Source organism: Toxotes jaculatrix, chromosome 16 (genome assembly GCF_017976425.1).
Source record: "Toxotes jaculatrix isolate fToxJac2 chromosome 16, fToxJac2.pri, whole genome shotgun sequence".
Classification (NCBI taxonomy): domain Eukaryota; kingdom Metazoa; phylum Chordata; class Actinopteri; family Toxotidae; genus Toxotes; species Toxotes jaculatrix.
In genome coordinates, this window is record NC_054409.1 from 15972951 (window position 1) to 16074243 (window position 101293).

The 101293-nt window shown below is 41.9% G+C and overlaps 8 protein-coding genes across 10 annotated transcripts in view; 3 read left to right on the plus strand and 5 right to left on the minus strand.

Moving 5' to 3' along the window:
• Window positions 1–7490: 7490 nt before the first annotated feature.
• zdhhc8a (zinc finger DHHC-type palmitoyltransferase 8a) lies at window positions 7491–17468 on the minus strand. The gene is made up of 10 exons (XM_041059105.1): window positions 17318–17468; window positions 11528–11649; window positions 11277–11434; window positions 10561–10733; window positions 10368–10470; window positions 10118–10209; window positions 9888–10017; window positions 9679–9793; window positions 9304–9416; window positions 7491–9184 (listed from the first exon to the last, which is right to left on the minus strand). Exons 1-10 carry the CDS (start codon window positions 17419–17421, stop codon window positions 7886–7888), a joined length of 2409 nt encoding a protein of 802 aa, XP_040915039.1. The 5' UTR covers window positions 17422–17468; the 3' UTR covers window positions 7491–7885.
• Window positions 17469–18887: 1419 nt separating this feature from the next.
• Window positions 18888–20006, plus strand: LOC121195659 (rhodopsin). The gene has a single exon (XM_041059261.1). It carries the CDS (start codon window positions 18888–18890, stop codon window positions 20004–20006), a length of 1119 nt encoding a protein of 372 aa, XP_040915195.1.
• A 489-nt stretch (window positions 20007–20495) lies between these two features.
• On the minus strand, window positions 20496–33091 carry nup155 (nucleoporin 155). Its single transcript, XM_041059394.1, has 34 exons — window positions 32952–33091; window positions 32554–32720; window positions 31431–31568; window positions 31200–31296; window positions 30947–31017; window positions 30762–30854; window positions 29923–30186; window positions 29759–29832; window positions 29555–29646; window positions 29357–29454; window positions 29081–29248; window positions 28879–28979; window positions 28568–28738; window positions 28346–28456; window positions 28035–28129; window positions 27858–27943; window positions 27533–27674; window positions 27338–27404; window positions 27126–27241; window positions 26663–26766; window positions 26310–26443; window positions 25926–26117; window positions 25496–25634; window positions 25221–25356; window positions 24971–25124; window positions 24775–24879; window positions 24452–24606; window positions 24129–24258; window positions 23914–24027; window positions 23669–23789; window positions 23455–23565; window positions 22990–23126; window positions 22737–22843; window positions 20496–21888 (listed from the first exon to the last, which is right to left on the minus strand). Exons 2-34 carry the CDS (start codon window positions 32693–32695, stop codon window positions 21750–21752), a joined length of 4104 nt encoding a protein of 1367 aa, XP_040915328.1. The 5' UTR covers window positions 32696–32720; window positions 32952–33091; the 3' UTR covers window positions 20496–21749.
• A 488-nt stretch (window positions 33092–33579) lies between these two features.
• Window positions 33580–53260, minus strand: LOC121195523 (nipped-B-like protein). 3 transcript variants are annotated; one of them, XM_041059040.1, is made up of 47 exons: window positions 53131–53260; window positions 51654–51802; window positions 51123–51288; window positions 50653–50753; window positions 48870–48978; window positions 48630–48778; window positions 48167–48297; window positions 47989–48079; window positions 47377–47862; window positions 45935–47272; window positions 45659–45772; window positions 45221–45403; window positions 44818–44889; window positions 44629–44718; window positions 44446–44546; window positions 44263–44349; window positions 43905–44136; window positions 43284–43435; window positions 43099–43179; window positions 42883–42983; window positions 42641–42770; window positions 42477–42559; window positions 42102–42234; window positions 41868–42011; window positions 41673–41759; window positions 41269–41486; window positions 41070–41166; window positions 40883–40981; window positions 40531–40677; window positions 39937–40071; window positions 39738–39836; window positions 39585–39638; window positions 39371–39479; window positions 39122–39258; window positions 38735–38875; window positions 38535–38628; window positions 38183–38337; window positions 38000–38090; window positions 37684–37857; window positions 37374–37564; window positions 37127–37234; window positions 36533–36733; window positions 36095–36241; window positions 35600–35961; window positions 35318–35492; window positions 35042–35230; window positions 33580–34576 (listed from the first exon to the last, which is right to left on the minus strand). In XM_041059040.1, exons 2-47 carry the CDS (start codon window positions 51715–51717, stop codon window positions 34217–34219), a joined length of 7908 nt encoding a protein of 2635 aa, XP_040914974.1. In that variant the 5' UTR covers window positions 51718–51802; window positions 53131–53260; the 3' UTR covers window positions 33580–34216. The 3 variants fall into 3 exon arrangements, with proteins under 3 accessions (XP_040914974.1, XP_040914972.1, XP_040914973.1); XM_041059038.1 differs by having other exon boundaries at window positions 47377–47865; XM_041059039.1 differs by lacking the exon at window positions 53131–53260 and adding an exon at window positions 52872–52939 and having other exon boundaries at window positions 47377–47865.
• A 1849-nt stretch (window positions 53261–55109) lies between these two features.
• On the plus strand, window positions 55110–57569 carry mlana (melan-A). Its single transcript, XM_041059357.1, has 5 exons — window positions 55110–55237; window positions 55951–56043; window positions 56232–56328; window positions 56491–56598; window positions 57279–57569. Exons 2-5 carry the CDS (start codon window positions 55955–55957, stop codon window positions 57345–57347), a joined length of 363 nt encoding a protein of 120 aa, XP_040915291.1. The 5' UTR covers window positions 55110–55237; window positions 55951–55954; the 3' UTR covers window positions 57348–57569.
• An 83-nt stretch (window positions 57570–57652) lies between these two features.
• LOC121195677 (uncharacterized protein KIAA2026) lies at window positions 57653–68230 on the minus strand. The gene is made up of 10 exons (XM_041059299.1): window positions 67750–68230; window positions 66483–67215; window positions 65821–66021; window positions 64044–65677; window positions 63817–63878; window positions 63618–63707; window positions 63351–63466; window positions 62928–63124; window positions 60699–62744; window positions 57653–60392 (listed from the first exon to the last, which is right to left on the minus strand). Exons 2-10 carry the CDS (start codon window positions 67202–67204, stop codon window positions 58390–58392), a joined length of 7071 nt encoding a protein of 2356 aa, XP_040915233.1. The 5' UTR covers window positions 67205–67215; window positions 67750–68230; the 3' UTR covers window positions 57653–58389.
• A 2448-nt stretch (window positions 68231–70678) lies between these two features.
• On the plus strand, window positions 70679–95944 carry LOC121195254 (E3 ubiquitin-protein ligase UHRF2-like). Its single transcript, XM_041058588.1, has 16 exons — window positions 70679–70982; window positions 79050–79445; window positions 80912–81231; window positions 88711–88929; window positions 89191–89300; window positions 89440–89626; window positions 90240–90363; window positions 92063–92170; window positions 92310–92414; window positions 92535–92641; window positions 92917–93079; window positions 93353–93490; window positions 93735–93969; window positions 94206–94354; window positions 94483–94581; window positions 94680–95944. The coding sequence occupies exons 1-16, from the start codon at window positions 70830–70832 to the stop codon at window positions 94824–94826; spliced, it is 2760 nt and encodes a 919-aa protein (XP_040914522.1). The 5' UTR covers window positions 70679–70829; the 3' UTR covers window positions 94827–95944.
• Window positions 95945–100737: 4793 nt separating this feature from the next.
• oaz1b (ornithine decarboxylase antizyme 1b) overlaps window positions 100738–101293 on the minus strand; it is a 5324-nt gene continuing 4768 nt past the window's right edge. Inside the window, 1 exon segment of the mRNA XM_041059173.1 lies at window positions 100738–101293. This exon segment is cut by the window's right edge and continues 481 nt beyond it. The gene's annotated coding sequence lies outside the window, so the exon portion shown is untranslated.

Genomic DNA, 101293 nt, shown 5'->3' on the forward strand with positions numbered 1-101293 from the left:
TGCGCAATTCATGATCATGTGTTATAAGTGCAAAAATATGACAAATAAGATGAACGTAAACAGGGAATAAATATCCTGCAAGCAGGTTAGGTAAGTGCTCCTCCTGTTTTTTCAGATGTCGTCATCATAAAATTTTGAATAACTCATTGTTAACGTCTTTTGTGAGTTCCCCTGCTCAGTCGATTACATCATTTTAAAGGCGTCTAAGACTGGCTGAAGTGGAAGTGAAGTAATCACAGTTGATTTGAGACAAAATCCATGGCTCCACTTGACTGAAGAAAGAAAAAAAAAACTAGATTCAGATGAAGACTCGTCTTGCTTACTTTCACATAAAAAAAAAAAGAACAGTACAGAACATCTTCCAATTTTCCACCAGGCTGCTTGCATTTAGACAGCAATAATCCAAGTAAAAAATTATCTGCCATCATCCACAGACCAGTGCTCTCTATCAGCTGTCTTTCTCATTGATTTAGGAAGAGCCCTTAATATCATTGATCTTGGAGTATTTAGAAATCTTTATTGGCCTCTGTGGTATTTCTTGTACATTGGTTTGCCTAAAGCTTGCTAATACTCTTCAGTTTGTCATTTTTGAAACAGACCTATCTACATCTTTAAAGGTTTGTTTTATTATAGACCTCAGTTCAGTCAGCCTTTTCTCATTTTCATTTTATGCAATCCTCTGTTGGTATCAACTTGTTCATGTAATTCAGCATTTACACATTAGTGCGGCAGCAACAGAAATAGGTGAAGAAACACTTAAATAAGAACCTTGAATTCTTTGTATCAAAAGATAAGCGATATATTTCATCAGTGGAAAACTGAGAAGCTATTCAAGCTCACTCATTGTGAAGAGTTTGTGACATCTCTTTTCATTTCAAAAGAAAATCTTTGATCCTTCTATAGTGGAATCAAAGTAACATCCATGAAACAGCACGTTTTCACTTAAGAAAGACGTACTGACATGCGAAAACGGATCCATTTGTTCCAGAAATGATTACTGCTGTTCACTGCTCTCCCACTGCTCCATCTCCACACTCGACAAACACAAGTTCCATCAAATGGAAAATACCAGCATTAAGTGTCTTAATGGTTTTGGGTCACTGACAGACACCAGAGCATTTTCATCACTAGAGGTACTTTTTAACTGGTTGATATTCTGATGAAGTTTGGTTTTGTTTTAACTCCACTGCATTTAGATAACAGAATACACTGTACTGCAGAGGTACAAAGGAAACATGATACATCCAAGGCAAACATAAAAATACGACTATTAATAAAATTAAAAAAAGAGAGAGGCCTTCAACAAATATGCCTGGTCTCCTCGTTTGTTTTTGCACTCATTAAAAACAGCAGTATCATTTGCATCTCTACGAGAAATAAAAACATTTTTGCATAATTCCATCCAAAAAAAAAATGCCAGAAGTGAAGTTGAAAAAAAACTGCACAGGTGATTGGGAGTCATTGTGAGATGGCAGGGAATGACACCTCAGTGTGAGAGCTGGAAATGTCACTCATGATGGATGAGACCTTTTTCTACTTAAAATGAATTATACTGGATTTATTGACATTTTCTAAGGGTATAATCTACAGAAATTACTTTGAGTTTATTACACTTGATGTTACAAAATGTCAGCCATATAGATCCATGAGCCGAGATTAATATTTCATTCATTACAAGCCTCCTTCCACTCTCGAGCTGGTAAACCTTACCTGATACTGCCTCACACACAAGCTCCTCTTTTGCAACAGACTGCACCACACAGACACATAAAATAAGTCGAAACCACAACCCATTCCTCAAGGACTTCCTTCTGCATCATCTCTGCAGGATGAATAAAGAAACTGCTCCACTTCTTTGTGTCTTCTCTGTGGCACAAAGAGTCTGCATCCACCTGATATACACACACATCTTCCAGTGTGCAGGCTCCTTCATTTTCACTCATTCAAACTGATTTTAACTTCCGGGCATTAGCGTGGGCTTTTAGTAACCTTCCCACAGTGAACTCATTACTCTGCTCATCCAGTTAAGTGGCCCCTCAGGATTTAAACCCCAAATGACCATTTACCCTCTAACACCCCTGTGTGCCAAGACACACCAACTGCCTTCATGGATACCCAATCTGAACATTCATCCATCATCCTTCAGCAACATCATGTGTTGACATACAAAACCTCACTAGGGTTCAGATTCAGAGAAAATTATTTGTCCCCGGGGGAGAATTTAAGGCAATTTAGGGTTTATTTGAGGGCATCAATTGTATGTTGCAAATCAAAGCAATTTACATCCTTTTATCATGTGTGTCACACCAGAATCTTACATATTTCTTCAGCTGCACATAGATCAGCCAAACAGACAAACAGCCATATGATTAACACTCATCAAGATGTTTAGTAGCCTCTCAGGGTCTGTGGATGGAGATAGAAAACTGCACTTGTACCAGGACAGGAAATGACTCACCAAAGGAAGAAAATTATTACTCAACATTACTTCATCTTCACTGACACTCACTTTCTCTGAGTTCTTAAATCATACCAAGAACACATCTCACACCAGAACAGAAAAACCTGTAGGACTTACAGGAGTGTGTGGCACATGTAGGAGATTTTAAATCACCTTATGGGAGGAAGTAGACACCAAGGACGTGCACAATGTATTAACCATGGCTCCCATAAATTTAATGAGAAGTTGGAGTTGGAGTTGGAGAGACAGGCATGATGTTTTTCTGTTTTGTTTTTAGAAAACTTCATGTAACCTTCTGCGACCTTGGTGTTGCTCTCTTGCCTTTTATCTTGCTGTGCTATTCGAGCACAACTGCGCTGCCATTCTTGGAGGAATTGTATGTTTTTGTCTTGTCTGTCTCCATGCGTGCAAAGAAATGTTATTTACTGAAGAAATACAATAAAGAACTTTTTTTTTTTACTTGCCGACAACGTGAACTGTGACTCACATGAATGTGAGACAGTTTGTGACTTTCAGGGTTAAGAGCCCTGCCGAAGGTCCAGTAGTTTGAAAACTTCTGCGTGTATTGACAACCTTGCTCTAATGGCATACATTTTTGGCTGTTGAAAGATGAGACACTCCCAGTCAAAGCTGATGTAGTCTTTGTGTTGCTCTCACTTCATCATTCTGTTTGTGCAGGTCAGATCAATAGAGATTCAAACTGAAAATCTTAACTTTTACATTTGGTTGACTGAATTGTGTTGGGTGACAATGTTATGACTTCAACTAAATATATATTTCTTTTACTGAAGGACTTCATGTTCGTCTATCACCCAGCCAGACTCCTCCAGAAAATGCTTTCATTTTGGTGCTTTTCAACAGTCTGTGATTTATTCTATGCTCCTGTCACTTGACCTGAAACTATTCACACACGTGTGCATGAAGCAATTTTTCTGCGTAAACAACAAGAACAATTCCTGCTCTACTGAGAGTAGAGCAGACACACATTTCTGCAACCACAGACACTTCAGCCACATTTGTAAATAAGCCTTTTTTTTTTTTTTTTTTTTTGCTGCCATACAGATGATGAAGCTCTTTGTCATCACCACAGTAACTGGATAGTAAATTGCTTCTACCATGTGACAGGGATAAATGTAATTATTGCTGCCCATTATCTATACACACTGGGATGAACAGAGGGTGCAAAGTACAGTGTAATACACATGAACTGTCAACAAACACCCACAGAAAAAAAGACACATTACATTACAGGGTGCATGATGCTATGGTTCATATTGCTATGAAATGCCCACACAGTCTTTGGTGCTCAGCAAGGCATTTCACATCCTTTTCCTGTGGACTATGCCACACGGAGGCACAGTCAGTGCAGATTTTCGTGCTAATTAAACCCCCGCGCTGCCCACCTCTGCTCTGTTCGGGCTGGCATGTGCAGCTGAGGCTAATTCAATTTAACACAGAGACAAAACATCTTTGAAGAGTTTACAAAAAAAAAATAGGAAAGCAGTGCCAGCAGTGTGTTGAATGCTGCTTATATTTCAGATGGCGCTGCCACACAGAGTGCGTAGTAACACTGGAAATATCAGAAAAGGTCACCAAACGGTCTGCAGAAGAGAAAGGTCATCTTTCAGTTTCATATTCATATATTCAAAGAGGATCTACACATTTATGTTAAGTGCAGACAAACTGTTCTATTTGCATAAAGTGAACCTGAGAGTTTGTCCTCAGATTATAAATGATAAAGCAACACCTGATGCCCTGATTTTCACATCGACTAACTGTTGCACCCACACGGTTAGCTATAGGAACAGCACCGGCTGCCAGTCTGGATCACCCATATGGGAAACAACTTCTCCTGAAGCAACATTACAATACATCCCTTCACGGTGATTCGATAAATAATGCAAATGTTATAAAATATGCCCCCCTCTAAGGCAGAAACAAGCCAGGGTTGCTATTAATCCAACTCCTCCTTGTCAAGTGTCACTGCAGCAAGTGCTTAATCACACCAACAGAGAGCCAGGAGAGGAAATGAAATGCATCAGTGGCACTGCAGCTGAAAATGACAATCAGCCAGTTCAGCGATGCCTCTGATGATCAGGCATATCAATGAGCTGAGAGAAAACGACTGAGAGAGAGAGAGAGAGAGAGAGAGAGAGAGAGAGAGAGAGAGAGAGAGAGAGAGAGAGAGAGAGAGAGAGAGAGAGAGAGACTCACTGCTACAGGGAGAGATAGTCACACAAATGTAGGTCAGTCTGCAGCATCTGAAGAAGTATCATAAAAGATTTAGGTGACTTAGAGACTGATTGGAATGAAATCAGCTCATGTCAAGAGGTAATCATGAGTCCACATTCCTCACACGAAGACTCACATGCTTCTAGATGCAAGAAGAACCATGGCAACGCAGAGGAGTGAGTGATCCAGAGGCAGGAAACACTGAATATGACTGAGCTCTTGAACAGTAATCACTGGTTATTAAGTTGTTATTATTATTAGGTTTTATTTGTGAAGTCACATCTCTTTTAGCCATCTCAGTGTTTAGACTGGCAACTAAAGGTGATGAGAACACTGTTATCATTGACTACTTAACAGTGAACATACACAAATGGATTATAGGTAAATGTTAGGTTTTGTACAAATTTTTCATCAACAACAATAATAACTATTATTATTATTATTATTATTATTATTATTATTACTATTATTGTTATTTCTCACTCTACCTTCTGTGGTATCTGCCCAGGTTTTGCCCAGTAACAGAGACACTGTTTCTTGAAAGAGTTGTTGATGTTGAATTTTGTATGTATTGTTTGAATGTATTTCAGTTCTGTTAGCAACATAAAACAATAATATTACACTAGGATGGAGGCAGAAATCTAAGAAATGGTTCAAACCTGGGGGCAAATAAGCCAAAACTATCTGCAGGGAACATACCGCTAATTCTGGAGAACAGACCCTTTAACTAATGTTTAATGTTGCAATGCAAATTAATGGATAAGTGATCGATGTAGAATCGTACTTGCAGCTTGGGGCGTAACTGAGACAAATATGAGGACAGCAGTCTACTCTAAGACATGTTTGTTATAAGGACACATTGTAAAACTAGCATGATGTAAGATGGGGGGGATTCTCAGACACCACTATCTGCACAAAATACTTTTGATCCACTCCTCTAACTCAACAACCTGCAATCCCTGTTTGCACAGCAGCCTTGTCATTACCATCATTACCATTTTACCCCTGGCGATAGAAACTGGGATGGGTGAGAGGGAGGCAACAAGCAACATGCAGGCCCCCAGAGCCTGTGCGCTCTCATCTATGCCATTTACAAGCAACATGCTCTTCACTTGGGGTGCGCCACGCCCCCAGCAGGCTTTGAAAATTATGTTCATTTCATGAACATTAAAGAAAATAAGAACAGTTACATAAACAATACATATTTGAACACTTGAATTTTGAACCCCTGAGTGAAGAGCATGTTCACTGTGAATGGGAGAGATGCGGAGAGCACAGGCCGCAGGGCTTGCTTTTATACACTTCCTCATCAGGTGGCCATCACTGCTAGGCCCTGCCCAGACTACATTATGTATCAAGCAAGACCCCATGTCCACTACAAGGGACAGCTGATCAAAATAAATAAACAGTGTGTTTGAAAAAAAAGTTGCAACATGATTCTTTCAACAACTTTTTGGCATGGGCAAACTGGACATCCACCCGGGGCGGCATCACATATTACTGTGTGGGGATTTGACAAATTGGCGCCCCCTGCAGGTGCTCTTGCTTGCTGAGAAGGTGCCGTGCTCAGAAGCTGCGTGAGGAGGGGAAAGAGGAGGGGGGTGCAGTTCAATTCTGAGTCTCTCCCAAACGGAACGGAGTCCAGTACTCTAATGGAATTAGTGGCCTAAAGTCACCTCGACTTTCTTCCAAATAATGCACATTTCATTCATATTATAAATACAGGCCAATAATTCCTGCACGGTTTTGTTTTTCTGATAATCCTGCTCTCAGGATCACACTTACTTTGCCAGTCACTGTGGCTCAAGCAGAGAGGAGCTTTTCAAAGCTAAAGTTGATCAAGTCGTACCTGAGGTCAACCATGTGTCAGGAATGGCTCACTGGCCTTGCTGTCATCAGTATCAATCACTCAGTAGGGGAGCAGGTTTCATAATAATAATATGATATTATTGATGATTTTGCATCAAGGAAGGCCAGAAAGGTCAGGTTTTAGTTTTTGGCTTGGAGGGGGAGTCGCCCAGGGAGTAATTCAATGTAGAACCACCACTGTTTCAACCACAACACTTAAATTATCATAAAAAAAAATCAAAAAGGCAGAACCTTTTTTCCTCTGGGTCTCAGGAGGCTGTAGAGCCTCCTCTGGTCTTTCCATTACTTGTAGCCCTTGACATTGATGTCATGCTGTTTTCTGGTATTTTACACACAACAGCATCATCTACTGGAGCAAGCTGCCTCACTAATGTCACACCACCTTCTGAAACTGTTCACTAGAGGGTGCCATATACAAATTAAATACAGAAACTGTCATTTCAGGGTGGGCAGATAATTCCACCACACAGATGCATTTCAGTAATCTCTCCATTACACATCATAATTTGATTTTTTCCAGCAGTGCTGTCATCACTGCTATACAAATACATGCCTGTATGCATTGTAGCAGTTTTAAAAGAAAGTGAATTAACATGTTAAAATACATTTTGCCTCTGTAGAGCATGTTGTTTGTTGACTTATGAGCTAATATCATCCAATGCAAGTATAATGTTTGAAGCAAGACTGATAACCAACAGTAAAACACAATTTTACTTACTTGCTGCTTAGAGAAGCAGGTGCTTTAAATACATGGTCTCATTGACAGTTTCAGTTTATGTGTCATTTATATTTCAGAAGTTGCAGTCCTGTGTAGATGCCTTCGGTGTCAGCCATTCACACCAGAAAATAACATAAAACAGAAATGAAAATTACAAAATAAGTTTATTTATATAAACAACTACAAAATTCAATTAAATAAGGGTTTTTTTTCAGCAGGAGACAAATTAGATGATACATTGTTTCACAAAAGCAATATCAAAACACATAAACAGATAATAAGTTCATCTGGATTCTCCACATAGTTCTTCTGCTTTGACTGAGTTTATAGAGCTCGCTCTGTTTGTAAGAGGAGGCACAGCTATCCTGAGATTCACCGTTTTTTTGTTTGTTTGTTTTTTTCAGATTTGGTCAAACTTCCATGACTTTGCAAGAATATTTCTAAGTTTGTCCTTCACTGTGTGTTTGTTTCTCACACATCCTCCCACACAGGAAAATCCCAAATGGCCTCTTATTTACAAAGTATTTTGTAGCTGTGAAAACTGAGACTAACACTGCATAGATGATTCATTCACACCATCAGAAAAAAAGGGTATTTTTTTTGTATTATTTCAGGGCTCCCAGGGTGACTGAGTCCTTCCCCTCAGAGGAGTATGTCAGCGAGGATCGTTTTGTGGAAGCATATGAGGCGTAGGAGGGGGCGGAGGAGGAGGGTAAACGGGGCAGGGTGGATGTAGAGGAAGGGAGAGGTTGCGTCTGTCTGTCAGGAGGGCAGTAGGCCGGAGAGGATGACCTGCCCTTGCTTTGCAGGCTGCTGCTGCTGCTGCTCTGCAGAGGAGAGCTGGAGGTTTTCGGGCCTCGAGTCAGAGACGATGTGGAGGAGCTGGAGAGGGGCGAGGTCCTCATGTTGTAACCAAGAATACCTGTGCTCATCAGAAACTCCCTGGAACCATAGGCAGGAGGAGTTGGTCCACGGGAGCCTGGAGTCCGGATGTTGTCTGGTGGTAGACTCCTCCTGCTGGGGATGTCATAGATCCCCACGTCCGGGCCATAGAGTGCCTGAGATCTGGCTTGAAGACGCAGCATCCTCTCCCTCTCCTCCATCTCCCGTCTCTCGTGTATCGATGCCATGATGGTTTTTGAAATGTTGTCATAGCGCGCAGCAGCAGATTTCTGAGGTGTCAAGCTCTGTGGGCCGAGATCACGAAGGCTGTCTCGAAAACTTTGAGAGGTCAGATCTCGCATGGCCAGACCTGGAGGGGGAACTTCTCGTGATGTTACGCTTTGAGATGCGAGGTCTCTTGGCATCAGCCCTTGAAAAGCAGGAGAAGGGTCTCTTTGAATGAGACCTTGGAAGGAGGGCGAGGGATCCCTTGAGGTGAGACCCTGCAAAGAAGGTGAGGGGTCTCGAGGCTGAGGAGACTGTCTGCTGATGCCCATGAACACAGGACTATAGGCGTGAGGAGGCGGCCGCTGCACCACAGTCCCATCTGTGCCCAGGGCCGTAAAGTGAGGGTGGTAGCTGACTGGAGGGACCCCCCTCTGAGCCAGGAACTGAGGGTCTGCAGGGTTGATGAGGTTATCATAGGACAGGCTGCTGCTGCTGTGGTTGGCCAGCAGGCTGGAGGAGGAGATGATGCCCAGCGGGGGATTGGATCCCAAACCATCAGCATGCATGGCAGGTAGCTGGGATTTGCTACCATGCCGGTTGCTGTGTTTGAGGGTGAGAGAGCGGGAGTTGAGCGTAAGAGAGTTGAGCTGCAGTGAGCTGGAGGTGGTGTTGGTCTGGAGTGGAGGCTGGCTGGGTAGGCCCGCCTGCTGGCTGCCTCTCGCAGGGCTTACTTTGGACTCAGAGCGGAGATCAGGCCCTTTGTTGTTCCCTTGCTGCTCTGAAGTCTTCAACAACTAAACAACACAATAAAAAACAGACACCAATGTCTGTCAGATATGGATCAAAACCAAGAACTGGACATTAAGGATCACAGTCCTACAATCTGACAAATTAATATCAGACTGAAAAGCACCTGCTCTGGTGGAATGGGTGATGATCCTCTGGAAATGGCCTCCAGGACTGGCCGTAGCTGTGGTACAGTGGGAATGGATACAGGAATGATGGATTTGGTATGATATCCCATCTCTGAAAAAGAAGCCACCTTAGGATTATTTTTAGGAAACAGCAAACTTGTACAAAAAGACCTTTACGACACAGACAGTAGTGGAATCTGTATGTGGTTGTTTTTTGCTGCCTTTAAGGAAACTACATGATCTCACCAGACTTTTCCTTCAGTTGACTCAGCAGACATATAGACTTAGATCTCAATGTTACGAGTATTCTGTCAAAATATTGATGCAGAGCTGTGTCTGATATACCACAGTATACATTTGTCATTCGACAGTACCATCCATCGCAGCTAGTTGGCTTTTAAGCAGGCCGTGGTCTGGTTTCGGTGGAAGTGGTGGTGGAGTTTTCAGTTGCTTGAAGTCTGACAGCTCGACAGCTCCGGCTGAGGTTTGCTGGCAGGGTACAAAAAAAAAAATAGAAATATGAGACCTCACTATATCCCTTGACAGATGAACTCACAGAAAATATTTAACTGTTTATGCATACTTTATTTTGGAGAGCCTGGCTCTGTATCCCGTTATCCCTGACTTTCACTAGCATCTGCCTGTCGATTTCTGGCCTCAGGAACGGAGGCTGAACATGGATAACTGTTTTCTTACAGGGCCTTGCTGTGTACCTGGTGCCACGGGACATGCAGAGACAGCAAAGAGTCAGTCAGTGTGATATATGGCTTCAGAAAATGCTGAAGGTGAAGTAGAAAAAAAAATGGCTCTCACTTTGGAGAGATGGGACTGCAAACCAGATACTCCAGGTTGTTACAACAACCTCGTGTAAAAGGATTTACTCCTCCCTGAAACTTCCCAGTTACCTGTGAGATCATTAAGAGGTAAAAGTGCATCTGTTAATTTGATTTCTGTCCACAACATGTTTTAGAGATATTTTCATTTATATTAGATAAATGAATCAGAATAAAACTGTTGTAAAGTCCTAAAGAGTCTGTTAATGATATAATTTTAAATAACTGACTTGTTCATTTGTGGTGCGCCCTCTGGATACCAGGTACAGGTGGAATCCAGTGAGACCCAGGACCGGGATGAGAAACAGCCCTGATATACTGATCACCACCAAACTGGAAATACTGATCAGGAAAACTGCTTTGAATTAGACAGACACTTACACATGTAAAAGCACAGACAGACGCCCGCACACACAAGGATACGTGACTGTGCAGTGCAGCTTCCATAATTCGTCCATGTGGTGCAGGACAAATATGAGGCCAAAGGTGAAGACACCGATCATGTGAAGTGTCAGTGACAACAGAAAGAGGAAGAAATAGCGGTAGTTGCGCCTCCCGATGCAGTTGTTCACCCAGGGACAGTGATGGTCAAAGTCCTGAGAGGAGATTGTGGTTAAAAAGGAAAAATCTAATTTAACCAGAGCCAGAAAAAAAAAACACATATCACTCAGTCTATATGAAATATTTTGCACCACAGATTCATTGGTGGCTCAAAAACTTGCAGAATATCCACTGTGCTTTCTAAATACATGTCGTTTAACAACGGCTGTCTGAACTGTTTTTCAAATTGCATTTCTACAGAGACTACAAAGGATCTGAGAAAAGGATTAACCTGATTAATGAGAACTCTCTCTCCCCCTCCATCACACTCCGTCCATCATTCACTGCAGAAATCCCTCTTTATTGACTTTCCCCACACACACTGCTACACTCGCTCATAAACACCAATCACGTTTCTCCCTGATCTGTCCATCTATGCCTTATATTTTCCCACTCTTACCAACCACTCCCGCATTTAAACTCCCCCATGTTTGTCGTCACCCTCCTCTGTAACTACTATTCCTATATTCCTATTCCAACTGTCAACATCAACACCATGTCCCTTCTGCTCGCTTGTTTAAATCCGTCCACGCACTGACCTCCACACAGTGATCACAGACGCTGCAGTGCGAGCAGCGCGGAGGTCTGTAGAAGTGACATGAAGCGCACCACTTCATCCGCACCTGGACGCCCTTCACGTCCACGTTCTTGTACAGTGGAGCGCGGAACTCGTCGTCTTTGTCCTCATCCTCATTAGCTGGAAAACAGTATGCGAAATTTACCAAATTACACATCCACAAATAAAAGTTATTTCTCACTCTGTAAGCATAATGTCACTTTGATTACTAACCCATTGGGAGAACACCAGCATCCATAAAGGTTGCCATGGTGAAGTTGGCCAGCACAAAAAGGAAGAGGATGGCACAGCATGGTGGCACAGCAGGGCAGATGGTCACAGCCAGCCACGGGCATCTGCATATACACACACAGGAGAAAAAAATTAATTAGTAAAACTGTTTCCTGCACTCATCGCTGAGTGTTCATTCGAAGCAGAATTCATGATGTAGAAGGGTTTGATAGTGTTTCTGAGCCCAGCAAGTATCCTTCCCTTAGAGGTTAATGTTAACACGAATCACCGCTGCAACAAAGATTTTGAGGGATAATCTTCATCCCATTTATTCTGAAGGGAGAAGTGGATCCCAAAAGTAATTGTTTACAGTGAAAGATAAGCATGTATTTGTGTGTGTTCAGCAGTGCCCACAACATGGGATTAAATGACCGGGTCACTCCTGGCAGAATGTTTCTGCATCCTGCAGCAGTGGGAAGACACGCTTACTGTATCTGTCTTACACAGATACTAAGCGAAACAAGTCAGTTGCTGTCAGATCTTTTCTTTTTCAAATCAATAGTCCAAAATTAAAAGATAATCACCATGCAATGATATAAAACAGACAAAAGCTGCAAATTCTAACATTTGAGATCTTTGAACCAGCAAAGATTTGGACTTTTTCCTACATAAACGTAAGCGATTATTCGGTTAGCCGACTTCTACACCGACACATTATATATGCCAGTATATCAGCCTGGCCGATTTATTGGTCTAGCTCTGATTATGAGGGCACCGACAGGTCAGGTTCGTGTTGAACAAAAGAAATTAATGCACAATAAAAATCAGTCCAGAGCAAATGTTACATGGGTGAATGCACAAGAAGATGAAAGAAAGAGGTTTCAAGAAATTCAAATCAGTGGAGCTGGAGTTAAATCGAACCTTTAATATTTTGTAATCAAATAAATTGATTTTTAAAAAAATGTTATAAACTATAGGTGTCTCTAAATGGACATACTAATGTGAACCTTTTTTTAAAGTCACATTATTGATCTTTGAGTCCTGTCACAATTTTAACCCATTGTCTTTCTGTGTGCCCTAAAATCTTAGTGAACCATCACTTAGCTTTTCCACTGACTCAGTGTGTGTGTGTGTGCGTGCGTGCGTGTATGTGCTGAACTATACTGAACAGGAGTATGATTATATCTCTACTGTGTGAGATTAGAGGGAGGGGCAGTGTAATCAGGTTACAGTGGTAGACGGAGAGGAAAAGATTCACTGGATTATATTAACTGTTTGATTGAACATCACGTTTAACCTAAATACACACTACATGAGAATTTTTCTTTTCGAATAATCAAATGTCAGTTTTTTTTGCGTGGAATCAATATAGGTCGACATGAACGATAAAATATCACATGTTCTGTGTGTCAGGCCTCGAAAACTGTGTAAAACCAGTTACATTTTGTTTCCATATATGAACAAGTAATCCATAAACTATGTGATTAAACATAAAGTTTGATTAAAAGTGAAAACAGAAACAAAATTAAGAGTCATCCGCCTCAGTTATGAGGTTCATCCCAATACAGCTCCAATCTCCAAACCCCCCGGCTGGTTTTAGGCCGTGGGGGAGGGGTGGTGTCTCCCCCCCCCACCCAGGAGACTAATGTGAACCGCCTGCTGATGCTGTGCCAGCTGCAAACCCAGTAATCCCTGGATTATGAACTCTGGATTACAGACTATTTCTGCCAGTCCAGTTGCATTGTGGATTCCTCACATTAGATGCTAAAAACATAGAGCGTGCAGTCAAGGTTCACCATAAATCACAGCACCGTGCTATACACTGTATACCATGAGATAAATCCAATCGATTCACCACTGGTCGTCTATAACTGCAGAAGGGTCCCTTGTATAACAGATGACGCCATGATTTCCACAGCCTTATGTCAGTAGACAAGGACACGTAGGAAAGAGGACGAGAACTTCTATGTCGATTTCAACAAATTCAGCGTAATGAAATTACAAGAACCTTAAGAAGCAGGGAATGTGTTACAAAAAGATTAAGGAGTATAATATGATCGCCCTCCTCCCCCCCTAAGGCTGCTATTCAGGATTTGTGTCCAGGTTCTTCTTACTAAATATGGTCATGTTTGACATGTGCTTAAAGTGTCATGGCTGATCTGTTACATTAAGCTGGGTGAGACTGGAGCTGGTTAGTTAAAATAATCCATGAATTCAAATTTACTGTAAAATGACAGACAGACAGACAGACAGACAGACAGACAGACAGACAGACAGACAGATAGACAGATAGACAGATAGATAGATAGATAGATAGATAGATAGATAGATAGATAGATAGATAGATAGATAGATAGATAACTGGGAGCCTATAAGGCTTCCTTGGACCTTCTTTTTGTGGACAAGACTACATAGTAGATGCCTCTGCACGGATGGCGAGCCTACATCGTTGAGGCCATCTGGACCGCAGGGAGAGACAGTTCATTACACTGCAGCGTGGCAAGACAAGCCCCACCTAATGAAACAGCCCAGGCAGAGCTGTATTAAATCACACAGAACAGTAAGCTGCTCTGCAATCTGCACACTGCCCACAACCCCGCAGTGGGTCAGTGGCACAGCAGACACGGCACAGTCAGTCAAGCAGCAAGTTCACTACTGGCTGGTAGCCAGGGCTCCTTTTGTGAAATATTGTCACAGTTACATAAGTGATATCACTGTCACGTGACCTGTCAGATTTCTAGACACAGCACCAGAGCAGAAAAGGCCCGTAGTGAATAAATAATAACCACAGACTGTACAATAAACGTGGACATGTGGTCACAATGTCGTGGATTCACGCTTGTTTTCACATAATCTGTGACTTCTGTCGTCCAAATTTTGTCTTTCCTGTCCTCACTGTACAGCATCCAACTTCAGGAATGTGGCTGTGTAAAACTATTTTTTAAAAGGACAATTAATTTCATTCCACTTTAACTGGACATTTCCTTTTCATGCATGCAAGCAAAGCCGTTTTAGCTCTAAATCAGTGAAGAAAATGTGTAGAATGCACAGTATGTGCACATTTAAAATAGGAATTTCAATATCATTTCAGTATAATTCACTGCCCTGAACACAGTTTGCTCAGCTCAACTGCTTTCAATGCTTCAACTGACAATTTCAGTGCTTCAGCTTCAACTGCAGCTCCCACACAATATTACACATGCAAACAATTAACATTTTATGACATTTCAGACTCTTTACAATGTGCACTAGCAATTTTCAGCATGAGTGAGCGCATTTTATTTCCAGAAAATTTTGCCTTTTCTAGTTTCAATACATTTCAGTATTTCTAACACACAGTTTACTCAGTAGATAAGCAAGGGTTTCCAAGTCTGGGCAGAGTTGAACTTAATTAGCAAGGGACATTCTTCTTGGTCGTTTTGATGTCTGTGGTCCTTGTTGGGCGTAGCGACTTGCCTGAGTTTAACAATGCACAAAACCACGAGCACTAAACCCAACAAAGGTTCACGGTCAGAGGAACAAAAGCAGGAAACCGGTAACTGATGAATTTTATCAGGCAGAGGAAGACAAAAGAGCCTGGGCAGTTCTAAAGGTCGTTCTTCGGCTCTACCAAACCTGCAGCAGAAAAAGAAAGGAAAACATGCATGCTTGCGCTACTAATGCATATGCAAAGGCCCAGACGCACAAACGATGTGCACTTTTTGAACGTAAATATTGATATAGTAGGGTGCATGAGACTATTTAAAGTGCAATACTTTGAGGATGCAGGGCCTAATTGGCTGGCATTTTCCCATGATTCACACTAAAGGCCAGGGTGATGTTATGACAGATGACAAGTCCAAATGTCCTTTTGACTCAGTGTTACCAAGGCGGGGCTGAACAGAGCGTGGCACCAGTCCACCACTGCTTTTGGAGGAAGGGAGTCACTCCAGCTGCAGCTGGTGACTTGGCAGATACACCGGGTATGAAACAAGTTATTGCTCATATCAGAAAACCGTGATATTCTCTGGCAGCCGACTGCCAAATCTCTCCTGAAAGAAAATGTTTCTAACTTGCTTAAAGTTTAACCTGCAGACTTTACAGGAAAGTGAAATATACTGCTGGTCAGTTAGAGGGCGAGGATTAAAGGTCAATACACAGATGTCCAGGTGCATGTAGAGTCATGAGGTCAGGAAATTTTAAGCCCTATTCTACTGGTCTGTGTTAATTTAAAAAAAAAAAAAAAAAAAAAAAAACATTTTCAGGTTATAAGGTCATTTCAGCTCAAAGACGCAGACGCAGATTCATCCCTCGTTCGTTCAGTCATTTGCAGTGTCCTGGTTTTGCTGGTTTAGCACTGCAGTCCCAATTAAGTGATCTCTTTTCAATCCATCACGTCAGCAGGGCATTGATTTTTTTTTTTCCTCTCTTACAGAGTGTAGATGGAGTTCATCAGGTTTTCTCAACCTTTTCTGGCCCCAGAGTCTGTTTCTGAGAGCCAAAGTCTCATGAATGCAGCAGTTAGACAGCTGTCAAGTTATCAAATTAATTTTGTAATACAATATAAGTATGTATATTTATACATCAGATTCATACAGCCACATCTGTACAGACCCTGGAGTAACAAAGTCACTAAACGTGTTGATATACTGATACTTTCTACTGTGGTATGGTATAATCATAGCTTATAAACTAAAGACCATCATCTAAAACTCTAAAATGAATGTGTTTCATAGTGAAAGTCACTCCAAGGAGGTCACAGTAAGTATCTGCTGATAGTAAATTCAAAGATGCCAGACTCCATTTTTCCCAGATGGGGGATCACATGGCATCAGCCAGAGGATCCTAATCCCATACTCCAAATCTGGTGTCAGATTCCAGTGGAAACGGTGCATGGCTGGAGAACACAAGAGAAACTAGGACAGAGATGGCTATGAGGCCAAGGGTCACTAGACTGGAACTGAGCCGATGAGGTGGGAGCCTTCTATCAGTCGATAGTGGGTATCTGGATTTTTCACATAGAAATTAGGGTTTCATATTATCTGACACTAGTCTGCTTTTTCCTTTCTTTAGAGCTCTTACGCCTCATTAACAACTTTGAAATACTGTATACAAAATAATCAGACAAACCTACAGTCATTTAAGGTATTAGAGGATATTATAGGCTATTTAATTTATTTCTACATGCCAGTGTTGGCGTGAGTGTAGACTCTTTCACCAAATGTTGTATGGAAGCTTAAATTTCAATCACAAAAAACGAAACGAAAAAAAGAAACAGACTGAAAAGCTTTAGCAGAGTGTGTATTTGATTTCCTCCAGCTAAATTTATGACATGTGGGTCAAAAAGACACACTGATACATGCTGATTATCCCCTGAACTGTGCTTACTCCGAGTCCTGAGGGTGATCTGGGCAGGCACCCAGACTGGTCCACACTGTGAGCCAACCAGGTCAGATGTTAGCCGCCCCTGGTGGTTCTGGCTCCAGAGTGAAGTCAGTGAAGAGGAGGATGAAGAAATGGTGCTTTTTTTTTTTTTTTTTTTTTTCTTAAGCCTGATTTTTGAGCAACTCTTTAAAATGAATTCAGGGGATAAACTGTTGAATCATTATTATTGAAGAGGAAGGTAACGCAGAGCATTTTATGGTCTCAGAATTTAATTCCACATGCAACAATCACAGACTTATTTGAATGAAGGATACCTGATGCATGATGGTTGTAGAGTGATGGATGTCTGGATGAAATAGGTGGATGGCTATGGATTCTCCGTGGAGCAAACCGACAGCGCAACTTTTTGGTTTCTTGGGTCGCACTTACGTGAAGACGAAGAACAGAGAGGTAGAGCCGACCAGGAGGCAGGCGGCCGTGCACACCGGGATGAAGGCGCTGGGTCTGAGCGAGTCGGCGCCGCTGGCGGGCATCCTGTCCTCTCCACAACTCACCAGCGTCTCATACTAACCAAACACACCGGATGAGTGTTGCTGTTCGCCTGTGTACGTTTCCGACAAAGCCCTTCATAAATCACACGGCGCTGGAAGATGAAAATCATAGTCACATGGGGGAAAAGAATTTAAGCCTGCCCCCCCCCCCCCCCCCCCCCCCCCCCCCCCCCCCCCGCCTCTCGACTCCAAAAGAAAAAGAAAAAAAATAGAGAAAGAAAAGAAAACAACCCCGCAGCTCTGTGGTGCACAGTCCCGCAGCCCGTCCTGTCTGTCCCGCCAGGCAGCAGCGCTCAGAAGCCGCTTCTGGGTTATTTATCCCAAAGGTGGAGCCTTTACCCATGAATGACGTGAGGCACTACTACACCGACTGAGCCCCCCTGCTGTGACTGGATGTACACACTGTCTATATATCTACCGATCTCTCTCTCTCTCTCTCTGTATATGTAAATATAAAAAAAGTGCAAGACTCTTATTTCTCACCATCTCGTCACCATTGTTTCCATGCAATTATCAATAACATGGGAAATCTGACAAAAAAAACACCGATTTTATGAACTCATGCTGCAATCAGGTTTCTATAAACCGGTTCTAAAGAAGTCCAGGTTCAACACAATCAGGCAACAAGATTGGTTCCACTCACTAATAAAGCACCCTTTACTCAGCTGGCTGGTAAATGGTTTACTGATGCTTTATAGCGCAGTTATGACATTAATAAGAACAGCTTTTGGGTTGCCAAGTTGTGGAAAAATCCTCCTCACTTTGTCTTTTTATAGAACTTTTACTTCCACTGGAAAACAAATGGACTGTTCGCCCACTTACCATCTGGAAGAGGTTTGCAGAGCCAAAGCATTTTACAACTGCAGACTGGGTGGCTTTTTAGAAAGTGAGAAAACCCAAGAGCATTAGCCTTAAGGTTGCCTAACTAGAAAGAAGTACCAAAAGGTCTGCTGGTATTAGACTGCAACCTCTTTCACTTAAAGAGGGAATGGAACCGCTGAAAGAAATTGCCATCATTGATTGTGAACTCCTAAAGATATACATTTCACAAAATGTGCGTTGCCACTGGGGTGTGAAAAATCAAGCGTTGTTGCAGGGAGAATAAATGAGGCTCTCATTTTGTGCAGCTGTGAGCAGTTGCGTTGATTTCTCACAATCCAAAAGGAGAGCTGGACTGAATTTAAGATCTCATTTGCATGCATGAGGGGGAAAAAAAAAAAACACACCTCCATCTCAGAGGGATTAGATGATTAAGGCTCCAAGAGGGAAAACAAAATGATAAGACAATGAATGTGATTGGGGTTGGGCTTCTTACCCTCCTCTATAAAATGTCAGAAGACCAAAGCGTCCCACATGATGAGCTGGAGAAGCTGTGAGACCAGTGAGGCTCTAATTTCTTTCATCTGAGAGTGAATCTAAGTGAAGCTATCGCCTGATAGTGTGACACCATGGATGCAGACGAGATTATTGAGTCCGTGATCAGAGCCCTCATGTGTCTAGCAGGGATCCTGGGAAACAACTGGCTGGCTATAAGCTCCCTACCCTGGAAGAAATCTGGCATCCGCACCAACGAGGCCCTTTTCATCAACCTGGCTGTCTCCAACCTCATCACCAACTACCTGGTGGACCTGCCCGACACCATGGCAGATTTTGCCGGCAGGTGGTTCTTGGGGGAAACCTTCTGTGGCGTGTTTCGTTTCTGCGCTGACCTCTCTGAAACCAGCAGCATCTACACGACCTTCTTCATCAGCGTTTTCTGGCACCAGAAGCTGGTGGGTTCCCTGAAACGTGGGGGGGCACCGGTGCAGCTTGACAGCCTGTGTATGGTGGGCTGTCTGCTGGCCGGGAGCTGGACGGTGGCTTTGGTGTTCAGCATCCCGCATTTTTTCTTTGTTGCAGTTGAAGGAGCAAACGAGAGCCACGAAGACTGTGTAGATGTCTTCCCTAATGCACTTGCAAGGCAAACCTACGAGATCTTTTATTTAACCCTGGCTAATGCTCTCCCAGTTGCTGGGATTGTGTTTGCCAGTATCCAAATTGTCATCACTCTGCTACAAAACCAGCGACGCATACGGGGTCATAACTCTGACCCCGCCAAGGAAAATGCTAAAGATGAAAACAAGAGCACCGAAAACAGAAATGATGAGAGATCTGTCAGCGCTAATTCTGGCCCGGGCACCTCCAAAGATCCTAAAGACTCTGCAGCACTAAACAACATTTATACAGGCGTACCTGCTTCCTCCTGTCCAAATGAAGGACTGTTTGGTCACAGTTCCCACAGCAGCAAAGCTGGAGCTCAACCAAATCTTTCAAGGCCCAGCCAGATGCCAGCTAAGCCCAGCTCGAGCTCAAGCACTCAGGTGAGGGCAGCCAAGAGCGTGGTGGCCGTGGCCAGCGTGTTCCTGGTCTGCTGGCTGACTCATCTGCTTCTGCGCATCACCAACAACATCCACACCTCCTCAATAGTGTTGGAGGTGGCCAGTTATATTGCAGCATCCTACACCTGCATCATCCCCTACATATTCCTGCATGGAGTGAAAAAGCTCTCTTGTTCGTGTAAAAGGTAGAAATGTGTAAATGACACCCAGATTTTACTCACTATGCTCAGTATGATGTTTATATAATCTAATATTCAAGCGTTCTCAAAACTTCTATTTGCCTTTTTGCTAAAACTAGACAGAATTTTTACTGTCAGGGCTCCACAGTTTTGAACTTCACAGTCTTTTAAATGTCAGACAACGCAGTTATCCTCACTAAGATAGATGAAGCAAAAAGGGTAAGAAGTTTGTAAAGTATGTAACAATTATGTTGCTGCTCACACTGAATCATAACAGCACAAAGCTAAATTTATTCTAGTTATATTTTGTCCACAAAGATGCTTAAAGTCACATTTTAAATGACCTGCTTCATGAATTTGAATGTGTTTCCTGTTAAGACAGTAAGGTGAGACAGAGCATAATGTGTACAGGAGCAATTCAGAGATCTAGATTAAACTGCAAACACAAAAAAAGGCTGCTTGATTTGATGGGAAGTGGTCAGACTGTTCACACTGACTATCATTAGTTCATGTTCACTTTATTTGCTCTTGGGTGGGTTTACAAAATTGAGAGAAATCAATCCAGAATCAAATCAAAATTAATTTTTCATGAGGCTGAAAAATTCAACATAATTGAAGACTTGCATGCACGGGCTAATTGGAGAAAAAGACCTTGAGCAATTACTGCCTTGTTGGTGATGACTGTGAGAAACCCAGAGTGCTGTTTTCAAATTAAAGATAATTACATTAACACAAACACTGACGACAGTAGGTTGATTATGACACTCCCTCTGCAGTGTCACATTATCAACACTCAAACTGAAGCCTCCTTTCTGCTGTAATTGTTTATGAAAAAAAAATTAACAAAACTATGCCTAAGAACAGGAGTCTGTTGGTTCACAGGTAATAAGTAGTTGCTGTATAGTGTTTTCAAAACATCCTCATACACAAAAGCAATGACAAGTTTTATGTCTTTATAAAAATGTTTTTATCAATTTTTGTTTAGTTTTTTCCCCAAAGAACACATACCAAAGTCTTCAGTGTAGCACTGTGAACTGCACTGTTAAAAAAAAAAAAGTTCTACATTCAAAACAATCACAAAAGCACTCATTCATAACAGCACTGCTAAATGTATCAGCCAAAACTGCTCAATGTAAATAATACACATGAAAATATGAGTGTGTGAATGACCTTTGGCAGAAAGGACGACATTATGGCCAAGTTATGTACATAATTACAACATCCAACACTGAACTGTTTGTTTGGAGGCAAAGGCAGAACTAAATGATTCCCCCTGTGGTGAAAAGACCAATATATTTACCTGTGTAGATTCATATGAAAATATACCAAATCAATCAAGTGCATTTTCAATATACAAAAACTAACCTGTAAAATTGAGCGATTTCGTGTTTTTTTTTTATAAACACAGGTAACTCAAATGTCTTGTCATTTTTCGATATCTAACAGTTATTTGCACACAACGCAAATAACTGACAGCATGTTCCTTTCAAAGTTGTATTTCAGCATAATGTTTCGACTTATAACAAAATGCATTAAATAAGTTATAAAACTCTGTCTCTGAAGTCACCTGCTCATCCTGTCCCTTAACAACAAGCAATTTGCCAGGCTGTCAGAGAAAGAGGCAAACTCTGCTTTGGAATACAAACATTGTCATGTTGTGTGTGTGTGTGTATCAGCTGTTAAATTAAGGCCAACAGTGTGAGATCCAGAGGTCACCTGACTCTTGTCCTGATGAAAAATCTCATTAGTAACGTCAGTGGAGTTTCTCCAGCTTGGCCTGCAGAGACTTGAAGTTGCCGATGGTTTGCTGGAGGGCCGCGTTTGGGCTCAGAGACTGCAGCTCCACGAGGTATCCGCAGATGTTGTCAAGACACACGTTAGTGAACCGGCGTCTGAAATAGGTGGAGAACAAAGCATTGGCTGCTGAAACTGTTCCTTCCATTCATACTGACTGTGAAGAGATCCCTACTTAAATTTATCCCAGTGTAAATGGAAGACAAAATCCCATCCTTAGTCTTTACATAAATGTACTCCAAAGCACAGCTGAAGCTAATATGAAGTTTCAACAGTCTGATTTAGTCAAATGATTTATTTTTTGCTGAGCGGAGGAATGAAATGTATCTGCATGCATTTCATCTCCCTTCACACGCAATAAAACCCCTTACTGAACAAATTTTGCCACTGACACTATGGAGAAAGGAACAATTACACTGACCAATAATTCAGGGTACATATGGGGGTGTGTATACAAGTCCCCCCTGCAGTAATCTAACAAACATCAGTGGGCATCTGGAGTTTAAGGTAGCTGGTGCTGGTAGCACACGAGTGATTGACAGACACAATGTGTTGCCTGGAAACAGCAAAACATACCTCTCACTGCAAAAAAAACATCCTTGTGTGATCGGGATCAGAGTTGTATTTCAGTTGTAATAAATTTGCTGCTCTCATTGTTTTTTTCTAATTATAAGTGTTTTACATAAAGCTGCAGGTGGTCACAATGACACATTTGAAAAAGTAATTTTCAATTACAGGATTTTATCTAGAGCAGCTTACAGTGAAGTGAGCAGGTGGGATGGGGTGGAGGCTTTCTCGTGGACACTTCAGCAGGATACAGCATTAGTTGTGACAGGTATTTTAACCACAGGCCTCAGGCTCATCCTAATGTCTTTGCAAAAACAAGCCCAACACTGCAGCGCCCACTACAGGCCGGCAGCTGAACACCTGCTCAGAGGGTGATTACCTGTCATAAGTCGGTACTCTGCTGGGATCATCCACGTATCCTGAGAGAAGCACATGGATACACTCCACCAAGTGGAGAGGTTTCTTCAGCCGCTGCCAGCAGGGATCCTACAGGAGAAAATGCAACGAGGCAGAGTATTGCTTCAATTAAGAGACAATTTGGTCCCCATAAACAGAATAGAATAATTTAAAACTTCAACACAAGTGCAGAACTGATGCACTGCAAACATTCTATCTTTATCTGAAGCATGTACCCGTGTTTTGAAGAGTTGGTCATAGACCTCCAGAAGACGTGGTAACTGTACTCCAATCTCCTGCATGGTGGAGGTCACAAATCCCACGTCCCAGTTGAGTCGACACACCTCCTGCTCCAGAAACTTAACCAAGAACTCTACAATCACAGGATAAATTGACAACATATTAGTACTGCATACTCAGCAACATGTTCATTGCTGGGGTGAGAAATGTGTTTTGCCTCTAACAGAACTGATCGTGTGCAACGACTCAGGATGTACATAAAATGAATCAGTCTCCACAGAGAGGGCAGGTTTGAGCAGGCCTGTGGTAATGGGAGGATAAGTAAGCAATCATCTAGAGACCCTACAGACCTGTACCAGAGAGATATGATGACATAAATGATGCAAAACAGTAACAGCAAGCCGGAAAAGTCTAACTAGAGGAAAACTGAACATAATGTGCAGGAGGGCATGAGCGCTTACCCAGAGGGAAATATCTCGGTGTTCCAGCATAAATCCTTCCCAGTGACACCAGTTTCAAACTAAGAGATCTCATCCTGTCTGCTGGACTCATTGCCACAGTGTCTGCCAGCTCTGAAAGACAAGATTCAAAACACTTGTAACCGACATTTACTGTACATTTTGGCATAGGAAGGGCCCAGGTTGAATTTTTGCAAGGTGTTGACATTACACTTGCCTTTCTCCATGATCTCCTGCCACAGTGAGTGTACTAGAATTGGGTCAGAGTGTCCCGCGCAGTGAATGATGGCCAGCTTGCACTCAGAGAGTTTGAAATGGTCAGCAAACTCCCCGTACAGCTACACAAGAAAAAGAATTACATTCTCCATACCATTGAAAATAAAAAAGAAAATTCCATCATCCCTAGACAGTCATTTCAAATGTAAAACTCCTGATCATCATTGTTCTGATGCTGCATGTTACCTTTGTGATGTCCATGAGCTCAGAGTCCAACTGAGAGATGACATTTTTCACTGAGGGATGATGGGAGTATTGTCTGATCAGGGTCTCCTGAATCTGTACCTGGATACGCACCAGCTGGGAAGAGAAACCAGAAAAACCAGAGTGATGACAGTGCTACGCTTCATAGATGGATCAAGCTTTTTTCCCTCTCACTGTGATCACCACCACACACATACCTCCATCTTTTCTTCCAGCTCGTGGAGGAACTCTCCATCAGAGGCCTGAGCTGAGATACAGGAGGAGCTCTTAGCAGACAGGATGGCTCGGGCAATGTACTCCAAACGCTGCTTCAGAGAGATCTCAGTGCTGCATGATCAGAGAATGAACAACAATACTCTTGTAAATATCATAGGGTCTGTCGTAGTGTGGATGGTATATGTGGTAACCAGGATTTTCTGAAGGAGCCAGTGTTGGAGGTTGTTAATAAATCCTGGAGACATGTTAAGTGGAACTGTTCTACCAGAATGAAACTAGTTATCTTGTTGTTGTGTATGCAAACCTGTGCATGTCAGCGAGGCGAGCCAGTACATGAGCCGCCTTGCCAAAGTTGCGGTTTTTCTCGTAGTAGCGCCACAACAGGTCCATATTGTGAACCTTACTCTGGTCCTGCTTGATCATATGCATCAGGTGCTCCTCTAGGTATGGAGAATTCACCTGGACAACAGAGGACAGCTATCAGACAGACTGCAATCTGGGTGAAAATCACACTAAATTGATGAACTCTTTTTCAAAAAAAATCTGTATTTTTCAGTAAAAACACGAAAGAAAAATTGATAAGTTTCAACTGCAAACAGATAATTAACACATGCTCAAACACACTACCTCTAGCAGTTTGTCAGTGAGGTCGGCCTGAATCAGCCAGTTGTACAGAGCGATGTGAAATAGCTCGTCCTGAGACCTCTGGGCCAGACCAAGCATCTGCTCGAACTACAAGAGAAAGACAGACTTTCATTAGAAATGCAGATCATGTACACCGCTGTGGCAAGAAATAAGCGTCTACTGTCCCCTTCTTACTGACATGGGCTGTAGCTTCTTCATTACTGAGCATGTTGGGGTCAGAGGTCATGACAGGCGGCCCAGGCTGCTTTGGGACGCTGGGGGACTGAGGGGCAGCTTTGCTCTGGTTCACCAGCTCCTGCATGGTGTCTGTTATACACTTATAACAGGAAAGTCTGGAGTGGAGAGAGGAAGGATGAAAAACATTGGTGACGACCAGCAACAATAGCCATCAATGACACTGATTTGTGTGCTGCTTCTTCCTGTGTTACCTCTCCTGGAACGCCTGCTGTCCCACTCTGTCCTCCTCAGGCTCTCCGTTCTTATAGAAGTGGGGCCCCAGTCTCTGTGGATCCTTCTTGTCTGCTGCTGTGAGGCACAACTCAAGTACTCCCTCGTAGAAACGCACTAACACAGTAAAATACAATGAGCACTGGAGACATAGACTTATAAAAAGGACACCTAACAACATGCATGTACCACCAAAAAAAGTATTAGTGAAAATATTAACTACATAAACATGAAGAGGGTTCGTGTATGTCCCCACCTTGCCTGTACTGGGAGCAGACGAGCGGCAGGTCTGTGTGTTGGCTGATCTGCTGATAGAGATGTAGAGACTCTCTCAGTGTTCTCTCCTTATCTGCTTTGCTCTGGATCTGCTTAGAGCTCTGCAGCAACTCATTAGCCTGAGTGGGAGACAAAAGCAACAACTTAACCACTGAGACAATGAATCAGTGTAGGTGAATCAATACCTTTTAAAGACCCTGATGCTCCCACAATTATCCTTAAGAGTCCAAGAAATGTGAACACAAGACACAAGATATCAACATGAGAGAAGAACTGCAGACCTGTGAATCTGTAATAACGACTGACATATTTAACCATATCTAGTGCTGTTTAAGGATTTAAGATAATCCTGCTTAGAATATTTTAAGAACTTTCAAAGACCCAAAAACACTGTTTGTGTGTGTACGTACCTTGGAGCAAACACTGTCATCGCTGCTGTACAGCAGGGGACAGATGTCCCGCAGGTGATTGCTTATGGCATCCACAGGGGCGTTATCTTTGATGTAGACATTAATGAGCGCTGTGATGAGCGCTCCAGAAAGCTCCTTGCCCCGGATCACTACATCCTTAAAAGTCACTCCTTTCATCTGTTCTTGAAACTCCTACAAACAAAACATAAAATGGCAGGTTGAGAAATGAGAACACCAGTAATAATGAAGAGCTCACATTGCGCACCAGGTTTCTGGCTGAAAACAAAACAGATTATATCCAGGAAAGCTTGTGGGTGAATATCACAGAGATGATGTAAGAGCATCTGTTTGTAATGCAGGCGAAAGGTTTGTGGACACATTTACCTTTGGCAGTTCAGACATAATGAGGCTGAACTGATGATCGCAGAGAAGTTTCCAGAGGGCCAGAGTCTGATAGGAGCGATGCACTAACTGCTGGATGCCCTGCAGGGACACTTTCTCATAGACCTGAGCCTTAGCTGGATACAAAGGAAACAAAGAGAAACAGAAATCAGAAGTTATAAAATTAACTGGTGCAACATAGAAAGGATGAATACAAAGTCTGTCCCATTTTTTCAGCATTGTTAATACATTAGATATCCATTACCTGTATGATCAATTATATGTAGAATAATCAGATTATGATTAATTTTACTGATAAAATGAAGAAAATGTGGAATCCTGCACTCATAACTCACTGTGATATTTCCTCTGGAGTTCCTGCTGGACCTGCTGAGAGCTGGCCCCATCTGGACGCATAAATCCCAGCAGCCTTTGCTGCAGGTTGGCAGGGGAGCTGAAACTAACAGGGAGCGGAACAGATATTATTCAAGAAACATGGGAAAGTTACAGCTTCAGCAGATCTGGATCCTGTTTTTCCAAATACATGTGGAAAATTTCCCAGTGACAAGTAAATTAAAACAAGTATTTTACATATTTAGTTTGAAATGATCTTTATTAAAACACATTTCTCATTGCAGCCAAAACACAGAGAATTACACATATGTATAAACTAAAGTGAGCTGCTGCAGCCTTTGAAACTTTGTGGTTCAGTAGTGATTATTGATTTACTCTGATTAACTTTCATTTGTAACCAGTCACGAACTTCAACACGGCAATTAGTTTTACAAGAGACTAAGCAAGCAGAGAAGGAGCTCCTACCTTGCAGCACCGAGAGAAGATGGACTGAACTGAGAGTTTTTATCAAGAAACTCCCTTAAACCACAGAGCTCCAGAAGAACTGACTCCAGATCAAATGCTCCAACGCTGCTTTCCAACTGTGAAGACAGAAGATAGCAGTCAGTGTTGACTAACCACTACTAGTATAATTATCCCCAAACTGGTACCTTGGTGCAAGTGATTACTCTACTTACAATACTGACAGTCTGATTTCCTTTGCTCATGGCTTTCTCAACAGCAAGGCTCCCGTCCCAAATATTTCTGTGAGGACAGCAGGAATGGGAGAGAAAGACATGTCGCTCAGCCTGGACACCATCAAGCATCAACGCCTCTGACTAAAGTGAAAGCCACAAATTGAAGCTCTCGCCCAGAAAACAGGATTTACTCACCCAAGAATGCGGGCAAAGTAGACGCAGATGCCATTGTGTTTCCCTGAGAAAATCACCTCTGGGCCAGCAGACATGGGTGTGATGGGGGCAGACCCAGAGGGCATCGGTGCGAAAGGTGTGGCCAAAGCTGGGGGTACAATTCCTGAGGGAAGAGCAACACAAATTACTCGAAAAGTTATAATAGTATTTTCAAATCTTTTCTCTTTATAATGACAGATGTCTTGTCAAGTTTGTATGAGGCTTTACACGTTCTGACTGGAGTTTAAGCTGTCAAGTTCATACCAGCCCCATCAGACCAAGTGAACTGTATTTGCTGATCATTTACCAGGTGCTGGAGAGCTCATCACAGGTCCAACAGTGCTGGGAGATGTCATGGCGGCGGGGAATCTCATCTGTGCTTCTCCTCCATATCTGATCAAAGCAACAAGAGAAGAGTTGCTTTTAGTTTGTGTTTGGTGTGACTAAGCGTAAATATATCTGTATATGGAAAGTGTTGTGTGACCTGAAGAAGGCTCTGGTGGCCCACTGTGAAACCTCTCTGTCACTAGCAGCGCTGGAGCAAGCCAGGATCAGGGCTGTGGCACAAGCCTGCTCCTCCTGCACAGAACAAACAACTCAAATAAGTGTGTTGCATGTATGTGCGTGTGTGAAATAACTGCACACTGGTCTGAAGCTGCATGCCTTAATCCTGCATGCTGGCATTTGTTTATCATGCAAGCTGTAGGCAGACCATGCATGTGTCATGCACAGTTTTAAGGCTTACCTCCACGATAAGGGGATTATAAAATAATCAGTGAATATCATGCTTTGTACCCTGTGTAGCTTGAAGAAGCGCTCAATCTCTTCACTTTCTCCTCCAGCGCAGCTCACCAGCAGATGACGAAGCTGATCTACAGGCCGCAGTTTTTGGAAGATATGACTCCCCTAGAAGACAGTAAGGAGCATGCACTTATTATACAAAATTAAGACATATTTTTATCACACTATAAAGAGCACTATGTGCGCAACGTGATGAGTTGTGACAGCAGGTTTAACCTTTGCAGAGAGAAGGACAAACTTCTGTGGAGGGATATTGTGCTGCTGCACCACCACTGGTGAATCTGTGATGGGGATCTGTTCCTTGTTTAGAGGAGTAAAAATCTTGGTTGGCCTCTCTTCATTAAGGGCACAAAGAGCCCAAGAGTGCCCATCAACATTAGACATCATCTGCAGGAGAACAGAAGGAAGAAAAAAAAAAAAAAAAAAGAGTAAAACAGTTAGTGGTTTTAATGTCTGTAATATTATTTCTGAAAGAAAAAAATGTGCATTTGTTTAATCCATTTAGTGTATGCTTCTTCTGTACTGACCTGAGTCTCCATCAAGGGTTTCTTGAAGGGAAAGGAGTCGTGATTGATGCACCACAGAATGTCATTGTCCTCTGTCTCAGAGGCAGCCATTAGCAGAACGCCTGCAATTTAAACAAAGAAACATTTATTACAAGAAAATCCTGCCAATTCTGAAAAACAAATGAGTTTGAGTTTGTTTCTGGTAAACTGAAAAATAACAGACCTTTGCTGTGTAGTGCCTTATGGACCTTTGCAGGTTTCTGAAGGGTAGAAGATGCAGAAAACCCTGGTGGCAGACGGACATGGACCAAAGCTAGCAGGCTAGGTCGGACTGCCAGATACTTCTGGTGTGGAGGGGCGAAAGGTGTGGTGCTGAAGTACAGACGCACACCTACAGAAACACATTATGTGCAGGCACAAAAAGAACAAACATTTTCACGTTACCATAAAAACAACCAACAATTTTCATATATCTTCATTACTGTTCAGTAATCTTCACCTGCATGAGTGACAGCGAGCAGGTGACAGTCTGAGGACTCAGATCTATCAATCACAGAGATCTGGACAATGGGTTTGAAGACAGAACGATCAATTGTCCTGCAAAGGAAGGAGAGTTTCAAAAGGGGCAGAAAAAAATTCTTACTTCCTTAGGAGCAAAATTAAAGACAGATGTGAAAGTAGTCAAACCCAGAAATACCTGGCTATGTTTCCAGCTGCTGCAACAATGGAGCTTTGTGACATGGTCGCCACGCGACTCATTCCCTGCCCATCAGCACCGAGGTCATACACCTGAAAAGGCAAAACTGTTAATTATCGCAGCCCAGTGACAATCACCAATTTCCCTGTTAATCAGAAAAAGCCCCCCCTGTGAAAACATGATAATATCCTGCCAGTGTCATACCTGCAGGACACCTTTCTCTGACCGTGTGAATAGTGTGTTGCGGGAGTTGTCGATAGCAATCTGCACAATAGGGTCTGTGGAGCAACAAGTCGGCAAAAAGTTAAAGCAAAGTTTATTTAGGTCACACCTTTATGTTCTACAATGAGATACGTCTTTTTCCTCACCATCTTCAGAGAAGGAGAACTGGAGCACAGAGGGGATGAGGAAGGACAGAGAGCTTTTAGAGTGGTTGATTTTTCTACAGCGCTGGCTCAGCCAGCCGGCTTCAGCCTGGTAAGCTATTTCATACAGGCAGCCGTCCTTTCCTGCCATAAAAATGCGTCCTAGATCTGTGGAGGTGATGGACAGGATGTAGGTGTTGTCTGTGGGGATTGAGAAGAGGGGGTCTGGTAGCAGCTGCATCCCGCCAGACATGCTGTCGTTCAATCCTAGAACACAAAAAGAGACACAAAGGTGACCCAGATAAACCATTACAGGTACACGTGGGTATAAATAGCACTGTAGCAAGAATATGAGATATGACACCTCAGTTCCCTCCATATCTCAGCCTGATGTCTATACAAGTACCATATAAACTAAACACAGAATTTATCTATGACCTGATTCTGAACAGTGTGCATATCAAAAAGTGCAAAGCAGTTAAAATATGACAGTGTTTTAATACAGCAGATGTCCTTATTTTGCACATTTGCCTAGCTGATGAATATCTGTCACTTGTTTGTACATATCTGACTATGAAAGAGGCAACATATTTAACTGATGCCTGCAAGCTGCGATGTTTTGCATGCCCCTTGTAGTTAAAAACCATTTACTGTACTGCAGCATCAGGTGATAATCTTATTATAGGATTCCCCATAAGAATCATGATGAGAGGTTAAACTCTAAGATTTCCATTTCTTTAAAAACACAGAAGAGGATTCTTCTCTCACATCTAGAAATTTGTACAAGAATGGTAACAACTAAAATGCAGTGTCACTGTGGTTGAGTTGTATGAGAGACTCACCAGCCTGGCTCTTTGGGAAGCTTAGTCCGAGGATCACCACATCCACAGAAGTGGCCAGTACTAAGAGGTAGTGTATGTGTGGCTGTAAAATCCCTGAGAAAGAAAATACAAAAATTATTCAAATAAATAATCAAATAAAAAGTTAATTTAAAAGAACAATAGTGAATTTAAGCATCTATACCTACCTTGTTTTGGTTTTACTAGCCCCACAGCAAGGATGGTTTCAATAAGGCCATCAAAATAGGCCACATCTCCTCTGCAAGGAACACAACAAACAACAAATGTCTTCAGGTTTGTCTCCATGGAAGTTCAAAATGTCTAATATTAATAAATAATAATATCAATCCTCAGTGCACTGAGCAGTGTGTGCAGTTTGTTGCGTGTTCTTTCTTATCATGGACCTTGTCACTCAGTCCCATAAAATCAAAATATACTCACCCATCTTCATAATTCCACATGAAGATGTCATTGTCAATAGTAAGCCATGCTCGACAGATCTCAGGAAAAACTCCCATCATGCAATTACACTGCATATCTATGAAATGGTTAAGGTGAAACTCAAATGTCATGGGCAACAAAACTTTACAGTTTTACTGTTAGTCTAATGGAAACCCTCAGGGTCCAACTGAAAGCAGTGGAATAGTTTCTCCTGAATGACCAAAAGGATACGGCTGAACTGCTCCACCAGCTCAGGTGGCAGAGGGACTCGGCGGACCGCACTGAGCTCTGGGAGGTTTGGCACGCTCAGTAAACCCGGGCCTTGGAGGGGGTAGTCCATGTCCGACACTCCAGAGAGGGACGGCATATCTATCAAAGCAATCAACAAAAACAGTAACTGTGATTATGCATTATTTTAAGGCTGAACGATTTTAGTTAAAGAGCTAATTGGGATTTTTCTGGCGATATTGCGATAAGTCATTTTTATGCTGTCTTTTTTTATCATACGGAGTTACGCTGGTAAAACATGCTGTAATTGTCTGTTCGCTTCTACGGGCCTGAGCATCATTTTCAGACTTTTCACCGGAACTTCTTCGTTATGCAAATACCTGTGGTGATTTTTCAGGTGTCGGTATAAATTGGTTGTGTTTCCGCTGGATGTTGCAAATTTAGCGCGACAGGTTTTGCAAAGTACCAGTTTCTGGTGCAAGTCTGCAGCCTCAAACCCGAAATGCTCCCAAATGAGCGACGTGCTGTTTTTCTTGGGGATTTAATGCCTTAACTCCGCGTCTGGTCCAGCTGAAGCCATTTCAGTAATTAAGGAGCAGGTGGAGCAGGTTACACTGATTGCGTTAGCCTGACCTGTCCACGAGAAGCAATGCCGCTTCTGATTGGTGAGCTCGGCAGGTAGGGGGACGGCATGTATGTGTAAAATAGTTGACACAGCAGATCCTGGGTCAGTCAGGAGCTGTGCAAAAAGCCGCAGCTTTGTAGTTGTTGTATTCAACCATAAGACTGTGTGAAATATGACAATCAGTCTGTTGAAATGTATGTTTCATACATAAATTAGTTTCATCTAAGCCATATTACTACAGACATTTTGTCTCAAACTTTTGTTTGGATGCATAATTAAATAACTCAAAACTTGTCTCGACCGTCTTCATCACCACAAACACACTATTCAGAATAATTTAATCTCAAAACTTGAGTCAAACCCTACTGAAATATTTATTATATCAACATCGCCCATTCGTAGTTTGTCATGACAGCCACTAGGTAAACAGAACCATCTAAGTCTGGTAGCTGATTGTAGGTCTTTCCCTCCTCTTCTGCTCCATCCATCCCCATGACTTACTGTGTGAGGGGACGCTGAGCAGCTCGGATAGGTCGGGAAAGCAGCGGTCATCCTGCAGGTGTCTGTCAATCAGCCGGGCAGAGTTTTCCAGCGCTTCGGCGAGTGCAGCTGCGGGGCTGCTGGGTCCAGCGCTGGACGGCATGGCTGGGCTACCACCGCTAACGTATCTACAGAGACAAAGGTCAAGAGCGTTAGCAAAGCTAGGCGAAGTGTCATACATGAATAGTAGAGCTACGACGCCATATTCACTTAACTGTAAGTTAGCTAATGTTTGCTAGCTAGTATAGCAATGCCGGCGAGTTAGCGGACTGCTAGCATCACTACCTTACTACTGAGCTACAAGCTAAATGCTAGCTAAGTGTGAAATAAAGTGTGTGAAAGTGAACTCGTTGCTTTACCCGACTGAAAATAATCCGCGTGATACAAAGTTACTTGGATAAGTCGTTTTGTTCACCAGTTCGGCAACACAATTTAAACAAATACATCCAACACACACACACACAGCCAGCAGCCCGCCAACCTCATGCACAGCGGCAGAGGCGAGACGTTTTTTTTTCCGGTGAATTATCTTCTTCTTCGTCTCCTTAATTTTCCGCAGACTAGTAGAAATAAAGCGATGTGCTGCCATCCACCGGTCAATGTCATTTTGTGCGTGATATTTACCAGGCAGAAATACAGCTGTACACATACTCACACACTCTCTATCATGTCAGCTGTATAGAACTGCCATAAAAATAAGGAAATACATTTCCATTATGACGATATATTAAATATCAGACCCATGGTATTCTATCACACTGAAATGTTACTGTAAATGTGCATGTTTTGAGGTCCCTAGCTGATCATATTAGGTTACCTGGTGTAACGTTTCAAGTACAAACGTGCATAAGCTGGTTTAAGGTGTGGTAGCTTTCATACAGACCCAACACAAAAAAGACAATCAGATATATCGGTTTACAGGTATTATAGCAGCAAAGGGTGGAATTCTTGTTCACAAAAACAAACCCAAACAAGTACGAAGGACATAAGAAAATTTTTATTGCAGTATTTGTTCCACCAGAAGAGCAGGGGCTTTTCACTTTTTTTTTCTCTTTGTTCTATAACATCAAAATCTATATTAAAAACAAAATAACTTCCCCGGCATATAGGCACAGATACTGCACTGCTTTAAACATAAATAAATTATATCAAAGATATACACAGTGTGAGTAAACAACGTTTAAAACAAGAAAAAAGAAAGCAGTTAAAAGTTGTTGGAGCTCAGGTTGAGTGAATAAATCCATCTGGTGCTAGTTTAAACTCCAAAAACACTTTATTAAGAACATCATCAATACACTAATTTCCAACATTCACTTTATTTTTTTTTTTTACAGAATTATATTCAGATATAAACATGTGTTTAGTTAAACTATGATACAGTGGGAATAAAAATCAAACAACCAAGTTGCTGCACAACAGCGAAGGAACTCCCACACAATGTTTTCCCAAACATTTCCTTCTTGTGTTTTTCTTGTGTTTAACTTAAACATGTCTGTATTCAAACAGATCAGTGTTCACAAAACTTGTCTTCCATCAGGTCCTTAAATCTAAAGAAGTTTCGTCTTCTCTCTGTTTGTAACATATTGGATCCACAAAGATTTGGGCTCTGAGTAATTTCGGTTGACTAACTCTTAGACCCCTCCTTGGCAGCGTATAGTGCCCGTAACGTCTGTGCCACTTTGTTTGTAAGCTTCTGTCCACTTGTCAAGGAGATTTTCTTATAAATAATGTCTGACTCCTTGATAGTGTCAACCCAAGGCACCTTTTTGCGACCGTCCCGTTTCTTTGCCACAGCCCAGGGCCCGGAGTAAGTACCCGTCATCCAGTGTATACTGTAGCCACTTTTGATCTTCTGGATGACCCTGGCAATCTGTGGTCTGTCTTTGTATTTGGGACAGCAGATGGCAATGACGTCCATGGCTTCCACAGTCTCATTCATGTGACCTGAATCCTCTGCGGAATCCCTGCCTTTCCTTGGTTTCCGCTGTGGATAAAAGGAACAGAATGTTAGAAATGTCAGAAATTTTACAGATGTTTTCCAAGTTGGGGTAATGAGTGAACAGGAGCTGCAGCAGAAATGTCAGCCAAGTTGATCTCTCCTCTGTAACAATGAGGAGAATCTTAAAATCCCTTAAAAATATTTACAATGTTTGTGTACTTTGGAGGTTTGAGGCATTAGAAGGTCATAGATGCACCCTAGTTGCGGGCACAGTGCAGCTTTGGTATTGATTCAATTCTACAATAATTTCTACGGTTTTAACACATTTTCCCTGACAATGTGACAAAACTCCAAGAAACCCACATTTCCACATTTTCCTTATGATAAATGTGATATCAACATGGCCTAACTAATGCCCAGTGTGACCAGTTACTAGTTAGAACAGAAAAGTTGACATGAAAATCCTATGGGTAATCTCTAGCCCATATTTAAGGAGTTTTAAATTCTTACTGCAGGTGGATCTTCATCGTCGCTCTCTTCATCATCTGTCTCCACTGGAGCAGTGTGATTATTGTGGTTGTGGTTCTGGGGTTTTGGGCCCCTCAACAGTGAATTAATGGCTTTGTTTTTGGCATTGGCACTTGCTTCACCTTCCTCATCCTCTTCCTCACGATCCAAGTGCTCCATCAGTACCTTGAACTAAGACATAAAAGCAAGCAGAGATTAAGATAACGCATAAAATTCCAAATATTCTGAATGAGAAAATGCATAGTGCTGAATGCTTACATCCAAATACTGTTTCACAATATTCCTCTTCATCTCATAAGAGAGATCTGTGTTGGTTAGATGGCTCTTCAGGTAGTCCAGTGTCTGACGAGGGCTGAAGTGCACCTTCGATTTCCTGTTGACTGCCTTGTCGTACACTTTTGCAGATTCCGTTGGAGAATACTTCTGGATTTTGCTGCAACGCAAGCAAAACATTTAGTTGAGCTTGTGTCTTGTAAACACCTACACTACTAAGGAGGGTTAATGACAGATTTGTTAAAGGGCATTTTTGGTGCGGCCTACCTGTCTGAGAAGCCATACAGATTCTTCAGATGTTGTTTGAGCACCAGCAGCAGCAGAATACCTTGTGAAGCACTGGCAAAGTCCAGCAAGGGGTTGGGGTTTTCAGGTAGACGGTCCATCACTGCATCCTCATCTTCCACGTCAGACTCAGAATCAGAAGCTACTGATTTCTTTCGCCTGTGGACCACCTTATCATCCTCATCACTGCTGCTAGAGCTGTCACGGCTCTGCTCTTCATCCTCGTCTTCATCATCATCCTCATCCTCATCATCAGAGCTATATTTCCTCCTCCAAGGCTGCTGTTTCTTCTTCTTTTTCATCTTCATCTTCTTTTCCCGCTGTACAGGCTCCTTCCTTAATGACTGTAAAGATAACAATTGACAGAAAGCAGGTACAGGACGTAGTAAATATACTTCACACGTGGATTTTTATATTACGGAAAACTAAATAATTAAGGGCAACAAGTCATATCCAAAATTAAACAAAGCTTCTCACCTCCTTGAAAGACTGAAGAAGGTTGCTACCAGAGACAGACAGAGTAATATCTACATGGTGCATGATGAAGAGAGGCTCTTCCTGGGTCTGGTAGGGGAAGCAGGCCAAGTTGTCTGCTATGAACAGCAGCATGTTCACCTCTGTTTTCTGCAGGGGACAAAGTATGAAATTAAAGTAACTAGTTATGACCAGTCTTTTACTTTTACATTAGAATGCTGTATACTTCCTGAAAAAAAATCTTTTTTTTTTCTATTTTCCACTGATTCCTATGTAAGATCACATCAGTTCAAACATCAAGGGGGCCAAATGTGGATGTAGCTAAAGCTTTAGGAGCAGCAGTGGAGCTAGCAAATGCATGGATGGGTGATCAGAGATGCACAAAAACCCACAAATCTACAGAGAGAAGAGAACTGATCTGAAGGAGAGAGGGGAACTCACAGAGCTGTCATCAAACAGGTTGAGCAGGGAGATGAGGAAAGCCCTTCTGTGTTGTCGGTTCCCACGGACCATGGTGTAGAGATGAGAGCAGAGAGCAGCATCTGAGTCATCATGACGAAAACCTCGGATCACCGCGTCTTTGGATCCATTTATGGCCTGTTGCACCTGGTACGACATCTTCAACCCCGCGACTGCCTTCATCTGTGAATTCATGCATAGACATGACTCAGCACGTATGTAGATAAAAAGAGAACTTTTGAAATATAAAATTAAATATTTTTGCATAGAACGTATATTCTTCTTACATTATAAGATGTGCAGATTAAGTTTTTTAAATATGAAAAACACATTTTTACATTGTAACAGCTATGTTTTCATCTTTTTCTTCTTTCATTAAAAACCATATATAAACCAAATATTAAAATTTGCATCACATTTTTCTTCCTTGTAGCTTTCAATGTTCACCACAGCCTAAACCACTGTAAATTCTCCTTTTATAACGAGTCTACACTCTACTGCCCTCAGCCGCAGATATTACAAACAGTCTTATTTACACTCTCACACCTTTTCTGGTGATTACAAAGCAGCACTCACATGGATGAATCCTGAATATTTCTTGTCAATCTCCACCAGCTGTTGATCGGCCTTGTTCTTCATGGTTGGCTCAGGGTCCGTTCCCATGGCAATCAAGTAGGGCACACACTGAAAAACAATTGTTCCCAAGAAGGCAACAGTGTCACTGTGTGATGAATGAAAATCTCACACAGATCTTGTATGTAAAACATAATTATTATTTATATGATCCTCATCAAAGTATGCTGGAGTGAGACCGTGACCATACCTGTACAGGATGGATGAGCCCCTGGTTGAGGGTCAGTGTAATGACACTCAAGGCAAAGTGCCGAACAGTGGACTGTGAGTGGAAGAAGGACTCCAGCACCTGCTTCAGGTAAATCTGCATTATGGAGCTGCTCATGCCTGATGAGATGTCCCCCATTTCCTTCAGATCCTCCTGCTTGGCTTGCTTCTTCCCTAAATAAACAAAAGCATTACTCTTTGGATCTTCTACATAACTAAAATGTTCAGTGTAGATGAACACTACTGAACATTCAATGACAATCTTCAACATGAGATGGATTTGTGAAACTCACATTCGCGATCAGCCTCCTGCATTCGAGAGTCCTCCTCCTGCAGGTATGTCTGCAGGTTTTTTAGCACCTGGATCTTCAGACTGACTGAACTGTTCTCATCTGAGAGGATGCTGTTATACAGAACCTTCACATCCTGCACAAACATGAGCTCTGGGTGCATGATGAACTGGAATCCTTGAGACCATGGAAATAATTTAAATACAGATGTCATTACTGAGTAAACCGATTGTCAGAGACAAAGGCAAGTAAAAGACTAAATAACAGTGTAAATACAGTGAACACATCTTATTTTAAACTGAGATGAACTGAACAATACCTAGCCCTATGATGGCCTTGATCTGGACCTCTTCATCTTTATGAGTGGTGAAGTACAGCAGAAGCTCCAGCACTTTGTCCTTGATGATGATCTAAGAGACAGATGAGGAGACAGCAAGAGGCATTCATCAAAATAGGTCTACCAGTTCTGCATGGAACATTTAAGCAGAGTGCTGCTGTTTACCTTGTTGCTGCCCTTGAACTCCTCTTGGTCAAAATCAAAGTGTCGACAGAGAGCCCCCACAGTAAACAGTGAGCGCAGGAGAGTAGGTTTGTTAGCGGTCAGAATGGAGCTGTTGGGGTCCTCTTGATGCTGTGTCTTCAGTTTTGCCAGAGCTCCTATAAATTCATACAAACAAAGAGTGAAAACTATAGAAAAACTATTGCTGATTCCCCTTTAATTTAAAGGTGACTAACCAAATTAACAACTCGGAGCCCTATGCACACGTTATTAAATTTGTGGGGGGTTTTTTCTTCTCTTTTTTCCCATTTTAAGGTATATGAGAATTCTGATACAAGAAAATTAATGTTCTTACCATAGTAACGATTGAAACAAGCCCAAACAAACTTGTAGTTGTGTGTGACCTTGTTCACAACAGCACCAAGACAGCTCACACAGTGTTGCACAACCTGAGAAGCAAACACAACAAATTATATTCTGATATTGTATACTGCTTTGTTTCACATCCATGCTGAGCGCCCTCTGTGAAAGCTGTCAGCAGTAAACGTGACTGACCGTCATGCCATATTTGATGATGAGCTTCATCAGGTCTTCCTCTATGGTGGTGAGGAAAGTCTCACTTGGGTGCTCCATCAGAGGCACGACCAGCTCCAAGATCTTGGCCACGTTGCATATCACCATGAAGTCATTCTGAGTCTGAAATGACAGTGAAAAAGATGCGTGACTAGGCCAGAGCTGAGCTGGAAAATAACTTTCTGTATCATTGTGTTTAAAACTTGTGTTTTCATTTGGCTGCCACTAGATGGTCCTATAGCACAACATAAATGTTATTCATTTCTGTCCTGAGGGAACCATTCACATGATTTCTCATACTTTCAGTCTAAGAGAAAAATAATATAATAATACATAACATATTATATATAATATGTAAGTTGTACTTACATTGCACTTAGTGGTCAGGTAGGGCTGCATAGTCATGGCATGTTTGACCATTAACTGTGCTCTGATCTTGCTGAACAGGTAGAGAGTGGTGATGCAGGCTACCAGACGACCTGAGTTGACCCCTTTGTCCTCACAGTCTGAAACACAACACAGAACATAGAAGTGTGTCAAAACACAGTAATGTCTGACACAATAAAAATGCAATATGAAATTTATAAGCAAACGTTCTATTAAGTTCACTTTTATTACCTGCAAGAGACTCCTCATATTTCAGTATGTGTTCCACAAGATTGTCCACCAACTGAACACAGGCCTTCTTGGCAGGTTTGTAAGAAGCATTCTCTTCTGACTTCAATAGCTAAACAGTTGTCAGACCGAGGTTAGAGAAGATGACACAACTGTCATAAAGGCACACAAGCTGCTGTTCAGACAACAGAAAAGTTCAACAAGCTAAACAACTCACATTCTGGAGAAGCTGCTCAAACCAGTCATAGCCTGAATCTTTACATGCCAACACCTATGATGAAATTAAAACATAACATGACTTAGATTGTGATAATGTCAAAAATCAACATGATTCTTATTTGAAAGATTGGAACAGATTTTTTTTCTGTACCACATCTGTGATGTTCAGGATCTTTCTGGTCATGGCATCTTTGTCATGGCTTGGTGTGGGGGTGAACCACAGTTTCTGGAATGTTTCATTCACCAATTTCTGAATGGGCAAAGACATTTAAGGATTAGTGTATTTAGTGTACATTAAAAAGTAGAAACTGCCACTTGTAAGAGGCTTGCACATAAAGATAAATACAAACCTTGATCCCCTCCTCATCATTGACCCTTCGGATCATCCTGACACACATCTCAGTGATCTTGTGGAAGTCTGGCTGCTCCAGACAGATATCCCTCAGGATCTTAATGACCCTCTTCCTTACACTGATACCTGTGTCCTATATGAAGACAAAATGGGTAATACACCTTAATATAATTTTAACATAGATTACCTCTTTTGGTTATTGTGAGAATTGCGCTGAATTCATTTTCATTTAATAGCAAATGTGTGAATGTGAAAATGAAATATGGACAATAAATGTATGGCTGATGGGCTAGCACTGACAGATGGGGTAGGTGCCAAATGGTTGCAATTCTTTGTTTGATCTTTAGGTGGCAGTGTGGGCAAAAAAGATGATTTAACCTCAGCTGAACTTTTGCACTTTAAATGAACTTTTTTGGTCATAGTTTGTTAAAGTCAGGAGCAAAGTTCCACTTGAGGCTGCCTTGTGAGAGGCACTGCATAGAGTATATGGGCATGCGAAGTGACCAAAACAATTTAAATTTTTACTACGATGTATGTTAGAGATCCTCACACTGAGGTGTTAAAAAGCGAAGAGGAAAGCTGAAGAAATTACCAATATCCTTTCAATGAGCATGTCATAGTACTGCTCGATGAGCTGAGGTCGACTTAGCACAAAGCGGCCCAGGAGCTCCACAGCTGCCTCCCGCACGCTGGTGGAGTTGTCCATGAGGCGACAATGAACCCCACGCTGCATATCCAACTGAAAAACAAATAGTATAGCATTAGCCATCTAAGACAGGTAAAGATGATGGATTTTGGCACTGGTAAACTTGCCTGATAATGCCACAAGACTAACATAACACTGTAACAGAATCTCCTGCTACGAATGACAAATTTAAAAAAATAAGATGTTTGGTTTTTTTAAACAAAAAAAAACGTTGTGCAGGCAATACAGAATGACTGACCCGTGCCAGAATACTTGGATCCACAGCCACTACTTCGGAGAGACACTTCATGGCTTTCGTTCTGACAGCAATAGCACTCTCACCCAGTACTCTCAGAATCTATACATGAGACACAAAAGAAAAAAGTTAGTGACGAGCAACACAACATAATCTCTCACTCATGTTTATGTTAAATTAATTCTCTTACCTGTGATAAATAAATATCAAAGCTCTGTGCAAACGGCCTCATAGAGGCCAGATATCTGACGATCAGACAGGAGTCCTTGTAGTCTGTAGTGTTCGTCCTGACAGGGCAGTCAAGAGGACAGTTTATTACCAGGATGGTCTAGTCTAAGTCAATCAGCACAACAAATTAGAGCAGTGATCCAGAGTGCAGTAGTATTTACCTCAGAGAACTGAAGTGTGATGGTGAAGTCTTGATGACCTTGCGAAGGAATTTCTTTCGTGCCTCGGCTCTCTGCACAATCTCCCCAGTTGAGTCAACATCCTTGGAATGACAGTGACCTTTCCAGTCCTCATCGTTCTCATTTTGAGACTTCAATGCTTTCTCTGCCTCACTTGTTATATCCCTGAACCACTGGGCAATGTAAAATTGCCTGGCAAACTGGATGAAACAAATGCATACACAATGAAAAATGCTGATTATTTTAAGGCATACGATTCAGTGCAATACTACTTTGCTACAAAGGAACCCATGTCTCTTGTAAACTAACACCGTGCACCTAGTCTTTACGAAAATTATAAATGTGACCATAATGGTTTGTGTAAAAAATGAAAATTAAAAGCTCACCACTAGAGATGGATCTGTGTCAGTGTTCTCATCTAAGTAGTCTAATAAGTCCTTCTGAAGTTGCTGGATCTCATCACTGCCTGGAGACTGCGAGGAGATCAACAAGCAAGGAGCATCTCAAAAACTGTTCAACAGCACAGCTCATTATTTGGAAATGCATAGGTGTTTAAATGATTCTGTATTTATCTTGTCTACCTCTCTGAGGATGCGGTCAACAGCCTTTTGGTCCATCTTGCTGGTGACAGCATCTTTACGTAGGCGAGAAGCAACAGTGCCGAGGTAGTCCAGTGATGCCACCCTGAGTGCCATTTCTGTCTGCTTGTTACTGAACTGATGCACCTGGAGCACAAGACGTGGTGGAGAAATGTCACGACAACAACAAACATCAGCAGCTGTTTCAAATGGACAGCTGTGAGTGATGCTACTCACCAGCAGCCGACCCAGTAAACTGAGCAGCAGCTCAGCTGCAGGCCACTCAGGCTTGTTGACTGTAGACAGGAGGTCATGAACAAAGTTCTCAAACAGAGGCCTGTAGTCATCCTCTCCCTGCTTACTGCCACACCTGAAACACACACACAAACACATAATACAGTCTTTTATTATAATATAGATATTATAATAGATTATTCAGCATTGAGTCAGTTAATACCTATTCCACAGCAGGAGCAGATGCTCAACACTCAACAAGCTACAGACAGAGCTATAGGTTATGGCTTTAAGGTTAGTAAGGAGTGGATGACATCACATGTCATGTCATGTCATGTCATGTCATGTCATATCATGAGAGTAGGAGAAAAGACTCACTTCTTGAGAAACACTGATAGGAAGTTCTGAGCTGTCCTCATGGCAGTTTCATAAGAGTTTGTGATGAGGACATCTTTATCCACCTACATTATAGGACAATTTCTGAATCAAAACACATTTTCTAATAAATATCTTTTAACATCAGTTAAATCTTTCATCTCTACCTTCTTATTATGTTCATCCTCTCTGTCTTTTTCTGAGGGAAGGTGTACCACACACTGGATGAGCTGAAGAACCAGGGCTGTGACCATCTGGATGTACACAGGCTCTCCATCCGAATCACTGCTGTTTAGCCTGGGGTAGATTTGTATCCTTGAGTTTACTGAGCAGCACTGGGGACTTTAATGATCGGTTGTCCTTATTTGTGTCATTTTACTGAACGAATATTCACTCTAGAGGTACTTACCTGAAGTTCCTGAGGCTGCGTTTACCAGTTGGCAGTCGAGCAAGGGAGGTGAAGATCTCTTCAAGAATGAGCTGCCTGTGTTTCTCATAACGAGAGAAGACCTGAGGACGAGTAAAATGGAAAGCACTAAATCAAAATATAACAATCGAAATGTCCTGCAGGACAAAATCATCAAGAAACCCAACCTGAATCATTATCAAGCCATGGCACACTTACCGCTGTCACTAGTGTGATGGCACATAACTGCAGTTCACTGACGTTCTCTACAAAAAATGGTGTAATACCCAGGGTGGACACCTAAAAGTCGGACACAGAAGCAATGAGATATGTTAGAGCTTGAGAGTCAAAGGTTAAATAGGGTCATGAACCTGAACGACATCAGACCAGATTAAGATCCTCACCTGGAGAATTGTGGTGTCAGTTAGCAGCTGGATTTCCAGGAGCTCTGAGATGTTGCTGATAATATCACACACTTTATTGTAGAGCATCACTACCACCTTCTGTTTATGGGTGGAACACTTTGCTCTCTTGGACTTTGAAGTATGCACACCACCTTCAATGAGGAAGATAAAGGGAAAATAACAGTTGGATAAAACCACTTTAAACATCAGCTGCAAAACAAAAAGGACACGTGGTGCAGGTTCAAATTATTTTCTCGATAAATTAGCGTTTGAATGTGTCAGACACTAGACAGACATTTCTATACTGTTTAAGTAAATATAACTACAATTCAATAGCAAACTTTTATTTAAAAAAATAAGATAAGCGGCTAAGAACTGATGTCAGGAATTTATTTGCAGTTTTTTTAGAAGTAAATCCCTGAAAATTTTGCCACTGCCTGCAGTTTTGGTTTCCACATTTTGAGCTGTTTTTAAACTAGTGCAAGGACGCTTTAAGACAACGAGTTCTAAGAAGTCCAACATGGACATACATTTTTCACAGATAAAAACATAGTTCCTGGAAATCAAGGTGATTGCAAATTTGTCAAGCAATTTAGAAGAACAGAAGAAAACTGTGCTGACTTCCATGGGGATCCACTCTGTAGGCCGGGTCATACTGAGGGTACAAAGTGTTCTGCAGATGAAACTTGGTGTACTGCAACACCCTCTCAATCACATCCTCTATGTACACGGCCTTGGGCATGTGCGGAGATGTCATGATGTTGAGTGCAGTAAGACAGGCATCAGCAGACTTAGTCACCCGCTCCATGATAAGGTCACGCCACAACCTCTCCTCATCCATGGAATCATTATCCTACAAATTTCAAAAACAATTAGATTAAAAAACGAAACAACTAGCAAGCTCTATACAATAAAGTAAAATTAGGTAAGACAATCCTTACCATTCCGTAGCTAAAAAAATACCTTGCTAACAACTTACATGATTCATTAATGTGGAAAGTTTGACGCTGTCCTGAATGTTCTTCTCGAGGATATTCAAAATTTTCACCAGTTTGCCGGATGAAAACTGAGGATCAAACAGATGATGACGATTATTTTCACAACAATGCCATCATGAACCTGAGTGTAACCATGTGGCAGTGCACAAACACACTTCTCTTACCTTGTTAAAGATGCCCATAGTTTTAATCTTAGCAGAATCACTGCCTAACTGGCTCAACTGGTTCTTTCCAAGCAAGAGCTCTTGAGGTATCTCATCATCATCTGTGTGAGGGTACAAAGTTAGACTTTTTCTGACTTAGCACTTCCAGAAATGTCAGCAAATTGTGCAGCACTTCATGTTCACCTGTGGCGGTGAAGTCCACATCCTCAAGGTTCTCAAGAATGCCGTCCAAACTGTCTGTGAATCTCTTGAATGTGGAGGAGTCCATCATTTCTGTTAAACAAGTGTAAACAAATTGATTCATAAAAAAATGAATACTGTTAAAATTCATTGGTGACACAAAAGTTCAGATTCAAAGAGGTAAAACCATACCATCTGCTGTTAGCTTAGGGTCATATGCTTTCCTGTTTTTCTGTTTCTCCTTTTTCTTCAATTTTTTGGCAACTGAACAAAAAGAAAACACCATAGCAACATTAGTCAGATCCTTGACAGAAGCAACAAACCCCCAAGCACAGAATATTTAACAGAGAAAGACTAAGGTGCAGTAATCCAACTATCGCCCGACTTCTGCTTTCAAATAGAAATAATATGAATGACAGTCGTCAGACATAGGAATCCCAATTTGAACTGTCAGACAGGATTTCCATTTTTTTTGGTCTATTGTCTGAGGTTATAACTGAGATAAAAGTGATTTTGATTTCACAGAGACTGTCTACACTGCACCACAACATTTTTTCCCTATACTGACCAGCAAGCCTATGCAAAAAAGACTCACCATCACTTAGGCTTGGTGGTGGAGAGCCTTCATCCGATTCATCTGAGCTCAGTTCACGATGACGGCTACCGGATGCCCGGCGAGCATTATGGAAACCTCCACCACGATGGCGCTCTAAAGAACCTTTCCTCTCTTCGTGCTTCCATGTCTTGTCATGGTCTTTCTTGCACCTTTTCCTCGCCACTGAAACATTTGACAGGATGAGTCAAAAAATATGTTTTTAACCAACTTTAAGCACCAATTATGACATTACTGAATAATTTAATTAAATGTAACAAAACGTATAAAATATTTGGAGGTACATTTCCTTCAACTGCATTACTGCAAGGTAAAACTATATTGTGTCAAAAGTGGGGACAGCAAAGTGTTTTTCACAGTTTTTGTAACACTCTGATGTGTATGTACAGACATAATGAATTTTTTAGGTTTAATACTCACACTTACTGTCGGAGTCGTCCTCATCCTCTTCATCTGAGTCCACCTCAGTGTACTTGGATTTCTTACTGATCATACTGTGCCTCCGCTTGTTCGTCTTCTCACAAAGTGACATCTCTGTAAGCATGAAAGGTTTTCAGCACAAAATATATATAAGAATGATTCCTGACATAGTGGTTTACCGTAAATAAACAATCCAGAAACTGGGCAAAGTCACATTGCACCTATCCACCCCCTTCAGTTTTGCATACGTATTAAATAAACAAAGTAAAATCATACCTCTCCCCGATTTATCAAAGGAGGACCAGTTGTCGGATCTGGAGCTGTGCGCATTCCTGCTTTCCCTAATGATCCTTTTGACCTCGTCAACACTGAGTTTCTGAAGCACAACAACAGGTTTAGCTGCTTTGCTTAAATTCTCTACCAGCGACACTCTCTCCAGTCTGATCAGGGGTTCATTCCATCTCACTGTCACTTTGTTTGGAAGTTGTGGATCTTTATCTCTCCCATCTCGTTTCAATTTAGGAATCACAAAGTTCTTCAGACTTCCCGTCTTGCCACCCAACAGGTATGAGGGGAACTCGCCAGGTTTTGTCTCAAAAGTCTGCTGTTTGTTTCCAGGCTGGCATCTAATGCTACCATCGCCACCTTTCTTCTCTTTCTTATTTTGGGGGTTTTGAAAGGTGGAACTTTCTGTCCTCTGACGACCATTGGGGTCAGTGGATTTTTTGCTCCCATCTTGCTTCGCTCTTGGGGTGTCGGATTTAGTATGACGGTCGGGAGATTGTCTGTTGCAATTTTCCCTTGACAGTGTCTTGTGTTTCCTTTCCCTGTCCCGGTCCCTGTCCCTATCTCTTTCTCGGTCTCGGTCTTTATTTCTTTCTCTATCTTTATCTCTATCTTTATCTCTGTCTTTATCTCTGTCTTTATCTCTAGCTCTATCTTTATCTCTATCTCTGTCCTTATCCTTTTCTCTGTCTCTGTCCTTATCCTTTTCTCTATCCCTGGCTTTGTCTTCTCCATGTCTGGAGTTACGCTCTGCTTTGCTGATGGTCTTTAGGGTCTCAGGTTGGCTGACATGGGATCGATGACTGTTGTGGTTCTTTTCCTCTTTGTGGTGTGAGTCTGAATGCCTGTTATGTTTCTGCCGCGGCGTGTCTGACCGTCTGCCATCTGAGTGTCCCTTGCCACTGTCCGCCTTGGCATCATGTCTGTGTCTGGATTCCTGCCGGTTTTCCTGCTTCTGTTTAGGGGTTTCTGGTTGCCCATCTGAGCCCGACTTTCGGGGACAGTCAGATTGCTGCTTGTTGAGCCCAGGTTTGTTTTCAACAACTTTATCTGCCTTTGCATCTTCCTTTGACTTTAGATGCTTAAGGTGGTCCTCACACAACTGCCGTGCTTCCAATACCACAACAGGCTGTGCTATCGCTCTGCCAGCCTGCTGCAGATCAATACTGACCATTAAAGAAGGCAGACTGGCACCGTTACTTGCAGTACTTGTCTTCTTGGGTGTCACCTTGTTGGCAGTGTTGCCACCTTGTACAACAGGCCCGTCACTTGCCTCTGCTCCAGATTCCTGAGGATACGAGTCTTGTTTCCGCTTCTTCAGTGGCTTGTCTGCAATAAAGAACACTGTAGCTTAGCCTCTCTACAAACACAAAAAAAAACCTAGGGCAGGAGAAAAAATGTAAGAAGGCGAAAGAAGACAAACAATAGTTCACCTTTATCCTGGACTTCTTTAGACCATCGTTCTCTCTCACTGGCTGACTCGCATTCTATTCTCTCAATCTCTGCAAATGCGTCTAATTCACCATCATCGTACACAACCCCACTGATGACTCCAATCTCCTTGGTATTTGGCCGAACAGGAGCCTGCTGACAGTTAACCTGCTCCACAGCACCAAACTTGTGGGGCAAGTCCTGGGCACCCCTTGAAAACTGATGATTCATCAAATCAGTTTCATTGTCTGAGTCCATATGTGCCCTAGGAGGAAGTTCCCCAGATTGATCCAGGTCTGGAATCTTGACTCGGGACAGTTTTAAAGTCAGCCTGGCAGAGTCTTTTGATGGAGAGCTAACAATGTCATACAAGGCGTTTTTGTCCATCTGCTCATTTCCCTCTTTACTCCTTTCTCTCTGCTTCTTTTTGCGGTCAGCAGAGGTGAGAAGCAGGACAGGTGCTGAACCTGGTAGCACGTCAGGCGACCCTGCTGAAACACACAAATTTAAGTAAAAGTGAGAACCAGTCTAGGCAAATAATGAATTATACAATAATGTATTATTTTTGATTATACAAAATTAAGAGGATTCAACTTGTTGCTAGGGCAGCGTACTTTTTGCAATCTCTTCGCTCCCAGCAGGGGAACACACTGACTGTGGTGATTTAACTGCAAATGCGGCAGCCCTCATGGAGGGGTCATTCTCCTGTTGGAACGCAAGACATGTACCATCACTTTTAACTGTCAGCATCTGCTGATGTCCAGTTCAGGATATCTTGATTCTCTGCATTACCTCATTTCTCAGTCTGTGAGCCATGTTCATGTATTCTTCATTTGAGTCTAGTCTTGCATTATGATTAGATGAATTACTTGAGAGCTGTCCAGAGACCTTGTTGCCAAGGCTATTTCTCATACCACCAGCAACTATAACAGAGAGCAAAATAAAATCTCCAGTTACATTAACTGTGATGGGCAATACATCACATCTACATGTGATATAGACAGATTCTTTTCTACTCTACACATAACTGCAGCTGTACCTTTTTTATAGTTTGTAGAGTGTGTCAGCTTATAAAATACTCCTCACCACACAAAGTGTGTATGAAAGTTAGTGATTTAGGCAGAATGCTTGAGTGTGCACACAAAATTAAGATTCAGAAACTCTTCTATGATCTCTTCTGGGGCTGCTATTATTCCTCACAGAGTGCTGGCAGGCAGCTAATGACACGTTTCTCCCGATTTCACTTTGTACTCACCTTGCTGAGTCTGTTGGTGTTGGGAATAACTGGGTGGATTGTACTGAATGTAGTCTGCAGGACTCTGAGGAGTATAGGGACTAGGTATAGGACTGTTCTGCTGGGGTACGAACCGAGTAGCTGACCCAGACTGTGGGGATGTAAAACATCTGTAAAAGGAGGAAGGCAAGAGGTCGTCTTAGTAGGAGTACAGATGCTCCTGCTCTTTCATCATCTGACAGTATGCTGGTGCTGCCTTACCCAGAGGGACTTTGAGGAACAGAGGTTTGCTGATAATTTGATGCTGGACTCCCATGCACCTGATTCTGGGATATCTTATACTGTTGGACCATAGGCTGCTGCATTACACCTGAAAGATAAATATCAAAATAATCTATATACATGGTTACACAAACATGGACTTAAATATACACAATTCTGCAGCACCAAAACTCTCTCTGATAACATCTACATTCTGATATTAAGCTACTGCCAGGAAATTCCATTGCATGTTCATATATTATAAGACCAAGTAAGTTTCTAAGTTCTCTAAGTTTATTAGGTACACTTTAAACAATCTATAAGGTTATTTTGAGGCCATAGGTAGTGGTACTGTACTGGATTGTAAAATAGCAAAAGTTGATGTTTCTACTATTGTGTCTCCCTGATTCTAAACTGTAAATGTGGGAGGACAAAACATTTTAACACCTTTCAATATAATACAGCACCACTACTATGTGTAGACACAAAACTTACTATATATAGATAAATCAACATCAGTGTCAACAAAAGTAACAAATTTACATTATCTGTAATAAGTATACATAGTGAGCTGGCAGACTGGTGTGTATTTATGAAAAATCACAAGTATGATAATAGCACCAATAATATGATAATCATATAACACTGAGTTTTTTTCACAGTCATTTCTGTATAGCATTGTTAGTTTTGTACACTTGTAAAATCGCTCTGAAAATAAATTGTATCAGCTCAAAAATTATTTGGCGTTCAGAGTGATGAAGGAGGAAGACTATAGCTGCAGGTGAATCATGAAGGTTATATACATCCTGTCTGGTGACAAGTCCACACTGAGCACATCTTTGGAAAAGCATTTCACTGGGTCAGAAGCACTAAGTTCTTACTGCTGGCTAAAACTGCACAAATAATAATAAAGAAACACATTTCCCTCACTTCGTCATCAGGCTCATGAATCAGTGTCAATAAAAGATCCTTGATTATATTTTTATGGGCTGAGTGTGCAGTCACCTCCACAAACACATGATTTATTTTGTCTGACTAATGTCCATCTTGTAGTTGCCAGCTGGCTTTGCAGTACACACTGTGTGCAAAGCTTTGGTACAAATAATGATTCAGTATGAAAGTGTATATGCTTATAATTACCTGTAATTGCACGCTAGTGCAGCTTCTTATAAAACTAGAAGGCTTTCCTGAACAAAGGTTAAAGACAAATACGAAACTGTTTATGGCAGTCAATGATCATTTTTGATGATAAAACTAAGCTCAGCCTTTAAGAACTTTCTTTTTACTAACTTAAGAAGTTTCTTGCTACTATACAATATCTCTCTATGGGTAAATATAGTGTTAATGTTACAGTCTAACAAAGTTCTGAGTAAACAACACCCAAACCTTTTCTGTCATTCCCCCTTTCAATGCCACAAAAATCCCCTTTGACTTGTTACAGGAGAAAAAAAACATAAGTGGAACTGCAATGCTGCAGTAATACTTGCATTAGTTACACCTATGCTTGACCAGTCAAAATGTCTGCTGTGAAAGAGGTCTCAACTTTCACTCTATGTTTTTCCTTTTGCAATGGCTCTGCTCTCCAATTTGGGAACTACTAGTGTAGTTAAAGTAGGCACAGGTAGTACATCTGACCCAGGAAATGCTCAGGTGAATAATTAGTTGTGGTGGAACCCAAGTGTACAGCCATGCTGAAAGCATGTACTTAGCTCAACTGCGGAGTCAACAGCAATGAGTCTGTGCCTCCTCCTTACCACCCAAACTTTGTTCTGGGTTAGCATACATTTGTCCCTGAAGATTTTGGGGTTCCTGGAGAGCAAAGTTTGTAGAAGCACTGGCATGTCACCCTCAGGTTCATCATTCCCCAAATTGTCCTTCAACTCTCTGGCAAGCAAACAAAAGAACAGTCATCAGTCAGATTTCAAAAAATAGCTGCCCACTTTCCTAAATGCAGTTTTGGCTATTGTATTCTGATGCCTCTACCAATTTCAGTGCGGTTTAGAGTACCCCCTCATGATTTTGACGACCCAGAGCTGATAAAACTGTGACTGTAATGTCATCATTGACACTGAAACACTGAAGCTTTGCCTGACGTCACTGTTAACAGTGATGTTATTACAGGTTGTCATGCATTTCCACTGACATTGCTGACAATCATATTGACGTCACAATGATTTCTGCGACTACTGACAAGTTTTCCTCTTTTAAATTGGTAGTGCAGAAAGGTGTCAAACATTGGTGTGTGGCACTTACATGTGTTCAGTGGAGACCTGGTTAAGGCTATGTGCCAGCTGAGTCACCAGATTTTCGTCCCGACACACCAGCAGGCTGCTGACCTCTTCAGAGATCCTTCCATTGTAGAGCAGACTCTTAGCGGTGGTGGCAGGAAGAGGAGAAGGCAACGGCAGCTGGTTCAACACTGAAAGGATTTTTGAAAGACAAGTTAGGTTGGTGGAAAATGCAAAGAAGCAGGATAGGAAGACATCAAATCATATCTTTGTAAAATGTATAATGTTCCTTTGTTTTAACTGTTTCTTCTTTATTTCATTTTTTCTTTCATCAGAACTGGCTTGGGTCTCTGAGCCTACAACTTCCCGTCTTCAGAAACATAAGCTACTTCACCTGCGTCTGCCCTGAAACCACCAGGAGTGAGAGGCATCACAATTACCATCCTCTGGTATAACTACACAGCCAGTCAAGCATTCCTTATGTCTGCCACATCTTGGTTTGAATGTTAGTGTTTAGGCTGTGTGAAAAGCATTAGAGAGATGATGCTGCACTTACAGTCTGTCAGGCTAGCAATTCCAGCAAGAGTAGTGATGGGCACATGAGGCATATCACCATTCATGCTGAAGATGAGGTCAAGAGGTCGTGTGAACGCGCAGGCTGCTCAATGTCACCAATCTCTTCCTATTCCTTACATCCCCAAAGTGCTGCAGAGACAAAAAAGTGGCAACAGACACTCTTAAAGAATGCTCGCTGTCAACAAGGTTGGATGCCATTAGACACACCACTGTTCCTTTTAGGATCATACTCATACTTAAAAATGGCCAAATATTTTCCATGTAACTGGAGTGTGCTTCTTCTGGGATGGGGATTCAAAACTGTGTCAGCTCGTGAGTGTGCATTATTACAGTGCCAACATAACTGCACCTCAGACGTAGACAGATTATACCGGCCTTATAGCAAGCCTGGGCATGTCTTTACGAGTTATCGATCTGTAGCAGCTTCTGGTGTCAACCAAGAGGTTCTGGTGTCCAAATCTGCATATTCCCTAGGCCTTTTTTCCCCCTCTATAAATACACACCTTCACTATGTCCCTTTTTTAACTGTGATCTTTCAACCTGCTCAAGTCGAACATGCAATGGCTGCAGAAGCATACGATCAACAATTTTAGCCTCATACAGATGCAGTGTGTCATGCACTGCAATTACACTCGGGTGGTGACAAATCTATCTGATACAATTAATGATTAAAAAAAAAAAGTTGCACCGAGTCTGTCTCTGTGTGTCTCTGCGTCTCTGACCTCTAATGTTAGCTTGTCCGGTGTTTTCATTTTCATTTTGGCAGCAAAGACATACTAAACAACAACAATTGGCAGTTTATAAAACCGTGTAGCTAGTTACATCAAATTATTTCTTTTGTTAAAGTGTCAGTTAAGGTTCTCTGAGCTGCCCAAACCATAATAGCGACATTAGCTCATCTTGACACCAGAAGTGACTGTATTATTACTCGGTTATTATTCTTTTGGCGTTGTAGAGCCTTGCTAAGAGGAGAAGCAGGATAACGACGCTTGTGAAAGTAGCTGAAATCAACTCGGGGTTAGCCGGCTAGCAACAACTGGAGATGCAGCTAACGTATGCTAACTGGCTAGGTATATCTGTAACTTGCCTAAGCTAGCATCACGGAGAGTGCATCAAACCCAGCTAGCCGTGGGTTGCCGACTCTGTGTCGGTCTTTTTAACATACAGGTCGCGTATGGGTTTTAGCTTTTCACCTCACATTTGCTGTGGCCTTCATCGACGCATCTCTAGCTCACAAAGTGGACCTCGGACTTGCCTAAGGAAGCGTAACCCCGACCCGACGCCAGGGAGGCAGGGGTACAAAGCAAAGACCCCATCACAAATCAGAATTATCCCCCTGTCTGATCCCGGTAACGGCTCCCAACGACAGGCTGTTGTGTCTGACAGAGCGGAAACACCCGGGAAGGTAAACAATTTGTCTGAAAAGAGGACGTTATTGTTGAATCTGGCTTATTTACCTCTGGATGTGATGAGAAAGAGAAGTGGTTCTGGTGGTGGTGGTGGAGGAGGAGGAGGAGGAGGGGGAGGGGGAGGAGCAGGAGTAGGATGGCAGCTGGAGCTGGAGAAGAGTCTCTAGCTCCCTCTCCGTCCCACTGTTCAAACAGCTCCTCCGAGTAATAGCTCACACAACGGCAGCAATCCCCGTCGGGAGGACAGGGGGGCGGTTCTTCTTTCTCAAGGCGAACATATCTGCCGGGAGGGGGTGGGCATCCCTTCAAACCGGCTTTATCAAACGATTTTATCAGGCGTTGGAGGTGATGACCTGGGGCAACGGAGGAAAAGGGGGGGATCCAGAAACTACCCCTCTCTTTCTTTCAAAATGCCAACCGGAAGGATTGTTAAAAGGAATATCTCCCTCAGCCAGTGAGGAGCCAGGCTAACTAATGCTGATGGCCCTACTAAGTCCAAAACCATAGTCCAGTGAGGACCCTCTGCATCCTTGGCTGATTTCTCGGTGGTGGTTTGCCTACAGCCGTTTCTCAAGGATACAAAGATTTATGATTTAAAATAATAAAATCCAGTAATGATTTAAATCTTCTCGAGGTTTATCGCCATATGGGTCTTATTCACTTTAATGTGACGTAGGCACATGAACAATCAGGCAATCAGCTGACTGCTTCCTACTGAGAACTGAACCAAGTCTTGCCCAAAGCTGCAAAAGTTAGGTTTTCTAACTTAGGGTTTCTCACATGCTCCAGACTATTCAGGAATGTAGGGGTGTATATACATGTAGGCCTATTAAAAACATTCACAAATTCATCGTCTCTAAAAACACTTAACTTCTGCTGGGCACACATCAAGACTGATTCAGTTTCATAAACAGGGTTTGGTCTCCCTCTTGTGGAGAAAAATTAAATGCTTTTGCAGACTGAACAAATTTTCTTGCCATGTCTTGCCTCTTTTTCTATTCTTTGTCTGAGGCTTTTCTTGTCCAGCTTAACCCTCTCAGACCATGACATTTCCAGTCTGATCATCTCAGAAAAAATATCTGTGCAACACAACAGTTCAAGCCCAGGGGCAACAGCTTAAATGATGAAATCAAACAAAAAACAAAAAGAACCAATATATATAATTAATTACTGTAAGAAATTACAGTTTTATGCTTTGGCACTTATTCTTGATTAGTACCTTCATTGAAGATCAACAGTGCGGTTTATTACAAAACACACATGCACATACACAAAGCTCAGCATGAGTCAAGAGGTGGACTTTATTGTTCAGGAACAAACACCCTGTGAAATCAATGTTTATGTTAGATTTTGCTCTAGTGTTTATTTCCAAATTCAATCCATGCTGTTGAATCATTAACTTTTGGTTATATTACACATAATACTAAACTGTTACTGTTCTCTCAATCATAGCAGTAGATGGAAAGCCTGGCAGTATATGGTTACAGCCAACAATCAGCGTCATGATTGGCATTTATTTTTGAATATTTAACTTTCAAAGGTGAGCAAGAGTAAGTGGTGTAGTGACACTTATATATAATGGCTTAAATATTGAAAAAGAAAACTGAAAATGAATTTTGATATTTTTTGTAAGTCTGCTATGAGTCTTTCAGAAGAGAGAATAAAAATACTTTTTGTTTAACCGTACTTGAGCTTAAAGGATTTCATGTTATTTTTTCTATATTTTACAGACAACTATAAAATTCCCATGGTAATTTTATATCACTATATATTATTTACTGGATTGAAGGTGTTAAAAGGCCTATTCATTTACTGTAGCTCTTAGATTATGGTATTCGTGAGTAACAATGACACATACACACTTTCATATGAACAGCCAGCAGCTGATGCCTGTAGTTTCACGAGTGGATAATGCTGTTGCGTTCAGGACCGCGGGGTTTTCACGGTAATTACTCCGCTTCAATGGGTTTAACCATGAGCCTCTAACCCGTGACGGTCATGAGGGTTTTCTGCCCCTCTCTGTTCTCCGGCACACTGAGGCAAGGTATTTGAGGAGTGAAATAACACGGAGCTCCGAGGAAGCAGTCTCCCTTTTCTTCTTGAGAAGCTATCCCAACCAGAGGAACTGTTCTCTGCAATCCAATTATCCAATTTGGTAAGATTGTGATCTTCCAGCAAAGATAGTCCTGTTAGGGATAGAATACATATTTTTTAGTATTGTGCAAAGAGTTAACCTACTTTTAAATAACGTTACTGTCAGCTAAGCTCCAAATAGCAGGAGCTATCAGGCAGGACAAATACATTAGATGCTGCAGAATGCTTCGTGCTTGTAGCATGAATTGATTCTTTACATCTGCTGCGACTGCAACAGGTGATGCTATTCAGTCAGGATGACTACATTAATGCCCTGTTCGTTAGAGTAGATCCACTTTGAAATATTGACAGCTTTATGTTCTGATAAAAGGTTTTCTGACTGTAATCTTTAGGTTTTGTGACATCTTTGGACTGTGCAGATGTCACATTTTTTTATGCTATGCAAAATCGCTAGGCAGACTGATTCTAGCTAACAAATCCTGTCATTTGTGATACTATTCGTAAATATGATTCATTTTCATATCATTAATTATATACAATAAGTAAAGGGAGCGTGTTTATATTGTAAAGGATAAGAAATCAGTTTGACAGTACATAGCTTTATGGTGGTTATGTTCTGTATTTAGTTTCTGATACAATGATGTGACACCTGACATGACAGATAATGTGCATAGGCCATTGTTAAATTTCATTGACATGATGAAAATGAATAGGATGTGACCCACTGAAAGAAAATGTGCAAACTTTATTGAGTGATTTTCTGCTGACTTTCAGCTTGATGCGGTGTAATCGTACAGACGGAATGCCTCGTGGAGATTTCAACATTTACTTTGCCAGCAGCAGACGAGGATATGTCAGAGCTGAGGAGTATGTGTATCTATTTTTATTTTTTTTTAAATCAGGGATCAACTTTTTGTATTCTGATATAATTTTTTGTTATATGAATGTATTGTATATAACTATGTTGATAATAAAAAATACTGTAAAACCCATATGCCTAAGCAAAAGATAAAGCTGTAAACTAAAAAAAAATCTGCATGTTTCTGGTAATCCAGGGCAGTGGGCATAGCTCTACTGGTGGTCATCCTGGCAGCTCTGCTCATCCTGGGCTGCTGGTACTTCAAGAAGAGGAGTGGCTACAAAATAATCAGGGTGAGACCTTCATACTCCTTCTAATAAAGTGACTTCCACACTTCAATCGATGGATCAGTCAAGTAATAACGTCTTCATCTGATTTACAACCTCTCTTACAAGCTCTTTGTTCCTTTTGGTATACCTTTTCACTGAGTCCTCATTTCTCACTGTCCTCTGCAGAGCCCTAGATCAGGGTCACCAGGTTTCACAGGGGGCCAGTACTCAGAGGCAGGACCTTCAGCAGATAACAAGATGGCTCTCACTGACTTCGGCAGCTTCCGACCTGTGGTAAGAGGACTTTACAGGCCCTCCATTACACCCTCCTTTTGCCTGACAGTATTGCCTGAAGTATTTTCAATGCCAGGCAAAAGATTGACACTAACAAACAGGCAGCTGGACAGAGAGGAAGTAATGATATTTACCATTCTTAATACATGACCAATCAACAATAAACTGTGGGCAGACTCAAACTCTGCACAACCCAAAGTCCATGACAGAGGGACATTTGTTAAATACAAAGCCTCAGGGCTCTGAGCACAGTGCAGAGCATGTGAAGCTGATGCAATGGATGCCTGAAGGAGAGATTATTATGTCACCAGACTTGGTGTAGGTATTAAAAATGCCCCATTCCCAAGGGAGGTATGTGTTTGCGTGTGCAAGAAAATAAGTGGGGGTGCAGGGCTGGTTTCAGATCATATGAGATGGGGCTGATCATCCCTGCCTCTCTCTTTCTACTGTTCTACTTTGGCTGTTACCAGAGTTCTAAGAATCTGAGTCGATAGAAAGCCCAAGATTGTTTAAACGCACAGTTTCCAGATATGAGGCAACATTGGTTTGAATATTAAATACTGTATAAACATAACAGATGTTCAGTGAAAAAAATATATAGCCCTGTCAGAGTGTGTGATTTATTTTTTCTAAATCCCCATCTATTTAATTTGGTTGTATTTGTCTCACTGGTCCCACAGGTTCCTAATGCTCCTCCAGCCTATGAAAAGATTTCCTCAGGGCCACTGCCTCCTCCCTATTCCCCCTGAAGGACTTCTGTAGATGATGTACAAATATCAGAAGAAGAAAGGAAAAAATAATGGAGAACAAAGTCTAAACTTCATCTGTTGTCTGATGATATAAAATCTGATGTTACTGTCAAAATGGTTCCAAATGCTTCATAGCTATATATGCCAATAGGTCAAACTACTATATCTCTCACTTTGTAAAATTATTCACATGTATGAGCACAATGTATATACTGTAGCTTCTTTCAATAAACAATAAACAAAATGATTTCACAAGGAGTGTGAGTATAAGGGAGTAGTTCAAACACATTTGTTGGGGACAGTCGCATTGTTTATTTCCATGCAGTAAAGTCCACATTTGTTCAATGAAAATGTACCTAGTAAATAGTTTTGAAAAATCTATATGGTAAAAATAAATAAATGTGACTTCAAAACATTTTATATGGGCTCAAACATGTAGTACAAACTCATCTATTAGTTTATTCATATTTCTAAAAATTAAAATGTAGTTCTCATACAGTTACTAGTTGAAAAAAGGATGATGTGACAAATCTGTATACAGACAGTTGTATTGTTCAAACTGACAGATAAAGTAGAGCAAGTTGTACCGATGAATAGTTCCCCAGTTATTACTTCTTGAAGCAGTATCTAATGGCATTGAGAAGTATTACAAAAGCTTGAGTTGAAATTCATTTTATCTACCCTCCCATTTCTACTGATTTGTTGTCCAACAGCGGACATTACTGGCCATGAGGTTAAAAAAAGGAAAGTCAATAGTCTGTAACATTCATCCGAGGCAAACCTGTTTTTACTCGAGAAAACCATCACAGTATACATTTCCAGTATGTCTGATTGCGCATACAGTTTACATATAAGATGATCTAACCAGGGGGTAAAATCTACTGTATAATAAATGTAAGTTAAGAGAAAAACTACAGCTGGAAAACGGTTCTTTAACAAATCCCAGGATTACTACAAGCGATGGATATGAGCCCTGCCGAAACTAAGCAGCTGAACAGCGGTGTCTGAGTCCTTACATAGCTAGCAGTCTCCGTTGATTAGTTCACTTTGTGTCTGCCTTCGAAGGCTGCAAAGAGGAATCATGTGTGTGTAGTGCTCCAGTGGAACTGTTGGGGGAAACCACCAGTGCATCCAGTGGTTTGGGGCAGGTAGTCAGCTCTGCTGGATTGACCTGGCACTGAGCTGTGCTCAAAACAGCACCATCAGGACTAATTAGTAGCTTGGATGCTACATTGGTATGAATACCTAAGGCTGAGGTCTGCAAAGACTGCTTTCTAAGTGCTTGATTGGTCAGGACGACAGATGGGTGGATGGTGTTGTTTATCTTCAGTGATGTGATTGATTGAGCTGGAGTGATTATTACAGTGCTGCTGGATGGAGGTGCGGTCACCACAGGTGCTGTTTCAAAGGTGTTAACAGTGTTTCCGATTGGTGGAACTGTAGCAATGGGCAGCGTCTGCATCCTAGACACCGCACTTACAATTGGTGGGACAGCCACTGTTGGCAATACTTGTGTTCGTGTGCCAGCAAGCACTGGCTGCATGACTGCAGGCACCTGTTTTTTGACTGATGTGTTGCCTAGTCCCGTATGCAGCAAAGCCTGTGATAAAGAGTTGGAGGCTGCTGCAATTCTTACTGCTGTCTGATGGGGCTGTAAGCCTGGGCCTGGGGCTGTCACTGAAACCACCTGCTGAGCGGGAACAGGAGAATGCAAAGTTGTGCCTGCCAACAGAGGAGCTGCAGTTGAGGAGAGGGGTGCTGGAACTGGCATAACAGGACTGGACAAGGACACAGCTGGCGGGGCGGGTAAAACAGGCAAGGATGATGCTGACAATCTGGGCAAGGGGTGTGCTACTGGAGGCAAAATGGTGGATGAACATTCAGCTTGCGAGGATGTACCTGGAGCCAACCTGATTGCAGCCAGTGCTGAGCCAAATGCAGGGGCACTGGTTACCACTGGAGAAAGTAGGGCTGGAACACTGCCTAATCTTGGCGGAGATGAGACCATAGTGGGTGCACCCATAGGAGGTGATGCAAAATGACCACTCTGTGCAGCTGGCAATCTAGGCAGAGCAGAGACTACATTTGTTTTAGTGGGTAACAACGTTGAGCCTAGGCCAGGTGTTCCTGTTAGTCGGACTGGCGTGACATTGGGAGTAGTTGCTAACAATGGTGGACCAACAGCAGGTGTGCATGCTACAAATGGAGAACTTGCGGCTGGTACACCAGATAGCCTGACTGGGGACTGGGGTAAAACTGGTGCTCGAGGAGCTACAGTGGCATGGCTTGCCCCTTGGTTAGGTACTGATGCTCCAGTGCTGGTAGCACTGGCAGTAGGCACTTGTTGTGGTGCAGGGCCAGAGATAATAAGGACATGACTCCCTGGACCCAAACCCTGGGGAGGGACTACAAAGCGTGCACTGTTAAGAAGGATCTGTGTCCCAGCAGCTAGGGGCGTAGAGGTGTTGATGACTATCCTCTGCTGGACTGTGCTGGAAGCAGTGGTGGTCAATGGTGTACTGGTGGTTGTTGCTGAGGAGATGGGTGCATGGGTTTTATTGAGAGCAAGTTGAGAGGAAGATAAGAAGGAAGTGGTTTCGTCACCAATGCCACTCTGGATATTTGAGTGCTGATGGACAAGAGCGGACGTGGAGGTTTGGGCTGGGCTACTCTGCACGGCAGTGGTTACCTGAGCAGGAGAGTTGCTGGACGGTCCACTTGCACACATACCGAGGTCCTTCTTGATCATGTTTCCTCCAGGCAGAGTGGCAGCAGAGAATGTGGACGAGCCAGTTTGAGACATCGTGGTGAGGGAAGGGATACCATGGAGTTGAGAGCTGGTGGTCAGAGAAGTGTGAAAAGCAAGCTGGGCAGAACAGGTGGTGATTGTATTTGAGCTTGTGACCGGGACCAGTCCAGAGGAGGTGGCTGCTGGACAGCCTGTATCTGAGACGGACACTGGTATACTCTTGGAGGGAGAACGTGACAGGGCACCTATGGTCTGTCCAATGGTGTTTGTTGTCCCTGACAACTGGATTTGAACCCCTGGAGACACATGAGAAAAATATTTTTAAAAATATATTTTAAAATATTTTATTCAAAAGTATTACTGCTTTAACAGAATATTATAATTAGGATGGGTTCTTTGGTCTATTTGTTTTCATGAGACAAGTATATTGTTTGCGCTGCTTTCCTCCCCTCTGATGCTCAAGGACCTCCAGCAATACTGGCTTTCATGCTAACCAACTGTCTACCAGAAGTCTACCTGTCTACATTTACAGACTGAATGTAACAGAAGATACAACAGGCATTGTGAGAACTCCTGAAAAAGATCACATTAAACAAACCCACCTGAGGGCAGACTGATGTTCTTGACCTTGGACAATGTTTCTGCATTGCCACTGCCAAAAGGCTGGACTGGGCTTAGTCCCATCTTTAGAGTCTGACTAGATAATGAAGCCGTCTGCAGCTGTCCACTAGTCCCTGTTGCTGTTGCCTGCTTTGGAATGTTTCCCATGAAGGTGGTGGAAGATGTTGCTGCGGGCTGGCTGATGAACATGACTCTTGAACTCGGAAGTGACTTTGTGGAAGCAGGTGTGCCTTTTGATAAGGCTACATTTGAGGTGGAGGAAGATGAAGGAGTAACCAGGATGAATTTAGTAACTTGAGGTCCCTCATCCGTACTGACCCGTTTCACACCAGTTTTGCTGAAGACCTCTGCTTGTGTGAGAACTTGAGGAACACCAGAACTACTCAGTGATGGGACAACAACAGTGTTTTTTACTAATGACGCTTGAAAATGAGAACCAGCAGCAGCTGTCTGCGGTAGCTGCCCAATCTTTGTTCCAACTGTAGAACAAGTTGAGGTGTTGGAGTCTTGACTTATAACAGTAGTACCTGCTGTCTGATTTTCTGGGCGTGTGACGGGAATGCTACAAGTAACTGCTGTGTGCATGGGGGTTGTGACACCGGAAGGGGACTTTAATACTGAGGGAACCTGCTTCTGAGGTTGGGAGACTGAAATACTTGTCACTGCTGGAATACTGCAAGGGGATGTCTGAGAGGGAGCAGAGGGAGAAAAAGTGGGTGAGGTCTTCGATACGAGGAAGGCTTTAAACTGAGGTGAGATGGTGATGACTGGACTGGTAGGCAAAGAACCAAGTACACTGTGATCCGAGGATGTCTGAACTTTGACGATGCCTGTGTTGCCTCCTCTAGTTGTCACCAGGATGGACTGTGAGTCACGGATACACACTGTTTTAAGTTCCTGCTTAGGGTCTGTAGATTTAACAGGCTCAGTAGAAACTGCACTGGAAAGAGTTGTGATGGGTGAGGGGTTTGGTGTAACACCTTGAGGTGTGCTAGCTTGGGGACTGCCGACTTGTGCCCCCTTGAACCCTGCTGTGTTTAGGATCCCCTGTTGCTGACGAGGGGAAACAGGAGAAGGGGTGCTTGCTGTCCTGGCATCTTTTAGGGGAGCCACTTGCTGAACAGGGATTCTGTTTTCGGGAATGGTGAACCCAGGCACATTGGTGGACATACATAAGGGGCTGGCCACTTTAGAAACTGGGACCTGAATGCCTTTTGATTGTTGTTGATTTAAAGAAGACGGCTTTTCTTCAGTTTTGTGAATAAGAAGGTTAGAAGGCAAAATCACCACTTGTTGCATGACCTTCTCCCCAGTGTTCTGGCTCATGACAGGATGAACAGCGATCTTGACTGGACTGCTGCTGTCTTTCCTTACAAGGTGACCAAGTCCCTCAGGTACCTTGTACAGCACTTGGACAGGACCTTTTGATACAGTCTGGGTTGGTTTGGCCTGCGGTGATTTAAGAAGAGCTGCCGTCACTGTGGCCATTCCTGGCTGTCCATGTACTTGTGTCTGTTGTGGTCCTTGTGCCTGTAAGTTCTGCTGGGAACTGCATGGAGAAGTTTGTGCTTTTGAATTTTTTGTGGTAGCCACTGCAGAGGTAGGCAGGGAGACCAAAGACCCTTTACTTTGTCTGTCTACGTTTTTGACCCCTGGGCAATCAGCAGGCCGTTTCATTAAGGTCACTTTGTTTCCCACACTCTTAGCCAGCAGGGTGGGGATGGGCGTGTAGCCCTTAGGTAGTCCAGTGGTTGGGTGGAGGATGGTGGGCCTGGGTGACAGTGAAGTCTGGGCTGGCAACCCTGCAGCCCATGCTGTGTTTGAATCACTGGTTTGATTTGATGGGATCAGTTCAGATCTAGACTGCGGCCCAGAGTCAGTGGTAGAAGTAATGTTACTGCTGCCAGTCTGAACTCTTGGCAGCAGACAGATGCCTTTCTCTGTGCTTGCCACGGGATGTTTTAGGTGGATGGGAGGTACGTATGTCACCGTTCTTTCTCCAGCAGAGTCAGCAGCAAACTCCCTTGCTGACAACATAACAGAGATGTCTGTTAGGGATGAGTGTATCAATTATCCATAAACAGGCAGGCAGTGACACTAATTTAAATTACAGAATAGGATAAGACACACACACAGTTTGAAACTTTTTCATTACATTACAGCAACCAAAATTTAAATGTTAGATTCTATTTTTTTTTTTTTTACTTTACCTCCACTCCAAAGACCTCTAGGTACCAAATCTTCCTCTTCTGATCTTCTATAATGATCTGTGAGTGAAAATGCCTCTTGCCCTAAACCCCTCTCTTCATCTTCATCTGATGATGATGATGAAACACACTCCTCACGCACAAAGTTATTGTACTCTGGGTGCTTCTTAAAATCATCAAATTCCTTCTTCAAACGAAGCCTGATACAGAAAAAAAAGAAGAAATAATAGAGCAGGGATTTCTTTCTAGTCTAGTAATGATGATTTAACACAAAAAAGAATTTAATCAAAGCCATGGTTATTATGCTCTGCGTTTAAACTGACCAAGTTAAACTAATAATTATTACCAGAACAAAGCTTTGCTTAAAAAAAATTGTGTTTATGAAGGTTTGGTCTAATTATCATTTAAATGTCAAATGAGTTTCACCTGTTCCTTTGGTAGGCCTTAACAAGTTTGGGTTCCCAGGGTGAAAGCTCATTCAGTAGTCTGATTAGAGTGCTGTGGAGGTCTTTCACTGCTTCTCTCCTATAATACCACCGGCCCTGTCAGTTCAAGCATGTAAAAGAAACCTTAGTCAAGCCACCAACAAATGTGAGAAAATGTGTGTGAGCACACTGTGTTCCCCACCAAATACAGAAGGCTCTGGGGCATTTATGAGTAAGACGTCTTGACAGAACTCTAATTGTCACCTACCAGTCTCTTCTTGGTGCTCTCCAAGTCATCGAGCTCATCTTCTGTCTTACTGATCAGCTCCCGTAACTCCTCAAGACTGGTGCATACCAACTACAGAGGAGAAATAACAAGAGAAAAGAAAAGAGAGAGAATTAATACAGCTTTAAAATTAAACTGCAACAGAAGTGAGTGTATATTTTAGCAGCATGAGTGTGACTACCTTAAATGATGGTTCAGCTGAAGGTTCGTCATCAGTGTTCTTTAAAGATTCAAGCTTTTTTCCTGTCAACAAGATAACACATTCAGTGACTGAACCAACAAATAATTATAAAAAAACAAACAAACAATAATAAAGCAAACTTAGAAACTATACCACGTGGCACTATTGCAATGAATGCACACTTAGGAATAACGTTGATGCAATACCAATATTGAGCTTTTTCTCACCTGTTTTATGTTTTTTCTTCTTCTCTTTTCTCTTGATCGTTGTGGCAACTCCCCGCACTGCAGACTTGGCAGCCTCAGCTGGGGACAGGCTCATCCTGTCCACGTGCTGCAGCTGCTTGTGCTCTCCTTTCACCCTCAGCAGCTGTTCTCTCCCTCGCTTTTTCTTCCGCTTTTTTTTTTTAGCCCAGATTTTGTCATTCACCCTCTCTTCACTTGAGTTTTGAGTGCTCTCAGAAGACAGCTGTGTTGCTAGCCCTGATGTGCCACAGCTGCAGTCGTGCCCCTCAGATTTAACATTACTAGTTTTGTTTTTACAACATTCCAAACAGGATGATCTTTGGTGTCCCTGACTTGGACTCTCCCCCTCCATTTTGAGTCCCACTGGTTTGGCTGGGGAGGCCAGATTTACTGAGCGAGCAGGGGACCTGCCTGTGTAGCTGTGCTCCCCAACACTCAGACAGGGCTCCTGTGTCTCTGCTTTAATGGTGCGCATTGAGGACAATGAGAAGCCCTGCTCCTGTTTCAATTTGAGTCTCTTGGACTGATGCTCCAACTCTACTGTCTCTTCCTTAACAGTAATTTTCCCACCACTTCTTCCGGTAGGGCTAGTGTGTGAAAGGGATAAGGAGTTAGTGTGTATTTTAAGGTCCAATTTAGCATCTTCGCAGGAATCTCCATCAGAGGACCCTGAGTCAGATCCCTCCTCCTTCTTGAGCGACCATGGTTTAAACCTTTTTGTATCTTCCTCTCCATCCCCATTTTCCCTTTTGAAAAGCCCAAGTGTCTCTGCTCTCCCCTTTCCAAAATCATCAGATTCTCCTGTGTCCATGGTGTCTCCATAACACTCCCTCTCACTTTTATTCCCCTCAGCCTTCATCACATCTGACTCATCACCCTCTGTCCCTGGCGCGATTTCAACCTTTTTGACCCATGCAGAAGGGAAAGGGAAAGCCGGGGGTATGCTGGGACTCTGGCAGTAGATCCTCAAGTCTGCTCCACAGAAATGTGGGAAATGTATATATGCATTCTCCTTGCTGTCATAGCCCAAAATAGACTCCCTACATTCATGGATGGGCTGGGCAAGCACAGCATCCTGCACACTTTTCTGTGTCTCATAAACATGATCACACAGCCCCTTCAAAAGCCATACTCGCTGGTAGAAGGGCAACAAGTGAAAAGGTTTCTCCTCCAAAGGACTCACCTCCCCAAGGGTGCTGAAAAACTGGTGGCAGAGTCCCAGCTGCTCAGCCCGACCTGGCTGATCATGAGAGGCACCAACGACTCGATACCAGCCCATGACCCGCTGTCTGAGCTCTGACTCCCAGCGGCGGTAAGGCAGTGCAGGCCGGCGGTGCAGAGTGGCCCTCCGCTGGGGTGGGGACAGTAGGGAAGACATGATTTTGGAGAGCAGGAGGCTGCAGCGGGGCATCAGCAAGCAACGCTCCAGTTCAAAAAATACAATCTCTGGGAGGTTAAGGGCAGTCTGAGCCAGGCAGAGAAAATGCCCTATGGCAGGGAGTTCCCAAAGCGTATCAACAGTGTGGGGGGAAGCCTGTGATAGTAAAGTCTGCTCCCACTCTTCCACCTCCTTGGCTGACATTTCCTCTGCTTCTTTCTTCTCAAGCTCACGTTGCCTGAAAAATCAGAAAACGGTTGTAGATTGTTGGCTGGTTTACTTTTGCAAAAGATTTAAACACATTTCTTGTAATGTTTTACTCTATTACAAAATAAACTTAAGACTGCAACTTTTAATCTTTTCTCTGAAATATTTTCTCACCTCTTCTCCTCCTTGGCCCTCTGTTGTTCTTCTAGCCGTAATGTCTGGACCATGAAAGACTCATGCCCACCAACAGTGATAGTAGCAAGGCTTCGAGGTGCCAGTCTCCGCCTCGTGGAAGTTCCCCCTGATCCCCGTTCCTCCTCTGCACCAAAACGTCCTTTAGAAGTTACTGCTAAGGTTGTCTTCTCTCGCAGTGTCCTTGTTTGACAGATGGCGAGCAAAAACAGATGTGTCGATATGATTAAAAGTGCTTGCTGGTAAATTTCAGGATTGTTGGAGATAAACAGACAGCATATCTACATTACGGGTGTAATCCATATAACTGAATAAATATTTGATCAAAAGTAGGATCATGGATGCTGCTGAACACACTCCCATTCTCTCATTAACTACAGTAATATTATTATTTTATTATCATCATAAAATACTTACTATGGACATTTTATACTGTACATATGCAGTGCAGAAATACTGACTGACATTACACAACTCTGTTTCAAAAACTGCATCTACTAAACATTTATGAGGTTCTAACATTGCCAGACAAACATTCGCTACCCATATTAACTTTGGGCATGCTATGATTACAGCCGTGTAACAGCTTTTGGACATTTGCCAGCTAAGCAATTTGTTTAACAATGTCATTAGATTATGCTTACCTGGATAGCAATGTAAGCTTCTGCTCCAGCATGATTTCCAGCTTTTGAGCCTGTTTGGAGATCCAGTGGTCCACCCCGTGATAACGATAACAGTTCTCCAACATCAGCCTGAAGTCTGCAACAAACTCTGTTATGGTCTCATACTCTTGGTTAATGAACTTTTCCTCGATCCTCCGCAAGCACATTGACTGCCTGAGCTGCGCCTGACCCCGGCCCCGGACACCGCCAATACCATGCTGTGCCTCCTGGTGGCCAATGGGATGGAGGAATGGGCTGGTGATCCCTTTGTGCTTCTCCAACAGAAAGCCAGTGAATATCCTATAAGCTTGCTGGACCTCATAGTTCATATCCTCCTCAAAGCTATTGCTGTTGGTGGAAATGCAGACCTCAGGCAGAGAGAGGTCACTGTTAGAAAACTCTGACATGCCATCATTGCTTAGACCAAGGTGGCCACCCTCGGCTGTAACATCTCCACTGTCGCCAGGATAGTGTAATGCTACCATAGTCTCAACTTCACAGGCACCATTCCTGAGCCCATCCTCAGTTATTACCAGGTCAGTGTCTTCAGTGCTGCTGCTCACCACTTTGGATTCTGAAGACATGATGTCAGAGCTGGGCTGCTGAGGCGCTGAGTCTAGGTCAGTCACAGTCAAGTCTTGGTTGTGGAACAGTGGCTGGCTACAAGCTGCTGTGATTTGGTCTGTCATTTCCTCCTGATCCATGGTGCAGGCACCTGAAATGGGTAACAGGTGTCACCTATGGTCAACTTTGATGTCGCAGACAACACTCCTACATAATTGTGATGCATACGAAAACTAGAACAAGATAAATGAACCGAGAGGTCCAAAAGAAAATCAAAGCACAGAAATGGGGTGTGCATACCTAACAAACCCAAGATCGCTAAGCTGACATTAATATTCGTGTAATGTCAGGTGCTCACATTATTACAGCCACATGATGAAACATTAGGATGTTCACTTTGTGTGACTGTGTCCAAGTTACTAGCGACTGGATCTACTTCATCTATCTTCCTGATCTTCGCTAACTTTTCCTTCTCACTGGATCAATGACCAGCTAGCTTGAAGTTAACTAGCTAATAGCGAGCTAGCTACTAACGGTGGGTAAAACAACAGTAAGTAAACAAAGTTTGTTCTCCTTGCTCATGGAGAGATCTACGGTGCACTCCCTTATCTGTCTCCTGATCACGTGCAAAATAAGACCAAAACACACTGACCAGGGGCAGAGCTTGGCTGGTTAAACAACATACCTCGACGTCTTCAGTGCCGCTCCAGACACGCACCAGGCAAGACAGCTTTTAGCAAAGCTTAGCAGCCACGACAGTTTGCTAGCTGAGTTAGCTTGCTATTGTCTCCAAACTGCGGCCTGCAATTGCTGCGTTCGCTGTCCATAGTGAAATTTTTGTAGCAACTGAACGTCCCGCAGATAAAAAGTTATGCAGACATCTCATGTCGTCAGCGCACGGAGTGATGTCAGTGACAGCAAGATGGCTAAAGGAGCATTAGCCGGAGTAACACTAGCTGATTGTCCGACAATGCATAACAGTTCATTATCACTAGCCATCCAGCTAACCAGCTATGTTTGCAAGTTGACAGCTACTTTGTGACACTTAAAATTTGCTCGGTTCACTTTAGAGACAAATTTGCGTCATGTGTCAGATATCCTCTGAACCCCGTAGGGACACAAAAAGCTAGTAAGCGCCTACTCTGGCTTGCTTGAAGACTGCTGAACCGTACACTTCACTTCCACCCTGCGTGCGCCCGATGCTAATGTGCGCAGCCTGACGTAGCCACAGCTGGTCGCGTGTCACACCAAAGTGTTATTTTGGTTTTACTGTGCTTTACTGTGACACACACTCTACACACTGTGTTATTAGCCTTATTGAAATTATGTCACCCGTTTTCACTGAAAGAGGAGCATCTCAAGGTAACTGTCATTCAAAAAAAGAGGGAAAATGCACATTATTGATAATATGCGCGCGCAACAACGAATCATCAGCATCGTCATGTTTAAACATTCATTCATAACTTAAGCGCTAAAGAGCCTTTCATTGATGCAAAGAAAACAGCAGGTACTGATCCGTACACAGTTAAACTTGAGGAGTGTACGTGTCTTACGTTTAACCGCTAGATGTCGCCAGTCACTAATGAGTTACTCACAGATGAGCATGGTGGATGCGCCGCTACAGTGAGAGGGTTTAATCTGCCTCTTATCTGCCTCTCAGGTAGCTCTTAACCACAGTCTGTTTACCGTAACAACAATGCTCCACCACATGGCTATTCTGCATATAGCCATGTTTCATGTTTGGGTTAAGTATGTGTCAGTCGTAGTGCAGGAGTCAGGATTTGTAAACAACCTGAGAGAGTTTACTGCCTGAGAGACTACAATCAGGGCACGAGAGTGCCTCATTTTATGTTTTGGCCACTATAAATTGCCCTGCACCGCTGTAGGTTGAGGTCGGGATGTACAGGGATTAGAGTTGTTTACCACCAGACTGATGTGTTAAAACCCTGTCCCTGAACATATTTAGCACCAGTCGTTGGTTTTTATTACATTTGTCATGTCTATAAGCAAAGGACTGAATATGCAGCCTCAGGAAATCGAACAGATGTATTATTCTCTCATAGGCCCACTGTCAACTATAGACTTGCCGTTGGCATGTAGAGGAAATCTCCAGCTGGGACAGTTGTTAATTAAGCAATTATGCCACGAGAGGCCTGTGCTTTACAGTGATTTTATTTCAGCTGAAAGGTATTGTCAGGCAAGGAGGTTTTCATTCTAGGGTGGACATTTTTTGATACACAATGATGTGCACTGTAGTGGTAGTGGTAGTGTGCACTAATGCTTTGAGGGACACAGAGCCCCATAATACAGTTCTCTAGGGGGAGGCTGTAAGTGGTTTATACTGTATATTGTGTATATTCTACTTAATTAAAATTGAAGTAGAGAACAAATTGACCAGCCCCCCTCCCCAAATAAAAAAATTGTACCAATACAAAAATTTTATTTGAAAGTCACTAATGTTTGGGCACATAGTCAAGAAGTTGGTTCTGGCTGTCGCATAGCATAGCAGCTAGAAGCAGCTTCATCCAGTTTGGTTCTGATTCAAGGTCCTAGTAGCTGACTACTTCCCATATATATCTAAGGATCCTATTAGGTTTATTTTTCATGCATATCAGGGATGGAATTGGCCTTAAGTCATTAAGTGATTTGTAAACAGGCAGCAGCACTTCGAAATCCATCCTGTAAGTATCTGTAAGCCAGTGTAAAGATTTAAGAGCTCAGTTTTACTTATTCTGAATGTGCTGCAGTTTTCTAATTGTGTTTTTGGAAAGACAAGAGACTTGGTCTTTAGTGTTAAGTAGGTTAATCCTGTAATACACTATCCTACTACATTGATTTAACCAAAACTGGATTACCAGTTGGATAAAGTAAGAATACAGGAAAATACACTGCTAAAGAACAATACCATCAGACATGGACTTAATGTGAGCCCTGCTTCATTAGCTGATCCTGAGGCCCTGTCTTGAAGGACTTGTGTCATAATCTTAAATATTATTTAAGACCCTCGCTATTTCAGCTGAAACTGTACGTACATGGTACATGAATGAATTTGTGTTTGAGCAAGTTACCACACAGCAAACCTGGGACAGCATAAGGTACACAATGCACAGAGAGGAGAACGTTAGTAGGGGCCCAGCAGGTTAATCCAACCCAGTGACTAAGTAGTAACTAAGTAGTTAGTAACTGTGGCTGTCAGAGAAATGTAGTTTCATTTTTACCTCAGAACTACAGTGGAGTAGAAGTAGAAAGTAGAAAAAATGTAAATAAATAAGTATAAGAACCTTGTAATTATACAACAATAAAGTATTCGAGTAAATAGTTGCTTTCACTTCTAATCCAACCATACATTTAACTGAACTGAGGGTCTTTACTGTTACTCTATTGACAGGAAGAATAGAAACCATATACAGAAAGTCTCATATAAGGCTGTTGAGAGGCCCCACAACAATAGTAGTATGCTACTGTGCTATAAAGGCCCTCAGATATTGTTCAGTACATATATATATTTCATATTAAAGGGGGAGCTGTGCCTTTAACTGCAAACTGTGCTCGCTTAAACGTTATTTCGCGAGATTTGCTTGGCGCCGCGACCTCATGTGAGACACCTCCTGCGCGAGCCAGTCCGACGTTACCTCTGCAGAGGAAAACGCAATGGAGCCCTGATCATATTTGATTTCCATCTCCTTTCACCCCTGGAAAACAATATTCGCGTCCAAATACTGCTTTATCTGCTATTTATTAGTGGCGTAACGGGGCGGTTTAACGATGTGGATCCAGGTTCGTACTATAGACGGGAAGGAGACGCGAACCGTTGAGGATCTTTCTAGATTGACCAAAATTGAGTCTTTACGGTTGAAAATACAGGACATCTTCAATGTAAGCCCACAACAGCAGCGCCTCTTCTACCGAGGGAAGCAGGTAACGCCAATTTTTATGTCACCCCGTCATGCACCAGGCGGTATTTGGTGCTTTGGCAGGGTTTGGTGCTGGTGGAGAGTGAGTGGTCCTCTGGTGTTGTAGCCGTTTCGGACCCATGCGAGCTTCCTGTTTTGATAGGAATTCGCCAATAGTTCTTGCGCAAGAGCCCGGGGTACGCGATGTGCCAGCCCCTGGGAATAAAACGGTGTTATGACACGGATGTATGGTCATATTGTGGATCCGTTTCGCATTGTTTGGGTTGGTGCTGAGGAGACCTGCATGCAACAAATGTCTCACCGCCGTAGACATGTTTGTTTACATTGCCGCGAGAGAGAAAAGAGAACATCGCCCTCTGTTTCCACATGCAGACGAAAGTAGTGCAGTGCAAACACACGAATCCGCATCATTCACCGATGTTGGCTCGTTTAACTGAATTAACGGCAGCCCGACTTACACATGCAACAGCCAGGGTCCTTGAATATCTGTTTTTGTATTTGTAACATGTGGCACTAGTTGCTCTGAACTGTGCTGAGCCCATTAGGGAGCCATCGGGCTTGTGCATGTGGCGTGTTATGATGATGTTAATGATAATTTGAGGGAGGAGGGGACTCGTGGCTCCACGTGCCCTGACATCTGAAAGCAAGAGTAGTTGTGTTTACACCCCGGTGTCACTATGGTATGCACACTGTACAGTGAGGAGAGACAGGGCTGTCTGCTGCCCCACTGCCCACATGACCTCTCATGGCCTCACAATTCAGGAACCAAATCTAAAATCTAACTATCCTAAGAATGTAATATTTACATCAATAATGAGTGATCATAATGATATATAGAGCAAATATATTTTTTAGTCTTTCTTTTTCAGTTAACATTTAACTCTACCAAAATAAGGTACGCTTGTTTAGTTATCTTTCTGACTCCTTGCTACCTATAGTTATTTGTTGTTTGGGTTTACTACACCTTATACCTGTCTTATTACATCAACAACACAATCTCCACTTTATGCCTAAGCGCCTATAAGGGCTTTATCTATACACATAGTTGTATCGTGACAAATTTTTCATGTCAAGATATAGTAATTTTACAGTTATGTCTAAATGAATGATGAGATGAGAGATTCTGTCACAGCATGAAATGTCAAATGTTCAAAAACAAATACCTACTAAATATTTTTGAAAAACTGTTTCAAGTATTGATTTAATGTGTAAAACATAACTTTTAATCATGTGGTCTTGAATACTGTGGTAAATATTGTAATATTAATATCATGGTAATATGGTAATCACCGATAAACATCACAGTACTAATTTTATCCATATCACCCACCTACACACATCCAATAAGATTTATTAGAAAATGTGTTCTACGTTCATCTGACTGAACTCAAGGAAAAATATTCTTGGACCTGAACTATAATGTCACTTCAGTTTTAGGAGGAAACTAGTTCTAAAACTACAATAATTGTTCAAGACCATCTTGAGACTAAAACAATACGTCTGTAGTCTTAAGGCTACAACAATGGAATGTTTAATCTCTGTCCTGGCGGGATGGCATTCCACACACTGTTAAACCATGTAGTGTTAGAAATGTAATGATTCATGTCTTATTATGAAACAGATATTAGTGTACCTACAATCCTACATAGTGATTGGAAAAAAGCTCAGTGTCATTAAATGCCAGGCGTTAGGGGAGACAGTGGTGTGAAAACTGTAAGCCACTGCCCTGAGGTGCACTTGTGTTTGCGTGTGTGTCATGGCGGATGGTCGCATGCAGCCTCAATGCCTGTGGTTTATTTTTTAAACACACACAAGCATGCACACATGAACTCCTGTTGTAACCGTACCTTTCAAAGTTGTAGATGCAGTCAGTATTTGGAAAATGTACGTCTGAACCCTTAGTTATAGTGCAGTAATACAACACATTTCTAACTGTTGTCAGAAATCTGTATTATTCACTTTTTATTTTCTCAAATGTATATGTTATATAAGGAATCAACATATATAAGGCGGAAAGACTGGCCCGCAGTATCTTAAAATGTATGATGTGGAAAAGGTTTCTGAAACCTGCCAGTTGTTTTTCTGTCAGTAATAAGCAGAAGATCACTGCCGACAGGACACCGGGGCCATGATTTATTTAGTATCTTAGCATAACATTACAAAGCTGATATTAACACAGTATGACTCAGCCAGGCAAACAAGCCCTCAGGAAGCAAACGGCTTACATGATGTGTTGATCTCACGTTGTTTACATTTTGTCACACTTTGCCTTCATTCGTATGTGTCAGGCAGTATTAGAGGCCAAGAAATTTCTTTACTGTTTTTTTTTTGCATTTTCAACTTGTCTAACCTATTTCCTGTTGTGTAATTAAATGATAATGAAGTCTAGCAGACATTAGGTTATGAGTCACGCAGGCTACGATGGGTTCATTTTCTTCTCTGCTTGTGTGCTGTATATACTGCAGGACAGAGAAAAAGAAAAGACGAGTATGAGAACAGTTTGGCACGGTGCTATAGCACATGTTTTTTTTTTTTGTCAGGAAGACCATGGTTTAGTTGGCAGACCTATTGATGGCAAGCCATTATGATGAAAAGAGATGGCAGATATTGGGTAGCACATTTGTTACACCTTTCATTGTACTGAGCAACTTTTCCTAAAATCAGCTAAACCCTTGTGTAACTTCAACACACCATAGTGACAAAGCACGAAGCAAGACTGCCCCTCTTTAAATCCAAGAATGTAATCAACAGTAGTAGATGCAATAGAATGTAGTAAATTTACTTTTGCTTTGTCAACAAATAATTAGCTGATATGCTGGAATTGTCCTGAACTGTTGGATCTGTGGTTGCAAAGGCTAGGCCCATGTGGTAAATCCTGTGTTTCCTTCATTTCACTTATTTCGGAAAATCAGAGGGGAGGGTTGATTAGGGGATTTCCATGTGTTAAGTAATGCAAGGAATGAGCCAGTGACACGCAGCGTGCACTAGCTAGTGCCCTTACATGCACGCAGTGGTGCCTGCGCTCTGTTAGGATTTAGACTTGTAGCAGAATAACTCAGTCTAATTCCTTTTCAAAATGGCGTCTTGTTTTTCCCTCCAGCTCACTGCGCACGCTGCCTCACCAGTTCAAAGTCATGCTTGCCCTTGAGTCGGAAGGGTCTCAAGCCAGCAGCCACACAACTTTGCCTCAGTGTTTTGTTTTTTTTTAATGGGTGTTTCAATTTTGCCTGTGCACTCCTCATTTATGTCTCACTGTTTCGCTTTGAACAACGTCTCATGTCACTCACATTCACGAGCAGGCTCACACACACCTTCCACTGTCCATGCGGCCTTTCTGCTCAACGCCCACGCTTACTTGTACTGTAGGCTTCTCATTTGCTTATTTAAAAAAAAAAAGGTTTGGCCTGTTTATTGGTGGTTTAAAGCACAGCTTGTAATGCGTCCGTGTGCTTCACATTTGAGGCTGAAGTTCATTTGTTGTTGTTTTTTCTAACGAGGCAGCAACATGTTTCATGTTTACATAGTCGGTCTGTCTCCTACTAGCAATTAAGTGTTGCCTATTGTTGGGCTGTAGAAAATGCTTTACTGGCTTGCCCCCTTTCGCACAGATAGTCGCTGTGACCTAGATATGGTTACAGTTTGATTATACATGCATTGATGTTGCGGCTGCTCGATTGATGGGTTTTCTTTGTGTATTGCCAAGCTGTAGAATTTCATAGACAATTTCAGGGGAAGTGGAGTTGGCTGCAGCCATGCATGTACACAGTCACACCCTTCTTCGCCAGATCGGCTGGACAAAGAGCAAAGACAAAGAGAGGCACTAAACCTCGTCTACAACTGCAGGCTTTCTAACACTCCCACATGGTTTCATAGTTTTGCCACTCCTTCTCTTAGCTTTCACTTGCTCAGTGGTCAAATGTGATATCTCTTAACTGTCAGCTTTAAGGCCTGCATTGTAAATAGTAGGGTTTCCCCTACTGTTTTTTTTTAGCTCAGATTACCAGAGGAGTTCCCCAGTTATTATACCTGCTAATTGTCTCAAGTTTCTTGAGTTTGGGTGCATGTTCACGTGAAAAAATTAAAAGCACAATCTGTGATTTAAGAGTTAATAAAAGGGTCATCTCATAACCAAATTTCAGTTGCAGGATTGCAACTTGCTGTCTCTTCCAAATTGATTTTCAGCTTATTTCATAGACAGAATAACCCTGCACAACAATTCAATCTGTTATTTATGCTTTCTAAAGTTTAGTAATGCTTGTAAACAGAGGAGTAAAATTGTTTTCAGTTATGATCAATTGAAAACAAACAAGCAAAAAAGTAATCTTAATATCTAACTCTGTTTATAGAGTTTATATTTATAGATTTAGCTTAAATGTTGAAATGTTCAAAACCATTCTTACAGTAAGTGGCATTTATGTTCACATTTTTTTTGCTTGCTCTCTCTTGAAGTTATTATACAATTCATACATTCATCATGGATGATGGAAACAAACAGATGGAAAAGCAGTGAAATGAGTATATAAAGGCTCTTTCTGTAGCACTTTTTTTAGAGAGATCGAGTGGTATTTTAAACCCATTGCTTGATGTAATTAAGGGAATTTTGTCCAGAGTAGCTGAAAAATAATTTAATTTTCTGTGGCAACAAATTTGGACAACATAGCAAATTGACAAAAGTGAACTGTGCTGCCTCAGCACAGTTCAAATGTTCCTTTTTGTTCAGTGGTTAAAACCTTCTGTAGGGACTAATATCAAGTTGGAAAAGAGCTGGAAACCAAAGCAAGAAACAACCTTTGTCGCCTTTCAGATAATTTGTGCTAATTAGCTGTGGATTTTTTTTTGGAAAAAGATTGAATGACTGTGGACAGGATGAGGGATAAAAGACCAAAGATGGAAGCTTGTTAGATGGCAGGCACACAGACACATCCCATGTCATTGTTTTTGGAAATATGACCTATTTTGCTCAGCTCTTTGCTGAGACTGGCTGTGGGCGGAGAAAAGGGCGTAGAAGAGATCGTGTAGGAGTAAGGGGGTTTGGATGGTCTGTCTGAGCAACAGAGGCTAATTTCTGCCCTGCTACAAAATCTCTTCTGCACCAGTCTGAATGGATCCAGCTTGTGTTTAAAAACCTTTTAAGTTCTTTTTTGAACTAAGGACTGATATCAAATTGGCCACCGTGACTTCTTGGTCTATTAGTTTGGGTCCACCTTTACTTAATGGCTTGCTGTTGATGAGTTACTCAAATTTCAGAAAGATTTCTCCATTAAGAGCTTTTAAAGCCGTAAATTCAAATAGTGTGTGACAGTATGCTGACACAATAATGAAATGTAATGCAGTATTACAGCCAAATATCTCTCCATCCCCAGTTTCTGCGTTATAATAGCTATTATTGGCTTTAGATTCATAACAATATAAAGAGATTTATTCCATGACAGATATGATCGAGTACAGAAAAGGCAGGATGGTTTAAAAGATCGGCCTCAGTCTAGATGTTCAGCGGGATTTTACAGCAGCCACAGGTCTTTCTCTTATCTTTGTTTGATGTTCTTTCTGACATTGTGCTTTGGTGCCCGTTACAAAAAAGAAATTATTCTTTGAAAGGCCGCCTGTCGAAATGCAACAGAGAAATTAGCCTCGTGGAGAGGTGTTAATTTTATTCCTCTCAACAATGTGATGCTCACATACACATGCAAGCAGACAGACACAGACAAACGCACACACACACAGTTGCCATGCCAAGGATTTTTTTGACTCTGATTTGTTCAAGCCTTTTGAGAAATCTTCAAGTCAAGTGTATCCGGTTTGTCTAAAGCTCTGTTATGATGTATGCTCGGGACTGAAATCTCCCTCTGGAACACTGAACAACATTTCACTGAGTCACATAATGAAGATACCAGAAGCAATGTTTTTTTTTTTTTTCATTATGCTGCATTATTTATGATGAAGAAGAAAATGTCATGTCTTTGATTATGTTATTCATCTTACACACTAGAGATAGTCGACAGACTAGGGTTCTTTGTCCTACATGAATATATGAAGCATTTTCCTAACGTTGCCTGTTTAGATGGTGGTGCTTTGTTTCAAGGATCAGATGGTTATGACTGAAGTCAGGGCTGTAACACCTCGCAGCGAGAGGCTGATCACACTGATGGTAATGAAGTCGCTGTGGAAAGCGGGTACAATCAGCATAGATATCATTTATGAGGTTTGGTGCAGCGCAAGAAAATCTACTGCGTGTTGTTCTGATGCTCGCGTCTAAGCTGCACTTCTCAACAGCGCGGCTGCCTGCTGAAGGTCCTACAGCAATCTTACTGTCTGTTTAGGATGCTTCTTTTCTTAATGCAGTATCAAGTAGCAAAAGACATAGAGAGTGGAGGACAGACGATTACTAAGACTAAATTGAAGCCTGAGCTTAGGCAGGGAGTTAGACAAAGAAATGCTGAGGTAGACTACCACAGAAAGACAGACACACAGACAGACACACAGACAGACAGGTGAGTATAGCAACCACTGTATGGCTGTGTTTGCACCACTGCTCCTCTGATCTAAATTTCATGAGACTATTAAAAACAGGGAGGGATGGGGAAATTGCGCTTTCTCCCTCTACTGCTCTCTTGCTACGCCTCCAACCGCTCTCCTCCTCGCTGTCAAATAACGAAGAGGAGAAGGGGAGCGAGCGCGCGAGTGGCGGCCATGCTCGGCTCTCCAACACAATGGGCTTGTGGGGTTGAGGGCTGAAATGAATAGCTGATGTCTGTAATGAGTTGGCATGCCCGCCATAAGCTCCATTCCTAAGGCAGTAGCTGTACTGTATACTTAACAGAGGACTGGCTGTGGTAGAAGAGTAGATATGGGTTTGTAATGGACCCCCCCTCGTTTTTTATCGAGAGCTTGTTTTTTTAAAATTTTATTTTATTTTTTTGAGAGAACCATTTTCTGATGCCCATATGCTGCGCAGCCTGAAAGGATCACGCTGATGATGATGGTGGTGGTGATGGTAGTGGGCTGGTGTCGACAGAGATTGTATACATGATTCAGGTTCATGGGGGTGGGCGGGGTGGGGGATGCTCTCTTTTGGTTGTCATAGCAACCCAGTCATTTCTTTCCCCCAGCTACATCCCCATCACTTTAATTCATGCATTCATTTCTTTTATTTATTTTGTCTTTAACTTCTTGTAGAAAACCGGTGTGGGATATATGCGAGTGGGGCTGCAATTCAGCATCCATTTCTATTGTACTGGATATGTAAACGAATCACAGCGTGGATAAGCAGAAGTGCCAACAGCATACCAGACATAGGTGTGATGTTTTCCTTGACTCAGAATAGGCTAAATCAGTTGAACAGTTCATCTTGATGTATAGTTAAATGTATATAATCAGCAGCTGAACATTGGCTCATGTGAGAGCAGACAACAGATGTTGTTGCTGTGGACTCCTAAGCAACATCCTTGAACACCACCGGCGTATTTAAAGGCATGTAGATTTACTGAAGTGCTGTGTGTGTATCCTCATGTCTCCTGTTGAGTGCACAAAAAATACAGTTGCTTTCTCTCGCTTTGCTCAATGTTGTCTCTGTCTAACGTGTTCTTTGTTTGTCCTTGACAAGCAGCCTCATGTATTTGTCCGAGGGCACTCCTTGGCGCAGTGGTGTTCGTTTCATATCGCATGGATGTCTATTAGGGAAAAAAATGTGAAGGGATATCTGTATGGACATTTGTGTTATTGTTCAAGTACGTAGTCTTTGGGCCTGGTAAAATAAGGTGCAGTAATTACCGCAACAGCTAGTTGACAGAAAATCTTGTAATTGATTGTTGCAGTGAAGTTATCAAAGCAAGTCTGAGCTAAAATTTATTTATTTGCTTTTTTATATTTTTGTTAATTGAATACCTTTAGTGTTTATTGATAGTAGATTTGTCAACATTGTGTCTCTTGTCATTGTTTTTGACATCTTGTGGACCATATAATGAGAATAATTCTTACTACTTTGTATACAAGTGTGGCCTTTCACATCTGTATATGTGCGTCTGTTCATATATTTCATCGGTTTTAAATTTTTTTTTTTTTTTTTTTTTAGATGGAAGATGGCCAGACACTATTTGATTATAACGTGGGTCTCAACGACATCATCCAGCTTCTGATTCGCTCCCAGACCGACCCTCCAGACAGCCCCGCCACCAAGGACTCCTCGGGTATTGCTTGTAGTTCGGCTCCCTCCACTGACTCCAGGCCTGAAAGCCACAACTCCCCAGCTCCCGTCTCCCCTGCTGCTATGGAAACCAACACCAATATAGACAATGACAGCAGCAGCATCACTACCAGCACTATTACCGAAACCAAGCCGGACACCAGCGCTAACAGTAACTCAGCCAGTACCAAAAATGGGTTCAAGTCCTCCAGTCCGGTACGGGACACCCAGCCCCCCACATCCAGCAAAAACACACTAGTCGATCCAGGCATTGGCGTGTACAAGGTGAGGATCGGAGCATAAATATTAGGAACTGTTTGCAAGGTTTTGCATGAAACTGGCTCGTCAGGCTCTTAGCTAAATTACAGAGAATTTAATGACCTACAAGCCAAGTCCCTGCCTTCTTGGGCAGGGCACTCTTATTTGTTTGGATGTCAAATCAAATTACGAACCGAAGGTATCTTATGCTTCACTGCTTGTAAATATGAAGTCCATGTAATGTCTGTATTTAATGTTGAAAAAAACGATGTGTCTGTAGTAGAATCTAGCTCACATGAAACAAGGAGTAAACATGCTTTTGCACACTAGGTTTTATACCTTCATATGCCTCTCTAGAATTGTATTTGATACTATACAGCTGTTGTCAGTGCAGTGCCAGTAGAGAAAGCACAAACATGAATATGATTTTCGTTTTTCCTTCGTGCATGTGGTGATTTTTTTTTTCTCTACACAGCAGCAGTCCTCCATTCCTTCCCCCTTGTGTTGCGCTGTAGCACCTCAGACTGCGTAGATATTGTGTTCCAGCCAAAATAACCCAGAGCCTACTTGTATTTATGTGTGTCCTTGTGTGAAATTGCACGCGTTGGTGCCAAATTTACCCTTTCATTTTCACTATTTAAGTTCTGTGTCTATAGATATGGTTCCCTGAATGCCTTTAATCTATAAGGGCTAATGACATGTGTGCACAAGCATGTGGCTCATCTTGCTTGGAATGCACATGCCAAACCACGCATAAGAAACTAATCTTTAAAATGTGTCACTAACCAACTTACCTATTATAAACAGCCTGCAGTCAAAGCTAGTAAATCTACCCTGCTCGACTGTGTTCTACTGAGCTTTGCCGGCTGGCTGACCCACATGTCTGAGAATTATATGTGTAGGACTGGACTCTTTCTCTTGCCAAAAGTCCAATCCAGCATGCATGAAGATCAATACTGTAACTAAGAAGATGAGTTGGAAATTGTGCAACTTCACTGGATATCAAGGTCACAGGCCTTTACAGGCTTTAAGCTCTCACTACAGACTCAGTATTCCCAACCAGATGCAACCAGCGCCGTGGATGGAATTCATTTCGAGAATGCATCTCAAACATTTGCGTACACATGCATTTGAAGATTAACATTATGAAAATCATTTAATGTTAAAATGTCATGGAGAGAATTAATTAAGAAAGTTTTTCTTTTTTTTCTGCATGTCACCCATTTGCTACAAATTGCCCATGACTGATATTACTCACATTACTTTAGTATTTTAATGAGTTTCTCTTCCAGGATGCTGATGGTAACAGTTCATAACAAATTAATTTGCAGAGACTTAGGAAAGAGGAAATCCACCAATGTCAATGATTTAAAGTATGTAATGTATAGCAAACGGGCTAAAATATATGAAAATATATGATTTGTTTATTTAAACAATAGGCCGATTGGATCAGAAGAGACCAGGTGTTATTTTATGTCTTTGTGTCTCCTCAGATTAACGAGCTGGTGGACTGCAGAGACGTCAGCATCGGTGCCTGGTTTGAGGCCTGCATCGAAAATGTGACACGCGCACCCAAAGGACAGATATCGCCCACCAAGGGCAAGGTGGGCCGGCCCCCAAAAAGGACTAATGGAAAGCTGGAGGCCGAGCAGGGTCAGGCTCACAACCAGGGCCAAACCACAGACAGTAACAGGAATAATGTTGTGTTAAACTCGGACAGTAATGGAGCCTCCACCTCTCAGACAGACTCTACAGCAGCTACAGAGAGCAAGGAGAGAGAAGAGGATGTAATTTACCACATTAAATATGACGAGTAAGTGATGGCTCATTATGCTGGGGACCGTTTCTACTGCAACTGAACTGACTTTGGTTGCAGTGATAACAAACCAGTTATGATAGGTTTCAATAAAATTGCACAGTGGAGATCTGACTTTTACATTTTAGCAGACATCTGCACAGTGTCAGTGCAGCAGCTTTTTGGTCTGCCGAACCAAAGTCATCCTAGATGGTAAATTGCTATTTAGGATTGGAATTCAGAGCGCTGCACCTCAAACAGGGAATGCGTGCCTCCTTCGCTGCAGACGCTGTGCTATGGCACAGCAAAAAAAAATTTAAAAAAATGGGGTTTCGTTCTTGCTAGTTATGCCTATTTTAAAAATGTATTTGCTTATTTTACTGTTGTGTGGCGTTCTAGATAAAATGTCCATCTAACATAAATACACTGTGTGTGTGTGTGTGTGTGTGTGTGTGTGTGTGTGTGTGTGTGTGTGTGTGTGTGTGTGTGTGTGTGTGTGTGTGTGTGTGTGTGCATGGTGCTCATGGCTCTGAGCATCAGTAACAGTGGTTCTGCGCATTGGGAATTTGCAGCCTCTTTGCTTTCTCCTGGCAGTCCAGGGTATGGAGAGAGGGGGTTTGTGTAGTTGATGCTACAATTTGGACTCTATCTCTTGCGCTCCCCTTTTCCAGCAAATTCATTCAGAAGCTGACGTTTCCATGGTAACTCATGAGTTCTCAGGAGCATTACTTCTTTGCTTGCCTCCTTCAGCTTTGTCTGTAATTGCTGTGAACATGCCACTGGTGAGACATAGCCTCCTCACTGCGTCTATCGTGGTGCGTGCATGTGCGCGCGCTTCTATCATGGGATGTTGTGCCAGGGAAACTGCATCAAGGGTTGTTGAGCAGTAAATGTGTGTTTTCTTTTATGCAGACATCATTCCCATTTGACATTATTCAATCTTCCAAATCCCTGGTATTCTGCTTTTATTTGTTGTTTCTTCGTTTGCAACAGGACAGGAGTATCCCTGCAGGGACAGTCCAATAATACACACCATGTGTGCCCCCACCCTCTTATTTAAATTTAATGGTTTTAAATTTGTATCTTCTTGGTTGTTTATTTAGATTGTTGTTTTTGCCTGGTGTTTCTCATTTGCTTTATTTGACAGTCAAGAGGGAGATGAAAATGATAACAAATGTCCCACGCTAGTTTTAAACCCAGGCCGACTCAGTAATATGTGACTTGCGTCTTCACCAACTGAGCCAAGAAAACAACCCCAGTTTTTGTGCCGCTGAGAAGCCAAAGCTACAAACTACTAAGATGTAGATGTTCAGCTTTTTGTTTCAGACAGTTTGTCTGATATACTCTTTTGCCTTCAACTAAACGCATAGTATCCCCCTCTGTCCTGAGCGCCATTCCAGGTTTCTTCCATCATTTTGTTTGCCAGAGAAAAGTGGAGGGTGGGTAAGATTGCTTTGCCTTCCCACGCACACACACACACACACGCACACACCGCCATGTTTCTGCATGAAGCCATTCTGGACAGCATTTCTGCAGAATGTAATGAGCCACAAAATCAAAGGGAGCGATATGTTGGGAGAATCTCCTCTGTGCTGCTCCCAGGAACTGAGGTGGTGTGTGTGTGTGTGTGTGTGTGTGTGTGTGTGTGTGTGTGTGTGTGTGTGTGTGTATGTGTGTACATGTGTGTGTATAATGTGTACGCTTTTCTCCATAACAAGACTCTCACATATGGTTTCATGGTTAAATCTTGGCTGAGCTCAGCATATGTTTAAGATTCTCTGTGGAGAGGGTAACAAATATAGATATAAAATGAGCAAATATAATTTTTGTTCATGTAGGTTTCAAGTAGACTTATATAATTGTTGAATACAAATGGAAATTGACATCTTTTTAAAGGCAATTTCTGTTTTTGCAGGATGTGTAGGGATGAACAGACTGAATTTATGTCTGATCATTTTTCTTTTCTTTTTGGCTGATTTAAAAAAACATAACATTTGTCCCTATCACTCAACTCCAGTACAACCACTAGACATTACAATTAGACCCAGACAAATCCCAGACAAGTTTTCCGAATCCACATGTTGGCAGGGTTATTTGGAGCGCGGTCGCCCCCCCCGCCCTGCTCTGGGATCTTGGCCCAGTGGAAGACATATTTACATATCAGGGTGCACAGGTGTAAATAGTAAAATTAATAATGCCCGAACTCCATTTAGCTGCTGCAGTCTCAGGGTCCTGCTATTGTGTATGCTGGCTCATTGTCACACTGTCACGACTTATTGGTAAGATTAACAATGGCTTCATTTTATTCAAGTGTTTCAGTAACACCTGTGCTTTTTTTTTTTTTCCGTGTGAAAATGTCCTCTGTGAAAAAAAAAAGACCTATTCAGAGAAATCCAGATCATTATTATTCTTTTTTAAAATCACACTTGATATGTAGCTATTTAAACTAAAATTGGTGCACTGGGAAGGCTTTGCTCAAAAGAGAAGCATAAGCATGTCTTAAACGGGCTCTGTTTTCTAATTAGCAGGGATCCACATATGCAGTGGAAGAGATCTCACCAGCGTCTAAAGCTGTGGCAGTTGGCCTGCCATTATCTGAGCACAGCTGCTACCTGAGTGCCGCTGAGAGTTTTATCTGCCGCAGTTTCTAATTTACCAAGGGACAATATAATAAGGATGAAATAAAGTTTCGTTTCAGTTTAGTTTCTCTGCCTTGCTCGCCCACTCTCTATCTCATTTTCTGCACAGAGCAGTCATTGATTGCATGATGATGCTGAGTCGTATCTAGAGCCCGACCAAAATACTACGCACGACTTATTACAGTCATACTGGTATGAGTATATATGTTGGCAGATATACAGTTTAGTATAATGCATTTTTTTCAGGGAGTACACAGTAGGAAACACATAGCACTGAATTTCATTTAGCTGCTTCAGTTGCAGGGTCCTGGTGTTGTGCACGCTGCTGGCTCAGCCACCGTTAATGTCATTAGTAACAGCTGTGCATTTCTTACTTTGACAAGTCACAGTGTTCAGCTGTGTAAGACTCTCCCTCAGTGCATACATGGTAAATGGAGATCGGTGTGCGCTGAGATCTTTGGTGTCACATTAGAATAAAAGAATTCTGGTTGAGAATCAGCAAATTTGTCCCTTTAATACCTGCCGTTGTCTTTTAATGTCTGTCACGTGATTGAACTTTGAAATGTCTCATCTTAAGATTAAAGGAATTTACATACATATTTTTTTTATTTATAAAAAGTTAGAGCTTCTCATTTTGGCCTCAATTAGACACAAAGCCGAGGTTGAGAGAGACTGCAGTCACTTTCCGTTGCTACTGAGAAGCAATTATATTCAGATAGCTTGTTTAGTGTCAGAGTATTTCTAACTCAGCTGCTTATCAGTAAATTGAGGATTTCTCATTTTCTCTGTTCTCTTTCTCCTTCTTTTCAGGGACTTAACCTAAGCACACAAAGCGCTAATGATGGTTTCATAACAGAGGAGACTCTAAGAGCCCTTCTTTCGATAAGTCACGTCTCAATTTCACAACTGATTAAATATGTTTCTAAATTTCATTTAGGTACACTGTGTATTTATAGCAGTGTTGACATGATTTTGGTTTCTTGTTTACCTCCTCTGTGCCTGAAAGTCTTTCTCCCTTCTTCCCACAACTCCAGGGAAAGTTGCACTTCACTTTGTAATATGAGTCTTTGGGTCTAGCCACTGTGACAGCGTAGGCGGATAGTCAAGTTAACTCTGTGTGGAGATTCAGTACTGATGCTGCAGATGTTAGAATTCAGAGCTGCAAGGTTTGCAGCTCAAATTCGTTTTTTGTTTTTTTTTTGGGGGGTGTGTGCATATATGCAGGTGAAATAACTTCAGTGGTGTTTCAGTGGAAAACAATGTATATTTGTTTCCAAGGGAAACAGTATATATTTCCTTTAAAAACAAGATTTGAGTTTTACTTAAAAAGTGCATTGTGCATGTTTGAAAATTTGCAGCAAATTATTTTTATAGATACAGGTGTTACTGTGTACGTCGGCCAAACGGATCCAACACAATACAGACCACAACATCTCTGGTTCTTCTGGTCTAGAAATGTTTTCCAGTCTTTTGTAAGATGAGTTATTAGAGGAAATTTTGTTCACAGATGTATTCTGGCCAAATCTGAATCCGAGTCATAATTTGAATCAGTTAGTAATTGTTCAGTATGAGTAAAAATAACCTAGACAAAACTAACAAGGGTTTTGTAATGCATATATCACATTGCAGGGCCTTTAGCGTCACTTTAATTGATTCGAGACAGCGTACAGTCATGTTTCCCCATTAAGATAATTGTAGTGCATCCATTATGGGATTCTGTTGCTTTTTATATGTGTATGAAAGGAATTAAATCATATTCTACTGTTGCAGTCATTGTAGGTCAGAGTGAAAATGAAATCTAATCATCATTTTTATATAACATCAGGGTTTTTTAACTTTATTTCAGCTTACAGTAGCATTACAACATTGTTCTTTTATGTTATTATTTATATTTCTTGAGGCACATTTAGCTTGATGTTCATGAGTATGAAGCAGACAGTCCGAACTTGTGTGGTCTTAAACTCGGGTACTTCTGTTCCTCTTGTGTTCCCATTCTGTTCATGCTGAGCCCTATTGTGCTCCAAGGTTGATATTCCTCTACTGTGTGTGTGTGTGTGTGTACACATGTGCATGTTGGTGTGTGTTTGTGTTGCCTGTATTCATTGCCCCACACCCCCACCACCCACCCTATCCAAAACCGCAGTAATCCCTTGGGCCTAAAAAAGGAAATCCCTGCACTGTGCCCCGGCCTCTTCTTCCTGGGAGTGTGCGTGCTACAACTCTTACAGTCTGTCTCTGTAGGCCCTCTCCGTCCAATTTACAACAAAATCTTAAAATGTTGGGTATTACAGTAAACGTTAGTCACTTTTCGCCTTAGTTCAACTGGCTGTCGTTGGTTCTGCGTCAGTTCAGACTCTCGGAGAAAATACCCAGTTTAGGCTCAGCTGCTCAAATGCTGCTCGCTCATGCACACGATTCTCTACTTCCCCGCTTCACCTCCCACTGTGTGAGAGGACCTGTGTGTGCAGGCTGTTGTGCAATTAAAGTTCAGTGGTAACACATTGTTCATCTGTAAGCATAATTCCAGCTGCTGGCAAGCAAGCAAGCAAGCTGTCAATTCATCCCTGAATCAGGCCTGATCCTTGCAGCTTAAATATGATTGGCAGGCAGGAAACCTGTGCAATTAACCTCACTTCATCCACTCAAAGTTTTCCACACAAGCAGACATTTGACAATTATTCAGATATTCTTTGGGAAAGGAGGAACATTTTAAATTGTATAGAATGTGAATGAACAAAAACTTTTTTCACCAACAGAAAACAGGCTTGAGTATTTGTTGTTTAGTCTCCGAAAGGATTAGTTTGACATTCGGGGAAATACGCTTATTCACTTTCTTGCAACAAGCCAGACGAGAAGATTGATACCCCTCTTATGTCTGTATGGTAAATATAAGACTGAAAACAGCAGAAACAGCTCACTTTGCTCGGTCCAAAGGTAAGAAAATCAGCCTCCACCACTCGTTTGTTTAATCTGTCCAAAACCCAATGTGTGAAAATGACACGTTGTGGGTATGTGCCGGACTATTTTCTTGGCCTGGCGCTCCAACTTCCTGGAGTCTCCCTTAGTTGCCTGGCAACCTCGGGTGACGTCAAACATGACAAGACCAGCATTGTTGTCAGACAGTGAATAAGCATTTTTCCCAAAAAAGTTTAGCTATTCCTTTAAAAGACCTGTCAGTCATTTTCAGTGAATTAAAAGGTTTAATTCACACCAATTATATCACAAATTTCCCAAACAAATACAAAAACCAAATGCTGCTCATGTCATGTAAGTTTGAACCGAATCCTCAAGACAACATTAAATACATGAAACCCGTGAATCTACGTGGACGTTTATTCACCCTTACTCAGCCATTACTACTGTACGTGTTTGTTTATCTTGGCTGTTGGTCATCTTTAGTCACCTCACCTTTTCTAACCGTGCTGCTGTTGACTGGGCCAGAGGGCGCAGCGCTTCCCAGAAATTGCACTTGGGATGTAGATGACTCAAGCTTGATCGAAGCAGACTGGAGTTTTCCTGTTTTCTTAAACGTCTGACAAACATTATTATACAGTGACTGTAAGGATTCTGCTATTCTGCTATTCTGCTATGCAAGAATAATGATCATTTTCTTTTCTGTCTGGCTTCCTGAAAAGAACGGTTCCAGTGTGGGTCCTGTGAAATGTGTAATTTGGTTTAAAAAAAAAAAAAATTGGAGAATGTTGTGGACTGATTCCTGTCTATATGTACGTGATAACTTGGAAAAGACTGGTCCAAGTTTTACTGAACTAGTAAGAGTAGTATTTTGCCAATGGCAGTAAGGTTGCTGTATTAAATTAAATTTGGAGGGAGGCTATCATAATCATAATCCTTGGCTTCAGAAACCCTGTCAGAAAGCCTGTTGTGCGCAAATGTCTCATTGGAATGTAGAGGCAAGGTTTTGAAAATACACAGGACGTGACTGGGTTTTGTTTTGTAGAAGAAAATGAAGCAAATTCATTTATGTCTAATCATTTTTAATTTTCTGTGTCAGAAACTCTTACAGACTGTGTAGGAGAGAAAAACAAATCTTATTGTATCTGTGGAATTTTCCTTGAGACTGAATTTGCAAAACTGGTCCAGTTTAAATTGAAAGGTTTTTTTTGGCTTTGATTCACTTCTTCTGGTGGAGTTTCAAGCTAAAAGCCAGGTTTGTCTTTAAGTAGAGCTGTGCTTAAGCTTTGTGGGAAATCAAATAGTTCAGTAAAAAACAACATTGTTTTGTGCTCTGTTTTGATGATAACGATATTTCATTTGACAGAAGAAGTTTGAATAAATGGATAATTCATTAGGGTGATAGGTTATATCACCATAACATGCTGTGCTTCTGCACAGAACTTGTTTCAGTTTCTTTCTGTATCAGTGTCTTATGATCAGCAGCATTACAGCTTACATTGTCCATTTGCTTTTACAGAACACATCATTCTGAGCAGCTGCTTTTTTACTGGCTAGAGTATTACAAAGTTTTATTGAGGATTTTTACATTGTTCATTGGGATACAATTGATGCCAAGTGCTCAGTGGCAGCTCAGTCCATCTCATGGCTTGTGTAGATAATGTATAAAGAAGAGAGAGCTTTTAAATTCCCCAAAACCACGTGGGTTGGGTGAGAAGTGTGGCTGTCATCAGATGCAAATTTATTTTGTGGACCTCACAGTGAAAAATACAAAAGTCTTTTTAGAGACAAGAAATGCCAGAAAAATGTGTGTAGCAGTTATTCTACCAAGGATGGTTTTCACTGTAGATTAGACAGAGGCGTGAAAATCAGGGCGATGACAGCAGTCATAAATGTTTCTCACGCCTAAACCGCCGTCTCTCTTCCCTTTTCTTTCTTCCCCCAGCTACCCAGAAAACGGAGTGGTGGAGATACGACCGGTGCATGTGCGGCCACGTGCCAGGACCCTGCTGCGGTGGGACCAGCTCCAGGTGGGCATGCATGTGATGGTCAACTACAATATGGAGACACCAGATGAGAGGGGCTTCTGGTTCGACGCCGAGGTTCAAACCCTCAACCAAACCTCTCGCACCAACAAGGAGCTCCGAGTCAAGATCCTCCTCGGGTGAGGATCTTCCTCCTAGGTGGGAGGGTGATGCGTTGGGCAGAGGGGCATGGTTGCTGTTTTATTTTCTTCATTAAAATATCTGTTTTTTTGTTTTTGTTGCTTTCCAAGATGTATGACGTGTGACTCCTTTACATCTGTCTGTAGCACTCACAATAACACATCTTAATGTCTTCTTCTTTGATTTTTTTTTTCTTGTGCTTTCATCTCTTTCTCTGTCTCTCTGCCTTTCTCTTTCTGTGCCACTCGCCCTCTGTCCAGGGGTCCTGGAGATGTGATTGGGGATTGTAAGGTTCAGTTTCTGGATGAAATCTACCAGGTGGAGAAACCAGGAGCTCGCGCGCTCTCGGCTGCAGATGGACAGTTTAAACGTATGCACGCAATCAAACACATATCTTGTCCAGTTTCGAAGGTGTATTTCATCGTTGCCATATCCTAAAATCATCAGCTTCCTGTTCACTGTTTACGTCCATGAGTGTATGAAACCTTCCTCATTGTTCTCGGCTCCAGGGAAGAGCGGGCCGGAGTGTAAGCACTGCAAGGCCGACCCTGACGCAGAGTGTCGCTTCTGCTCCTGCTGCGTGTGCGGCGGGAAACAGGATGCTCACATGCAGCTGCTGTGTGACGAGTGCAACATGGCGTTTCACATCTACTGCCTCAACCCACCGCTGGCCACCATCCCAGATGAGGAGGACTGGTGAGGGAGAGTGGAGCTCAGCAGCAATTAGCCACAAGATCCTTTGATACACAGTTAATTAAAGAAGGTTTATTAATGGTGTTTGGTATGAGCTGAAGCGCATTTAAGCCGTAATTAAGTGGTGATTTAGGTTGAAGTCGGTATAAAATAATGACATAATGCCGCTTAACACACAATTGAAGGCAACATTCCCAAACTCCACACACGTTTTAAGGCATGAAATGTTCTGCTTGGAAAAATAATTTGTATATGACCAAGTTCAGTCACCTTGTTTAATAGATATTACATATTCTTAAAATGACATCCATTCATTGTTCCACTTACATAAGAAAACCCAATATTTAGCAAAACAGCTAAACAAATACTACAGAAATATAATACAACAGATATCGCTAGTTAGTAGCTGCAGTGCAGTCAATAAGCACATCCAACTATTTAAGGTATCGGAAGCACAGATCTTAGATGGATTATATTGAATTTAACCACACAGATAGGTAACTGCTGGATTTTAGATGTTAAAACAGCATCCTCACATTATTATCAAGAGCTTAGTTGTCATCAAACTCACATACCTGCCTACAGCCACACAAATGATTTCCTCTCATTGTGCCAGGTACTGTCCCACCTGTAAAAATGACACCAGTGAGGTCGTGAAGGCAGGAGAGAAGCTCAAAGCCAGCAAGAAGAAAGCCAAGATGCCGTCGGCAACAACTGAGAGTCAAAGGGACTGGGGAAAGGTGAGACCCAGGGGCAGCCTAAGGTACACGCTCACCAGGTGGACTGACAGCTGCTCTGTAAGCCTGAAAGTAAATTTGAACAGTCAACCTGAGAGGAGGCCTGTGGTTTCTCTTCAAACTATGAAAAAGAAAGTTTGCGTCAAAACGTTTTCGGCAAACGTTAACTTTTTCCTGATTGTTTTCCAAAAGTCTGCCATCGGCAAAGTACCAAAATAATAGAAAAATACTTCAATCTCTTGTACTGGGGACAAGAAGGCTCAAGAGACCTGCTCAGGACGAGAGACAGAAAAAGAATTTTCCACCAATCAGCTTTAAACGGTTACACTTGCTGCAACAAGCAGTCAGTTTAAAACAAATCATCACATCACAATCAGATTACTGAGAATACTTTATAATCATGCCAGCATTTTTGAATTTTTGTCCGTCTGCAAAACACCACAAGAGCTTTGAAAGGCTATTTGAGTGTGTAACACATTAGGAAGTCCAAATAATCAAAAAGTCACTTAAAAGAAGACACCGTAGACTTCCTCTTCAGGGTTTGTATTCAGGCTCGTGCATTTGATTCCATTCACTTCCTGCAAACTGGTTTAATGTATTTATGTGTTTCATATTTAGTGCAAGTTGTTGTCCGCTCTGCGTTTTGTGTTGTGCTTGATCAGAGATAAACGGTTTGTTTCATGTTAAGAGTTTAGCATATACGTCTTTGAAGCTGAGCACACCACAGCACATGCTCTCAGATAAGACCTTGATCAGGTCTTGATCCCGTCATCATGACTTAATATCTACTTAACTTCAGATTGGGCCTCTGGAATTGATTAATGATGTGGGCTTGAGTTATAGCATTTGGTTGCAAATGCCTAAATATTGTTGGATTATTGACGAATATCTTGTCATACAATCACACGATGACTAATGAACACCTTGTTCACCTCCTCCTCTCCTACTAGAAAGCACAGGCCGGAAAATTATATTCAGACTTTTTATTTTTATTTGGCAAAAAGCAAAATTATCTCATTCTAGCTGCTGAGGCAGAAAATGAGACAGGAAGACAGCTTGCATGTATTTAAATTTGTTTAAAAAAAAAAAAAAAAGCATCTGTTTTAAGCATACTGTTAAATGTTTTCCTCAAAATCTCCTCAGAGTCTTCTCATGGCAACACTTTGAGATACTGTGTGGCTCGTTTCCATCCCGGCCTGGCTGTCTCCCTGACGCTCTGCTCCATGGTGTAATGTGAACAATGCCATTAAGCATGACTTAGCCACTTTCCTGGAACTGCCAACGGAAAATAACTCCTTTCTTTACCAGAATGCTCCCTTTCTCTGTGGACTAATTGAAAACAGCCTGGCTTGTGTGTTTGGGCACATTTAAGTGCTGTGAGTCACACAGCATTTAGACTTGACTTTTACATTATCGCAGTTTTATGAAGCTTAAAATAAAATTCTTCCCTCTGCTAAAAGTTTTTTGTATTCTCCCTTTTTGATGTCCTGTGCGCTTCTTAAATTGAATGCTCATCATTCCTGAAAGTAAAACATCCTCTGTCCTCGTATTTTCATCTTAAGATTGAACAAAATTTGACGTACACATGCTCACAAAGACTCCGGAACTATGATCTAAAGCCGTTTGCATGCACGCGGGCCTTTAATAGTATTTTTGTGCACATATCTTAGATTCTTTGTCCTCTCTGTTGATATATTTGCAGGGCATGGCTTGTGTGGGGCGGACTAAAGAATGCACAATTGTTCCTTCGAACCACTATGGACCCATACCTGGTATTCCCGTTGGAACCACCTGGAAATTCAGAGTACAGGTTAGCTGTCTTTATAGAACATCGCAAATAAATTAGATGTCCTCTGCAGTTCAAGCAGTTTCCCACCCTAATCTTTATGTACTGTCAATAAACCATTTTATTGTTATCAGCATAATCGAAAATCCTTTTATCCCTTCAGGTGAGCGAGGCAGGTGTTCACAGGCCACATGTCGGTGGTATCCACGGGCGCAGTAACGATGGCTCCTATTCACTGGTGCTGGCGGGGGGCTTTGAGGATGAAGTGGTGGGTTGTTTGTATTTTGTTTGTAACAATATTTTATTCTCGCAGTAACGTGAAGAAGAGGGTTTTTCCCTGGGTGTAGTATGCCAGTGACTTTGTGAACATTTCTGTGATCTGTTGCAGGACCGGGGGGATGAGTTCACCTACACAGGCAGCGGGGGTCGTGACCTCTCAGGAAACAAACGGATCGGAGAGCACTCATTTGACCAGACCCTGACGCACATGAACAGGTACGACACGTAAAGAAGGCCTTCTTTAATTTCAGTTTATGGGTGGTTAAACTTGCGCTATTGAAAAGGAATTTCTTTTAAACCATCATATGCCAGGACAGGAATTAAAAAAAAAATCATTAAAAAAAAAATTCAAGCTCACAGATTTTTCTGCAGGTTTTTCTAAATAAATAAATTTCTTAATCGCAGTTGATAAGTCATTCATTAACATCCCTAATCCTTAGACAGACTTAGTAAAGCACAAATCTCTTTTCCTTGGATCCTGACTCCTGCAGGGCATTGGCCTTAAACTGTGATGCACCTCTGAATGATAAAGACGGGGCAGAGTCCAAGAACTGGCGGGCAGGGAAGCCAGTGAGGGTTGTGCGTAGTTCCAAAGGTCGACGTATCAGCAAATACGCTCCTGAGGAGGGAAATCGCTACGATGGCATTTACAAGGTACAGACACATGTTTGCTGGAAACCAAGATCTGTTTAATTCAAGTAAAGACTACCAGAAGTATGGACCTGAAATGTTGGGAAAACAATCAATCCCAGAATCCTGGAACTGTAACTAACACCTTGTTCCCAAAACCCACTTTTGGATCTATCTGAAACAAGTCTGTGATTCTGCTTTACCTCATACGTCTTAATTTTGACCTTCTTCAAAAGACTCAAAAATAGCTCTGAATTTGATGTAATGAATGCTGCTCTGGTTGCGTTTGAATTTTAGGTGGTAAAGTACTGGCCAGAGATTGGAAAGTGTGGTTACCTGGTGTGGCGGTACCTGCTGAGACGGGACGATCTGGAACCAGCACCGTGGACACCTGAAGGACTAGAGAGGATCAAGAAACTGGGGCTTGCTGTTCAGGTTAGACTGCAAATGTGCCTGAATGTGTGTAGACACTACAGATGTCCCCTAATCCATCCCAATATGATTAGCTTCTGTTTAGATACTACATTTATACACACAATATACATATAGTATACATGTAGTATGTCTTTAGTCCTTCTTGATGAAGGCCACTGTTGAAAGCACTTGGAATTTCCTGTTAGTTGGCAGTCTTTTACATGTGGCTATTTGGTTCTTGTGTTTTTTTCCCGTGTGTGTGCAGTACCCGCCAGGCTACTTGGCTGCCATGGCTAACAAAACAAAGAAGGAGGCCTGTGCCAGACCTGGTCGTGGCGGCAGGAGTAAGCACTATCCCGGGAGGGGGAGGCCACGGAGACAACGCAAGATCAAGGAGAAAGAGGAGCATGATGAAGAAGAGGAGGACATGCAGCCAATGGCCACTGAGGAAGTGGAGGAGCCACAAAGTAATGGAGAGAAGAAGACAACCAGAAGTAGTGGTGGGTGCTTTCACAGTTGAAGCTCAAAGCAGGTCAGACAAGGTGTTGTGAGAAGAGGACAGGTGAGAACAGTGTGAGCAGTGAAACTTCTTTTAAGATAGCTAACTCCCATCGGGATTTAATTTTCCCCAGGCATGCACCACTGTAAATGATTATTTTCAAAATTTCATTATTGTCTTTTATTCTCCAGGTGTAGCTGCTTTTTTTTCTAAGTCTTGTTTGTGTGTCTTCACCAGAACCCTCACCAGCAGCAGAACCTCCCTCTAAACGGGTGAAGATAGAGGAGACCTTCCAGCTGTCGGAGCAGCAGCAGCAGTTGATCCGAGAGGACACAGCCAACAAGAAACTCTGGGATGAAGCCATGGAACACCTTAAAGAGGGACCGGTAAGGATCCCAGTACACCCTGTGTCCACTACATATTTCTGAGAGGGTAATTTAAGTTGTTTCTGCACTACACTTTACATACTGTATGTACTTTTTCTTTTTCCTTTCCTGTCTGTTTACATATGAAGAATTTCCTACGCAAGATGGAGCAGATCTTCATGTGCGTGTGCTGCCAGGAGCTGGCCTTCCAACCCATCACCACCGTCTGCTCACACAATGTTTGCAAGGTGCGTACCGAGTGGATGTGTTTGTAACTAACACTCCTCAGAGCCCCAGTCCTTGTATTTTGTGTGTGAATTCGTCCTTCCGTCCTCCCTCTTCTCAGACTTGTCTCCAGCGCTCGTTCCGAGCGAAGGTGTACACCTGCCCCGCCTGCCGTCACGACCTGGGCAAGGACTACGTCATGACCCAAAACAAGATGCTTCAGATGCTGCTGGACCAGTTCTTTCCCGGCTACAGCAAGGGCCGATGAGGTCCAAATCACATTTATAAGTAGAATACGTACATACACGCACATAAGCATCCATTCTGTGCACCCGCGTATACCATCAAGTACCTAGAGCTCCACTTTAAAATGCATTGCGCACACATACTGTACTTACCCTCGGGCAAATGTAAATTGCATATACAGCCATTTATGTATACAATCATTCATACACAAACAACCTCAGTAGGGACTGACCTCATCTGTTGAACTTGGACTGTCTCCATTAACATCACCAGCCTGAAATTCAACCAAGGACATTTTTTAACCTCCCTACTTCTGCCACAAAAACGCACAAAAGGAGCCCCAACTCTTGCACTCACATGCCATCAAAAGATATTATAGTTTTCCCCATCCACTGTGTTGTCCACTGTTTCCGTAAGTTGACGTGCAGCACATTGTCAGAGTGCATACTTCTCCCAGACAATATCATGAAATCAGCCTTTAGATTCCTGCCAACCTGTACGCATTTTGTGTACCATGTACGCAGTTTTACACCAAAATGATGAGCCGAGTGTTTTACTCAGCTGATAAATAAAAGTGCTCGGTTAATAAGGTGACCATTTAGGCACAGCGGGATTGGCAGTTTCACAAGGTTACTGAAGACGCACAGATGCGGTAAAAGCCTCTGTACAAAATTCACTATGAGCAGGTCATGTGACTGTGGGACGGCCCATAGAGTTGGCCTGTTATACCAAGGTAGAATCCAAGCAGTCCAGAATTAACCTGTATTTATATATGAAACAAAGCACACAATCTTTTATGACCTTGGAGCACTTTACCACTGACATGTGCAGCAGACTTGTTTTGTAGGTCAATCAGGAGCATTTGTTAGCATCCTGCTAGCTGCTCATGTCATTTGGAATAACGCCATTGCCATGCCGTGAGCTAATAAGAATAGTACATGTCTCACCAAGCGTAACTTTCAGAGCATTTTCAGAGAGCAGAAATTGGCAGCTGTGTCCAGTTTGTTTGGAGTATTGGAAGATTTCTGGCTCCAGCAGAGCCGCAACTTTACATACTTTGTGAACGCAGCAATGATCAACAGGCACAACTCTTAGATTTTTATGTGGAGTCAAATTAAAAAAAAAAAAAAAAAAAAAAAAGAGGCATGTTTCATAAACATACCAAAGACATGAGGCTGTTGAACAGATCAGGAGCAAAAAATCTTCAGAAATCTGCTTTGAAAAGTAGTTTTTGTTGAAAAAGTAAAATGCAATATACAGTTTACTTGCAAAGTATCAAACAGGACCATACCAAATGATGATCTTTCTTCAGCAAGGCACTTTGTTCCCATTTCCAAGCAGCTAAAAATAAATGAATAAGATAAACAAGCACGCAGTACTGAATCTCCCCCATAAGCGCTATTGAAACCTCTAATACTGTTGAAAGAATTAATGTTAAGACAGTTGTTTATCCGTGAATGAAGTTCTCACATCGTAATGTGTTTTCACACTTTACCTTCATTCTTCGTTTCGCTTCTTCAAGTCAGATAAAATTGACCAAACTGTCTTTGCACATTAGATCAGTATTTTCTGGTATTTCCTTTGTCTGCCAGAAAAAAAAAAATACTGTATTGACGTAATGGAAATGAAAGATTTACATAAGATTACACAAAGACTTCGTGCTCCGAAATGCTTGCAAAGTGTGAGGTGCACCCGCTCGCACATTCAGTTCAGTGACGCCTGAAAGGGCACGCTGTGGTCGTCCCTGGTGTTACCAAGCAACCACAATCAAGCGGGACTTCACACAAAGATGGTTAGCATTTATTGTGCTCAGCAGATATTCATCTACTATTGTTCTTCCTGTTAGACTCAGTATAATGTTCACTGGAGAGCTCGTGAGTGTTCAGCGTGATCTGCTGCTCCTTCATTTAAAAAAACAAAACAAAAAAAAACAGTAATCCGATGAGTGATTGCACAACCAGGATGATGCGAGTTACTTTTTTTTTTTTTTTTTAAATTACGTCCAGAAAATGGGGATGCAGCCGTCTCGCTTTGTCACAGTTGAGCCTGAAAATAGGACCACTGATTTCTGTTCCCTGACAAAGAGCTTTCTGATGAACATGATGGTTATGTGGATCCACATCCATCACAGGCTGAGGGGAGGACGCCAAAATGTGCAGTGCTCATCAGTATACAGGATATAAGTTAGACAGAACTGTACTGGGTGACCAGTCTAATATTGTCATGAATATTGTTATTCACCAGTCCTGACCTTGAACACAAGACAGCAGGAAATAGTTAAGAGTGCCTTGTAGCAAAAGTTGGCATGTAATGCCCGATCACGTTCCTAATATTGTTAACTTGTTCTTTAATCTGGAATTTACTGGTTTAAGATAATTCATTTAGATTTAGATTTTATTCTGGCCAAGTTTGTGCCTGGCTGCTCGTGTTTAGACAGTGTTTAACATTTCAGATCTTTTTTCCTCATAGTGTTTTAGTTTTGGTACCTGAAAGCAGAAATTGTATTGACACTAGTTTAAAAAAAAAAGAAAAAGAAAAAGAAAAAAAAAATTAAACAACACACGTCCGTATAAGTGGCACAAGTGAGAGCTTTTTAACACTGTGAGAGGTTTCAACAGCCCTTACGTGAGAGTTCACCGGTGCGTATGAGCATAACACACTTTCATTGATTCACTATTGAATATTTCAGTGGGTAGTGTGTTTACATTACACTTGGACACAACAAAACTTTGAATATATAAAGATAAAGTTTGACTTGTGTCCGAAACAGAAACAGAAACCCATGGTCAGAATGTTTAACACTGAAAATTAGAGGAGTGAAATAAATAGTTCTCTGGATGACATAGCACATGTTTATATGATTAAGAGCATGTGTGACATGTAATGGGTAAGATCTTGTAGTGCTCAGAGCCTATTCCTGGGATACGTAAATTAGTTTTTTTATGGTTTCCACGAGTTTTCTGGCTACATTAATCGGACTGAGGCGAATGTTTTATCAAGTGTCAATAATCAATCAAGCAGTTTGAGTCAGCAAAGTGTCCATGTGGCTTCGATTTTTGAAACCTAAAAACAAGCAAGAAAGATTAGAAACACGTTTGACTCCCAGATCATTGTGGCTGACACACGCCACGGTCCATTGGATGTGTGCTTTCCTCAGACGCAGCATTAAGACACGCAACTTTTAATGATCTTACAGCAAGACTATTTCTTGACTATTTCAAAGCTGCTTTTGTTTGGGGAAAAATCCTGAACAAGGCGTGATTTTGTATTTATTGCGAACCTTTTCTTATAGTTTATTATCCAGTGGATTCAGCCTGACCAGTGAAAACTGCCCCTCCATATGTTTGAAATGCACTTGGAAGCTTTACATAAATGATTACCTTGTTTTAATCACTATATAAGAATAGCTCCACAACAAGGAGGACCAATGACTTTTTCTACTTTTCACATTATTATGTGACTCAACTTATAATTATATTCGTTGCTGAATACAGAGGCATCTATAGCCTCTATAGTATTTACATGTATCATGCATCCCAAGTCCATTTTCCTTAGAGTTAAGTGTGTTTTTTCTGTCTTGAGCAGCTAACAGAGATTTGCATCTTTTCCAGTGCTGATATGGTACTTTAAAATGTCCAGGGTTGGCAGGTCTGATAGGAACTAAAACAGCATCATCCCATGGAGAGCGCATAGCCAGCAGCAGAGCAGCCTCTGCACCCGATCTGTGATCTGGACAGAGTGTCACCTGGAGTGCTGAAGCTCAGACACGATATTCCGTTTCAACGTTTTGAGTTGAGTTTGTGAGGAAAATGTAGCCCTTGTTTCACTGACACCATCACACTCACCTGTAACAGCCTTCAAGGCAAAGCCATGTTTTCTGAGACCACGACAGCTTCAACTGAGTTGGCGGGCTGTTTGTTTGTGGTGATGTCCTTGTTTCCGTTCAACCATTCAGGATGTTTTTTTTTTTCTTTTTATCAACAACATGCAAGTACAAATGCTACTATGGTCTTTAAAGCTAACTGTGATGTGCATTACTTCCACTGTTGCTCAATCTCGTTCAAAGATTATTTTCTTCCTGCATTGACTGGCAAAGCTAATAGCCCTCCTTTCTTTCTCTGCTGTGACCTTCGCTCCCTCTCCTCTCTTTCCGCTGTCTTCTGCTCTCCGTGAACCTACAGTACTTACAATTTTTAGATGTCTTGTGGACACTTGGCTTCAGTGCTGTGTTGTTTTTAATTTCTATTGCACTCTATTGAAGAAAAAAAAAAAAGTTTGACAAGCCACGTTTAATTTTCCTAGAATGCTTACTATTATCTATGTCCGTACGCCATTTTTCTACCATTTTAGTTGCTTCTCTTCTATTTTAATCATTAGTCATTTTTATGTGGCAATCTCAAACATTCGCAGCATAAGCCAGTCTGAGGAGTTCCATTGCTTCATGTTGTGATCTGAAATTTTATACATGTCATAATAATACTTGATATGTACCTATTAAATATTTGGATTCCAGAAAAAAAAAGCCTTCTCTTCTTTTTGTCCTGTATTTTAATTTTACAGATTTCATTAGGCGAATGACTTTTGACCATTTCCACTCCCAAATTAATTTACAGCTCTGTTAATCACAGCTCTCTGACATTAGGCCAACTAATTATTGTTTTTAATAGTAGATTAATAAAAATCCCCCTGAAAACCTTGACAGATACACAGTATATTTTAAGCTTTCTCTTTTTTATAGAAATGGTTCTCTTTCCACATTACATTCCCCATTGCTGATAGCTATGAATGTGATACTTTTTCATGATTAATTAAAGTCTTTTTTTTCCCTGTTCCTTCCAAAGTGAAGTTAAACAGTGAGTGTGTTCATGATCCCTCTTAGTTAGCTTAGTTAGCTTCTGTCTTCACTTATGGTCTCGCTCATCCACATGGGAGTTTTGAGTTATAGTTCCTTGATTAGACTTCTGCTCAGCCATGCTGGAAATAACACAAGGTCACGAGTCTATTGTGCTACTTAGAATGATAAATCATATAATAACAACAACAAAGTTTCTTTATACAGCGCCTTTAAAAACAAAGATCCTAAGATTAAAAATTTCAGCAGTACAATTTCATAAAAGCATAAATTATCAATAAAAATAAAACAAGACAGAGTGAAAGAGAACAAACCTGCAAATTATCAGTGAACGAGTCTGTGTTTGAACAGCTGTGAGTAAGTTCATTGCTTGTTATTCTTGCCTAAAAAAAAATGAAGCCATCAAAGAAGTAAATTTAAAAGTAGGGTTAAGAAAGACGTGTGCTTGCATAGCTGCACACCTTTACACAAGTGCATCCTACAGATGAAACTTTTCAGCCAGTTGTACAGTGGTCGTGTGTAGATCACTATCCTGTGGAGCCTCCTGGTGGTGTGAAGATGCTCTGGATGTCTGCCCTGCTGCTCTTTTGTAACTGACCTGATTTTCTCACTCAGCAGCACAGATCACATTGGTCTGGGTACTAGTTACATTATTATTATTATTATTACTACAAAAGGCTATTAAATGTGTTTTATAGTGTACTCTGTATGTGTGTGTACCTGATTATACAGAATTACAACACAGCCGGTTGTATAATAAATGTCTGCTCTAGATCGGCTGCACTGCTCAACATGCAGTACCACCTCCAGCAGTTACATCACGCAAAAAAGAAGTCATCTAACTCAGGCTTTATACTGGAGCAGCAAATGAATTTATAGTCCAGAATATATTTCAAATAAAAAAAAAGAGGGGAAAAAACAAGTAATGACCCTTTAAAGTTTAGTTTAAAGTTTAGTTTGAGTCTGTGTATTAAACGTTAAAATGAACATAAGTACGTACACAAAACATTTTTTTTTGTTTGTTTTATTATCACAGAAGCACAACAGGTACCACTATGCAGGTGAACAACAAACTCATTTCTATCATGAAAAAAAAAAAAGTTGAAAAGGAATGCTAATCCCAAAAAAAAAAGAAAATCCAATCACAGCAATATTTTTCAACCTCCAGAACAAAATACTACAATATCATCAGATACACATGGCAGAAAGAAGCAAAAGCACTTTGGATTATTCACTTTCCTTTCGCTTTGTACCAACACACTCATTGTAGGATCTTAAACTTGAAACTGACACATGCAACAGTTTTCATCTTTTCACTCCACCTCTAGTCTAAATGGATTCACTATTCAGCTATGAAGTACCAATTATTGGGGCTGTCGCTCAGAAGTAACATTTCAAAAATCCTAATACTTTTAAGAGGATATTAGTGCTACAAAATGAAATTGGTCCCGCTGAAATGTATTTGTAATTCAGTTCAGAGAGAAAGAAAATATGGGGACATATTTTAAAGTCAGAATTTAGCCAATCAAAAAGCTGGAGTACCCGAGTGTAAACCTGATGACCTTTTGTTGTACATTCAAGAAATGAAGAATCCTCCACCTTAATCTATCATAAAAGGAAATAAAACAAAGACTTGA

Bases quoted from the DNA above. Each gene is read 5' to 3' on its own strand.
- zdhhc8a (XM_041059105.1), bottom strand. From the start codon at position 17,421: ATGCCCGCCAGCGGCGCCGACTCGCTCAGACCCAGCGCCTTCATCCCG. The intron at 10,471-10,560 runs GTATCCTTGTGT...CAGTATTTCCAG, and splicing joins AAGCTGCACTGCACAGTCAC to TTTGGTGGTGATCAGTATAT. The intron at 10,210-10,367 runs GTCAGTTATTTA...ATGATCTCACAG, and splicing joins GGCGCACCACAAATGAACAA to GTAACTGGGAAGTTTCAGGG.
- LOC121195659 (XM_041059261.1), top strand. From the start codon at position 18,888: ATGGATGCAGACGAGATTATTGAGTCCGTGATCAGAGCCCTCATGTGT.
- nup155 (XM_041059394.1), bottom strand. From the start codon at position 32,695: ATGCCGTCCAGCGCTGGACCCAGCAGCCCCGCAGCTGCACTCGCCGAA. The intron at 31,569-32,553 runs GTAAGTCATGGG...TTGCTTTGATAG, and splicing joins GCTCAGCGTCCCCTCACACA to ATATGCCGTCCCTCTCTGGA. The intron at 26,118-26,309 runs GTAAATGTGTCC...TTTTGTTTGTAG, and splicing joins TTATGTCTGAACTGCCAAAG to GAGTTTCAAGAACAGATGAA.
- LOC121195523 (XM_041059038.1), bottom strand. From the start codon at position 51,717: ATGAATGGTGATATGCCTCATGTGCCCATCACTACTCTTGCTGGAATT. The intron at 44,547-44,628 runs GTGAACATGAAG...ACCCTCACACAG, and splicing joins TGTGGACTTCACCGCCACAG to ATGATGATGAGATACCTCAA. The intron at 43,180-43,283 runs GTGAGGATCTTA...TCCGACTTTTAG, and splicing joins CTGACACCACAATTCTCCAG to GTGTCCACCCTGGGTATTAC.
- mlana (XM_041059357.1), top strand. From the start codon at position 55,955: ATGCGGTGTAATCGTACAGACGGAATGCCTCGTGGAGATTTCAACATT. The intron at 56,044-56,231 runs GTATGTGTATCT...CTGGTAATCCAG, and splicing joins GGATATGTCAGAGCTGAGGA to GGCAGTGGGCATAGCTCTAC. The intron at 56,599-57,278 runs GTAAGAGGACTT...CTGGTCCCACAG, and splicing joins TCGGCAGCTTCCGACCTGTG to GTTCCTAATGCTCCTCCAGC.
- LOC121195677 (XM_041059299.1), bottom strand. From the start codon at position 67,204: ATGGATCAGGAGGAAATGACAGACCAAATCACAGCAGCTTGTAGCCAG. The intron at 63,879-64,043 runs GTGAGAAAAAGC...TCTTGTTGACAG, and splicing joins GAAGAAAAAACATAAAACAG to GAAAAAAGCTTGAATCTTTA. The intron at 63,125-63,350 runs GTGAAACTCATT...TTTCTGTATCAG, and splicing joins AAGGCCTACCAAAGGAACAG to GCTTCGTTTGAAGAAGGAAT.
- LOC121195254 (XM_041058588.1), top strand. From the start codon at position 70,830: ATGTGGATCCAGGTTCGTACTATAGACGGGAAGGAGACGCGAACCGTT. The intron at 89,301-89,439 runs GTATGCACGCAA...TCTCGGCTCCAG, and splicing joins TGCAGATGGACAGTTTAAAC to GGAAGAGCGGGCCGGAGTGT. The intron at 92,415-92,534 runs GTGGGTTGTTTG...GATCTGTTGCAG, and splicing joins GGGGCTTTGAGGATGAAGTG to GACCGGGGGGATGAGTTCAC.